The sequence below is a fragment of the Ranitomeya variabilis genome, chromosome 4 (assembly GCF_051348905.1).
Source record: "Ranitomeya variabilis isolate aRanVar5 chromosome 4, aRanVar5.hap1, whole genome shotgun sequence".
NCBI lineage: Eukaryota > Metazoa > Chordata > Amphibia > Anura > Dendrobatidae > Ranitomeya > Ranitomeya variabilis.
Genome location: NC_135235.1, coordinates 423,773,336 through 423,917,514, shown reverse-complemented (window position 1 = coordinate 423,917,514; position 144,179 = coordinate 423,773,336).

The window sequence follows — 144,179 nt, the reverse complement described above, 5'->3', positions numbered from 1 at the left end:
CCATGGGCAGAACCACTCCTTTATTGTGTGTGTCTTGATAATTGCCAATAATTTCCATCTGTTGTCTATTCCATTTGCACAACAGCATGTGAAATTGATTATCAAACAGTGTTGCTTCCTAAGTGGACAGTTTGATTTCACAGAACTTTGATTTACTTGGAGTTATATTCTGTTGTTTAAGTGTTCCCTTTATTTATTTCAGCAGAGTACATTCACGGCTCAAAAAAACGTAAGCATTTGAATATTGAAATACATTTCGCTTTTTTTCCTTCCTTAATTTTTGCTTTATTTTTAAATGTTTTTTGTTGAATATAGGGGAAAATCTAGGAAAGCAAAAATACATGTATTTTTTCATTTAATTTTTAATTTTGTTTTTAGGATCACAACAAACCATACTGATAGGGAATTTAGATTGTGAGCCCCAACAGGGACAGCGACGATAATGTGTGCAACCTGTAAAGCGCTGCGGAATATGTTAGAGCTATATAAAAATAAAGATTATTATTATTATTATAAACCTCTGACACCACTTTAATATTCTCACTCACATACAATTTTTTTTTGTATATTGACCTTTTTTTCAGTGGGGTGGGGCTAGAAACAGATTTTAAAATGCGCGCGTGTCCAGCCTCCCGTGACGTCACGGCTTGTGATTGGTCGCCTCGCCCATGTGACCGCGACGCAACCAATCACAACGCCGGAACGTAATTTTAAAATCCTGAAGGACCTGAAATTACGTCACGGCTTGCTGTGATTGGTTGCGTCCCGGCCACATGGGCGGCACGCGACCAATCACAAGCCGTGACGTCACGGAATGAAGAAAACGCGCGCATTTGAAGCAAAGAAGGCTCCCGGTTACGGCGGTAAAGTCCAGGGCGCGTCAGAGGGTGAGTATATCCCTATTTTTTTATTTTAATTCTTTATTTTACACATTTATATGGATCCCAGGGCCTGAAGGAGAGTTTCCTCTCCTTCAGACCCTGGGAACCATCAGGGATACCGTCCGATACATGAGTCCCATTGACTTGTATTGGTTTCGGGTATCGGTATCGGATTGGATCCGATATTTTGCCGGTATCGGCCGATACTTTCCGATACCGATACTTTCAAGTATCGGACGGTATCGCTCAACACTAGTGAGCAGTCATTCCCGCCCATATCTTATAACTGCTCATAAAACCCGGCCCTGGAATGACTTAAGAACTCAGTACCATATGTGCTGGAGCAGGCTTCCAAGCTCACATCACCACAATGACACTTCTCCCCTCATGGACCAGTCTGGTGTTCATCTTACATACCCCTCTGCTCAAAGCGGGGGGTGGCTTGGCACCTTCTTCCATTAAACAGTGGACTCTTGACAGAGTGTCAGCATTGCCATGCAGTTCCCTGGCCTATAATCCACATGGAAGTTAAAATCCTAAAGTGCTAGGAACCGCTTGGTCACTCAGGTATTGTTCCCCTTCTCCCTCATACATTTCAGTGGGACATGGTCTGACAGCAGTCTGAACTTCTTGCCTAAGAGGTACTACCTTAGAGTGTTTAATGCCTACTTGACTGCCAAACATTCATTCTCCACTATGGAGTCATTCGTCTCACAGGATGACAACTTCCAACTCAGATACATTATGGGATGCTTTTCCCCTTTCACCTCTTGAGGTAACACAGCACCCAGCCTGACATTTGATGCATCCGTCTGGACCACAAACTTCTTGGAGAAATGTGGTGCCACCATCATCGGCTGTTTACACAGAGCTAGCTTCTGTTCCAGGAAGGCAGCCTCACCTTCTGGAAACCACTTAGCCATAGCTGACTTTGTCCCTTTAAAGGAGGTCCATCAGATAAGCAGCTACCATGGTGAAATTCGGGATAAACTGGTGGTAATAGCGCACAATGCCAAGGAACAATCTGTCCTGCTTCTTTGAGAGGGGTTGTGGCCAACTCTGGATCACCTCAACTTTGTCTGGAGATTTTTTTCATGCCTGCCTACAGCATAGCCCAAGTATTTAGCTTCCTCCATTGCCAATGCACATTTCTTTGGGTTTATGGAAAACTTCGACTTCCGTAGAGCATCAAGTATTGCCTGGACCTTGCTCAGATGGCTTCCGCAATCCTGGCTGAAGATCACAATGGCTACTGCGTACCTCTTGTGGTGAGTTAGGATCCGGTACATGGCTCTCTGGAATGTGGCTGTAGCACCTTGTAACCCACTCAGCATCCTAATTTGCTGGAAGCATTCATCTGGCATTGAAAAGCTGTCTTCTCATTGGCGTCTTGGGACATGGGAATTATCTACCCTTGACCTCACAGCAGGGTATTGGCAATGTACCGAGCTGGCCCTAACCTCTAAATTAATTTGACACGAGGCATTTGGTATGTATAGACCTTAGAGACCTCATTAAGCTTCCTATAGTCATTACAAAACTGTAATTCTCCATCTGGTTTCGGTACTTTTGGACTGGACCAGCCACTCTTGGACTCTTCAATGACACCCAGGCTCAGCATCTGCTTTAACTTTTTTGAGATCACCTTTCAGTCGGTTTCAGGAATCCAATATGGCTTCAAGTTGTCACAGACATGAGACTCAGTCATGCTCTATGACCTTCATGCAACCTGGAAGTTCTGACAACAGGTCTCTGTTCCGCTGTAGCAACTCTCGGCACTGTTGCTCTTGGACACGTGACAGCGTCTCTGCCATCCTAACTTCTTCCATGTCAGCTTCAGGCTTGGCCAAACACGGTGCTTCCACAGGCTCCCTATCTTGCCTTGGCTTAATCAGGTTGATGTGGTATACCTGGTAGATCTTCCTTCTCCTTGGTTGGTGTACTTTATTGTTGACATTCTCAACTTTTGCAACCATTTCAAAGGTGACCTGCCACTTGGCCAAGAATTTGATCTCCACCCAAGGTACCAGCGCCAGTACTTGATCCCCAAGTTCGAAGTGTCTCACCCTCACCAACCAATTGTGCACCCTCAACTATGCCTCTTATGCTTTGAGGAGGTTTTCTCTCACGATGAGCATCACCTTGCCAATACCCTCTTGCATCTCCGCCACATGCTCAATTGCACTCTGGTAGGGGGGTAGACTCCACTTCACCTGTCTCTTGCTACATTGAGGAGCCCACGGGGTGACAGCCATGCAAAAATTCAAAAGGGGAAAACCCAAGAGAGGCATGTGGGACTTCTCTGATGGAAAGTAGAAGGTACAGTAGTAGACAGTCCGAGTCCCTGCCATCCTTTTCTGTGACTTTTAACATGGCCTTCATGGTTTTATTTAACCTGTCTACCAAGCCATCCATCTGTGGGTAGTAAACTGAGGTCCGAAGATGTGCGATTTGCAGGGTATTGCACAACTCCTTCATCAACTTTGACATAAACAGGGTCCCTTGGTCCTTCAGGATCTCTTTAGGCAACCCCATTCTGGAGAAGATATAGAGCAACTCTACACTTGGAAGAGGAGTTTCGTAGTGGAATGGCCTCCAGGTATTGTGTAGCATTGTCTGGTACCACCAAGATATACTAATGCCCTCTGGCAGACTTGACCAGGTGTCCCACTAGAACCATAGCTATGAGATCAAATGGTACCTTAATAATAGGCAATGGCATTAAGGTGCTACAAAAGTGGGCCACTGGGGAGGTCAGCTGGCAGGTGGGAAATGGCCTTCAATAGTTTAGGATTTCTCAGTGACAATGGGGCCAATAGAACCTCTGTAGGATCCATCCCTGGGTTTTTTCTACCCCCAGGTGACCACCTAACACATGTGTATGGGCCATGTCTAGCACTCTGTATTTGTATGGCTCTGGCACCAGTAACTGCTCAATTACTTTCCCTCTCAGCTGGGTGACCCAGTATAATAACTCCTCATTTACTGCAAAGTACACATAACAGGTGTCAGCCCCTAGTTCTTGAGCAACACGATTAAGTACTATCACGTTGTCAAATGCCCCTTTTAGTGTTAAACCCCTGAGTTGGGCTGTTTAAAGTTTTCCCCGGACACCTCCAGCTCAGGCATGTTGGCCTCTGGGGATGCATCTTCATCCTTATCGCCAACAAGTACAAAAAAGGAAATATATCAGCTGTGGCCTGCGACGAGGTTTCTTTGGGAGGGACCTGGCATACTCATTTTCGCCCACAAATCCGCAAATAATGTAAAGTCTCAGCCTATTATAATAAGGTACAATAGGTCCTTGACTACGTCCACCACATGGGATTCAGTACCATAGTTTGTGTCTATGACAACTCTGGCCACAGGGTAGTTCTTAGGGTCCCCATGGATACAGCGGACACCCACCATCTTCCTAGGAACCAGCCGATGAGGTATTGTGGCCCTCACTATGGTTACTAATATCCCAAATCCAGCAGGCCAGTCATTTGCACCATGTTCACTGATACAGGACCCGCCTGCAGCCTGCAGCCTGGTTGAGGGACAGAACTTCAGGCAGGATATGCAAAATATGAGCAGCGCAGTCCTACGCTGGAGGCCAATGTCTCAGTAGTAAAGGGCAATGGGTGGCTATGTGGCCTGGGGCATGACACCACAAATTACATGATTGGATGGGTCCTTTAGCAATAACTCAGATGCCTCCTTGCCTCTTGGATGCCCCCCAGATGTGGCTCTAGTTCCCCTCTTTTGGGTGTCCACCCCCCTTTGGAAATCCCAATACAGAGAGGCTGTCACCTTGCTTCCTCAAAGAGGTATCGACTGGTACCTTTCGATCAGACCCACCAGTTCATCGGCATTCTGGGGAGATCCCTGGATAACCTAGGATTGCCCCAGCTCGGAAGGGAATGAACCAGTCCATGATGACCCTCTTCACCATCTGCGCTGGGGATGAAGATTCAGGTTGTAATTATTTTTGGACCAGATGCAGGAGGTCAAACATTTGGGAGCATGGAGGTTTGTCACGGCAATAGGCCCAGTGATGCACCCGCTGCGCCTTGACAGTCAGAGATACTCGTAGGTGTGTCAAGATCTGAGTCTCCAACTTAGCATACATCTTTGTGTCCTGCAAGACCAGGTAATAAGCCTTCTGCGGCTCACCAGTTAAATATGGTGCCAGAACTTCCATCCGCTGATCCAGAGGCAATGTCTCCCTTTCCGCCACCCTCTCGAAAACCATCAGGAACACCACAACGTCATCCCCTGGGGTCATCTTTTGCAACACTCTTCTTACCGTCTTCCTGGCATATTAGTCATCATCTGCAGTTCTGTGGGAAACCGGCGGTCTCCCACGAACCGTATCTGTGAGGAGTTATATTTGTCACATTGGCGCCTGCTGTTGCTGTCACTGCTGCACAAACAGCATATTCCTTTCCTGTTGCACCATTTGCTGCTGTTGATTGGCCAGTTGTTGCTACTGTTGCATCTGGACCAAATACATCACAAGCTCCTGCCAAGGTGCTGGACATCTCATGCTGGATAGCAGAATTTACCCAGGACATGTGGCTTGTCCACAGCCGAAATGCGTTTTTCTAAATTGCTGCCCGCATTTTAAACACCAATTGTAGGGATCTGTCCTCAGCTGCAGTTGAGGTAGGCACAAAAAGCAGTAATGCTGAAATGTCCAGGCAAGTTTATTAAACTTCATAAACTACTCAGGATACCAAACAAAAGAACAGCCTTTATGCACAAGATGAAAACACAAAGGAAAAAGTCCATACAATACAGCGGGTCCGCCTTCTCAAGATAGCGTCCGATTCTTTAGGTTTTAGCACAACAGGATATCCATACATCACACAGGATATCCATACATCTCCAGGTCCAGACACTGAATGAGATACTCGGTCTCCATTTTATCTGCCAAACCATGCCCCTGGGGTAGGGATATGTGAGCAGTCATTCCCACCCATATCTTATGACTGCTTGTAAAACCCAGCCCTTTAAAGGCCTAAAAACTCTCTTAGCACCATAGAAGCTGGAGCATTCTTCTGAGCTCACATCACTTCAGCTAATAACTGTGATGACATATCATCAATGATCCATCTGGCAGCCATCTTAGACACTTTACAACAACAAATGTATATGAAATGCAAAAATTTAGAATAGTTCCTTGTGACAAGTAAACAATCCTTCTCAGACTTGCACTGATTTCAGATTTTTTTCTGTAAAAAGAGTTGAGTGGTGTCACTAACATAAGGTATTTGCATTTAGTGTTATACTTAACCACCCCCATCTTCACCTTCTATTGCATCCGCTCTTTTTGGTCTCCTACAGTTTATGACCAGCCCAGATGGCACCAGTTTGCTGGAGCCAGCCAGAGAGCACATATCAGTGCAAGAGCCTCATTCTGATTCATACACTTGCACTGAATGCTTGTGACTAGGGTTGAGCGACTTTCATTTTTTAAAGATCGAGTCGGGTTTTGTGAAACCCAACTTTGTCCAGAGTCGAGTCGAGTGCAGTCGGCCGATTATCGCTAAAAGTCGGGGATCGACCGAAACACGAAACCCAATGCAAGTCAATGGGGAAGCATAGTCGGCAGTGAGTGGAGGCCAGGAAAACACCTACAGTGCCCATTTTAATGCCAAAAACATCCATTCTTGTTTCTGAAGCTTGTCAATCTTAATTAACTTTATAATAATAGTTGTTCAATGGAACTTGGGGGTCATTTGGCAAAAGTTGTGGGGGGTAGGGCTGGTTCAAGGTTTTAGTGGGCCCAGGAATCGTGGACTACGTCACTGCGGTGGAGCAGGGAGAGGTAAGTATTTCAACGTTGCAAGTGCTGTGATCCTGAGCAAGCAGGGGGGCACACTTGTTCGCATTGGCACTGGCACAGGGCCCCTCAAAGTACAGCGGTGTGTTTGCACGGCGGGGTGCCTCCCACCAGCAGCAACACTTTTGCGTACTCTGAGGGGCCCTGTGCCAGTGACGTCGCCAACGAGTATGCTCCCCCCCCACCTGATGAAGGAACCTGCACTTTCATCTCATCTCATCTGCACCTTCCTCTTTGTCCCTGTGTAAGGTGGTATAACATGCGGGAAGGGGAACCTTACTTTCAGGGTCAGATTCTGGCTGTGTAGAGTGCAAGGGGAATGTAGTGGTCTAGGTCTAGGTCAATGTACCAGCAGACTCATCTAGCAGTGGCTGGGCAATGGGCAGGATGAGGAGGAAACAGATATAGGGCCAAAGAATAAAGTAGGCTAAATGCAGTTCAAAATTGGTAACAGGACTAAACAGGCGGCATTGCTTTGTTCAGTGGAGTAGCAAACCCAGGAGCAGCAGACACTGTTTTAAGGGCCCAAACACACTAATAGGCCAAATGCAGTTTAATATCTGATACTTTAGGCCGAAAGCCAGAAGGTGGAAGCTCAGCTTTATTCAGTTGAGGGCAAACACCAGGGAGGGGCAGACACCGTTAGTAGGCCCTAACCACCACCAATTTTTAAAAACACAGCACTTAATGAGAGCCAGAAGGTTGAAGCTCAGCTTTATTCAGTTGAGGACAAACACCAGGGAGGGGCAGACACCGTGAGTAGGCCGTAACCAAAGTTGAAGGCCAAATGCAGTTTAATATCTGATACTATAGGCCGAAAGCCAGAAGGTGGAAGCTCCGATTTAGACAGTGGATGACAATTTGAATTAGGGACTGCAGACAGACTTAGTAGGCTGTCCCCTGTGGACCATGCATCCACCACATTAACCCATTGCGCCTTAATGGACACGTAATCTTCCGTGGCCATGCCTACAGGTCCATGCGTCTGTTGTCAGGTGCACCTTTGTACTCACAGATTGCCAGAGTGCATGGACAATGCGGTCTTTTACATGCTGGTGGAGGGTTGGGATGGCTTTTCTCGCAAAAGAAGTGTCGACTGGTTAGCTTGTAGCATGGTACAGCGTAGTCCATCATGGCCTTATTAATAGTAAATAAAATATATAACTAGGCTCTATGAACTTTTAAATAGGTTCCAGGGGTACACGGGCAGCATTGGTGTGGTCAGTGGAGGAGTATTGCAAGTAGGGGCCGCAGACAGGTTAACAAAGGCCTAAAATAACAAACAATAGGCAGGCATGGCAGTTTTAAATCGGTTACATGGATACACAGGCAGGCAGCATTGTGGTCAGTGGAGGAGTATTGCAAGTAGGTGCCGCAGACAGGCTATCAAAGGCCTAAAATAACAAACAATAGGCAGGCATGGCAGTTTAAAATCGGTTACATGGATACACAGGCAGGCAGCATTGTGGTCAGTGGAGGAGTATTGCAAGTAGGGGCCGCAGGCAGGCTATCAAAGGCCTAAAATAACAAACAATAGGCAGGCATGGCAGTTTTAAATCGGTTACATGGATACACAGGCAGGCACTCCAGTCAGCATTGTGGTCAGTGGAGGAGTATTGCAAGTAGGGGCCGCAGACAGGCTATCAAAGGCCTAAAATAACAAACAATAGGCAGGCATGGCAGTTTAAAATCGGTTACATGGATACACAGGCAGGCAGCATTGTGGTCAGTGGAGGAGTATTGCAATTGGTGCCGCAGACAGGCTATCAAAGGCCTAAAATAACAAACAATAGGCAGGCATGGCAGTTTAAAATCGGTTACATGGATACACAGGCAGGCAGCATTGTGGTCAGTGGAGGAGTATTGCAAGTAGGGGCCGCAGACAGGCTATAAAAGGCCTAAAATAACAAACAATAGGCAGGCATGGCAGTTTAAAATCGGTTACATGGATACACAGGCAGGCAGCATTGTGGTCAGTGGAGGAGTATTGCAAGTAGGGGCCGCAGGCAGGCTATTAAAGGCCTAAAATAACAAACAATAGGCAGGCATGGCAGTTTTAAATCAGTTACATGGATACACAGGCAGGCACTCCAGGCAGCATTGTGGTCAGTGGAGGAGTATTGCAAGTAGGGGCCGCAGACAGGCTATCAAAGGCCTAAAATAACAAACAATAGGCAGGCATGGCAGTTTAAAATCGGTTACATGGATACACAGGCAGGCAGCATTGTGGTCAGTTGAGGAGTATTGCAAGTAGGGGCCGCAGGCAGGCTATCAAAGGCCTAAAATAACAAACAATAGGCAGGCATGGCAGTTTTAAATCGGTTACATGGATACACAGGCAGGCACTCCAGGCAGCATTGTGGTCAGTGGAGGAGTATTGCAAGTAGGGGCCGCAGACAGGCTATCAAAGGCCTAAAATAACAAACAATAGGCAGGCATGGCAGTTTAAAATTGGTTACATGGATACACAGGCAGGCACTCCAGGCAGCATTGTGGTCAGTGGAGGAGTATTGCAAGTAGGGGCCGCAGACAGGCTATCAAAGGCCTAAAATAACAAACAATAGGCAGGCATGGCAGTTTAAAATCGGTTACATGGATACACAGGCAGGCAGCATTGTGGTCAGTGGAGGAGTATTGCAAGTAGGGGCCGCAGGCAGGCTATCAAAGGCTTAAAATAAGAAACAATAGGCAGGCATGGCAGTTTAAAATCGGTTACATGGATACACAGGCAGGCACTCCAGGCAGCATTGTGGTCAGTGGAGGAGTATTGCAAGTAGGGGCCGCAGACAGGCTATCAAAGGCCTAAAATAACAAACAATAGGCAGGCAAGGCAGTTTTAAATTGGTTACATGGATACACAGGCAGGCAGCATTGTGGTCAGTGGAGGAGTATTGCAAGAAGTGTCTGACACAGTTAGTACTCCCAAAAAATAAATAGATGTTAATGTCTCGCAAAACAACTATAAATAAAAAAAAGGTGGCATGCTTAGGTACAGGGGTGGGCTCATCTGCAGAGTTTATGACAAAGTAATTTGGCAGTAAATTAGTATTTACTGGTGTCAATATAGGACACTGACCCAGACTACTGTAACTATCATCATCATAGATGTCAACAAATTGGTATTGATTGTCAGTGCCAGGCATTGAATGATGTCAGCGCATAGACTAAACATTGGTGGAGCTGTGCGAGGTAATTTGGCACGTGGTAGAGCACAGTTTGAGCTGGGGGGGGGAACTCTCTTGTGGCCGGCGGTACCGCCCCAGGGCCCCTCATGTTACAATGGTCCATGCATCTGTTGTCAGGTGCACCTTTGTAGTCACAGACTGCCTGAGTGCATGGACGATGCAGTCTTTAACATGCTGTTGGAGGGCTGGGATGGCTTTTCTAGAAAAGAAGTGCCGACTGGGTAGCTCGTAGCATGGTACAGCGTAGTCCATCAGCGCTTTGAAAGCTTCGCTTTCAACTAACCGGTAGGGCATCATCTCTAATGAGATTAGTATAGCAATGTGGGCGTTCAAACCCTGTGTACGCAGATGCGAGGATGAGTACTTCCTTTTCCTAACAAGAGTCTCATGTAGGGTGAGCTGGACTGGAGAGCTAGAGATCGTGGAACTAGCGGTGGTGCCGGTGGACATGGGTGACTGAGAGAGGGTTGGAGATGGTATTCTTGCCAGTGCCCTACATGCAGTGTTTCCTACTACTAACCTGGTGATTCCCTGACTGCTTTGGCCTGGTGACGAAAGCTGCACAGATACTGCAGGTGGTGTGGGAAATGGTCGGCTTACAGGGAGGGAAGGGATGTAGCATTGCTGACTAGCTTCATTGGCCAAGGGTGCTGCAACCTTTAGGGACGTTTGGTAGTTAGTCCAGGCTTGCAAATGCATGGTGGATAAATGTCTATGCATGCAACTTGTATTTAGACTTTTAAGATTCTGACCTCTGCTTAAGGTAGTTGAACATTTTTGACAGATGACTTTGCGCTGATCATTTGGATGTTGTTTATAAAAATGCCAGACTGCACTCTTTCTACTATCGGATACCTTTTCAGGCCTTGTGTAGCCAGACAACGAACCTGGCTCAACAACTCGAGACTTAGGTGCTGTACTGCTTTTACCACGACCACCTGATGCTCCACCACCACTACCATCATTACCAGCTGACAATAACCGCCCACGGCCACGACCATGACCTCTTCCACTAGACTTCCTCATTGTTTGCAAAACGTAACCAAAGTAACGCTATTTGTTACTGTAAAACAACTTATCAGGTGAACTCAAACTTCTGTAGGATTTATATATACCTTTATAGGTGCCTGACACTGAAAGGAAAATCAGGCCCAATGTTACACACTAGGTTTTCTGTGCCCCAATAATTTGAGACAGATGGCACACACAGGACCAGCACTCAAGCAGAAATGCTAATCTTAATCTCCCACTATTTTTTTTTTTTCTGGGAGAATTTACCCTAAAAAAAAAAAATGGCCAAGTATTACACAGTATTTTCGGTGCCACACAATGACAGACAGATGCCACACACAGCAATGGCACGGAGGCAGACTTGCCAATATTTATCTCCCACTAATTTTTTTTTTTGGAAAAGGGAGAATTTTGAAAAAAAAAAAAGGGCCAAGTATTACACAGTGTTTTCGGTGGCACACAATGAGAGACAGATACCACACACAGCAATGGCACGGAGGCAGACTTGCCAATATTTATCTCCCACTAATTTTTTTTTTGGAAAATAAAGAATGTACCCCCCCCAAAAAAAAGTGCCAAGTATTACACAGTGTTTTCGGTGGCACACAATGAGAGACAGATGCCACACACAGCAATGGCACGGAGGCAGACTTGCCAATATTTATCTCCCACTAATTTTTTTTGGGGAAAAGGGAGAATGTACCCCCCAAAAAAAAAAAAATGGCCAAGTATTACACAGTGTTTTCGGTGCCACACACAGCAATGGCACGGAGGCAGACTTGCCAATATTTATCTCCCACTAATTTTTTTGGGGGAAAAGGGAGAATTTAACAAAAAAAAAAAAAATGGCCAAGTATTACACAGTGTTTTCGGTGGCACACAATGAGAGACAGATACCACACACAGCAATGGCACGGAGGCAGACTTGCCAATATTTATCTCCCACTAATTTTTTTATTTGGAAAAGGGAGAATTTAGCAAAAAAAAAAAGGGCCAAGTATTACACAGTGTTTTCGGTGGCACACAATGAGAGACAGATACCACACACAGCAATGGCACGGAGGCAGACTTGCCAATATTTATCTCCCACTAATTTTTTTTTGGAAAAGGGAGAATGTACCCCCCCCCAAAAAAAGGCCAAGTATTACACAGTGTTTTCGGTGCCACACAATGAGAGACAGATGCCACACACAGCAATGGCACGGAGGCAGACTTGCCAATATTTATCTCCCACTAATTTTTTTTTTGGAAAAGGGAGAATTTAGCAAAAAAAAAAAAATGGCCAAGTATTACACAGTGTTTTCGGTGCCACACAATGAGAGACAGATGCCACACACAGCAATGGCACGGAGGCAGACTTGCCAATATTTATCTCCCACTTTTAATTTTTTTGGAAAAGGGAGAATTTAGCAAAAAAAAAAAAATGGCCATGTATTACACAGTGTTTTCGGTGGCACACAATGAGAGACAGATACCACACACAGCAATGGCACGGAGGCAGACTTGCCAATATTTATCTCCCACTATTTTTTTTTTTTGGAAAAGGGAGAATGTACCCCCCCCCCAAAAAAAAGGGCCAAGTATTACACAGTGTTTTCGGTGCCACACAATGAGAGACAGATGCCACACACAGCAATGGCACGGAGGCAGACTTGCCAATATTTATCTCCCACTAATTTTTTTTTGGGAAAAGGGAGAGTTTAGCAAAAAAAAAATGGGCCAAGTATTACACAGTGTTTTCGGTGGCACACAATGAGAGACAGATACCACACACAGCAATGGCACGGAGGCAGACTTGCCAATATTTATCTCCCACTAATTTTTTTTTTGGAAAAGGGAGAATGTACCCAAAAAAAAAAAAAAAATGGCCAAGTATTACACAGTGTTTTCGGTGGCACACAATGAGAGACAGATACCACACACAGCAATGGCACGGAGGCAGACTTGCCAACATTTATCTCCCACTAATTTTTTTTTGGGAAAAGGGAGAATTTAGCAAAAAAAAAAAAAAAAGGCCAAGTATTACACAGTGTTTTCGGTGCCACACAATGAGAGACAGATACCACACACAGCAATGGCACGGAGGCAGACTTGCCAATATTTATCTCCCTGCAGTTATCTCAGAAAAGTATGGCAGGCAGCTATAAAAAGGACTGCTGCACAGAAAAGTGTGGACAAACACACAAGATAGCTGTGCAGAAAGGAAGGAAAAACAGGATTTGTGCTTTGAAAAAAGCAGTTGGTTTGCACAGCGGCGTACACACAGGCACAGCAACGTAGCTATCAGGGTCAGGGAGCCTTCTAGTGCAGCCCAATGAGCTACAGCGCTGAGGAAAAAAAATGTAGCTTCCACTGTCCCTGCAATCAAAAGGTGGTGTTGGACAGTGGAAATCGCTACAGCACAAGCGGTTTGTAGCTTTATGTACCCTGCCTATCACTATCCCTGCTTCCGAAGAAGCTGCAGCAACCTCTCCCTACTCTCAGATCAGCAGCAGTAAGATGGAGGTCAGCGGGAACGCCCTTTTATAGCCCCTGTGATGCCGCAGAAAGCAAGCCAATCACTGCAATGCCCTTCTCTAAGATGGTGGGGACTGAGATCTATGTCATCACACTGCCCACACTCTGCGTCCACCTTCATTGGCTGAGAAATGGCGCTTTTAGCGTCATTGAAACGCGACTTTGGAGCGAAAGTCGCATACCGCATGGCAGACCCCACACAGGGATCGGCTCGGTTTCATGAGATGCCGACTTTGCCAAAAGTCGGCGACTTATGAAAATGAACGATCCGTTTCGCTCAACCCTTCTTGTGACCATTACTCCTGACTTCCAGTCCGTCTGAAGTTGGTCACAGAATGCCACTGTGGCACCTCAGTAGGGGCCATTAGAAGGTGAAGATGGCAGCAGGTAAGTATAAGACTACAATAATGGAACTTCAATTAGAAGCACCACTCCAGTGCTGGAAAAATAACTTCTGGACTGATGCTTTAAGAATGAAGAAAAAAATGCATAATTTAGCTGGACAAATGACATCTACACCATATCACTGATCAGTCACACCGAATTTGACACTAATAGCACCTTGCTTATCTTTTTCTCTTCCTAGCAATTGAATGTCTGCATTATTTGTATACTACACTCATCTTTTCAGTATGCAGGTGAACAAAATATTACTGCTTAGAATATTTGTGTTAAGACTTTAGGCTTTTCTCTATATATCTATATTGCTAAACTTTAAGCTCTAGTGTCTTTTCACTATTCTGAATAAATTTAAAATACCTGCTGTATTCCCTGCCTCAGCTTTTATCCAGGCTCTGATAGTCTCTCCTGATTGGCTGTTTTACACCATCTGCTATAATAGCTGCAAACATTATGGATGACCCCATATAGTCATGCCTAAGGTTATCTGAGTATTCTGTGGCTGAAGCAATCTTCTGCAATGTATAAAAAGAGGGTATAAAGAATGGTTTGATTAACTGCACATCCAAGCTCTCTTCACCTCCTGTCGCCTCCAGCTTAAAAATATTTCCAGAATCCATCCTATCCTCAACCCTCAATCTACTAAAATGCTTGGGCATGCCCTTATCATCTCCCGCCTCGACTACTGCAACATCCTTTTCTGTGGCCTCTCTGCTAACACTCTCATACCTCTCCAATTCATCCTTAACTCTGCTGCCAGGCTAATTTATCTCTCTCCTCTCTACTCTTCTACTTCTCCCCTCTGCATATCTCTTCACTGGTTCCCATTCCCTCAGCGTATTCAGTTCAAATTACTAATACTGAGCTACAAAGCATTCCATAACTTGTCTTCTCCATTTATCTCTGAACTAATGTCCCGATATCTTCCCTCACGTAATCTCCGGTCCTCCCAAGACCTCCTTCTCTCCTCCACACACCTTTGCTCATCACCTAATTGCCTCCAAGACTTCTCCCTTCTCCCAAATATCCCCAATCCTCTGGAATTCTGTGCCCCAACACGTCCGACTATCAACCACATTCGGATCCTTTAGACGGAACCTGAAAACCCACCTCTTCAAGAAAGCTTGCAGCCTGCAATGACCCTGTTGCCTCCTCACCACTACCGGAGCTACCGCCTCACCAACACCAGAGCTGCTGCAAACCCCCAACCTACTGCCTCTTTCCCCACATCCTGTAGAATGTAAGACCACAAGGGCAGAGTCCTCTCCCATCCATATCAGTCTATCATTGCCAGTTGGCTTACTGTAAGTGATATCTGTAATTTGTATGTAACCCTTTCTCATGTACAGCACCATGGAATCAGTGGTGCTATATAAATAAATAATAATAATTAAAAATTGTAAATGGAATAAAGAGCCCTGACCCTTTTTTGTTCCATGACGGAGCGCAGACATGCAGTCTGTACAACAGGCTGGGAGGCAGACTTTTTCCCCTGAGTACAGCTCTTGCTGTCTTCTAAAGCAACACAGGTCAATGATATCAGATATCTCTCTCACCAGATACTAGATATGAATATTGTTTTTTCCATGACAAGCGAAGGTTCTATAGTTATGGCAGACAATTTTAATGTCATGATAAACATAATGCATTTGCTTCCATCACTGTGCAGTGTGCGCATCAGCTCCAAATTAATATTAACCTGATCGACAGTTGGATATGTCATGTCTCCTATCTATAGAAAGCTAAAATCATGAAAGGAAATATGGCAATAACCCCTTATTGACCGCTGATATGCCTTTTAAATGGCCGCAGATAAGGGTATTTATTCCTCAGCACCACTTTTTAAACTCCATGAGAAATAAGGTTATAGCTAGTGATGAGCGAATTTGTTTGGAAAACGTTCGCCATACAAATTCGGCATGAATATGGCATGAATATGGCACATTCGGATTCGTGTGCAAAATTTTATAAAATAGGAAAAAATTGCTAACATTAGATAAAGTTTGGGAAAATATTTGTGTTGCCAAAAAAGTTTTTTCAGCACTTTAGCAACGATAAGGGTGGCGCACCATGAGCGTTTGGCACGTGTTTGATGAAGGGAGGGGGTTTGCAGAGATCAGAGGCGTTGCATTCTTGTAAACAGTCTTTTTTCCCTAACTTTATGTGTTGCACATTGCGGCTAGCCAATCAGGGTGCAGGAAACACCCACAATGTCCTGACACAATGGCTTGTGTCATTGGCTGCTGAAATCACATGTCCTTCCCCATATAAATAGTGGACATCTTGTTTTAGTGCCATTTTGACACTAACAGCACAGAGAAGCTGCTCCTGACGCTGGCACTGTTAACAGTAAGATTTTAGCTAGTTAGTTGGGAAATTGTATATCAGTCAGATAGTGTAGGTAGATAGTGCCCAGTTTGGCTGTTAAATTTAACTTCCAGCACTTTTTTGGGCCATTACTGAGGTCCACAGACAAAGCCAGCAGGGCGCATGTCCTACAAGTGTGTTGTGCACTGCTTCAATTGTGCTACAATTACAAGTATAGCAATCTAAATAGTATATTTTCAGTATCTAAATGTGAAACAGCCTGCAGTATCCCACTTTGTCATTTTGTGCTGTAGTAATATGAAGCTGTCTGCAGACCTAAGGCACATTAAAAAAAATTATAACTTTTTGGTTGCAAAAAGTTAGAAAACCCGCCGTATGGCACTGTCATTTTGTTGGGTTAAAATTAAGTTGTAGAGGCCTGATTCAGAGGCCACCAAAAATCCTTCTGTTCCTAGTGTCATACAGTAGGGGACCTTACTTTATAATTGTTTGTAGCATAACTTCTTTGTCATATAGGCCTCATCGACACTCAAACAATTATTTTTTCTGGGCCTAACACGATACAGCATGCAATATTTTGACTTGGAATTTACTGTCACTGAAATTCAGCTGTTTGCAGAGGTAGTGCAGAGTTTAAAATCTATTTTTTTGTTGCTAATACTAGGCTCCTACCACACTATCTGAGCAACATGACTCCGAAAAAGCGAGCCTGTGGTGGAAGGAGAATTAGGCTTTGTTTTCAAGGTGTGCGTGGGGCAGGTGGTAATGTTTGTGAAAGCACTATTAATCCAACATCACGTCGTATGCAAAGACAACTGACAACTTCTGTTATTGGACGGGCTACTCCAGTACCTTTCTTTAGCAGATGCATATCGGCAGTCCTTGTTGATGATGCCTAGAAAGAGCATGTGCTCGAGTGGATGGAAAGAGCAGCTTCAAGTGGCCTCTCTCTCTCTACTCTTCCTCCACCTCAACATCACACCCAATACAGTCCACAGAGGTGGCACCCAAATTCCCCTTGCTTTCCCCCACATCCCAACTTTCCAACTATGCAACTGACTGTACAGAACCACAGATGGGTGAGTCTGAAGCTGTTCATACATTCTAGGCCATGGTCATCAGAAGTATACTCAAAAGCTTCACAGAGTCAACAGGAGGAAATCTGCACCGATGCCCAAAATGTTTTTAGCTTGGATCTGGGGCAGGATGAATTAGGGTCCAAACAGCATCCTGACCCTCGTCATCAGACGTTAACCCCTGGGAGGAAGAGGTGATCCTGATGAGACTCAGATATCTGAGGCTCACACTGACTGTACTGTGCTGTCAGGGCAAGAAGAGGAGGAGGGTGAATCCAAGGGCGAGGAATGTGATACCACAGGATGAGGATGTGGTGTTAGATCCAAGTTGGCATTAACATAGAGGCACACAGCCGAATATGTCATCTGAGGAGGAAGATGAAAAGTTACATTGTGCCGTATATTGCAGACACGTAGCGATGCAGCCACAACAAGCAATGCATCCTCTGCCACAACTGTGTCTGTGACAAGCAGCGTCCACGGGTCTGCAGCTCGCAGGGGTGGCAAGGGTTGCCTAACGTGAGCCTTTTTTGACACTGCAAAGGATAGGCCAACTCACATAATCTGCCAACTTTGCAAAAAAAAACTGAGTTGAGGTACAAACTTCAATAATTTGACTACTACATGTATGAACCTTCACATGCGCAATCAACATGCTTTACTGTGGGAATCACACTGCGCAAAAATGCAGACCTTCTTTTACTGAAGTAAAAAAGTGATTGCTCTAAAAATTATAGTTACCAAAGCATTTAACAAGTAAGTTGATGTTTCTGTTTGGAAGAAGAAGTTTTAAATTTTTTATTTGCATTATTTTTGCCCCTTTTAAATTTTATTTTCATTTGTCTTACATTTCTCCTTTGTTCAGGACAGTTTTTGATGTTTCCAAAGTGTAACTAGGACCTTTCTCTGAGATTTAAGCTGAAATAAAATAAACATGTTTGTTCTTTTTAAACAAAAGAACATAACTGAAAATATTTCTTTAGGATCCCTATTATTTCCACATATACCAGCCCAGGAGGCTTCTATTCCAAACTGACTGTTCTTTCAACTATGTTTGACATTCCAAAAACAATAAACAAGAACTGTTCTAAACTATACCTTAACCCCTTAGTCACAGAGCCAATTTGCAGCTTAATGACTGGGCCAATTTTTACAATTCTGACCAGTGTTAATTTATGTGGTTATAACTCTGGAATGCTTTAATGGATCCTGCTGATTCTGAGAATGTTTTTTTATGACATATTGTGCTTCATTATAGTGGTAAAATTTATTTCATTTGACTTGCGTTTATTTATGAAAAAAATGAAAATATTGCAAAAATTTGCAGTTTTCAAACTTAATTTTTATGCCCTTAAATCAGAGAGACATGTCACACAAAATACTAAACAAATAACATTTCCCACATGTCTACTTTAAATAAGAAGAATTTTGGAAATAATTTTTTTTATTAGGAAGTTATAAGGGTTAAAAGTTGACTTCAATTTCTAGTTTTTACTACAAAATTTACAAAACCATTTTATTAGGGACCATCTCACATTTAAAGTCACTTTGAGGGTTGTACATGACAGAAAATACCCCAAAGCGACATCATTCTAAAAACTGCACCCCACAAGGTGCTCAAAACCACATTCAAGAAATTTATTAACCCTTTATGTGCTTCACAGGAACTAAAGCAATGTGGAAGGAAAAATGAACATTTTACTTTTTTCACAAACAATTTACTTCAGAACTATTTTTTTTTTATTTTCGCAAGTGTAAAAAGAGAAAATGAACCACAAAATTTGTTGTGCAATTTCTCCTGAATAGGCTGATTCCACATATGTTGGGGTATACCACTGTTTGGGTATATGGCAGAGCTTGGAAGGGAAGGAGTGCCGTTTGACTTTTTCAATGCAGAATTGTCTGGAATTGATATCGGATGCCATGTCGCATTTGGAGATCTTCTGATGTGCCTAAAGAGTGGAAACCCCCAACAACTGACCCCATTTTAGAAACTAGACCCCTTAAGGAATTTATATAGATGTGTAGTGAGAACTTTGAACCCCCAAGTGCTTCACAGAAGATTATAACGCAGAGCCGTTAAAATAAAAAATCCTATTTTTTCCACCAAAATTATCATTCCGCACCCAAATTGTTATTTTCACATGGGTAACAGGAGAAATTAGACCCCCAAAATTGTTGTACAATTTGTCCTAAGTACACCGATACCCCATATGTGGGGGTAAACCACTGTTTTTTCGCACAGCAGAGCTTGGAAGGCAAGGACCGCCAATTAACTTTTTCAATGCAGAATTGGCTGGAATTGAGATCGGACACCATGTAGCATTTAGAGAGCCCGTGATGTGCCTAAAGAGTGGAAACTCCCCACAAGTAATACCATTTTTGAAACTAGAGCCCCTAAGGAACTTATCTAGATGTGTGCTGAGCACTATGAACCCCCAAGTGCTTCACAGAAGATTATAATGCAGAGCCGTTAAAATAACAAATATTTTTTGTCCCTCAAAAATGATTTTTTAGCCCGCAATTTTTTATTTTCACAAGGGTAACAGAAGAATTTGGACCCCAAAAGTTGTTGTCCAATTTTTCCTAAGTATGATGATACAATGATATGTGGGAGAAAACTACTGTTTGGGCACACATTGGGGCTCGGAAGGGAAGTAGTGACATTTTGGAATGCAGACTTTGATGAAATGGTCTGCGGGCATCATGTTGTGTTTGCAGAGCCCTTGATGTGCCTAAACAGTAGAAACCCCCACAAGTGACCCCATTTTGGAAACTAGACACCCAAAGGAGCTTGTCTAGATGTATGTTGAGCACTTGTAATGCCCAAGTGCTTCCAAGAAGTTTATAACGCAGACCTGTGAAAATAAAAAAAATCTTTTTTTTTCCACAAAAATGATTTTTTAAGCCTGCAATTTTTTATTTTCACAAGGGTAACAGGAGAAATTGGACCCCAAATGATGTTGCCCAATTTGTCCTCAGTATGTTGATGCCCCATTTGTGGTGGTAAACTACTCTTGGGGCGCACGGCAGAGCTCATAAAGGAGGGAGCGCAATTTGACTTTTTGAACGCAAAATTGGCTGGAATCAATGGTGGCGCCATGTCGCGTTTGGAGAACCCCTGATGTACCTAAACAGTGGAACCCCCCCAATTCTAACTCCAATCTTAACCTCAACACACCCCTAACCCTAATGATAACCCTAACCATAGCCCTAATTACAACCCTAACCCCAACACACCCCTATCGCCAGGGCCAGTTCCAGGTTTTTGTGGGCCCCGGGCGAAAGAGTCTCAGTGGGCCCCTTTAACACATACCACAATTCATAATGCACAGTTACAGCAGAGAAATATAGGTATAGTACATTGCCAAAGATTTCATGTCTTACATTACATGAGTGACATCTATTGTAAATTCTTCAATAGGTCAGAAACCGGAAAGTATAGTCCTCCATACATTATTATGGGCATCACATAATGCTCCATGCAGAATAATGTGCCCCATATGTTGCTCCTTACAGTATTATGGGCACCACATAGTGCTCCATACAGAATAAAGTGCCCCATATATTGCTCCATACAGTATTATGGGCACCACATAATGCTCCATACATAATAGTGAGCCCCACATATTGCTCCATACAGAATAATGAGCAACATATATTGCTCCATACAGAATAATGGACCCCATGCAATGCTCCATACAATATAATGAGCCACATATGATGCTCCATACAGTACAATGAGCCACATATATTGCTCCGTACAGTATTATGGGCACCATATACTGCTCCATTCAGAATAATAGGCCCCATATAATGCTCCATACAGAATAATGAGCCCCACATATTTATCCATACAGACTAATAGACCTTATACCATATAGTGTGTTATGACCCCAATGGCGAGGGTCTCAGAGGAACGTGGAAGTCTGCAGAATACAAAAATCCAGCTCATAGGGCAGTGGTAACTGGGTTGACCATATATCTACTCCTAACGCCAACACTAGAAGTAGACGGGGATCATTCCTACGTTGATTCTAGATGACACGCGCCAGCCGGAGAATCTAGCTACCCCTAGTAGAGGAAAACAAAGACCTTTCTTGCCTCCAGAGAAGGGGACCCCAAAGCTGGATAGAAGCCCCCCACAAATAATGACGGTGAGGTAAGAGGAAATGACAAACACAGAAATGAACCAGGTTTAGCACAGAGAGGCCCGCTTACTGATAGGAGAATAAAGAAAGGTAACTTATATGGTCAACAAAAACCCTATAAAAATCCACACTGGAAATTCAAGAACCCCCGAACCGTCTAACGGTCCGGGGGGAGAACACCAGCCCCCTAGAGCTTCCAGCAAAGGTCAGGATATAGATTTGCAACAAGCTGGACAAAAATACAAAACCAAAACAAATAGCAAAAAGCAAAAGGCAGACTTAGCTGATATAACTGGAACCAGGATCAGTAGACAAGAGCACAGCAGACTAGCTCTGATAACTACGTTGCCAGGCATTGAACTGAAGGTCCAGGGAGCTTATAAAGCAACACCCCTAACTAACGACCCAGGTGCGGATAAAAGGAATGACAGAAAAACCCGAGTCAAAAAACTAGTAACCACTAGAGGGAGCAAAAAGCAAATTCACAACAATAGTGCTCCATACAGTATATGATTGGCCCCATATAATGCTCCATATATAATAGCTTCCATATAATGTGTCATATATAATGGGCCCCATGTATAATGCCCCAGTGTATGATGTGCTCATACCATGCTCCATATATAATTGGCCCCATATATGATGCTCCAGAGTATGATGCGCCCATATATGATGCTCCAGTGTATAATGTGCTCCATATATGATGCTCCAAACATAAAAAAAATAAATACTCTCCTCTCATCGCTGGCTGCTGCTCTGCTCCGAACTCCTCAGCGTCGTCGTCTTCCAGCTCTCTGAACTGTGACTGCTCAGGCAGAGCACTCAGACGTGACGCCATCGCGCCCTCTGACCTGAACGTCACAGTCATCAGATACCGCAGCGGTGGAGCTGGGAGAGGTAAGTATCACAAGTGCCGGGGCCCTGATCAAGCGGAGGGGCCAACTAGCACAGACACCGGGCCCCCATAGTGCACAGGTGTCCCCGACAGCAAGTGGGCCCCCTGCCTGCTTAGGACCCTGGCACTTGTACGCCGGGTGCTGATGCCGGCCCTGCCTAACCCTAATCCCCACCCTAACCATAACACTAATCACCACCCTAACCCCAACACACCCCTAATCCAACCCTAATCATAAGCCTAACCACAACCCTAACCACAAACCTAACCCCAACACACCCCTAACCCTAATCCCAACCCTAAACCTAATTCCAACCTTATCCCTAATCCTAATCCCAACCCTAACCCTAATCCCAACCCTAACTTAAGCCCAACTCACTTTAGCCCAACTGTAACCCTAATGGGATAATGGGAATAAATACAGTACAGACCAAAAGTTTGGACACACCTTCTCATTTAAAGATTTTTCTGTATTTTCATGACTATAAAAATTATACATTCACACTGAAGGCATCAAAAATATGAATTAATACATGTGGAATTATATACTTAACAAAAAAGTGTGAAACAACTGAAAGTATATTCTAGGTTCTTCAAAGTAGCCACCTTTTGCTTTGATGACTGCTTTGCACACTCTTGGCATTCTCTTGATGAGCTTCAAGAGGTAGTCACCGGGAATGGTTTTCAAAACACAGGTGTGCCCTGTCAGGTTTAATAAATGGGATTTCTTGCCTTATAAATGGGGTTGGGACTATCAATTGTGTTGTGCAGAAGTCTGGTGGATACATAGCTGATAGTCCTACTGAATAGACTGTTAGAATTTGTATTATGGCAAGAAAAAAAGCAGCTAAGTGTTAGGGGTTGAGTTCCCGCCTCTGCACAGGGGGAATCTCAAACCATTTCCACTGCGGTCTCCCATTCTTCTTCAGCCACAGTGGAGCCTGCTCAGCAGAGACGTCAGTCCCAGCGTCTGGCTCAGCCTGATACGGTGCGGATGGTTACTGCTGCCTTTCCAGGCTCAGCCATTGTAACCAGTATTGGTCAGCGGTGAGCAGATGTCTCTGGGACTAAGTCCTGCTTTTCCCCTTCTGAGCATGCCCAGGGTAAGTCCTCTCATTGGTGGTCGGGGGTCACATGCTCAGGTACTACAGCAGCTCCCATTGGTCCTCTAGGAAGGTCCTGAAGTGGCTCAGGTACTGTAGCAGCTCCCATTGGTCCTCTAGGAAGGTCGTGTAGTTGCTGCAGCTATAAAAGGTTGATGAGGTCCTGTTAGGGATACCTTGGCTATGGTACCACTCTCCTCATATTGAGTGGTCCACAGGCAGAATTTTGGGATAGGGTGAATATTGTGGGGGTTGATGTCAGAGAGAATGCGTTCAGGTTGCTACTACCGAGGTACCCGCAGATCTATCCTCTCTCCCCAAGCAGTATTGGCCCTATGCTGACGTGTTCTCCAAAAGGGCTGCAGAGACTCTTCTGCCTCACCGCCCCTATGACTGTCCTATAGACCTCTTGCCTGGTGCTGAGCCTCACGGGTTCGATTCTATCCGTTATCTCTCCCGGAGACGGAGGCAATGTCACAGTACATCCAGGAAAATTTGGCAAGGGGATTCATTAGGAAGTCAGTGTCACCTGCAGGGGCTGGGTTCTTCTTCGTGCAGAGGAAGAACAGGGAACTACCTCCATGTATAGACTACAGGGGTCTTAACGCCATCACTGTTAGGAATAAATATCACCTGCCCTTGATATCCCTGGTCTGTACAGTACATTTTTTTATTTTATTATTTTTTCCTAACTAAGGGGGTGATAAAAGGGGGGTTTATTTATTATTTTTTTTTATTTTGATCACTGTGATAGGGTCTATCACAGTGACCAAAATGAATCAATAGGAAAAATCTCCCTATTGTTGCCAGGTGCTAGCCGGCAGATGTCAGCAGGCACACTGTGCATGCGCCCACCATTTTCTTCCTGAAAGAAGATGTGGGGGGACGCAGGAGAATGATGGCGGGCCCAAGCATACCGGGCGGACACCAGGAGGTACAGGGGGGGATCGGGGACCCTATTTCTCTCTCTCCTCTGATGTGCAATCACATCAGAGGAGAGAGAAATTAAATGGCAAATTGCGCTTTTTTTTGCGGGCCGTTATGTGGTTAATAACGGCTATCGCAACCCCGGGGTCGGTAAAAACTGACCCGAGTCATGTTATCTGGGGGCAATTTTTAAAATTTAAATTTTTGTGCTCTTAAATTAGAGAGCCATATCGCAAAAATAGTTAATAAATAACATTTCCCACATGTCTACTTTACATCAGCACAAATTTTGAAACAATTTTTGTTAGGAAGTTGTGACGGTTAAAAGTTGACCAGCGATTTCTCATTGTTACAACCAAATTTTTCAAAACCATTTTTTAGGGACTACCTCCTATTTGAAGTAACTTTGAGGGATCTATATGACAGAAAATAACCAAAAGTGACACCATCCAAAATCTGCACCCCTCAAGGTACTCAAAACCACATTCGAGACGTTTGTTAACCCTTCAGGTGCGTCACAGGAATTTTTGTAATGTGGAAGCAAAAAACAAACATTTACTTTCCTTTCACAAAAATTTTTAGATTTTTTTTTTTACTTTTGCAAGGTTAATGGGAGAAAATAGATCATAAAATTTGCTGGGCAATTTCTCCTGAGCATGCCGATACTCCATATATGAGATAAATCTACTGTCTGGGCACACGGCAGAGCTTGGAAGGGAAGGAATGTCATTTGGCTTTTTGAATGTCAAATTTTCTGGAATAATTAGTGGACGACATGTCATGTTTGGAGAGCCCCTGATGTACCTAAACAGAGGAAACCCTCAACAAATTATACCATTTTGGAAACTAGACCACTTAGGGAACTTATCTAGAGGCGTATTTAGCATCTTGAACCCACAGGTGCTTCACAGAATAGTATAACATTAAGCTGTGAAAAAAAAAAAAAAAAACACCATTTTTTCCCGCAAAAATATTTAACTCCAAATTTTGTAATTTCACAAGGGTATCAGGAGAAAATTGGACCCCAAAATGTGTTGTGCATCTTATTCTGAGTTTACCAATACCCCATGCATCATCAAAACTACTTTTGAGACACAGTGCAAAGCTCAGAAGGAAAAACCCCATGTTAGGTTGGAGTCACAAACAATGTACAAAAAATGGTCAGTTTTTCACAGATGGGAATCGCACAAATGTTTCATGAACAGTGATCCATATGTGAAATGCGAGGAAGCGATCTCCTTACATCAAAGTATCCGTGTGACATTCGTATGTCATCCGTATGGCGAGATTTTCTCACCGGCTTGCAAAATGGACATATAATGGATCCATTGCCTCTAATATTTGTGAAAACATATATACAGTCTAATATATATATATATATATATATATATATATATATATATATATATATACATATATATATGTGGGTTAGTGAGACACATATATATATATATACACTCACCGGCCACTTTATTAGGTACACCATGCTAGTAACGGGTTGGACCCCCTTTTGCCTTCAGAACTGCCTCAATTCTTCGTGGCATAGATTCAACAAGGTGCTGGAAGCATTCCTCAGAGATTTTGGTCCATATTGACATGATGGCATCACACAGTTGCCGCAGATTTGTCGGCTGCACATCCCAAAGATGCTCCATACAAGGCAGGATGGATCCATGCTTTCATGTTGTTTACGCCAAATTCTGACCCTACCATCCGAATGTCGCAGCAGAAATCGAGACTCATCAGACCACGCAACGTTTTTCCAATCTTCTACTGTCCAATTTCGATGAGCTTGTACAAATTGTAGCCTCAGTTTCCTGTTCTTAGCTGAAAGGAGTGGTACCCGGTGTGGTCTTCTGCTGCTGTAGCCCATCTGCCTCAAAGTTCGACGCACTGTGCGTTCAGAGATGCTCTTAGGCCTACCTTGGTTGTAACGGGTGGCGATTTGAGTCACTGTTGCCTTTCTATCAGCTCGAACCAGTCTGCCCATTCTCCTCTGACCTCTGGCATCAACAAGGCATTTCCGCCCACAGAACTGCCGCTCACTGGATTTTTTTTCTTTTTCGGACCATTCTCTGTAAACCCTAGAGATGGTTGTGCGTGAAAATCCCAGTAGATCAGCAGTTTCTGAAATACTCAGACCAGCCCTTCTGGCACCAACAACCATGCCACGTTCAAAGGCACTCAAATCACCTTTCTTCCCCATACTGATGCTCGGTTTGAACTGCAGGAGATTGTCTTGACCATGTCTACTTGCCTAAATGCACTGAGTTGCCGCCATGTGATTGGCTGATTAGAAATTAAGTGTTAACAAGAAGTTGGACAGGTGTACCTAATAAAGTGGCCGGTGAGTGTATATATATATCTGTAAAATTATTTCCGAACCCAACAGGATATGAGACATGGTTTACAAACAGAAAACCATTGCATATCCGTTAGATTTTTATATGTCCCTCACTAATAATGTGTAAGTAATGTGTGTGTAAAACTTTGGAGCTGTAGGTGTTAAATTAAAGGATTAGGTCAAGGAAAAAACTGGCGTGGGCTCCGCCAGAGAGGGAAAGCCAGTGACTGAGGGCAGATATTAATAGCCTAGAGAAGGACCATGGTTATTGGCCTCTCCGGATAAAAAAAATTGCCCCCAGCCACCCCAGAAAAGGCGCATCTGTAAGATACACCTATTCCAGCACTTAGCGGCTCTCTTCCCATTGCCCTGTAGCGGTGTCATATGGAGTAATAAGGGGTTAATGTCACCTTGCTATTGTAAGGTGACATTAAGCCTGGTTAATAATGGAGAGGTGTCAATAAGATATCTATCCATTATTAATCCAATAGTATGAATGGGTTAAAAAATACACACACATTAAGAATAAAGTCTTTTAATGAAATAATTGAACACACTAGTTTACTATCTTTATTACACTCTCAATCCAAGCGAAGCCCTCGTTCTTCTGTAAAAAATTCCAAAATAAAAAAGCAACAATATCCCATACCCCAAGATCAGACAACAGAGCAGGTGGAGGTGTTGGTCTGCTCCTTTCACCCAAATGTACCTTCCAAGTTATCCCCCTAGTACCCTCACTTGTATTCCCTTCCTTTGAGGTCCATGCTGTCAGACTCTACGTCCCCTTCTCCATGTGAGTGGCGGTGGTGTATCGTCCTCCCGGCCCCTCTCATCAGTTCCTGGATCATTTTGCCACCTGGCTTCCACACTTTCCTTCCTGTGACACCCCCATCCTTATCATGGGTGATTTCAACATCCCCATTGCTTCTCCCCTCTCCCCATCTGCTTCTCACCTTTTATCTCTAACCTCCTCTTTCAGCCTCTCGCAGCATACTAACTCTTCAACGCATGAAGATGGAAACTCCCTTGACTTGGTCTTCTCCCGGCTTTGCTCACTGGATGATTTCACAAACTCCCCTCTCCCGCTCTCTGACCACAACTGTCATGGTTCCCAATGGCAAGGGAACGTAAGAAACATATAAGTAACGAACGAGCTCTCGGGTGATGGAAACTCGAATTGACCGTGAGCTAAATCTACCACACAACTAACAGTAGCCAGGGAGCATACCTACGGCTTCCTATATGCCACGCGCCAGCCGGAGGACTAACTACGCCTGGTAGAGGAAGAAACAGACCTGGCTTACCTCTAGGGAAATACCCCAAAAGATGATAGCAGCCCCCCACATGTAATAACGGTGAATTAAGAGGAAAAGACATACACAGTATGAAAGTAGATTTAGCAAAGAGAGGTCCACTTACTAGATAGCAGAAGGATACAAAAGAGGACTTCACGGTCAACTGAAAACCCTTTCAAAAACCATCCTGAAATTACTTTAAGACTCCTGTGTCAACTCATGACACAGGAGTGGCAATTTCAGCCCGCAAGAGCTTCCAGCTACAGAGAATTACAAAAACTGCAAACTGGACAAAAGGTACAAAACAAAAGGACAAAGTCCACTTAGCTGATCAGCAGACTAGTAGCAGGAACATGCAACCGAAGGCTCTGGTTACAATGATGACCGGCAAGGAAATGACTGGAGAGCAAGGCTAAATAGGAAACTCCCAAACACTGATGGAAGCAGGTGAACAGAAGAAGCAAAGTGCAAACAAGTCACCAGTACCACCAGCAACCACCAGGGGAGCCCAAAAAGCGGATACACAACAGTACCCTCCCCTTAAGGAGGGGGCACCGAACCCTCACAAGAACCGCCAGGGCGATCTGGATGAGCCCTATGAAAGGCACGAACCAAATCCGAGGCATGAACATCAGAGGCAGTTACCCAATAATTATCTTCCTGACCATAGCCTTTCCATTTAACCAGATATTGAAGTCTCCGTCTGGAAATACGGGAGTCCAAGATCTTCTCTACGACGTACTCCAATTCACCCTCCACCAGCACAGGAGCAGGAGGTTCAGTAGAAGGAACCACCGGTACCTCATATCTCCGCAACAACGACCGATGGAACACATTATGGATAGCGAAAGATGCCGGGAGGACCAAACGAAAGGAAACCGGGTTAAGAATCTCCAAAATCCTATAAGGACCGATGAACCGAGGCTTAAATTTGGGAGAAGAAACCCTCATAGGGACAAAACGGGAAGACAACCACACCAAGTCCCCAATGCGAAGGTGGGGACCAACACGACGACGACGGTTAGCAAACTGCTGAGTCCTCTCCTGGGACAATTCCAAATTATCCACCACTTGTCCCCAAATCCGATGCAACCGATCCACCACCGCATCCACTCCAGGACAATCCGAAGATTCAACCTGACCAGATGAAAAACGCGGATGAAACCCTGAATTGCAAAAGAAAGGAGAAACCAAAGTGGCAGAACTAGCCCGATTATTAAGAGCAAACTCCGCCAACGGCAGAAAGGCAACCCAATCATCCTTATCCGCAGACACAAAACACCTCAAATAAGTCTCCAAAGTTTGATTAGTTCGCTCCGTCTGGCCATTGGTCTGCGGATGGAATGCAGACGAAAAGGACAAATCAATGCCCAACCTGGCACAGACTGCCCGCCAAAATCTAGACACGAACTGGGTACCCCTGTCAGAAACGATGTTTTCCGGAATACCATGTGTCATGGTTCTCAATGGCAAGAGAACGTAGTAAAGCATACAAAAGGACTAGCTCTTGGAAGATGGGAACTCGAGCTGACTGTGAGCTAAACCTACCGCACAACTAACAGTGGCCGGGTAGCGTGCCTACGTTTTATCCCTAGACGCCCAGCGCCAGCCGGAGGACTGACTGACCCTAGCAGAGGAAAATAGGTTTAGCAAATAGAGGTCCGCTTACTAGATAGTAGGAAGACAGAAAAGGGAACTACACAGTCAGCTGAAAACCCTTTTCAAAACACCATCCTGAAATTACTTTAAGACTCTAATATCAACTCATGACACCAGAGTGGCAATTTCAGCTCACAAGAGCTTCCAGCCTCAGAAATATTCAATCACAGAGAACTGGAACAAAAATGCAAAACAAACTTGAGACTAAAAGTCCAACTTAGCTGATAGTAGTCTAGGAGCAGGAACATGCAACAGAAAGGCTTCTGGTAACATTGTTGGCCGGCATAGAAATGACTGAGGAGCAAGGTTAAATAGAAAACTCCCACATCCTGATGGAAACAGGTGAACAGAGGAGATGAAGCACACAAGTTCAGTACCACCAGTGACCACCGGGGGAGCCCAGAAACCAAATTCACAACAGTACCCCCCCCTCAAGGAGGGGGCACCGAACCCTCACCAGAACCACCAGGGCGATCAGGATGAGCCCTATGAAAGGCACGGACCAAATCGGAGGCATGAACATCAGAGGCTGTCACCCAAGAATTATCTTCCTGACCGTAGCCCTTCCACTTGACCAGATACTGAAGTCTCCGTCTGGAAACACGGGAGTCCAAGATCTTCTCGACAACGTACTCCAACTCACCCTCAACCAACACCGGAGCAGGAGGCTCAACGGAAGGCACAACCGGTACCTCATACCTGCGCAACAACGACCGATGGAAGACATTATGAATAGAAAAAGATGCAGGGAGGTCCAAACGAAAGGACACAGGGTTAAGAATCTCCAATATCTTGTACGGGCCGATGAACAGAGGCTTAAACTTAGGAGAAGAAACCTTCATAGGGACAAAACGAGAAGACAACCACACCAAGTCCCCAACACAAAGACGAGGACCAACACGACGACGGCGGTTGGCAAACTGCTGAGTCTTCTCCTGGGACAACTTCAAATTGTCCACCACATGCCCCCAAATCTGATGCAACCTCTCCACCACAGCATCCACTCCAGGACAATCCGAAGACTCCACCTGACCGGAAGAGAAACGAGGATGAAACCCCGAATTACAGAAGAAAGGAGACACCAAGGTGGCAGAACTAGCCCGATTATTGAGGGCAAACTCCGCCAAGGGCAAAAAGGCAACCCAATCATCCTGACCCGCAGACACAAAACACCTCAAATAAGTCTCCAAGGTCTGATTAGTTTGCTCGGTCTGGCCATTAGTCTGAGGATGGAAAGCAGACGAAAAAGACAAATCAATGCCCATCCTAGCACAGAATGCTCGCCAAAATCTAGACACGAATTGAGTTCCCCTGTCAGAAACGATATTCTCCGGAATACCATGCAAGCGAACCACATTTTGAAAAAACAGAGGAACCAGCTCGGATGAGGAAGGCAATTTAGGCAAGGGGACCAAATGGACCATCTTAGAGAAACGGTCACACACCACCCAGATGACAGACATCTTCTGAGAAACAGGGAGATCAGAAATAAAATCCATGGAGATGTGAGTCCAAGGCCTCTTCGGAATAGGCAAAGATAACAACAATCCACTAGCCCGAGAACAACAAGGCTTGGCCCGAGCACAAACATCACAAGACTGCACAAAACCTCGCACATCTCGCGACAGGGAAGGCCACCAGAAGGACCTAGCCACCAAATCCCTGGTACCAAAGATTCCAGGATGACCAGCTAACGCAGAAGAATGGACCTCCGAGATGACTCTACTGGTCCAATCATCCGGAACAAACAGTCTACCAGGCGGGCAACGATCAGGTCTATCCGCCTGAAACTCCTGCAAGACCCGTCGCAAGTCTGGGGAAACAGCAGATAATATCACTCCATCCTTAAGGATACCTGTAGGTTCAGAATTACCAGGGGAATCAGGCTCAAAACTCCTAGAAAGGGCATCCGCCTTCACATTTTTAGAACCCGGTAGGTAAGAAACCACAAAATTAAACCGAGAGAAAAATAACGACCAGCGCGCCTGTCTAGGATTCAGGCGCCTGGCAGACTCAAGATAAATCAAATTCTTGTGGTCGGTCAATACTACCACCTGATGTCTAGCCCCCTCAAGCCAATGACGCCACTCCTCAAAAGCCCACTTCATAGCCAAGAGCTCCCGATTACCAATATCATAATTTCGCTCAGCGGGCGAAAATTTACGAGAAAAGAACGCGCAAGGTCTCATCACGGAGCAGTCGGAACTTTTCTGCGACAAAACCGCCCCAGCTCCGATTTCTGAAGCGTCGACCTCAACCTGAAAAGGAAGAGTAACATCAGGCTGACGCAATACAGGGGCGGAAGAAAAGCGGCGCTTAAGCTCCTGAAAGGCCTCCACAGCAGCAGGGGACCAATCAGCAACATCAGCACCCTTCTTAGTCAAATCAGTCAACGGCTTAGCAACATCAGAAAAACCAGTTATAAATCGACGATAAAAATTAGCAAAGCCCAAAAACTTCTGAAGGCTCTTAAGAGAAGAGGGTTGCGTCCAATCACAAATAGCCTGAACCTTGACAGGGTCCATCTCAATGGAAGAGGGGGAAAAAATGTACCCCAAAAACGAAATCTTTTGAACCCCAAAAACACACTTAGAACCCTTTACACACAAGGAATTAGAGCGCAAAACCTGAAAAACCCTCCTGACCTGTTGGACATGAGAGTCCCAGTCATCCGAAAAAATCAAAATATCATCCAGATACACAATCATAAATTTATCCAAATATTCACGGAAAATGTCATGCATAAAAGACTGAAAGACTGAAGGGGCATTTGAAAGACCAAAAGGCATTACTAAATACTCAAAATGGCCCTCAGGCGTATTAAATGCGGTTTTCCACTCATCCCCATGCTTAATTCGCACTAAATTATACGCCCCACGAAGATCAATCTTAGAGAACCACTTGGCCCCCTTTATTCGAGCAAACAAATCAGTAAGCAGTGGCAAAGGATACTGATATTTAACCGTGATTTTATTCAAAAGCCGATAATCAATACACGGCCTCAAAGAGCCATCTTTTTTAGATACAAAGAAAAAACCGGCTCCTAAGGGAGATGACGAAGGACGAATATGTCCCTTTTCCAAGGACTCCTTAATATATTCCCGCATAGCAGCATGTTCAGGCACAGATAGATTAAATAAACGACCCTTTGGAAACTTACTGCCCGGAATCAGATCTATAGTACAATCGCAATCTCTGTGCGGAGGTAGTGAACCAAGTTTAGGCTCCTCAAAAACGTCACGATAATCAGATAAAAATTCCGGAATCTCAGAGGGAATAGATGACGAAATGGAAACCAAAGGTACGTCCCCATGAGTCCCCTGATATCCCCAGCTTAACACAGACATTGCTTTCCAGTCGAGGACTGGGTTATGAGATTGCAGCCATGGCAATCCAAGCACCAAGACATCATGTAGATTGTACAACACAAGGAAGCGAATAATCTCCTGGTGATCCGGATTAATACGCATAGTTACTTGTGTCCAGTATTGTGGTTTATTACTAGCCAAAGGCGTGGAGTCAATACCCTTCAGAGGTATAGGAACTTCCAGAGGCTCTAAATTAAACCCACAGCGTTTGGCAAAGGACCAATCCATAAGACTCAAAGCGGCGCCAGAGTCGACATAGGCGTCCGCGGTAATAGACGATAAAGAGAAAATCAGGGTCACAGATAGAATAAACTTAGACTGTAAAGTGCCAATTGAAACAGACTTATCAACCTTCTTAGTACGTTTAGAGCATGCTGATATAACATGAGTTGAATCACCACAATAGAAGCATAACCCATTTTTTCGCCTAAAATTCTGTCGTTCGCTTCTGGACAGAATTCTATCACATTGCATAATCTCTGGCGCCTTCTCAGTAGACACCACCAAATGGTGCACAGGTTTGCGCTCCCGCAAACGCCGATCAATCTGAATGGCCATTGTTATGGACTCATTCAGACCTGTAGGCACAGGGAACCCCACCATAACATCTTTAATGGCATCAGAGAGACCCTCTCTGAAATTCGCCGCCAGGGCGCACTCATTCCACTGAGTAAGCACAGACCACTTACGAAATTTTTGGCAGTATATTTCAGCCTCATCTTGCCCCTGAGACAGGGCCATCAAGGCTTTTTCAGCCTGAATCTCTAAATGAGGTTCCTCATAAAGCAACCCCAATGCCAGGAAAAACGCATCCACACTGAGCAACGCAGGATCCCCTGGTGCCAAAGCAAATGCCCAATCCTGAGGGTCGCCCCGGAGCAAGGAAATTACAATCCTGACCTGCTGTGCAGGATCTCCAGCGGAGCGAGATCTCAGAGACAAAAACAATTTACAATTATGTTTGAAATTCTGGAAGCGAGATCTATCCCCGGATAAAAATTCAGGTAAAGGAATTCTAGGTTCAGATATAGGAGCATGAATTACAAAATCCTGTAAACTTTGAACCTTCATAGCGAGATTATTCAAACCTGTAGCTAAACTCTGCTGATCCATTTTTATCAGGTGCAATCAGAACCATTCAAGGATTAGAAGGAGAGAGAGACGAAGGCTGCAGTAAGCAGAGATGCAAGTGAATAACTAATGAACAAACTCAGAAAAAAAAAAAAAAATTCTCTGCAGACTTCTTTTCTCTCCTTTCTTCTGCCAATTATTTTAACCCTTGGCCGGCCAAACTGTCATGGTTCTCAATGGCAAGAAAACGTAGTAAAGCATACAAAAGGACTAGCTCTTGGAAGATGGGAACTCGAGCTGACTGTGAGCTAAACCTACCGCACAACTAACAGTGGCCGGGTAGCGTGCCTACGTTTTATCCCTAGACGCCCAGCGCCAGCCGGAGGACTGACTGACCCTAGCAGAGGAAAATAGGTTTAGCAAATAGAGGTCCGCTTACTAGATAGTAGGAAGACAGAAAAGGGAACTACACAGTCAGCTGAAAACCCTTTTCAAAACACCATCCTGAAATTACTTTAAGACTCTAATATCAACTCATGACACCAGAGTGGCAATTTCAGCTCACAAGAGCTTCCAGCCTCAGAAATATTCAATCACAGAGAACTGGAACAAAAATGCAAAACAAACTTGGGACTAAAAGTCCAACTTAGCTGATAGTAGTCTAGGAGCAGGAACATGCAACAGAAAGGCTTCTGGTAACATTGTTGGCCGGCATAGAAATGACTGAGGAGCAAGGTTAAATAGAAAACTCCCACATCCTGATGGAAACAGGTGAACAGAGGAGATGAAGCACACAAGTTCAGTACCACCAGTGACCACCGGGGGAGCCCAGAAACCAAATTCACAACAACCATGCAAGCGAACCACATTTTGAAAAAACAGAGGGACCAACTCAGATGAGGAAGGCAACTTAGGCAATGGCACCAAATGAACCATTTTAGAAAAACGGTCACACACCACCCAGATGACAGACATCTTCTGAGAAACAGGGAGATCCGAGATAAAGTCCATAGTGATGTGCGTCCAAGGCCTCTTCGGAATAGGCAAGGGCAACAACAACCCACTAGCCCTAGAACAACAAGGCTTGGCCCGAGCACACACATCGCAAGACTGCACAAAAACACGCACATCTCAAGACAGCGAAGGCCACCAGAAGGATCTAGCCACCAAATCTCTGGTGCCAAAAATTCCCGGATGACCTGCCAGAGTAGAAGAATGAACTTCCGAGATGACTCTAGTGGTCCACTCGTCAGGAACAAACAGTCTACCAGACGGACAACGATCAGGTCTATCCGCCTGAAATTCTTGCAAAGCACGTCGCAAATCTGGAGAGACAGCAGACAAAACCACTCCATCCTTAAGGACACCAGCAGGTTCAGAATTCCCAGGAGAGTCAGGCTCAAAACTCCTAGAAAGAGCATCTGCTTTCACATTCCTAGAACCCGGTAAGTACGAGACCACAAAATTAAACCGGGAAAAGAACAACGACCAACGTGCCTGTCTAGGATTCAGGCGCCTGGCAGACTCCAAATAAATTAAATTCTTGTGATCAGTCAAAACTACCACCTGATGTCTGGCACCCTCAAGCCAATGATGCCACTCCTCAAATGCCCACTTCATGGCCAAAAGCTCCCGATTACCAACATCATAGTTTCGCTCGGCGGCCGAAAATTTTCACGAAAAGAACGCACAAGGTCTCATCACTGAGCAGTCGGAACTTTTCTGCGACAAAACCGCCCCCGCTCCGATCTCAGAAGCATCGACCTCAACCTGAAAGGGAAGAGAAACATCAGGCTGGCGCAACACAGGGGCAGACAAAAAGCGGCGCTTAAGCTCCCGAAAGGCCTCCACGGCAGCAGGGGACCAATTGGCAACATCAGCACACATTTTAGAAAAAAATCCGTCAGAGGTTTAGCAACGCCAGAAAAACCAGCTATAAATCGACGATAAAAATTAGCAAAGCCCAAGAATTTCTGGAGACTCTTCAGAGAAGTAGGCTGCGTCCAGTCGTAAATAGCCCGAACCTTGACAGGGTCCATCTCAATAGAAGAAGGGGAAAAAATATACCCCAAAAATGAAATTTTTTGAACCCCAAAAACACACTTTGAACCCTTTACACACAAAGAATTCTCCCGCAAAACCTGAAAAACCCTCCTGACCTGCTGAACATGAGACTCCCAGTCATCAGAAAAAATCAAAATATCATCCAAGTACACAATCATAAATTTATCCAAATATTCACGGAAAATATCATGCATTAAGGACTAAAAGACAGAAGGTGCATTAGAAAGGCCGAAAGGCATTACCAAATACTCAAAATGGCCCTCAGGCGTATTAAATGCGGTCTTCCACTCATCCCCCTGCTTAATTCGCACCAAATTATACGCCCCACGAAGATCAATCTTAGAGAACCACTTAGCCCCCCTTATGCGAGCAAACAAATCAGTCAGCAAAGGCAACGGATACTGATATTTGACTGTAATTTTATTCAGGAGACGATAATCAATACAAGGCCTCAGAGAGCCATCCTTTTTAGAGACAAAGAAAAAACCGGCTCCTAAAGGTGATGAAGAAGGACGAATATGTCCCTTTTCCAAGGACTCCTTAATATACTCGCGCATAGCAGCATGTTCAGGTACAGATAGGTTAAACAAACGACCCTTTGGAAATTTACTGCCAGGAATCAGATCTATGGCGCAATCACAATCCCTGTGAGGAGGGAGTGAACCAATCTTAGGCTCTTCAAAAATATCACGATAATCAGGCAAAAATGCCGGAATCTCAGATGGAATAGATGATGAAATGGACACCATAGGAGTGTCCCCATGAGCCCCCCGACATCCCCAGCTTAACACAGACATAGCCTTCCAGTCAAGGACTGGGTTATGAGACTGTAACCATGGTAATCCAAGCACCAAAACATCATGTAAATTGTACAACACAAGGAAGCGAATCACCTCCTGATGGTCTGGAGTCATACGCATAGTCACTTGCATCCAGAACTGTGGTTTATTACAAGCCAAAGGTGTAGAATCAATACCCTTCAGAGGTATAGGGACTTCCAGAGGCTCTAAATCAAACCCACAGCGCCTGGCAAAGGACCAGTCCATAAGACTCAGAGCGGCGCCAGAGTCCACATAGGCATCCACGGTAATAACTGATAATGAACAAATCAAGGTTACAGACAAAATAAATTTGGACTGTAAAGTGCCAATTGAAATGGACTTGTCAACCTTCCTAGTACGCTTAGAGCATGCTGATATAACATGAGCAGAATCACCACAATAGAAGCATAACCCATTTTTACGCCTATAATTCTGCCGCTCGCTTCTGGACATAACTCTGTCACATTGCATTTTCTCTGGCGTCTCTTCAGAAGATACCGCCAAATGGTGCACGGGTTTGCGCTCCCGCAAACGCCGATCAATCTGAATTGCCATTGTCATGGACTCATTCAGACCTGTAGGCGCAGGGAACCTGACCATAACATCTTTAACGGCATCAGAAAGGCCCTCTCTGAAATTTGCCGCTAAGGCGCACTCATTCCACTGAGTAAGCACAGACCACCTACGAAATTTTTGGCAGTATATCTCCGCTTCATCTTGCCCTTGAGATAGGGCTATCAAAGCTTTTTCAGCTTGAATCTCCAAATTAGGTTCCTCATAAAGCAACCCTAAAGCCAGGAAAAACGCATCCACATTGAGCAACGCAGGATCCCCTGGTGCCAATGAAAATGCCCAATTTTGAGGGTCACCTCGCAGCAAAGAGATTACAATCTTAACCTGCTGGACAGGATCTCCTGAGGAGTGAGGTCTGAGAGAAAGGAATAATTTACAATTATATTTGAAATTCAAAAACCGAGATCTATCTCCGGAAAACACCTCTGGTGTAGGGATTTTAGGTTCAGAAATAGGAGCATGTATAACAAAATCTTGTAAATTTTGAACCTTCGTAGCAAGATGATTTAAACCTGCAGCCAAACTCTGAGGATCCATCTTTAAACAGGTGAGCTCAGAGCCATTCAAGGATTATAAGGAGAGAAAGGCAAAGGCTGTAATTAAAGCTGAAATACAACAGATCCAACTATGGAACAAGCATAGAGGAAAAAGGGAAAAAAAAAAAAAATTTACAGACTTCTTTTTTCTCTCCTTTCTTCTGCCAATAAGTTTAACACTGGCCGGTCATACTGTCATGGTTCCCAATGGCAAGGGAACGTAAGAAACATATAAGTAACGAATGAGCTCTCGGGTGATGGAAACTCGAATTGACCGTGAGCTAAATCTACCACACAACTAACAGTAGCCAGGGAGCATACCTACGGCTTCCTATATGCCACGCGCCAGCCGGAGGACTAACTACGCCTGGTAGAGGAAGAAACAGACCTGGCTTACCTCTAGGGAAATACCCCAAAAGATGATAGCAGCCCCCCACATGTAATAACGGTGAATTAAGAGGAAAAGACATACACAGTATGAAAGTAGATTTAGCAAAGAGAGGTCCACTTACTAGATAGCAGAAGGATACAAAAGAGGACTTCACGGTCAACTGAAAACCCTTTCAAAAACCATCCTGAAATTACTTTAAGACTCCTGTGTCAACTCATGACACAGGAGTGGCAATTTCAGCCCGCAAGAGCTTCCAGCTACAGAGAATTACAAAAACTGCAAACTGGACAAAAGGTACAAAACAAAAGGACAAAGTCCACTTAGCTGATCAGCAGACTAGTAGCAGGAACATGCAACCGAAGGCTCTGGTTACAATGATGACCGGCAAGGAAATGACTGGAGAGCAAGGCTAAATAGGAAACTCCCAAACACTGATGGAAGCAGGTGAACAGAAGAAGCAAAGTGCAAACAAGTCACCAGTACCACCAGCAACCACCAGGGGAGCCCAAAAAGCGGATACACAACACACAACCTTCTTTCATTTTCTATCAAGAACTGCCATCCCGCTCAGGTCAACCCCACTTTCCACACTTATAGAAACATGCAGGCCATTAACACCCAGAAACTTATGAAGAACTTGCAGTCCTCATTGGCCCCAATCTTCTCCATCTCATGTCCTGATCCTGCTCTGAAGCATTACAATGAAACCCTGCAAAGTGCCCTGGATGAAGCTGCACCTCCTATACATAGAACAACTCGACACAGATGGCGACAACCATGGCACACGCTGCAAACACGTTCCCTGCAGCGGTGCTCCAGGTGCGCCGAACGTCTGTGGAGAAAATCTAATCTACCCGAAGATTTCATCCATTATAAGTTCATGCTAAAAACATACAACTCTGCCCTTCACCTCTCCAAACAAACCTATTTCAACACCCTCATCACCTCGCTGTCCAATAACCCTAAACGTCTCTTCGACACTTTCCAGTCCCTACTCAACCCAAGAGAGCAGGTCCCAACCACAGATCTCCGCGCTGACGATCTGGCCAATTACTTAAAAAAAAAAAGTGACCACATTCGACAGGAAATCATCTCCCAATCTCTTCATACCATGCACTGTCCTCCTTCCCCCACTGCATCTAGTTCACTCTCTGACTTTGAACCAGTTACAGAAGAAGAAATAAGCAGGCTCCTTGCATCTTCTCGCCCGACCACTTGCACCAGTGACCCCATTCCGTCACATCTCCTCCAGTCCCTTTCCCCGGCTGTCACCTCTCACCTAACAAAAATATTCAACCTTTCCCTCACTTCCAGTTTTTTTCCCCCCTCATTTAAGCATGCCATCATACATCCATTACTTAAAAAACCCTCCCTCGACCAAAATTGTGCCGCTAATTATAGACCTGTCTCTAATCTTCCCTTCATCTCTAAACTCCTCGAACGCCTGGTCCACTCCCGTCTTACCCGCTATCTCTCAGATAACTCTCTTCTCGACCCTCTTCAATCTGGCTTCCGCTCTTTACACTCTACTGAAACTGCCCTCACTAAAGTCTCTAATGACCTACTAACAGCTAAATCTAATGGTCTCTACTCCATGCTAATTCTCTTGGATCTCTCCGCAGCATTCAACACTGTGGATCATCAGCTCCTCCTCACTATGCTCCGCTCCATCGGCCTCAAGGACACCGTTCTCTCTTGGTTCTCCTCCTATCTCTCTGACCGCTCCTTCACTGTATGTTTTGCTTGTTCCTCCTCTCACCTTCCCCTTACTGTTGGGGTTCCTCAAAGATCAGTCCTAGGCCCCCTCTTCTTCTCTTTGTATACTGCCCCTATTGGACAAACAATCAGTAGATTTGGTTTCCAGTACCATCTCTATGCTGACGACACCCAATTATACACCTCTTCTCCTGCTTTCACGCCGACCTTCTTAGAAAACACCAGTGATTGTCTTACCACTGTCTCTAACATCATGTCCTCCCTCTATCTGAAATTGAACCTGTCAAAAACTGAACTCCTCGTGTTCTCTCCCTCTACTAACCTACCTTTGCCTGACATTGCCATCTTCGTGTGCGGTTCCATCATTACTCCAAAGCAACATGCCCGCTGCCTTGGGGTCATCCTTGATTCCGAGCTTTCATTCACCCCCCACATCCGATCATTGGCTCGCTCTTCTTATCTGCATCTCAAAAACATTTCTAGAATTCGCCCTTTTCTTACTTTCGACTCTGCAAAAACTCTTACTGTCTCACTTATTCATTCTCATCTGGACTATTGTAACTCTCTACTAATCGGCCTCCCTCTTACCAAACTCTCCCCACTCCAATCTGTCCTGAATGCTGCTGCCAGGATCATATTCCTCACCAACCGTTACACCGATACCTCTACCTTGTGCCAGTCATTACACTGGCTACCCATCCACTCCAAGAATCCAGTACAAAACTACTACCCTCGTCCACAAAGCACTCCATGGCTCAGCACCACCCTACATCTCCTCTCTGGTCTCAGTCTACCACCCTACCCATGCCCTCCGCTCCGCTAATGACCTCAGGTTAGCATCCTCAATAATCAGAACCTCCCATTCCCGTCTCCAAGACTTTACACGTGCTGCGCCGATTCTTTGGAATGCACTACCCAGGTTAATACGATTAATCCCCAATCCCCACAGTTTTAAGCGTGCCCTAAAAATGCATTTGTTCAGACTGGCCTACCGCCTCAACGCATTAACCTAACTATCCCTGTGTGGCCAATTTAAAAAAATAAAAATAAATAACATAATCAGGTTCCTCGCATCATGTTCTCATACACTTTATGCAGTTAATAGCACTCTGTGTCTGTACTGCTACATACTTAGGCTGTTAACTGGTTCATGCAGCTCTACATGAACACCCGAGCCTTACACTATGGCTGGTCCAAATAACTAAAGCAATTGTTACCATCCACCTCTCGTGTCTCCCCTTTTCCTCATAGGTTGTAAGCTTGCGAGCAGGGCCCTCATTCCTCCTGGTATCTGTTTTGAACTGTGATTTCTGTTATGCTGTAATGTCTATTGTCTGTAAAAGCCCCCTCTATAAGTTGTAAAGCGCTGCGGAATATGTTGACGCTATATAAATAAAAATTATTTTTATATTATTATTATACCTGTCCGCTGTACAGTCAAGTCCCACACTGCAATCCATCTCAATGGGTTAAATAGTTTACAATCGGGAGCAGTGCTAATGCTACCTCCCCGAATTGTAAACCACACCGGAATGAATGAAAAGCTGCCTGCACAGCCTACCTACCTGACCGGATATGAACTCATTAGCGTGAGAAAGAGTGTTTTAAAAATAATTTATTGTTTTTCATACTTGCAAATAGTCTAATATTACACATGTAAATGCCACATAAACAGTGACCTTCTGTAGGTGCTTGCTTTTGAGATGTTAACCTAAGGTACATAGGTCACACCCTTTTTGGTTAAAATGCAGTAGGTGTTATTTTTTAATTTAAATCTTTAACTCAAACATTCAAACCACAATAATACCACTTGTAACTAGTGTTGAGCGATACCATCCGATACTTGAAAGTATCGGTATCGGAAAGTATCGGCCGATACCGGCAAAGTATCGGATCCAATCCGATACCGATACCCGATACCAATACAAGTCAATGGGACTCAAGTATCGGACGGTATCCCTGATGGTTCCCAGGGTCTGAAGGAGAGGAAACTCTCCTTCAGGCCCTGGGATCCATATTAATGTGTAAAAGAAAGAATTAAAATAAAAAAATATTGCTATACTCACCTCTCCGACGCATCCTGGACCTCACCGAGGGAACCGGCAGCGTTGTTTGCTTAAAATTTGCGCGTTTACTTCCTTACGTGAAGTCCCGGCTTGTGATTGGTCGCGTGCCGCCCATGTGGCCGCGACGCGACCAATCACAGCAAGCCGTGACGTAATTTCAGGTCCTTCAGGATTTTAAAATTACGTTCTGGCTTGTGATGGGTCGCGTCGCGGTCACATGGGCGACGCGACCAATCACAAGCCGGGACGTCACGGGAGGCAGGACACGCGCAAATTTTAAGCAAACAACGCTGCCGGTTCCCTCGCTGAGGTCCAGGCTGCATCGGAGAGGTGAGTATAGCAATATTTTTTATTTTAATTCTCTCTTTTACACATTATTACATTAATGTTGTTTCGATACCGATACCCGATACCACAAAAGTATCGGATCTCGGTATCGGAATTCCGATACCCGCAAGTATCGGCCGATACCCGATACTTGCGGTATCGGAATGCTCAACACTACTTGTAACATAATTTCTGTTAAGGGGGGTAGAAATTTTGCAAAAATACATTCCACAATTACACCGTGGACCAATGACTTATTTGGAAATCATGTACCTACTGGCATTTGTTTTGAAATATCTTGATTAGGGAGAATTAGAATAGTGAAAAATCTGAAAATAAATTAGATAAAGTTAGACATTTAACGGTGCATATCTGTTTTGGCACACCTGTTTAAAAGTTATCACATTGGATGCACATTCATTTCACACCAAAATTAGTCGCAGTCTGCTGTTATATTACCCTTTTCAGCCATCACATGAACCCTGCTTATTATTTCAAGTTCATTCCATATTTTGAAAAGGTTTGCTATGTGAGCTTTTTATGCTTCAAAATGCAGCGCCTTAGAGTTCTAGCAAAGTGGATGGGATTTATAGAAATTTCATGTCCACTGTGCTATCTTTTTAAACACTGTAGTCTGGCCTGAGGTGCATTTTCCAAATCTGCAGCATTGCCAGTATGTTAAGTTTTTTTGGCCAATTTTTCTCCATCAACTTGAATTCAATGCAGAAAATACACAGCAAAAAACGCTTATGCATTTAGTGTGTTTCCAAGTATATCACTACAGTTCTGGCAAAGTAAAAACAAAAACAGAAAGTATAAAAAAGCAGCATTTTTAAAGCCTGACACAGCAAACAGACAAATTAGACAGAGCCAGAAATGCATGTTAAAAATGCACACAAAAACGCAATACAAAAGTGCAAGTAATCCAATTTGAATAATAGGTGCTGAAATGGGTCAGAAATTCTGCAATATCAAAAACGCTTCAAAAACTCATTGTGGGAATGTAGCCTTACACTCATGTTCAAAATGTATGGTAAACGAAAATTGGAAAGGACATGGGAGAGAGAGGAGATACACACCATACCATGCAACATAAAATGCATGTGGTTAGTACTGCAGCCTTGCAGCACTGGAGCTCTGGTTTAAAACCTCATAACATCTGAAAGGAGTTTGTATGTTCTCCCCGTGTTTGCGTGGGTTTCCTCTGGTCCTCCGGATTTCTCCCACATTCAAATTATATAATGATAGGAAATCTAGATTGTGAGCCCTAATGTGGACAGTGACAAAAATGTTTGAAGCACTGTGTAATTAATGACACTATATAAGTGAGTAAAATAACAAAAAATTTAAATAAACAATTTGTGAGTTGTTTCACACATTTTCGAGACCAGTCCATGCACCAGCAGAGCAGAGTACAAGTCTGGCATGTAATTGACTGAATAGGATGGTGCAGGTGTATCTCAAGCTCAATATCAATGCCATCAAGGGGAGGTTTGGACGCTTTTGCATGTTGGTCTTCAAAAATAGAATACCTCAACTTGCCTGTCACGCCTTGGAGGTTTGTCATGCCTAGCAGATAACATTCTCTCAGAACATGTCTTCAGAGCTGCTGGTGGTGTCCTGCTGGATAAATGCATCTGCCTGTCCTCTGAAAGCAGCAGCGGGCGTGTCTTGCACATGGCGCATGGGTAACTGTGAGCAGCCTTTAAGATGTTAGTGGACGTGGTCTTTGTGCTACCCGCCGGGAGCAGCCCCACCTTGAGAAAACCTGATTAGTTATTTTACACCATAAGAACTCTATGATGCCTAACCGTAGACACGCCCCCAGGAGGAAGCATTCACGAAACGCGCATCGGGGTAGCAGAGGTACAGCGTGCCACGCGGCAGGACATTGGGGAACACTACTCTATCCAGGTAATATGTACCTAATATTAGGTTTATGAAATCACCTGTCATACCAAATATGTAGTACTCATGAGGTGGATGAGTGTGCAACATTTTGCGGTCCCATATTTTGCAATTTGGCGGTGGGAATCTGCGTTGTGTTCTGGAGAGCTTATTTATAATTAATATGCATTTGCACTTTCTTGCAATATGGTCTACTAATGATTAATCTGCACTGTCACTTTGAAATTTTGAGATGTTTGCCGCAAGGGATTTTTCTGTGATTAAAGGGTTCTCATGAATGTTCATGGGCACCTTTGTATGACAGGGAATAGAGTTGATTGACCTTTCCTGGATATTTGTGTGGTCCTTCGCTTACCCTGTTGATGATTTGCTCTGGTTTTGAGGCACTAATTTTAATTGTATGTATTGTTTATGTGTTAATAAAGTTGTATCTTTTATAAAAAAAATAACACTTCTTGACTAAGTGCAGCTTAATAACTAGCTTTGTAGTCAGTATGTTTATATCTAGTTTGGAGTGTTGCCCATCCTCAGGTTAAGGAAATGCGCTGGTGCGTTATGTTTATGTCCTCTGAAAGTGTAGAATTGTTCAAGATGATCAAATTATGGATCTCCAATGACTTTTGCACCCCAATTGCAGCATGGCTAGACTAGGTGATGGTGCCATTTTTAGTGTGCTGGATTGATCTCACGTTATTGCAATCTGACACCTTTATCATGGTTTCTGTTGCTACTGCACAAAAAACTAGTAGCACAAAATATTTATATACTTAAATGTTGCTTTGTTTCAGCAACATGCTATTAGCACAATTTGTATTGCCAAATGTGGACTCATACATGGCCAAAAATGTTACCAGCACAAAATATTTTTCTGCAGAAATGCGGCATACCTTCTGGAGCACGTTATTAGAGCAAATAATTTCGATTTTCAAATCTAAACTCCTGAACGGAGCAAAAATATCACAAAATAATTAAACATTGAAATATAGTCTGCTTTGTTGAACATTGAATTACAACAAACTAGATTCTCATGTGAAATACTGGCTCAAGCACAATATTCGCAACATAGGAGTTATATGCTGAAATGTGCCCTTGTGTCATACACAATGAGAAAAAAACGATTGATCTGCTGGAAGGTCAGTTTCACAGCCACACAGGATACTATGTATCTGAACTAGCTGACTGACAATCAACCACATAGATGACTTTGACTATCCTTTTTCAGCAGCAGGAGCATCAAAATGACACAAACATGTCCGCTCTATATAGGGAGAGGGACATGTAACTTTAGCAGCCAGTGACACAAACCCTTGTGTCTGGATGGTTTATGCCAGAATCAACACAAAGTTAAGGAAAAACAAAAAAAAGCATGTCCCCCCATGTCCCCCGCTCTTCATACAACACCACTATTCTAGCCAAAGTAATAACAAAACCATTAGTGGAAACGCGATAAATAACCGAACTGTGACCTAATTTTGAATTTGAGTAAAAATGTTTGGGTTGGCTACTGACTGTGAGTGGCGCATTGCATCAATTTATTGGGTATATATAAGACCCGGTGATGCAGTGCTTGCCACTCTGTACCCTGGAAGCAGAGAAATTTCTGGAGAAGGAAAGTGCGTTACAGACCTCTAGGTAGGGTTTATATTTATATCAACTGTCCCTATTTGCCTTGGAGGTGCTGGCATGCCCTGTCGCTAGTGTTTGTCAGAGCAGATTTTACTGCCGCTGGGGACATTTTAACTGATAGTCACATCAAACCATCAAATGAAAATGCTAACAGACTGTTCTAGACAGCTCAACCTCATCGCATGGATGACAGCAACAGAACGCAAATCCAGGGTATATGATTCAGGGTTTATTCTTTTTCATTTCCTCCTTCTCCACTATATCAACAAGATGATTAGGAGACAGCTGCTCTTCATTTTTACAGGGTGTGTATAATGCCTTCTTTATCGTTTTTAGAGGCCTACCTCTAAAAATCTTATACATATGTATGCAGGGGTCACTGGAAGGCTGCTTTTGGTCTGGGCTTACTAAGGGCAAGCAGGCTTTATCCTAGCACTTTACATCATGGTGGAATATAGGTATAACTTATAACCATCTACAGCATCTGCCAGCCGTATTTTTGTGCAAATGTGATTATTATATTATGATTATTTCTTTCTGCTTGCCCAAGTCCTATTCTGACTGGCTCTCCCTTGCATACCTTCATGTCTTCTCATTTTCCCTTATATGTATGTGTATTATGCTAAGTCTGATATTTTGTGATTATTCAATAAAAGTTATTTATTTTATTATTTGGTGGATTTCTTACTACTCTTTTTCTTTTGTTTTGGATACTTATGTATATGTATATCCCCCAAGGGTAAATGTTTTTCAGCCCCTGCACTTTGTGCATAGGCTTTAGGAGTCCCACTTTCTAAATATTTTAACAGAATATGTTTGAGGCCCTGATTTAGGTCTAATACAGGATGTATAGAGTCCCTCTTACTAATAATTTTTGGCAGTTGTTAATAAGGAAAATAAAATATGTAACCCCAAAAAAGACTTGTTTTTAGGTTGCAGCCGAAGTACTTCGTGTATAGACTTTACCAGTCTAGGAGTCCCACTACTTAAAAATACAAAAAACTTCCTAAACCTTATGCATAATTTATTTTCTTTCCCGACTAAAAAAAAAATTTATACATTTTTTTAAATAAGTAGCATGTCAACTTTTTCAGTGTTTTTTACCATTGATGCAATGAGAAAGTGCAAAAATGCAGCAAAGGCGAACATAGACTATGGGATGGAGAAGGCATTTTTTTTTCTCTTTTTAATTTTGTATTATATACAAGTAATTATAAATGAAAGAAGGTGTTAGGGCTAGCGGAACGCACCGAGTAAATGGACAAAGTTATTGGTGCGTTCGCAGCCTGGGGTCCACCATGCAGGAGGAACCTGCTGCTGGCAAATGGCACTATATGGCGGTATAAGCAAACTCTGTTACTTCACAGAGTCGCCGACAAAAGAAAGCACTGTGCCTTGTTAGACTCACAGGAGTACACAGCTAACTGCTGAGCTGATAGCAGTCAGTGGTCTTGCACACACACAAAACTCCTCACCGGAGGTGCCGGTATTCTAGGGGCTTATTTCAGCCAGGGCCCTAAATACATACACACAAGACCACACTGGCACAAAGCACATAACATAGATTGATACTAGCGCATGGCCGGGCGGTCATGCAAACCTTTTATAGCTGCAGCAACTTCAGGACCTTCCCAGAAGGACCAATGGGAGGCTGCCACAGAACTTGAGCAACTTCAGGACCTGCCTAGAGGACCAATGGGAGTTGCTGCAGTACCTGAGCATGTGACCCTTGATCTCCAATGAGAGGTCTTACCCTGGGCATGCTCAGAAGGGGAAAAGTAGGACTTAGTCCCAAAGACGTCTGCTCATGGCTGACCAGTACTGGCTACAATGGCAGAAGCTGGAAAGGCAGCAATAACCCTTTGCACAGTATCAGACTGAGTGAGATGCTGGGACCGACACTTCTGCTGAGCAGGCTCCACTGCGGCAGGAGAAGAATAGGAGACCACAGCGGAGATGGCTCAAGATTCTGTGCAGAGGCAGGAACACAACCCCTAACAGAAGGTTTCCTAAAACATTTTTCCCTGTAAAGGCTATTATGTCTTCGGTTTTGTATGTTTTTTTGTCAGTTCATAAAAGTTTCATAATACTCCGACATTATTCCCAGCAGTTAACAGAGAGTCAGATGCATCCAGGAGTCTTCCCCATGCTGTTTCCATTTCATTTCAGTGCTGTTTCCATCCATTTCAGAGATTTTCCTGCCCTCCCTCTGCTCTCCTGTTAGAGTCTGCCAGAAAAATCCACAAATTTCTCGTTGATTTCCATTATACTCCTTAATCGAATCAACCATGTCTGGCAGTTTGACCTGCTCAATTCGAGTACCAGGCACTCAAGCTCAAGCACTCCAAAATGTCCAACTTCAAAATGGCCGCCATGGTCACCACCCATCTTGAAAAGTTTTCCCTCTCCCATATAATAATGTGCCACAAACAGGAAGTCTGATGAAGCCACCGTGGGTGGTGACATGCATCGGGTCTCTGTGGCTCAACCTGACTCTATGTGTGCTAAGCTTACTGGTGCTTTGGTGGTTCCATGATATTTTCTATGGACATCTCATAGGTGAATATCCCTTATGCGTACTTTCCTCTCAACTGCCTGGCTTCAATCACTCATTTTTTACCTTTCAATACTTTTTCATTCAAATGTATTACTTTTTCTATTAGTTCTCAAAACACATCTAGATAAGTTCCTTGGGGGTGTAGTTTCCAATATGGGGTCACTTGTGGGGGGTTTCTACTGTTTAGGTACATCAGGGGCTCTGCAAATGCAAAGTGACGCCTGCAGACCAATCCATCTAAGTCTGCATTCCAAACGGCGCTCCTTCCCTTCTGAGCTCTGCCATGCGCCCAAACGGTGGTTCCCCCCAAATATGGGGTATCAGCGTACTCAGGACAAATTGGACATCAACGTTTGGGGTCCAATTTCTCCTGCAACACTTGGGAAAATACAAAACTGGGGGCTAAAAAGTAATTTTTGTGGAAAAAAAATAATTTTTATTTTCACGACTCTGCGTTATAAACTTGTGTGAAGCACTTAGTGGGTCAAAGTGCTTACCACACATCTGGATAAGTTCCTTGGGGGGTCTACTTTACAAAATGGTGTCACTTGTGGGGGGGTTTCAATGTTTAGGCACATCAGGGGCTCCCCAAACGCGACATGGCATCCTATCTCAATTCCAATCAATTTTGCATTGAAAAGTCAAATGGCGCTCCTTCCCTTCCAAGCTCTGCCGTGCGCCCAAACAGTGGTTTACCCATATATGGGGTATTAGCATACTCAAGACAAACTGCACAACTTTTGGGGTCCAATTTCTTCTGTTACCCTTGGGAAAATAAAAAATTAGGGGCGAAAATATCATTTTTGTGAAATAATATGATTTTTTATTTTTATGGCTTTGCATTATAAACTTCGGTGAAGCACTTGGGGGGTCAAAGTGCTCACCACAGATCTAGATAAGTTCCTTAGGGGGTCTACTTTCCAAAATGGTGTCAATTGTGGGGGGTTTCAATGTTTAGGCACAGCAGGGGCTCTCCAAATGCGACATGGCGTCCTATCTCAATTCCAGCCAATTTTGCTTTGAAAAGTCAAATGGTGCTCCTTCCCTTCCGAGCTCTGCTGTGCGCCCAAACAGTGGTTTACCCCCACATATGGGGTATCAGCGTTTTCATGACAAATTGAACAACAACAATTGGGGTCCAATTTCTTCTGTTACCCTTGGGAAAATAAAAAATTGGGAACGAAATATTCATTTTTGTGAAAAAAATTTGATTTTTTATTTTTACGGCTCTGCATTATAAACTTCTGTGAAGCACTTGGTGGGTCAAAGGGCTCCCCACATATCTAGATAAGTTCCTTAGGGGGTCTACTTTCCAAAATGGTGTCACTTGTGGGGGGTTTCAATGTTTAGGCACATCAGGGGCTCTCCAAACGCAACATGGCGCCCTATCTCAATTCCAGTTAATTTTGCATTCAAAAGTCAAATGGCGCTCCTTCCCTTCCGAGCTCTGCTGTGTGCCCATATAGTGGTTTACCCCAATATATGGGGTATCAGCGTACACAGGACAAATTGCACAACAACTTTTGGTAAAGTGACATTATGCCCGGTTAATAATGGATAGGCATCACTAAGACGCCTATCCATTACTAATCCTATAGTAGTGAAAGAGTTTTTAAAAAAAGACACAGCCAGAAAAAATTATTTTAATATTCTTAGTTTCACCAGACTTAGAAACTCACCTAATTCCTGTGATGCCCTTGATCGCCTGCAAAAAATTAAAAATAATAAACCAACCGTATACTCCTTTCCCGCCATAGTCCAATTAATAGCGAATGTCCCAAGATGATTTCCCCTATAGAGCAGTGACATCGGGTGAAGTCACTGCTCTATAGGGCCTCCCAGTAATGAACTGTCCGGAGAAATGGCTCTTGCAGTGCATCGCTGAAGAGGTTACCTTAGTTCAGGCTCTCACTTAATGGCAAAGCTGCGTGGGAATTTTCCCACACAGCAGTGCCGCAAGTGAGAGTATGAACTATACTGTCAGTGGCGGAGGGATACAGTGCGGAAGGATACCTTCCGTCATTGTATCGCCAAAGCCCCAGGAGAGCGGTCACATCAGCTGATGTGGCAGCTCTCCACGGGAGATCGTCGTGGGACACTCGTATTAATTGGATTTCTGCGGATCTGGGAGTATATTGTTGGTTTGTTATTTTAATATTTTTACAGGTGATCAATGGCTTCGGGATCAAGGTGATTGGTGAGTATGTACTCTATGTTGTATGTACTGTATGTACTGTCTGTACTGTATGTTGTATGTACTGTATGTTACATGTTGTAAGTTGTGTATATGTACTGTATGTACTGTCTGTACTGTAAGTTGTATGTACTGTATGTACTGTATGTTGCATGCTGTATGTACTGTTTGTTGTATGTATTGTATGAACTGTATGTACTGTATGTTGTATGTACTGTATGTTGTATTACTGTATGTTATATGTACTGTATGTACTGTATGTTGTATTTTGTATGTACTGTATGTTGTATGTACTGTATGTACTATATATTGTATGCACTGTATGTCGTATGTAATGTATGTACTGTATGTATGTTGTATGTACTGTATGTTGTATGTACTGTATGTACTGTATGTTGTATGTACTGTATATTGTATGTACTGTATGTTGTATGTACTGTATGTACGGTATGCTGTATGTACTGTATGTTGTATGTACTGTATGTCTATATGTATGCACTGTATATGTGTATGTCTTTTTTACATTCAACACATTTGCCGGATGATGGGACTAATACTGTCCCATCATTGGCTAATGTGTCAATCACTGTCACTGTAGCAGGCATAGCTAGATGGGACTTGTAGTCCCATCATACGATGTCTGAACACACACACACACATGCACACCAATGGGATTTGAATCCCCTAACAAACCTCAGCCGGGTGGCTCAGCCAATGACCGGAGCCGCGCGGCTTTGGTGGGGGATTTGAATCCTGCGTCACTCATTGGCTGAGGCCAGGGGCACTCAGCCAGTGAGCTGTGCCTTGCAGCTTTGGCCAGGGATTTGAATCCCGTGCCATTCATTGGCTCAGCTGGTGGCAGCTCAGCCAATGAGCGACACGGGATTCAAATCCCCCGCCCCACTGGCTGAGCCAATGATTGGTGTCACATAGGATTTGAATCCCCTGCCAAGCCTCAGCCAATGAGTGGAGCTGCCCAGCTTTGGCGGAAGATTTGAATACCGCGCCGCTCATTGGCTGAGGCCAGGGGCTGGGGATTTGAATACCGGCTGCCATATCAGAATACCAATAACTTGGGTGTTCCAATATGGCGGTCGGCTTAGTTCCAATGCGAGCAGCCAGGGGCATGGAGAAGTGTGAATATTAATTTCTCTTTAGCAGCGGGGACAGGCGTGGCTTCCTGTCACCTGCTGCTGCTCTACTGGCACAGGGTTGGCCCCCTTGACTCAGGGGCCCCATAGCTACTGGCAGTGAGGGCCTTAGGCAGCTGCTAGGCCAGTATGCCAGCAGGTGTCAGTGCCTGGGTGCACCGGAGAATACTCTAGTTCTCCGGTGGGCCAGTATGACCCTGGTAGTCAGCGTAGAGTACCGGATTGCTGTGATCTAAAACATTATGTAAAATGTTCCCAATAAAAGCTTCAACTCAATAAAAAAAGCAAATCTACATTCAGAACTGTCTTCTGTTAACGGAAATATTGGGGGCTTCCACAGTACTGGTAGTACAAATGCTCTGGAAAAGAGAAATGGCTCCTTAACCACCAAAAGAAATTCAGCAAATTCTCCGCTCTCAAATTCAAATACCTCCCTCCTTTATGAGCCCCACAGAGGGCCTAAATCACATTGCATCTATGTTTGGCGATGAAAGCCCACCTAACTTACGGTGCATGACTTCAGAAGCACAGGCTGGGCATAACATACTGGTGACTACAATGTACTGCTCACTACAACAGCAGTTTGCAATTTTCACTTGGCAACATACATTGCTGCTTGTTTCTGCAAAATACCCATGGAGTCAAAATCGTCACCGCACCTGTAGATAAATTCCCCAAGCGGTATAGTTTCCAAAATGGGTCACTTGAGGGGGGATTCTGCTCTTCTGAGAAAATGTAAAATCTGGGACTAAAACAAAATTTTGGTGGTAAATGTAGTTCTTTTTTCTTCACTGCGGAATGGTATAAAGTTCTGTGATACACCCGTCCTGTCAATATTATCACTGCACCCTTAGATGAAATCATTGAGAGGTTTACTTTGTAAAATGCGGTCACTTATGAGGAGTTCTGCTGTTCTGGCACCTCATGGGCTCTCCCAGTGGGTTATGGCACCTGCAAATCATAACCATAAAATATGGTGCTCCTTGACTTCTGAGCTTTGCATTGTGCCTGAAAAATATTTCTCTATTATTTGGTGAATATATTATTTTATTTTTTTTCTGTATTATTTTCAATAAACACTATTTTTAATATTGTCAATTTTCTGCACTCTTTATTTGGGAGGATTGATTTTTTATTGGTGCATGACACATTATTATACATACAGTACAATTGGTTACTTTTCTGATTTATTATTTGTAGGGTATAGGAACACTCAGGAAATAATGGACCTCAGGTTTTTTTTAACTTCCTATTAGCCCTTAGAAAAATTAAAAAGTTGGGTATAAAACATTTTAGTTTAGTAAAGTATTCTTTCACTGCACAGTGGCATACAATTCTGTGAGGCACATGTGGTGTCAATATGATCACTGCACCACTAGATGAATTCATTGGGGAGTGTAGTTTGTAAAATGAGTTCACATATAGGGGGGTTTCTGTTATGGCACCTTAGGGGCTGTGTCAATGTGACATGGCACCCTCTAACCATTCCAGCAAAATTTCAATTCCAATATGGCGCCTCTTCCCTTATGATCCTTGCACTGTGCCTCAAAAGTAGTATTACCCCACATATGGGGTATCGGCGTACTCAGGAGAAATTGCACAACAAATTGTATGGTGTAATTTTGCCTGTTACCATTATGAAAATGATAAATTTGGGGCTAAAACAACATTTGTGAGGAAAATGTGATTTTCATGGCTCAACGTTATAAACTTCTATGATGCCCCTAGTGGTTCACGGTGCTTACCCGTGATCTAAATACATTCCTTGAGGTGTCTAGTTTCCAAAATTGGGTCACCTGTGGGGGGTTTCCACTGTTTAGGCACATCAAGGGCTCTCCAAATAGGACATGACGTCTGCTAATGATTCCAGGAAAATTTACATTCAAAAAGTCAAATGATACTCCTTTGCTACCGAGCCCTACCGTACACCCTAGCAGTAGTTTTCTCTCATATTAGGCATCAATGTACTCAGGAGAAATTGCACAACAAATTGAATGGTGCAATTTCTTCTGTCACCCTTATGAAAATGCAATATTTTGTGCTAAAAATATATTGGTGGTGAAAATTTGATTTTTATTTTTATCTAGATCACTTTCCTGAAGGGCATAGTTTCCAAAATAGTGTCACTTGTGTGGAAGTTTCACTGTTTAGGCACATCAAAGGCTCTACAAAAGCGACATGGCGTCCGCCAATTGTTCCAGCACATTTTGCATTCAAAAAACTTAAATGGCGCTTTTTCCCTTCCAAACTGTGCCGTGAGCTCTAACATAGATTTTTTTCCCTCATATGGGGTATCGGCATGCTTACGATAAATTACACATATTTTGGGGTCGATTTTTACCTGTTACTGTTGTAATAATAATAAAAAAAAAATTGGATCTGAATTAAAATTGTGAAAAAAGTTATATGTTTTCTTTCCACATTCCAAAAATTCCTGTGAAGCACCTGAAGGGTTTTTTGAATGTTGTTTTGAGTACCTTGAGCGATGCAGTTTTCAGAACGGTGTCACTTTTGAATTTCTATTATATAGACTCCTCAAAGGGACTTGAAATGTGATGTGGTCCCTAAAAAAATGGATTTGTTAATTTTGTTGTAATTATGAGAATTTGCTGGTCAACTTTTAACCCTTATAAGTCCAAACAAAATAAAAAATTGGGGTTCCAAAATTGTGCTTACAGTATATAAAGTTGAGATGTGTGAAATGTTACTTAAGTATTTTGTGTGACATATCTTTGATTTAAGGGCATGAAAATTCAAAGTTGGAAAATTGCAACACAAAACATTTTTGCCAAATTTTCCTTTTTCACAAATAGATGCAAATTATGTCACCATGCAGGAGGAACCTGCTGCTGGCAAATGGCACTATATGGCGGTATAAGCAAACTCTGTTACTTCACAGAGTCGCCGACAAAAGAAAGCACTGTGCCTTGTTAGACTCACAGGAGTACACAGCTAACTGCTGAGCTGATAGCAGTCAGTGGTCTTGCACACACACAAAACTCCTCACCGGAGGTGCCGGTATTCTAGGGGCTTATTTCAGCCAGGGCCCTAAATACATACACACAAGACCACACTGGCACAAAGCACATAACATAGATTGATACTAGCGCATGGCCGGGCGGTCATGCAAACCTTTTATAGCTGCAGCAACTTCAGGACCTTCCCAGAAGGACCAATGGGAGGCTGCCACAGAACTTGAGCAACTTCAGGACCTGCCTAGAGGACCAATGGGAGTTGCTGCAGTACCTGAGCATGTGACCCTTGATCTCCAATGAGAGGTCTTACCCTGGGCATGCTCAGAAGGGGAAAAGTAGGACTTAGTCCCAAAGACGTCTGCTCATGGCTGACCAGTACTGGCTACAATGGCAGAAGCTGGAAAGGCAGCAATAACCCTTTGCACAGTATCAGACTGAGTGAGATGCTGGGACCGACACTTCTGCTGAGCAGGCTCCACTGCGGCAGGAGAAGAATAGGAGACCACAGCGGAGATGGCTCAAGATTCTGTGCAGAGGCAGGAACACAACCCCTAACAGAAGGTTTCCTAAAACATTTTTCCCTGTAAAGGCTATTATGTCTTCGGTTTTGTATGTTTTTTTGTCAGTTCATAAAAGTTTCATAATACTCCGACATTATTCCCAGCAGTTAACAGAGAGTCAGATGCATCCAGGAGTCTTCCCCATGCTGTTCCCATTTCATTTCAGTGCTGTTTCCATCCATTTCAGAGATTTTCCTGCCCTCCCTCTGCTCTCCTGTTAGAGTCTGCCAGAAAAATCCACAAATTTCTCGTTGATTTCCATTATACTCCTTAATCGAATCAACCATGTCTGGCAGTTTGACCTGCTCAATTCGAGTACCAGGCACTCAAGCTCAAGCACTCCAAAATGTCCAACTTCAAAATGGCCGCCATGGTCACCACCCATCTTGAAAAGTTTTCCCTCTCCCATATAATAATGTGCCACAAACAGGAAGTCTGATGAAGCCACCGTGGGTGGTGACATGCATCGGGTCTCTGTGGCTCAACCTGACTCTATGTGTGCTAAGCTTACTGGTGCTTTGGTGGTTCCATGATATTTTCTATGGACATCTCATAGGTGAATATCCCTTATGCGTACTTTCCTCTCAACTGCCTGGCTTCAATCACTCATTTTTTACCTTTCAATACTTTTTCATTCAAATGTATTACTTTTTCTATTAGTTCTCAAAACACATCTAGATAAGTTCCTTGGGGGTGTAGTTTCCAATATGGGGTCACTTGTGGGGGGTTTCTACTGTTTAGGTACATCAGGGGCTCTGCAAATGCAAAGTGACGCCTGCAGACCAATCCATCTAAGTCTGCATTCCAAACGGCGCTCCTTCCCTTCTGAGCTCTGCCATGCGCCCAAACGGTGGTTCCCCCCAAATATGGGGTATCAGCGTACTCAGGACAAATTGGACATCAACGTTTGGGGTCCAATTTCTCCTGCAACACTTGGGAAAATACAAAACTGGGGGCTAAAAAGTAATTTTTGTGGAAAAAAAATAATTTTTATTTTCACGACTCTGCGTTATAAACTTGTGTGAAGCACTTAGTGGGTCAAAGTGCTTACCACACATCTGGATAAGTTCCTTGGGGGGTCTACTTTACAAAATGGTGTCACTTGTGGGGGGGTTTCAATGTTTAGGCACATCAGGGGCTCCCCAAACGCGACATGGCATCCTATCTCAATTCCAATCAATTTTGCATTGAAAAGTCAAATGGCGCTCCTTCCCTTCCAAGCTCTGCCGTGCGCCCAAACAGTGGTTTACCCATATATGGGGTATTAGCATACTCAAGACAAACTGCACAACTTTTGGGGTCCAATTTCTTCTGTTACCCTTGGGTAAATAAAAAATTAGGGGCAAAAATATCATTTTTGTGAAATAATATGATTTTTTATTTTTATGGCTTTGCATTATAAACTTCGGTGAAGCACTTGGGGGGTCAAAGTGCTCACCACAGATCTAGATAAGTTCCTTAGGGGGTCTACTTTCCAAAATGGTGTCAATTGTGGGGGGTTTCAATGTTTAGGCACAGCAGGGGCTCTCCAAATGCGACATGGCGTCCTATCTCAATCCCAGCCAATTTTGCTTTGAAAAGTCAAATGGTGCTCCTTCCCTTCCGAGCTCTGCTGTGCGCCCAAACAGTGGTTTACCCCCACATATGGGGTATCAGCGTTTTCATGACAAATTGAACAACAACAATTGGGGTCCAATTTCTTCTGTTACCCTTGGGAAAATAAAAAATTGGGAACGAAATATTCATTTTTGTGAAAAAAAATTGATTTTTTATTTTTACGGCTCTGCATTATAAACTTCTGTGAAGCACTTGGTGGGTCAAAGGGCTCCCCACATATCTAGATAAGTTTCTTAGGGGGTCTACTTTCCAAAATGGTGTCACTTGTGGGGGGTTTCAATGTTTAGGCACATCAGGGGCTCTCCAAACGCAACATGGCGCCCTATCTCAATTCCAGTTAATTTTGCATTCAAAAGTCAAATGGCGCTCCTTCCCTTCCGAGCTCTGCTGTGTGCCCATATAGTGGTTTACCCCAATATATGGGGTATCAGCGTACACAGGACAAATTGCACAACAACTTTTGGTAAAGTGACATTATGCCCGGTTAATAATGGATAGGCATCAATAAGACGCCTATCCATTACTAATCCTACAGTAGTGAAAGAGTTTTTAAAAAAAGACACAGACAGAAAAAATTATTTTAATATTCTTAGTTTCACCAGACTTAGAAACTCACCTAATTCCTGTGATGCCCTTGATCGCCTGCAAAAAATTAAAAATAATAAACCAACCGTATACTCCTTTCCCGCCATAGTCCAATTAATAGCGAATGTCCCAAGATGATTTCCCCTATAGAGCAGTGACATCGGGTGAAGTCACTGCTCTATAGGGCCTCCCAGTAATGAACTGTCCGGAGAAATGGCTCTTGCAGTGCATCGCTGAAGAGGTTACCTTAGTTCAGGCTCTCACTTAATGGCAAAGCTGCGTGGGAATTTTCCCACACAGCAGTGCCGCAAGTGAGAGTATGAACTATACTGTCAGTGGCGGAGGGATACAGTGCGGAAGGATACCTTCCGTCATTGTATCGCCAAAGCCCCAGGAGAGCGGTCACATCAGCTGATGTGGCAGCTCTCCACGGGAGATCGTCGTGGGACACTCGTATTAATTGGATTTCTGCGGATCTGGGAGTATATTGTTGGTTTGTTATTTTAATATTTTTACAGGTGATCAATGGCTTCGGGATCAAGGTGATTGGTGAGTATGTACTCTATGTTGTATGTACTGTATGTACTGTCTGTACTGTATGTTGTATGTACTGTATGTTACATGTTGTAAGTTGTGTATATGTACTGTATGTACTGTCTGTACTGTAAGTTGTATGTACTGTATGTACTGTATGTTGCATGCTGTATGTACTGTTTGTTGTATGTATTGTATGAACTGTATGTACTGTATGTTGTATGTACTGTATGTTGTATGTACTGTATGTTGTATTACTGTATGTTATATGTACTGTATGTACTGTATGTTGTATTTTGTATGTACTGTGTCATGATTCTCAATGGCGAGAGAACATAGCCCAGCATATATAAGAACTAGCTCTTGGAAGATGGAATCTAAACTGACCATGAACTAAACCTGCCGCACAATTAACAGTGGCCGGGTAGCGTGCCTACGTTTTATCCCTAGACGCCCAGCGCCAGCCGGAGGACTAACTAATCCTAGCAGAGGAAAATACAGTCCTGGCTCACCTCTAGAGAAATTTCCCCAAAAGGCAGACAGAGGCCCCCACATATATTGGCGGTGATTTTAGATGAAATGACAAACGTAGTATGAAAATAGGTTTAGCAAAATCGAGGTCCGCTTACTAGATAGCAGGAAGACAGAAAGGGCACTTTCATGGTCAGCTGAAAACCCTATCAAAACACCATCCAGAAATTACTTTAAGACTCTAGTATTAACTCATACACCAGAGTGGCAATTTCAGATCACAAGAGCTTTCCAGACACAGTAACGAAACAGCAGCTGTGAACTGGAACAAAATGCAAAAACAAACAAGGACAAAAGTCCAACTTAGCTGGGAGTTGTCTAGTAGCAGGAACATGCAAAGAAAGGCTTCTGATTACATTGTTGACCGGCATGAAACTGACAGAGGAGCAAGGTTATATAGAGACTCCCACATCCTGATGGGAACAGGTGAACAGAGAGGATGATGCACACAAGTTCAATTCCACCAGTGGCCACCGGGGGAGCCCAGAATCCAATTTCACAACAGTACCCCCCCCTCAAGGAGGGGGCACCGAACCCTCACCAGAACCACCAGGGCGATCATGATGAGCCCTATGAAAGGCACGGACAAGATCGGAGGCATGAACATCAGAGGCAGTCACCCAAGAATTATCCTCCTGACCGTATCCCTTCCATTTGACCAGATACTGGAGTTTCCGTCTGGAAACATGGGAGTCTAAGATCTTTTCCACAACGTACTCCAACTCACCCTCAACCAACACCGGAGCAGGAGGCTCAACGGAAGGCACAACCGGTACCTCATACCTGCGCAATAATGACCGATGAAAAACATTATGAATAGAGAAAGATGCAGGGAGGTCCAAACGGAAGGACACAGGGTTAAGAATCTCCAATATCTTGTACGGGCCGATGAACCGAGGCTTAAACTTAGGAGAAGAAACCCTCATAGGGACAAAACGAGAAGACAACCACACCAAGTCCCCAACACAAAGCCGAGGACCAACACGACGACGGCGGTTGGCAAAAAGCTGAGTCTTCTCCTGGGACAACTTCAAATTGTCCACTACCTGCCCCCAAATCTGATGCAACCTCTCCACCACAGCATCCACTCCAGGACAATCCGAAGATTCCACCTGACCGGAGGAAAATCGAGGATGAAACCCCGAATTACAGAAAAACGGGGACACCAAGGTGGCAGAGCTGGCCCGATTATTGAGGGCGAACTCCGCCAATGGCAAAAAAGCAACCCAATCATCCTGATCCGCAGACACAAAACACCTCAAATATGTCTCCAAGGTCTGATTAGTCCGCTCGGTCTGGCCATTAGTCTGAGGATGGAAAGCAGACGAAAAAGACAAATCTATGCCCATCCTAGCACAGAATGCCCGCCAAAATCTAGACACGAATTGGGTCCCTCTGTCAGAAACGATATTCTCCGGAATACCATGCAAACGAACAACATTTTGAAAAAACAGAGGAACCAACTCGGAAGAAGAAGGCAACTTAGGCAAGGGAACCAAATGGACCATCTTAGAGAAACGGTCACACACCACCCAGATGACAGACATCTTCTGAGAAACAGGCAGATCCGAAATAAAATCCATCGAGATGTGCGTCCAAGGCCTCTTCGGAATAGGCAAGGGCAACAACAATCCACTAGCCCGAGAACAACAAGGCTTGGCCCGAGCACAAACGTCACAAGACTGCACAAAGCCTCGCACATCTCGTGACAGGGAAGGCCACCAGAAGGACCTTGCCACCAAATCCCTGGTACCAAAGATTCCAGGATGACCTGCCAACGCAGAAGAATGAACCTCAGAGATGACTCTACTGGTCCAATCATCAGGAACAAACAGTCTACCAGGTAGGCAACGATCCGGTCTATCCGCCTGAAACTCCTGCAAGGCCTGCCGCAGGTCTGGAGAAACGGCAGACAATATCACTCCATCCTTAAGGATACCTGTGGGCTCAGAATTACCAGGGGAGTCAGGCTCAAAACTCCTAGAAAGGGCATCCACCTTAACATTCTTAGAACCCGGTAGGTATGACACCACAAAATTAAACCGAGAGAAAAACAACGACCAGCGCGCCTGTCTAGGATTCAGGCGCCTGGCAGACTCAAGGTAAATTAAATTTTTGTGGTCAGTCAATACCACCACCTGATGTCTGGCCCCCTCAAGCCAGTGACGCCACTCCTCAAAAGCCCACTTCATGGCCAAAAGCTCCCGATTCCCAATATCATAATTCCGCTCGGCGGGCGAAAATTTACGGGAAAAAAAAGCACAAGGTCTCATCACGGGGCAGTCGGAACTTCTCTGCGACAACACCGCCCCAGCTCCGATTTCAGAAGCGTCGACCTCAACCTGAAAAGGAAGAGCAACATCAGGCTGACGCAACACAGGGGCGGAAGAAAAGCGGCACTTAAGCTCCCGAAAGGCCTCCACAGCATCAGGGGACCAATCAGCAACATCAGCACCCTTCTTAGTCAAATCACTCAATGGTTTAACAACATCAGAAAAACCAGCAATAAATCGACGATAAAAGTTAGCAAAGCCCAAAAATTTCTGAAGACTCTTAAGAGAAGAGGGTTGCGTCCAATCACAAATAGCCTGAACCTTGACAGGATCCATCTCGATGGAAGAGGGGGAAAAAATGTATCCCAAGAAGGAAATCTTTTGAACCCCAAAAACACACTTAGAACCCTTCACACACAAGGAATTAGACCGCAAAACCTGAAAAACCCTCCTGACCTGCTGGACATGAGAGTCCCAGTCATCCGAAAAAATCAGAATATCATCCAGATACACAATCATAAATTTATCCAAATAATCGCGGAAAATGTCATGCATAAAGGACTGGAAGACTGAAGGGGCATTTGAAAGACCAAAAGGCATCACCAAATACTCAAAGTGGCCCTCGGGCGTATTAAATGCGGTTTTCCACTCATCCCCCTGCTTGATTCGCACCAAATTATACGCCCCACGGAGATCAATCTTAGAGAACCACTTGGCCCCCTTTATAAGAGCAAACAAATCAGTCAGCAGTGGTAACGGATATTGATATTTAACCGTGATTTTATTCAAAAGCCGATAATCAATACACGGCCTCAAAGAGCCATCTTTCTTAGACACAAAGAAAAAACCGGCTCCTAAGGGAGATGACGAAGGACGAATATGTCCCTTTTCCAAGGACTCCTTTATATATTCTCGCATAGCAGCGTGTTCAGGCACAGACAGATTAAATAAACGACCCTTAGGGTATTTACTACCCGGGATCAAATCTATGGCACAATCGCACTCCCGGTGCGGAGGTAGTGAACCAAGCTTGGGTTCTTCAAAAACATCACGATAGTCAGACAAGAATTCAGGAATCTCAGAGGGAATAGATGATGAAATGGAAACCAAAGGTACGTCCCCATGAGTCCCTTTACATCCCCAGCTTAACACAGACATAGCTTTCCAGTCAAGGACTGGGTTATGAGATTGCAGCCATGGCAATCCTAGCACCAAAACATCATGTAGATTATACAGCACCAGAAAGCGAATAATCTCCTGGTGATCCGGATTAATACGCATAGTTACTTGTGTCCAGTATTGTGGTTTATTACTAGCCAATGGGGTGGAGTCAATCCCCTTCAGAGGTATAGGAGCTTCCAAAGGCTCCAAATCATACCCACAGCGTTTGGCAAAGGACCAATCCATAAGACTCAAAGCGGCGCCAGAGTCGACATAGGCGTCCGCGGTAATAGATGATAAAGAACAAATCAGGGTCACAGATAGAATAAACTTAGACTGTAAAGTGCTAATTGAAACAGACTTGTCAAGCTTCTTAGTACGCTTAGAGCATGCTGATATAACATGAGTTGAATCACCACAATAGAAGCACAACCCATTTTTTCGTCTAAAATTCTGCTGCTCGCTTCTGGACAGAATTCTATCACATTGCATATTTTCTGGCGTCTTCTCAGTAGACACCGCCAAATGGTGCACAGGTTTGCGCTCCCGCAGACGCCTATCGATCTGAATAGCCATTGTCATGGACTCATTCAGACCCGCAGGCACAGGGAACCCCACCATAACATCCTTAATGGCATCAGAGAGACCTTCTCTGAAAATCGCCGCCAGGGCGCACTCATTCCACTGAGTAAGCACAGACCATTTACGGAATTTTTGGCAGTATATTTCAGCTTCATCTTGCCCCTGAAATAGGGACATCAAAGCTTTTTCTGCCTGAAGCTCTAAATGAGGTTCCTCATAAAGCAACCCCAAGGCCAGAAAAAACGCATCCACATTGAGCAACGCAGGATCCCCTGGTGTCAATGCAAAAGCCCAATCTTGAGGGTCGCCCCGGAGCAAGGAAATTACAATCCTGACCTGCTGTGCAGGATCTCCGGCAGAGCGAGACTTCAGGGACAAAAACAATTTGCAATTATTTTTAAAATTTTGAAAGCAAGATCTATTCCCTGAAAAAAAATTCAGGCAAAGGAATTCTAGGTTCAGACATAGGTGCATGAACAACAAAATCTTGCAAATTTTGTACCTTCGTGGCGAGATTATTCAAACCTGTAGCTACACTCTGAAGATCCATTTCAAACAGGTGAACACAGAGCCATTCAAGGATTAGAAGGAGAGAAAGAGAGGAAGGCTGCAGTATAGGCAGACTAGCAAGTGATTCAATTATGAGCACACTCAGAACTAGAGAAAACAAAAAAAAACAAAAAAAAAATTTTCAGCAGACTTCTTTTTTCTCTCCTTTCTCAGCCAATAATTTAACCCTTTTGGGCCGGTCAAACTGTCATGATTCTCAATGGCGAGAGAACATAGCCCAGCATATATAAGAACTAGCTCTTGGAAGATGGAATCTAAACTGACCATGAACTAAACCTGCCGCACAATTAACAGTGGCCGGGTAGCGTGCCTACGTTTTATCCCTAGACGCCCAGCGCCAGCCGGAGGACTAACTAATCCTAGCAGAGGAAAATACAGTCCTGGCTCACCTCTAGAGAAATTTCCCCAAAAGGCAGACAGAGGCCCCCACATATATTGGCGGTGATTTTAGATGAAATGACAAACGTAGTATGAAAATAGGTTTAGCAAAATCGAGGTCCGCTTACTAGATAGCAGGAAGACAGAAAGGGCACTTTCATGGTCAGCTGAAAACCCTATCAAAACACCATCCAGAAATTACTTTAAGACTCTAGTATTAACTCATACACCAGAGTGGCAATTTCAGATCACAAGAGCTTTCCAGACACAGTAACGAAACAGCAGCTGTGAACTGGAACAAAATGCAAAAACAAACAAGGACGAAAGTCCAACTTAGCTGGGAGTTGTCTAGTAGCAGGAACATGCAAAGAAAGGCTTCTGATTACATTGTTGACCGGCATGAAACTGACAGAGGAGCAAGGTTATATAGAGACTCCCACATCCTGATGGGAACAGGTGAACAGAGAGGATGATGCACACAAGTTCAATTCCACCAGTGGCCACCGGGGGAGCCCAGAATCCAATTTCACAACAGTACTGTATGTTGTATGTACTGTATGTACTATATATTGTATGCACTGTATGTCGTATGTAATGTATGTACTGTATGTATGTTGTATGTACTGTATGTTGTATGTACTGTATGTACTGTATGTTGTATGTACTGTATATTGTATGTACTGTATGTTGTATGTACTGTATGTACGGTATGCTGTATGTACTGTATGTTGTATGTACTGTATGTCTATATGTATGCACTGTATATGTGTATGTCTTTTTTACATTCAACACATTTGCCGGATGATGGGACTAATACTGTCCCATCATTGGCTAATGTGTCAATCACTGTCACTGTAGCAGGCATAGCTAGATGGGACTTGTAGTCCCATCATACGATGTCTGAACACACACACACACATGCACACCAATGGGATTTGAATCCCCTAACAAACCTCAGCCGGGTGGCTCAGCCAATGACCGGAGCCGCGCGGCTTTGGTGGGGGATTTGAATCCTGCGTCGCTCATTGGCTGAGGCCAGGGGCACTCAGCCAGTGAGCTGTGCCTTGCAGCTTTGGCCAGGGATTTGAATCCCGTGCCATTCATTGGCTCAGCTGGTGGCAGCTCAGCCAATGAGCGACACGGGATTCAAATCCCCCGCCCCACTGGCTGAGCCAATGATTGGTGTCACATAGGATTTGAATCCCCTGCCAAGCCTCAGCCAATGAGTGGAGCTGCCCAGCTTTGGCGGAAGATTTGAATACCGCGCCGCTCATTGGCTGAGGCCAGGGGCTGGGGATTTGAATACCGGCTGCCATATCAGAATACCAATAACTTGGGTGTTCCAATATGGCGGTCGGCTTAGTTCCAATGCGAGCAGCCAGGGGCATGGAGAAGTGTGAATATTAATTTCTCTTTAGCAGCGGGGACAGGCGTGGCTTCCTGTCACCTGCTGCTGCTCTACTGGCACAGGGTTGGCCCCCTTGACTCAGGGGCCCCATAGCTACTGGCAGTGAGGGCCTTAGGCAGCTGCTAGGCCAGTATGCCAGCAGGTGTCAGTGCCTGGGTGCACCGGAGAATACTCTAGTTCTCCGGTGGGCCAGTATGACCCTGGTAGTCAGCGTAGAGTACCGGATTGCTGTGATCTAAAACATTATGTAAAATGTTCCCAATAAAAGCTTCAACTCAATAAAAAAAGCAAATCTACATTCAGAACTGTCTTCTGTTAACGGAAATATTGGGGGCTTCCACAGTACTGGTAGTACAAATGCTCTGGAAAAGAGAAATGGCTCCTTAACCACCAAAAGAAATTCAGCAAATTCTCCGCTCTCAAATTCAAATACCTCCCTCCTTTATGAGCCCCACAGAGGGCCTAAATCACATTGCATCTATGTTTGGCGATGAAAGCCCACCTAACTTACGGTGCATGACTTCAGAAGCACAGGCTGGGCATAACATACTGGTGACTACAATGTACTGCTCACTACAACAGCAGTTTGCAATTTTCACTTGGCAACATACATTGCTGCTTGTTTCTGCAAAATACCCATGGAGTCAAAATCGTCACCGCACCTGTAGATAAATTCCCCAAGCGGTATAGTTTCCAAAATGGGTCACTTGAGGGGGGATTCTGCTCTTCTGAAAAAATGTAAAATCTGGGACTAAAACAAAATTTTGGTGGTAAATGTAGTTCTTTTTTCTTCACTGCGGAATGGTATAAAGTTCTGTGATACACCCGTCCTGTCAATATTATCACTGCACCCTTAGATGAAATCATTGAGAGGTTTACTTTGTAAAATGCGGTCACTTATGAGGAGTTCTGCTGTTCTGGCACCTCATGGGCTCTCCCAGTGGGTTATGGCACCTGCAAATCATAACCATAAAATATGGTGCTCCTTGACTTCTGAGCTTTGCATTGTGCCTGAAAAATATTTCTCTATTATTTGGTGAATATATTATTTTATTTTTTTTCTGTATTATTTTCAATAAACACTATTTTTAATATTGTCAATTTTCTGCACTCTTTATTTGGGAGGATTGATTTTTTTATTGGTGCATGACACATTATTTATACATACAGTACAATTGGTTACTTTTCTGATTTATTATTTGTAGGGTATAGGAACACTCAGGAAATAATGGACCTCAGGTTTTTTTTAACTTCCTATTAGCCCTTAGAAAAATTAAAAAGTTGGGTATAAAACATTTTAGTTTAGTAAAGTATTCTTTCACTGCACAGTGGCATACAATTCTGTGAGGCACATGTGGTGTCAATATGATCACTGCACCACTAGATGAATTCATTGGGGAGTGTAGTTTGTAAAATGAGTTCACATATAGGGGGGTTTCTGTTATGGCACCTTAGGGGCTGTGTCAATGTGACATGGCACCCTCTAACCATTCCAGCAAAATTTCAATTCCAATATGGCGCCTCTTCCCTTATGATCCTTGCACTGTGCCTCAAAAGTAGTATTACCCCACATATGGGGTATCGGCGTACTCAGGAGAAATTGCACAACAAATTGTATGGTGTAATTTTGCCTGTTACCATTATGAAAATGATAAATTTGGGGCTAAAACAACATTTGTGAGGAAAATGTGATTTTCATGGCTCAACGTTATAAACTTCTATGATGCCCCTAGTGGTTCACGGTGCTTACCCGTGATCTAAATACATTCCTTGAGGTGTCTAGTTTCCAAAATTGGGTCACCTGTGGGGGGTTTCCACTGTTTAGGCACATCAAGGGCTCTCCAAATAGGACATGACGTCTGCTAATGATTCCAGGAAAATTTACATTCAAAAAGTCAAATGATACTCCTTTGCTACCGAGCCCTACCGTACACCCTAGCAGTAGTTTTCTCTCATATTAGGCATCAATGTACTCAGGAGAAATTGCACAACAAATTGAATGGTGCAATTTCTTCTGTCACCCTTATGAAAATGCAATATTTTGTGCTAAAAATATATTGGTGGTGAAAATTTGATTTTTATTTTTATCTAGATCACTTTCCTGAAGGGCATAGTTTCCAAAATAGTGTCACTTGTGTGGAAGTTTCACTGTTTAGGCACATCAAAGGCTCTACAAAAGCGACATGGCGTCCGCCAATTGTTCCAGCACATTTTGCATTCAAAAAACTTAAATGGCGCTTTTTCCCTTCCAAACTGTGCCGTGAGCTCTAACATAGATTTTTTTCCCTCATATGGGGTATCGGCATGCTTACGATAAATTACACATATTTTGGGGTCGATTTTTACCTGTTACTGTTGTAATAATAATAAAAAAAAAATTGGATCTGAATTAAAATTGTGAAAAAAGTTATATGTTTTCTTTCCACATTCCAAAAATTCCTGTGAAGCACCTGAAGGGTTTTTTGAATGTGGTTTTGAGTACCTTGAGCGATGCAGTTTTCAGAACGGTGTCACTTTTGAATTTCTATTATATAGACTCCTCAAAGGGACTTAAAATGTGATGTGGTCCTAAAAAAATGGATTTGTTAATTTTGTTGTAATTATGAGTATTTGCTGGTCAACTTTTAACCCTTATAACGTCCAAACAAAATAAAAAATTGGGGTTCCAAAATTGTGCTTACAGTATATAAATTTGAGATGTGTGAAATGTTACTTAAGTATTTTGTGTGACATATCTTTGATTTAAGGGCATGAAAATTCAAAGTTGGAAAATTGCAACACAAAACATTTTCGCCAAATTTTCCTTTTTCACAAATAGATGCAAGTTATATCAAAGAAATTTTACCACTATCATGAAGTACAATTTGTCACAAAAAAACAGTCTCAGAATCACTGGGATCAGTTCAATCTTTCTAGAGTTATAACCACATAAAATGACAGTGGTCAGAATTGTGAAAATTGGCCATGTCATTAATGTGCAAACCACCTTTCGATGGTAAAGGGGTTAGTATTTGAATAAGGCCCATCAGCTGTTGCCTTCATGGGTATATGTATGACTATTACCCTCCTTATAATTTTTTTCTTACTGTGTAGAGCTTTTGTGAGTGTACTACAACTACACCTTCTTAATATTTAAATGAAGCACTACATTTGGTGCCTTCACGGGTGTATGGATGACCCAGCTTATAATTTTTGGAAGGTTTTGCAATTACAAAATTTGCAAAATACATGACAATTTGAACAGAATGTATAGGAGGTCCTCCTTTACGTCTAATATAGTGTGTATCTGAGTCCTATCAAATTTTTGGCAGTTCTTGCTTACTTCATAAATTACACTGAAAGATTTCAATTTTAGTTTACTTAAAATTATGTTTAAATACTTTATAATTTTTGCCTTTTACAAGTCATTATACAGGAAAGAATGTTTTTTAAAATTATTTCCAGTAAATTCCAGTTGCTCGTCAATGTTTTATTGTCAGTCCTTAAAGTGGAGTAAGGTCATACTCACTTGCGCGAAACTCGGATGAGTCTCGCACAGCAATACCAGGAGCTGCTGCCGGCACTCTAATCGGAGCGTTCAGCTGCATAGGAATACATGCAGCCGCACGCTCCGCTCCTCTATGCCAGGTGCAGTGCCAGGTATTGTCGTGCGAGACTCATCCGAGTTTCACGCAAGTGAGTATGAGCCCTAAAAATGTGACTCCATTGTTCTCAGCAGTGATCTGAGAGTCAGGGATTGTTCCAGGTGTCTACCCCATGCTGTTCTCCTTCCATTCAGCACTTTTTAAAATTAATTTTAATGTTTTTATTGCCCCCTCCCCCAGTCCTTTTCGTAGGGTCTGCCAGAAAAATGCTCACATTTCCTATTTACTCCCATTACTTGAAGCGAGCAAGTGAGCATTAGGATTTGCTCAGCTCGAATAACGAACTTACGAGCAATTTAGTGCTCGCTCATCCCTATTAGTTAACTGTTTGCGTATATATCACATCACAGCAAAGGTACTAGCTGTGTTTAGACATCCATGCACTTTCTAACTTTTTTGTTTCTACTCAATGCTTTGTGACATGACCACGAAGGAAATTGCACAAAAATACAACTGAACTACAGTGACATTTGGAGTGAAAATAACAACACTTTCTAAAGCAGAATGATAGACTTAAGATGAGATGCCTGACTGCTAAGAAATTTATTACAGGAAAAATGTCATAGGGCAGGCTCAAACCAAAATGACGAAAAGCTAAAAAGAATTACTTTTGTGTGCACTATTATACCCACAACTTTTTAAAAAGGTAAAAACAGTATGTGCATACTATAAAATAAAATTGATCCTCGTTTGCTGAGATCAGTGTCCTATTATTCTAATGCTAATTAATGATCTATAGTAATCCAGTTTGTTATCAAATAAGCATTAACTTAGTGCGACTTGCACAGCATGCTCCGCTGTAATAAATTTAGCAAATCTTGTGAATGCCTTATCCAAGTTTATGCTTTTTAACTAACAGACTGCTTTAGTAATATATTGGACTAATGGAGTAGATTTACTAATCCTAGTACTTATTCATCAGAACTTTAGACCAGAGTCTGAAAGTGTGTGAAATGTATTATGCTGTATGTGTTCTGTTGCTTCATTGAACACTTTTTTGTTAAGCTTTATACAACCTATTGGTTAGCCTACTTTATTACAATTTTTTTGTATTAACATTTAGTAAACATTGTGACTTTTAAACAACACCCTTATTGCTTACTCTCTACCAGCAGCTGTGACCTGTGGTAAAAGTTTAACTGCCAGTCAACGGCGTAGGCTGATAAGATGGCACCAGTCTCATCAGCCTACTCCTGCTGTTACAAATAACAGTGAGAGCAGGTACTGCTGATGAGAGTATTCAGCCATCACCTGTGCTGTAAATAAAAAAATGATGTGTGGTCTGTTTTGTTTGCTTACCAGCGCAGGCAAAACTGACAGATGCAGGCTGCAACCAATGGCTGTTGCTTCATTGGACACTTTTTTGTTAAGCTTTATACAACCTATTGGTTAGCCTACTTTATTACAATTTTTTTGAATTAACATTTAGTAAAAATTTTGACATTTAAACAACACCCTTATTGCTTACTCTCTACCAGCAGCTGTGACCTGTGGTAAAAGTTTAACTGCCAGTCACAGGCGTAGGCTGATAAGATGGCACCAGTATCATCAGCCTACTCCTGCTGTTACAAATAACAGCGAGACCAGGTACTGCTGATGAGAGTATTCAGCCATCACTTGTGCTGTAAATAAAAAAATGATGTGTGGTCTGTTTTGTTTGCTTACCAGCGCATGCAAAATTGACAGATGCAGGCTGCAACCATGGTTGGTTATCAAGAAAAGTGAAGTCCCATAAGCAATATTAAAAAACAGCACAGGGTCCCTTCCCCATTTTTTACACCCAAACAAGCTAAAGCAAACAGCTGGGGACTGGTATTCTCAGACTGGTAAGAGGCCATGGATATTCCTGCCTGCCCAGCCTAAAAAGCACAGCCTCCTCAGGAAAGGCGCATTATATGTGCCAATTCTGGTGCATGGCCCTGCTCTTCCCACTTGTTCTGGTGAGGTGGCAAGTGGAGTAATGATTGTGAGGTTGATGTATGCTGTTTTATGGCTGCTGACATTAAGCACACAGGTTAGTAATGGAGAGGTGTCTACAAGACACCCCAATTACTAAATTAAATAAATAAATAAAATGTTTGATATGTGATGAGCAGACACTGGAATTCCGCTCTGCACATGTTGCAGCGACTGTGGCTACAGCGATGAGCCCTGGTGAAGTATATCCTTTTGCATTGCCTGGGCCAATTCAGTACGGACTTGGTACAAATCATGCTTGTGGAATGAGCACAGATAAAGGACCTCTGAACCCTTCTGCACTGTTTTAAGATGGCTACTAAGATGCCATCAGCATCACTATTCAAGTTATCTACATGGTGGAGCACTATGTGAGTAGTCAGCATGAGCCTGTGGTGGTCCCAGAAGATAAGGTGGAAGCACAGGAAGATGCAATAGCGATAATATCTCAAAGTTCTGTACTGTTGTCGCACAATTAGGTGCCATGGGAAGGTGGATTACAGCAATCCAGGGGGGCGCATGGTACCAGAAAAACTGTTACTGAAGGTGCTTCATTTATCTTGTGATATTGCAGTTTGACACCTTTGTTCTGTTGCTACTGCTGCTGATACAAACATTTTCTTGAAATGCAAAGACTCCAACTTGGGTCTCCAGCTGGTTGGTTGCCTGTAGTAGAAGGGGTGTCAGAGGCCTATTATGCTATTTCTACTCTGGGGAAATTGATGCCACTTTAGTAGTGTGTGCAGGTTGCCATCAGGGAATTACTGCCCTTACTGGTGCATGGGACCCGGCGAGCAGAAGAAGCACGGAGCGGGCCTGTTTCCTCTTCTCACTGGCCCCCAGTGGCAGGATTCTGCTGGCTCAGTAACTGAAAGTGCATCTTCAGACGCACATTCAGTTAAAATCTATTGCGGCAACAGCCTCCCGCACGGCAACAGTAAACAGCTGCCAGTCAATCACAGGCCGGCAGCTGGTGTCAATGCGCACATCGATGGCATATGATGTCTCTGTCATATGCTGGAACGATGGTACACGCCTCAGATTAATCTAGCAGAGTACATGACTGGACCTCGGTGTGTTAAGGAAAATATTTTTTTTTCTTTGTAAAGCCACACTATGGGGGTGCATAATAGAACTATGGGGTTGTATTGTATGACTAAAAGCTGCATTATACTACTATGGGTTGGATTATATTAGTATATTCAACTATGGGGGTGCATTATGCTGTTATTGATGACTATGGGATGGAGAGACATGAGGCAGTATGGGAGGACACATGGGGTCAGGATGTGGGATAATTATTACTGTGGGGGATATTTAAAGAACATTTTTGGAAATACTGTTTTCAGTGTGGGTTATGGCACCATTGCTGTTTACAGGTAAACCATATTTCTTGCAGCACTACATGCTAATCTAGCTAAGATCTTGTCCTTTTTGTCGACTATGGTAGCCTTAGGCACTATGCAATTTTGTTTAAACAGGCCCACTGTTGGTCATTACATTTTGATGTATTTATGTAATCATATTTATGTACAACTTTATCTGCTGCTATAGTACTATTGGTTCCAGTCTAGCTGTGGTGCCTCAAATTTTGGCTCACTTGTGTTAAATAATGTGTTTTTATCATTGTTGTCTATTGATTCAATAAAAATATTTTTTGTTACTTCATAGTTCTGTGTTTGTGCCCTCCCTGGTTATACAGCTCTGGCAAAAATTAAGAGACCACCACATCAAAATCCTGTCATGGTCAGCCCAATCTCCAGACCTCAACCCCATTGAAAACCTCTGGAATGTAATCAAGAGGATGATGGACAGTCACAAGCCATCAAACAAAGAAGAACTGTTTAAATTTTTGCGCCAGAAGCAGTGTGAAAGACTAGTGGAAAGCATGCCAAGACGCATGAAAGCTGTGATTAAAAATCATGGTTTTTCCACCAAATATTGATTTCTGAACTCTTTCTGAGTTAAGACATTAGTATTATTGTTTCTAAAAGATTATGAACTTGTTTTCTTTGCATTATTTGAGGTCTGAAAGCACTGTGTTTTATATTTTGACCATTTTCTTTGTCAGAAAAAAAACAAATTGTATTGCTTGGAAATTCAGAGACAAGTTGTCAGAAGCTTGTAGAATAAAATAACAATTTACATTTTACTCAAAATATATCTATAAATAGAAAAATCAGACAAACTGAACTTTTTGCAGTGTTCTCTTAATTTTTGGCAGAACTGTATGTTCTGATACAAAGCTCCTGGGTATAATGGCAGTTTTGGTAAAATTAGTATTGAGTATTTATATTAATGATCAATATTGTAGAATTCGGTCAATATGTGGTTGTAATATGTGGTCTGGTCATGGTGTGGCAGTATTTGACCCTTGTATGTGCTATTAGTGATGATCGAATAGTGAAATAATTGGATTCTGGAAATTTGGTCCAAATAATTTTTAATATTCGGGTATTTATACCGAATAACGAATAAAATCCAGTCAATGGAAAGCCTAACATTTTTCTGCTGGACCCAATAAACAGGTTTGGGCAATGAGAAAAAAAAGCTGAAATGGATGGAAAAGAGCTAAAACTAAAATGGGTAGAGCATGGAGAAGATGCCTGCATGCCTTTCTGACTCACATATAGTATTTGGGAATAATGTTGTCAGACTATTACGCCGGTTTTACAGATTTATAGGAAGATCTCCCAACCCTAAATTGTTTTTACTACAGAGAAAAATACAGAAAAATACTAAGACACAATTTTTCCTTTATACTTGTATATAATGCAAAATAAAAAAAATAAATTATGCCTCCCCTTTAGCATATGTTTACATGTAGCATTTAGGCTTTAGTTTTTTCTCTTACATTAGTGAGGGCTCTCAAGCCTACATTTGGGAGGTCCCTCCCTCATTCAAAATTGTTCGCTAGAAAGTGGAATACATATTCCCAGATCTTTAAAATGCCAGCTAAAACATGCTGTAATGCAATTGAGGAGCAGTTGTGCTCAGCCACTACCAGGGGGCTCTGTTACGGGAAAAAGGGTCGCACTTACTGTGTAGCACTTCAGTGCAGAAGTGCAGGCCGTCACCAGAAGGTAGCAGAGTAGTCAGACAAGCCGAAGTTAGCAACAAACAGGGAGATGAAGTACCAGGGGTCTCAGCAAAGCACAAGGTCAGAGATGAGCCAAAAGACAGAGCCAGATGAGAGCACGGTATCCAAAACGTGAGATGGAAAGAAGATTCAAGGTATGAGCCAGAGGGTCAAAAGCCAGTCAGGAAACACAGTACCAGAGACAGAAAAACCGAAGGTGGCGTTCAAGCCAAGTCATACACTGTAGGGAAATATTCAAATGTACACGGAGTCAGGGATAGGGAACAGGTCAAACACACAAATGGGAAGTCAGAGGCAGAAGGATAACTAAAGTATACAGATCAGCTGCTCTAGCCAAGGACCAGAACGATCACTGACAAAGGCTACCAGAAATAGCACCAATAAATAGTCACCCAAGAACCAAAGAGAGGCAGGAAAGGTTAACCTTTCCGTGACCAGGCTGGGGAAAGTAAAGCAAGAAGTAAACCCTGACCTGGATCTTGACAGTACCCTCCTCTCAAGGGGGAATCACCGGATCCCCAGACTTCCCAGGATGCCGAGCATGAAAGGCCTGGACCAATCGATTAGCATGGACCGATTGCGCCGGAACCCAGGAACGGTCCTCCGGACCGTAGCCCCTCCAATGGACCAGATACTGGAGTGAGCAACAGACCACATGAGATTCCACAGTCCGTTCTACCTCATACTCATTGGGTGGTGAAGGAGATGGAGATTCCCTAGAGGAAGACCCCAAACGTTTCAAAATAGCCTTATGGAACACATTGGGAATCAGTAAAGACAGGGGAAGGTGCAAACGGAAGGCCACAGGACTGACTACTTCCACAATCTCATAAGGGCCAATGAACTTGGGCCCCAATTTAGCAGAAGGAACTTTAAGCTTAATATTCCTGGTGGACAACCAAACTTTATCCCCAACCCACAATACTGACCTCACAGATCGCCTTTTGTCAGCAAAAAATGTATACCTCCCCTGAGCCTCCCCAATATTCCTCTGAACCTCCTGCCACACCTCCCCCAAAGGTTGCACTGCTAGATCAGCCCCAGGGCACCCTGAATCCAGTCAGGAAAACTCCCCAAAATGAGGGTGAACCCCATAATTTTAGAAGAAACTTAATGTGATTGTTAAATACAAATTTAGCCACAGGCAAAGAGGAACACCAATCGTCTTGCCAAGTAGTGGTCAAACAACCCAAGATTTGTACCTAGGATTGATTGGTTCTCTCTGTCTGACTATTAGGGTATGTGCACACGTTCAGGTTTTTTCACGTTTTTTTCTGCATTTTTTCACGATAATAACGCTATAAAAACTCATAAAAAATGCATACATTATGCATCCTATCATCTAGAATGCATTCTGCATGTTTTGTGCACATGGTGCATTTTTTTCTGCGAAAAAACGCATCGCGGTAAAAAAAGCAGCTTGTTCATTAATTTTGCTGGTTTTTTTCGCGTTTTTCCCGCTATTCTATGCATTGGGAAAAATGCACAAAAGACGCATCAAAAGCGGGTCAAAACGCGGTAAAAACGCGTCCGGTTTTTGTCAGGAAAATTTCTGCCAGAAATCCTGACGTGTGCACATAGCCTTAGACTCAGGATAATATGCTGAAGAAAAGGTTAAACAGATACCCAACCTTTTACAAAAGGCCCTCCAGAACTTGATCACAAACTGCACTCCCCTGTCAGAAACCACACTCACAGGCACACCATGCAACCGTAACACATGTTCCAAAAACAATTTAGCTAATGTCTCTGCATTAGGAAGACATGTCAAAGGTACAAAATGTGCCTGATTACTAAATCTGTCCACCACCACCCAAATGACCGTTTTACCACTAGAAGAAGGAAGATTGGTGATAAAATCCATGGACTGGTGAGTCCATGGTCTATCAGGAATTGGCAAAGGCACCAATTTCCCTGCGGGCCGGTATGGGAACTTTGAGCAGGAGCACATACATCATAGGACGACACAAACTTAACCACATCCAAAGCCAATGAGGACCACCAAAACAACCTAGAAACAGCCTTACAGGTAGCCAAGATTCCAGGATGTCCACTCAGGGCAGAATCATGAAACTCCCGAAGTAAGACAAAATTAAATTTGCACAAAGAGCTTATTAACCGGTAATGAAAGAGGAGCAAGAATCTCTCGCTCCAACACCAAGGACACCCCAGCCACATCCACACCATGCTGAAGAATGGAGGAAGGAGGTTCAGGAGGTGATATTGGGCCCAGACATTGGGATAAGGCATCAGCCTTGATGTTTTTAGAACCTGGTTAAAGGGCAATAGAGAATTGAAACTGTGAGAAAAAAGTGACCATCTCGCCTGATCCCTAATCGCCGTGGCATCGCATGGAACCTTCCCAAATGCGATGCCACAGCGATTAGGGATCAGCTGTCACTGCACAGTCTGAAGAAGGCAGAGGGAGATGAGTGAGAGGCAAAGATATACACTGTGCATGCCCAGGAATCCCAGCCCCGCAGTGTGAATAAATCAGAAGACACTGCGGGGTGGGATCTCGGGTCAGCTAGACATCAAATTATGTCAGAAGATGGGCAGCGCTAACTGCGCATGCCCAAGGCATAACATAACAGTGCAGGTGCCAGGACAGTTCAAAACAACGCTGAGGAGGCGGCGCCCGGCGCCAAGAGGGTATGAGTGACGGCGGTGCTGCATCTGCATTAGGGGGGGAAAGACCTGTCCCAGGACTGTTTCAAGGTATTTTGGACAAATTGCAAAATCTATTATTTCTGCAGTTACAGCACCAAGAACTAAAAGAGACACCTTGTCAGAATGCAGCATTAGTGCTGCACAAGGTGGCTCTTTTAGTTGCAAACTCCTGGGGGGGTGAGAAATTCCCTTTAAGCGGTGAAAAAAATTGGAAAAAATTCACACATGTTTAGTACCTACAAACTCATGACGAAACAACTGTGGAATCACTCGTTTTTGCAGTTTCAAGCACTAGGATTTTTTTCCCCATTTTTCATTACAATATATACTAAATCAAAGGTGCCTTTCAAAAGTACAACTCGTCCCGCAAAAAATCAAGCTCTCCCATAGCTATTTTGACCAAAAAATAAAGTTGTGGCTCTGAGAAGTAGGGGAGCAAAGAACAAACTCAAAAAAGGAAAATTGCCCAGGGGTGAAATGTCAACAATAGTTCATGGTGACACTGATTTACCCTGAGCCTGTAGGACAGCTTTAATTTCTTTAGAACTGGAATGGAGCTTTTTATCCACCAGACAATCCTGCGTTCCAACTTTTAATCAATTTTTCTCTGCCGACCATGTCCAGGGAGATTAGCTAAAAAGCCGTGAGCTGTAAACTTCTTGATTATCCTGTTCACCATTGGCAGAGGAACATCAAGATATCTGAAGAAGGACTTGTAATCTTGAAATTATTAATATTGTTTAACAGTTTTGGTTCTTAAGTCCTCAAACAGTTCTTTGTTCTCCATGCTTAGTGTGACAAACAAGAACAATGCAAAGGTTGAGTCAGCAACTCCACTGGAGCAATTTTCATATTGCCCACACCTGTTACTTGCCACAAATGAGTTTGAATGACCATCACATGCTTGAAACAAAGTTTATCCATGATTTTGGAAAGGTGCTAACAATTTTGTCAGGCCCATTTCACGATGTTGAATTTGCACTTTTATCTATGTTTTTTGGGTTCTAACAAAAGAAATACACGTGTATAACTAAATGTGTAATTGCAGTAATTTTCTTGGATAAATACTTCATTTTCTGTTACAATTTCAAGGATGTCATCACTTTCGGCCATGAATAGATATATATTAGACTGTGACCCTCAAACCATTGCAGTGGTCTAATAAAGTTAATAATTTCGTGGAGATGCAGTTCAAGAATCAGCACCATCTCCAGAGAGAGTAATCTTTGGTGGTACCAACAACTCATGGCCAGACATGTCTCTCCCTAGAGTTACAGTTGATAACATTGGGATAGAGAAGCTAGACTTATGATTAGTGTTGAGCATTCCGATACCGCAAGTATCGGGTATCGGCCGATACTTGCGGTATCGGAATTCCGATACCGGGATTCCGATACTTGGCGCGTATCGGATACCGGAATCGGAAGTTCCATGATTCAAAATTCAGAAATTCAGCCAATGAGAAAGATTCCAAGTGTGGGCACATCCTGTTTAGCATGGAGGGCATGAAACTACTGGCAAGGCTGTGATTGGCTGCTTAAATGATGTCATGATGCAGTTTAAAAGTCGCTGGCGCCATTTTGCGATCACTCTGCTGTGAATTCAGTTAGTGACAGGACGCTGTTTGCTGACTGAGGGACAGTTTAGAGATAGCGATTTGCTTCTTTGTGCTTTCCAAAGGCTAATTTAGCAACCGCTGTGTTCACCTACTAATCACCTTCCTTTTGCCTTGTAGCGCTGTTTTCACAGCGATCTGCAAGGTCTCTCTGTGTGTGTGTGTGAGTGCAGCCCACTCTCTAGTCTGAGTGCAGCCACATAGGCCATCCATAGCTGGTTGTATTCAGTTCAGGGAGGGTGGTTCATTGCCTCATACTGTCCTTTTTTTTTTTTTTTTTGAAGTAGTGCAGGCTGCTGCACATTTTTTCCAAAAATTCCTATTAGTGTCTTTCCACCCGTCTCCAGCTAATTTGTGGAAAAACACTACATAGGATAAAGTAGAGGAGGGTTTTTGGGCCTTGCAGCGCCGTTTACGGCTGTCTGCACGGTCTCCGTGTGACTGCAGCTCGCCCTGTAGTCTGTGAGCAGCCGTAGCTTGGTTGTCTCCAGCTCAGGGTTGTTCACTGCGTCATACCGCCAAATCAATTTTCATTTTGTTTTCAAGTAGTGTAGTCTGCTGCTAATTAATTTAAAAAAATCCTATTAGTGTCTTTCCACCCGTCTCCAGCTAATTTGTGGAAAAACACTACATAGGATAAAGTAGAGGAGGGTTTTTGGGCCTTGCAGCGCCGTTTACGGCTGTCTGCACGGTCTCCGTGTGACTGCAGCTCGCCCTGTAGTCTGTGAGCAGCCGTAGCTTGGTTGTCTCCAGCTCAGGGTTGTTCACTGCGTCATACCGCCAAATCAATTTTCATTTTGTTTTCAAGTAGTGTAGTCTGCTGCTAATTAATTTAAAAAAATCCTATTAGTGTCTTTCCACCCGTCTCCAGCTAATTTGTGGAAAAACACTACATAGGATAAAGTAGAGGAGGGTTTTTGGGCCTTGCAGCGCCGTTTACGGCTGTCTGCACGGTCTCCGTGTGACTGCAGCTCGCCCTGTAGTCTGTGAGCAGCCGTAGCTTGGTTGTCTCCAGCTCAGGGTTGTTCACTGCGTCATACCGCCAAATCAATTTTCATTTTGTTTTCAAGTAGTGTAGTCTGCTGCTAATTAATTTAAAAAAATCCTATTAGTGTCTTTCCACCCGTCTCCAGCTAATTTGTGGAAAAACACTACATAGGATAAAGTAGAGGAGGGTTTTTGGGCCTTGCAGCGCCGTTTACGTCTGTCTGCACGGTCTCCGTGTGACTGCAGCTCTATCCGTTGTCAGTTCAGCCCCAAAAAAATAAATAAATAATAAAGTTCACCAAACACACCAGTTACACCACTTTACATTTGTGTAGGCCACATTAGCTCATATTCAAGTCTAGTCCACACTTTAGAAAATTAGTGTGTCTTATACCTGTTAGGAGGAGTTGCTCAGGAATAAGCACACAAAGCCGTTAGTACTTTTCTGCTTATCTTTATCAGTCAACCAAGATGAAGAAGGCAGTGAGTAAGGCACGTGGGCGTGGGCGTGGGCGCGGAGCAGGGAGGGGACGTGGGGATTCTGTGCCTGCTGCGGGCACCGGTGAGTCATCAGCACCCACTTTCACAAGGGAACAGTCGTTCATGCGCAGCTTTGTCGCCGAGCGCCGTACACCGCTGCTGCGTCAAGACCAAATTGAAGCCGTTGTGGGATGGATGGCAGCTAATGCATCAACTTCCATTAGTGCCACATCCTCTCAGACACAGAGCACTGGAGAGCAGCCATCTGTCTCTTCACCACCTGCAAAATTGCCCAGGCAGACAGAGATCCCAGGACAGGAGCAGTCTCTACTTCTGTTCTCTGAATCATCTCTTGGCTTGGAAACAGGGGGCCAGCCAAGCAGCATTGGAGAAATGGAAGAAGAGGCAGGGTGCAGTGATGCCCAACCGCTTTTTCTGTCTTCCTCTGAAGAGGCGGGTGGGCCAGTGGCTCCGGTCACCACCTCGCAGGCCGCATCAGCTGATGATGACACTCAGGTGCCACTTACTGGTGCGTGCTCTGCTGCTGAGACTACCCAGGAGGAGCAGTTGGGGGCAGAGGGTAGTGTAGATGATGAGGTCCTTGACCCATCTTGGCGTCAGGGACAGGAAGGTGGTGGGAGCAGCTCTGAGGAAGAGATTCCCCGTACGGCCCAAAGAGGGAGAGGGAGGGGGAAGACTGCGGATCCTGCAGCCTCCGCTTTGGCACCCGTAAGGAGCATGTCTCTTCCAAAAGTCAAAAGGGGGGCTCCCAAGACTTGCAGTGCCTGGTCCTTTTTTGACACAGTTGCAGATGACATTTGCTATGTCAGATGCAAGGTGTGTCATCAAAAAATCAAAAGAGGTCAAAAAGTCGCCAACCTCAATACCTCCAACATGTGGAAACATGTGCGCAACAGGCACCCGGCGGAGTTAGACAAACACACTGAAGAGCTAGGCCAACCAACAGCGGCAGCTACCACCTCTTCAGCTCGTGTTGCCTCTTCCTCTAGCTCACACGCAGCTGGTTCGGCTTCCTCCCAGGATCGCCGTGGAAGAACCTCTGGCCCTGTTGTCCAGAGACCCGCTGTCATTCCACCCGCAGCACCACTTTCCCAGTCAACCACACACTCCCAGCCCAGTCTACAGCCATCGGTAGTACAGGCATGGGAGAAAAGGCGGCCTTTCTCATCAAACCACCCACGAGCACAGGCTCTGACTGCAGGCATTGCCAAACTTCTGTCACTGGAAATGCTGTCATTCAGGCTGGTGGAGACTGACAGCTTCCGTGACTTGATGTCATTGGCAGTCCCACAGTACAGTGTGCCCAGCCGCTTTTACTTCAGCAGGCAAGCCGTCCCTGCCCTGCACAAGCATGTTGAGGGACACATAAAACACGCGCTACTGAACGCCGTCAGTAGCAAGGTCCACCTCACCACCGATGCGTGGACCAGTCAACATGGACAGGGGCGATACCTTTCCCTCACTGCCCATTGGGTTAATGTAGTTGAGCCGGGTACAGACCGTGCGAGTGGCGCAGGACGTGTCCTGCCCACTCCAAGGATTGCAGGAATCCATTCTGTACGCATTGACTCCTCCTCTTACACCAGTTCCTCAGAATCATCGCTGCAGGAGCCATCACAGTCCACCTCCACATGGACCCGTGATGAACGTGTACCTGTTACGACCGACATGAGCACAGCCGTGGCCAAACGTCAACAGGCCGTCTTGAAATTAATTTTTTTGGGGAATCGTAGCCACACAGCGCAGGAGCTCTGGAATGCCATCAAGCAGGAGAGCGATGTGTGGTTTGAGCCAGCGAATCTCCAGCCAGGCATGGTAGTGTGTGATAATGGCCGAAATCTGGTGGCAGCCCTGGGCCTCGGCAACCTCACTCACATCCCATGTCTGGCACATGTGCTCAATTTGGTCGTGCAGAGTTTTTTGAGGGACTATCCGGATCTTGATGCACTGCTGCACAAGGTCCGCCTAGAGTGTGCTCACTTGCGGCGTTCCAGCACGGCAAAAGCGCGCATTGCGGCTCTGCAGCGCCGACACCGCCTGCCGGAACATCGCATCATATGTGACCTACCTACCAGGTGGAATTCCACGTTACATATGTTGGAGCGGTTGTGTGAGCAGCAGCAAGCTGTAATGGAGTACCAGCTGTATCAGGCGCAAAAAAGTCGCAGTCAGCGCCGTACAGACTTCACAACCACAGAGTGGGCCACTATGAAGGATGTCTGCCAGGTTTTGCGTCCCTTTGATTATTCCACGCGGATGGCGAGTGCAGATGATGCACTAGTCAGCATGACTGTCCCCCTTATCTGCCTGCTTGAAAAATCACTGCAAGCGCTAAGGGATGATGTTGTGGAAGAGGTGGAGGATGAGGATTCACCACTTCCATCATCTTCTGGACAGTCAGCGCCACGTGGTTCCTCACAAACGCGTAGGCAGGGGACAGTTTGTGAGGAGGATGAGGAGGAGTCAATGGAGGAGGAAGACATCCGTCCAGAGGAGGGAGTTCCCGAATTGTCCAGTACTCAGTGTGTACAGCGAGGGTGGGGTGATGACGAGCGGGCAGAGATCACGCCTCCAGCTGGGGACAGCGTTTCTTGGGCAGTTGGCAGTCTGCAGCACATGGTGGATTACATGCTGCAGTGCCTGAGAAACGACCGCCGCATCGACCACATTCTCAACATGTCTGATTATTGGGTGTTCACCCTCCTCGATCCTCGCTACCGGGACAACGTAGAAAGCCTCATCACACCGTTGAACCGGGAGCGAAAAATGCGGGAGTACCAAGACACACTGGTCAGTTCCATCATCTTCTCCATTCCAACTGAGAGAAGTGCTGCTACTGCATTCCAAAGCAGCTCAGTGCGTCCAGGCAGTGGTGGAGGCTCTGCACAAAGAGGGAGCAGAAGCAGTGCCTCTGCCCAAGGCAAGACCAGTATGGCCCAACTGTGGCACAGTTTTGTGTGCCCCCCACAAAAGTCTACACCATCACAGACGGCTCCAGTCAGCAGGAGGCAACGGTTCCGTCAGATGGTGACAGACTACATGTCTTGCCCTCTTGCTGTACTCCCAGACGGCTCTTCCCCTTTCAAGTTTTGGGTCTCAAAGCTGGATACATGGCCAGAGCTAAGCCAGTATGCATTGGAGGTGCTGTCTTGCCCTGCGGCCAGTGTATTATCGGAACGTGTCTTTAGTGCTGCAGGTGGTGTACTAACTGACCGTCGCATGCGACTATCCTCCGATAACGTTGACCGGCTTACTTTCCTGAAAATGAACAAGGCCTGGATCTCGCAGGAATTTGCCACTCCTCCTCCTGATTAAATAATTAGGTCACTGTATACGTTATCCAGGTCTCCTGTTGTGTTCATCTTTCTACCACCTGAACTTAAATTCCTGGGCTCCAACACCGCCAGTTGAGGCTCAGACGTGCCGTCTGCACAGTCAAAACATACGACCCAGTGTTATTGGGTTTCAGTAACGTCAGCTGATCCCCAGCTGTGTAGCCGGCAATGTGTCATGCGACCGCCACGCTGACACAACAACTGAAATGTAAGGGAATCTGTCCCCCCCCCCCCAAGGCGTTTGTTACTGAAAGAGCCACCTTGTGCAGCAGTAATGCTGCACAAGGAAAAAGGTAGCTATTTTGGTTTTGCTCCTTGCACACGCAAAACTTAACACTTATAAAATGTGTCCACTGATACCGTAAAACCGTCCCGGAGGTGGGACTTTCCTTCGTAATATGACGCAGCACAGCCGTCATTCCTACCCCCCCGGCGCCGCGCCCCGGCTCCTCAGCGTTGTTTGATTCCGTCCCGGAGCCTGCGCTGTTATGTTATCCCGTGGCCAGGCACACTTAGCGCTGCCCGTCTTCTGGCATCATTTGGTGTCAGGCTGGCTGTGCCTGTGCGGCCACGCTGGCCGAGAGCCCGCCTCGCAGTGTCTTCTGATTTAATCCCACTGGGGGCCTGGGATCTATGGACATGCGCAGTGCATATCTGAACCTCCACCTCTCACTCATCTCCCTATGGCTTCTTCAGACTGTTCGGTGTCAGCTGGTCCCTAATAGCATGCCACGGCCGTGACACCGCACAGTCTGGAAAAGAAGCCGTAGGGAGGGGAGTGAGAGGTGAGGATATGCACTGCGCATGGCCATGGATCCCAGGCCCCCAGTGGGATTACATCAGAAGACACTGCGAGGCGGGCTCTCGGCCAGCGCGGCCGCACAGGCGCAGCCAGCCTGACACCAAATGATGTCAGAAGATGGGCAGCGCTAAGTGTGCCTGGCCACGGGATAACATAACAGCGCAGGCTCCGGGACGGAATCAAACAACGCTGAGGAGCCGGGGCACGGCGGCGGGGGGGTAGTAATGATGGCTGTGCTGCGTCATATTACGAAGGAAAGTCCCACCTCCGGGACGGTTTCACGGCTTCAGGGGACACATTTTATAAGTGTTTAGTTCTGTGTTTGCAAGGAGCATGATGAAAAGAGCCACCTTTTCCTTTTGCATCTTTTGTGCTGCACAAGCTGGCTCTTTCAGCTACAAACGCCTTGGGGGGGGGGGTTAAAGGTTCCCTTTCGACTTTCTCAGGCTTCGGCCTACATTGTGTTCCTCTGCTTTTCCACCTGCCCCTGGGCTCCAACACCGCTAGTTGCCGTCCAGAAGTGCTGTACGCACAGTCAACAGTCGCTCCTCTGTTATTGGGGTTCAGTAACGTCAGCTGTTCCCCTGCTGTGTGTGTGGCAATCCCTCCTACCTCCTCCAACCTCCTCCAACCTCCTCCTCCTCCACCTGTCCCTGGGCTCCAACACCGCCAGTTGCCGTCCAGAAGTGCTGTACGCACAGTCAACAGTCCCTCCTCTGTTATTGGGGTTCAGTAACGTCAGCTGTTCCCCTGCTGTGTGTGTGGCAATCCCTCCTACCTCCTCCAACCTCCTCCTCCTCCACCTGTCCCTGGGCTCCAACACCGCCAGTTGCCGTCCAGAAGTGCTGTACGCACAGTCAACAGTCCCTCCTCTGTTATTGGGGTTCAGTAACGTCAGCTGTTCCCCTGCTGTGTGTGTGGCAATCCCTCCTACCTCCTCCAACCTCCTCCAACCTCCTCCTCCTCCACCTGTCCCTGGGCTCCAACACCGCCAGTTGCCGTCCAGAAGTGCTGTACGCACAGTCAACAGTCCCTCCTCTGTTATTGGGGTTCAGTAACGTCAGCTGTTCCCCTGCTGTGTGTGTGGCAATCCCTCCTACCTCCTCCAACCTCCTCCTCCTCCACCTGTCCCTGGGCTCCAACACCGCCAGTTGCCGTCCAGAAGTGCTGTACGCACAGTCAACAGTCCCTCCTCTGTTATTGGGGTTCAGTAACGTCAGCTGTTCCCCTGCTGTGTGTGTGGCAATCCCTCCAACCTCCTCCAACCTCCTCCTCCTCCACCTGTCCCTGGGCTCCAACACCGCCAGTTGCCGTCCAGAAGTGCTGTACGCACAGTCAACAGTCCCTCCTCTGTTATTGGGGTTCAGTAACGTCAGCTGTTCCCCTGCTGTGTGTGTGGCAATCCCTCCTACCTCCTCCAACCTCCTCCTCCTCCACCTGTCCCTGGGCTCCAACACCGCCAGTTGCCGTCCAGAAGTGCTGTACGCACAGTCAACAGTCCCTCCTCTGTTATTGGGGTTCAGTAACGTCAGCTGTTCCCCTGCTGTGTGTGTGGCAATCCCTCCAACCTCCTCCAACCTCCTCCTCCTCCACCTGTCCCTGGGCTCCAACACCGCCAGTTGCCGTCCAGAAGTGCTGTACGCACAGTCAACAGTCCCTCCTCTGTTATTGGGGTTCAGTAACGTCAGCTGTTCCCCTGCTGTGTGTGTGGCAATCCCTCCTACCTCCTCCAACCTCCTCCTCCTCCACCTGTCCCTGGGCTCCAACACCGCCAGTTGCCGTCCAGAAGTGCTGTACGCACAGTCAACAGTCCCTCCTCTGTTATTGGGGTTCAGTAACGTCAGCTGTTCCCCTGCTGTGTGTGTGGCAATCCCTCCTACCTCCTCCAACCTCCTCCTCCTCCACCTGTCCCTGGGCTCCAACACCGCCAGTTGCCGTCCAGAAGTGCTGTACGCACAGTCAACAGTCCCTCCTCTGTTATTGGGGTTCAGTAACGTCAGCTGTTCCCCTGCTGTGTGTGTGGCAATCCCTCCTACCTCCTCCAACCTCCTCCAACCTCCTCCTCCTCCACCTGTCCCTGGGCTCCAACACCGCCAGTTGCCGTCCAGAAGTGCTGTACGCACAGTCAACAGTCCCTCCTCTGTTATTGGGGTTCAGTAACGTCAGCTGTTCCCCTGCTGTGTGTGTGGCAATCCCTCCTACCTCCTCCAACCTCCTCCTCCTCCACCTGTCCCTGGGCTCCAACACCGCCAGTTGCCGTCCAGAAGTGCTGTACGCACAGTCAACAGTCCCTCCTCTGTTATTGGGGTTCAGTAACGTCAGCTGTTCCCCTGCTGTGTGTGTGGCAATCCCTCCTACCTCCTCCAACCTCCTCCTCCTCCACCTGTCCCTGGGCTCCAACACCGCCAGTTGCCGTCCAGAAGTGCTGTACGCACAGTCAACAGTCCCTCCTCTGTTATTGGGGTTCAGTAACGTCAGCTGTTCCCCTGCTGTGTGTGTGGCAATCCCTCCTATCTCCTCCACCTCCTCCTCCACCTGTCCCTGGGCTCCAACACCGCTAGTTGCCGTCCAGAAGTGCTGTACGCACAGAGCCAAACACCTCGCCAATGTGTTAGTGGGGTTCAGCACCGCCAGCTGTTCCCCTGCTGTGTATACGGCAACGTGTACTGCGACCGCCACGCAGACACAACAAGTTAAATGTAAGGGAACCTGACCCCCCCCCCCCCCCAGGCGTTTGTTACTGAAGGAGCCACCTTGTGCAGCAGTAATGATGCAAAGGGAAAAAGTGCCTCTTTTCGTGATGCTCCTTGCACATGCTGAACCTAACACTTATGAAATGTGTCCCCACACAGCGTTAAACCGTCCGGTAGGTGGAACTTTCCTTTGTCGTGTGACGCAGCACAGCCATCATTTTTACCCCCTTGGCGCCGTGCGCCCCCTCCTCAGCGTTGTTTGAATCTGTCCCGGAGCCTGCGCTGTTAGGTTAGCCCTTGGCCATGCACACATGTTGCGCTGCCCGTCTTCTGACCTCATTTGGTGTCAGGCTGGCTGCGCCTGTGCGGGTGCGCTGGCCGAGATCCCGCCTCGCAGTGTCGTCTAATGTAATCCCACCGCGGGCCTGTGATCCGTGCCCGTGCGCAGTGCATATCCTCTCCTTTCACTCCCCTCCCTACGGCTTCTTCAGACTGTGCGATGTCAGCTGGTCCCTAATAGCATGCCACGGCCGTGACACCGCACAGTCTGAAAAAGCCGTAGGGAGGGGAGTGAGAGGAGAGGATATGCACTGCGCACGGGCACGGATCACAGGCCCGCGGTGGGATTACATTAGACGACACTGCGAGGCGGGATCTCGGCCAGCGCACCCGCACAGGCGCAGCCAGCCTGACACCAAATGAGGTCAGAAGACGGGCAGCGCAACATGTGTGCATGGCCAAGGGCTAACCTAACAGCGCAGGCTCCGGGACAGATTCAAACAACGCTGAGGAGGCGGCGCACGGCGCCAAGGGGGTAAAAATGATGGCTGTGCTGCGTCACACGACAAAGGAAAGTTCCACCTACCGGACGGTTTAACGCTGTGAGGAGACACATTTCATAAATGTTAGGTTCCGCATGTACAAGGACCATAATTAAAAGAGCTAAGTTTACCTTTTCCAGCATTAGTGCTGTACACAATGGCTCTTTCAGCTACAAACGCCTGGGGGGGGGGGGGGTTAACCCCTTCACCCCCAAGGGTGGTTTCCACGTTAATGACCGGGCCAATTTTTACAATTCTGACCACTGTCCCTTTATGAGGTTATAACTCTGGAACGCTTCAACGGATCTTGGCGATTCTGACATTGTTTTCTCGTGACATATTGTACTTCATGTTAGTCGTAAAATTTCTTCGATATAACTTGCGTTTATTTGTGAAAAAAACGAATATTTGGCGAAAATTTTGAAAATTTCGCAATTTTCCAACTTTGAATTTTTATGCCCTTAAATCACAGACATATGTCACACAAAATACTTAATAAATAACATTTCCCACATGTCTACTTTACATCAGCACAATTTTGGAACCAAAATTTTTTTTTGTGACGGAGTTATAAGGGTTAAAAGTTGACCAGCAATTTCTCATTTTTACAACACCATTTTTTTTTAGGGACCACATCTCATTTGAAGTCATTTTGACGGGTCTATATGATAGAAAATACCCAAGTGTGACACCATTCTAAAAACTGCACCCCTCAAGGTACTCAAAACCACTTTCAAGAAGTTTATTAACCCTTCAGGTGTTTCACAGGAATTTTTGGAATGTTTAAATAAAAATGAACATTTAACTTTTTTTCACACAAAATTTATTTCAGCTCCAATTTGTTTTATTTTACCAAGGGTAACAGGAGAAAATAGACCCCAAAAGTTGTTGTACAATTTGTCCTGAGTACGCTGATACCCCATATGTGGGGGTAAACCACAGTTTGGGCGCATGGCAGAGCTTGGAAGCAAAGGAGCGCCATTTGACTTTTCAATGCAAAATTGACTGGAATTGAGATGGGACGCCATGTTGCATTTGGAGAGCCCCTGATGTGCCTAAACATTGAAACCCCTAACAAGTGACACCATTTTGGAAAGTAGACCCCCTAAGGAACTTATCTAGATGTGTGGTGAGCACTTTGACCCAACAAGTGCTTTACAGAAGTTTATAATGCAGAGCCGTAAAAATAAAAAATCATATTTTTTCACAAAAATGATCTTTTCACCCCCAATTTTTTATTTTCCCAAGGGTGAGAGAAGAATTTGGACCCCAAAAATTGTTGTGCAATTTGTCCTGAGTACGCTGATACCCCATATGTGGGTGTAAACCATTGTTTGGGCGCAGGGCAGAGCTCGGAAGGGAAGGAGCGCCATTTGACTTTTCAATGCAAAATTGACTGGAATTGAGATGGGACGCCATGTTGCATTTCGAGAGCCCTTGATGTGCCTAAACATTGAAACCCCTAACAAGTGACACCATTTTGGAAAGTAGACCCCCTAAGGAACTTATCTAGATGTGTGGTGAGCACTTTGACCCAACAAGTGCTTTACAGAAGTTTATAATGCAGAGCCGTAAAAATAAAAAATCATATTTTTTCACAAAAAATGATCTTTTCACCCCCAATTTTTTATTTTCCCAAGGGTAAGAGAAGAAATTGGACCCCAAAAATTGTTGTGCAATTTGTCCTGAGTACACTGATACCCCATATGTGGGTGTAAACCATTGTTTGGGCGCAGGGCAGAGCTCAGAAGGGAAGGAGCGCCATTTGACTTTTCAATGCAAAATTGACTGGAATTGAGATGGGACGCCATGCTGCGTTTGGAGAGCCCCTAATGTGCCTAAACATTGAAACCCCCCACGAATGACACCATTTTGGAAAGTAGACCCCCTAAGGAACTTATCTAGATGTGTGGTGAGCACTTTGACCCAACAAGTGCTTCACAGAAGTTTATAATGCAGAGCCGTAAAAATAAAAAATCATATTTTTTCACAAAAATGATCTTTTCACCCCCATTTTTTTATTTCCCCAAGGGTAAGAGAAGAAATTAGACCACAAAAGTTGTTGTGCAATTTGTCCTGAGTACGACGATACCCCATATGTGGGTGTAAACCATTGTTTGGGCGCATAGCAGAGCTCAGAAGGGAAGAAGCGCTATTTTACTTTTCAATGCAAAATTGACTGGAATTAAGATGGGATGCCATGTTGCGTTTGGAGAGCCCCTGATGTGCCTAAACATTAAACCCCCCCACAAGTGACACCATTTTGGAAAGTAGACCCCCTAAGGAACTTATCTAGATGTGTTTTGAGAGCTTTGAACCCCCAAGTGTTTCACTACAGTTTATAACGCAGAGCCGTGAAAATAAATTTTTTTTTTTTTTTCACAAAAATGATTTTTTAGCCCCCAGTTTTGTATTTTCACAAGGGTATCAGGATAAATTGGACCCCAAAAGTTGTTGTCCAATTTGTCTGGAGTACGCTGATACCCCATTTGTGGGGGGGGACCACTGTTTGGGCGCATGACAGAGCTCGGAAGGGAAGGAGCGCCATTTGGAATGCAGACTTAAATGGATTGGTCTGCAGGCGTCACGTTGCATTTGCAGAGCCCCTGATGTACCCAAACAGTACAAACCCCCCACAAGTGACCCCATATTGGAAACTAGACCCCCCAAGGAACTTATCTAGATGTGTTGTGAGAACTTTGAACCCCCAAGTGTTTCACTACAGTTTATAACGCAGAGCCGTGAAAATAATTTTTTTTTTTTTTTTTCACAAAAATGAAATTTAGCCCCTAGTTTTGTATTTTCACAAGGGTATCAGGATAAATTGGACCCTAAAAGTTGTTGTCCAATTTGTCCTGAGTACGCTGATACCCCCTATGTGGGGGGGAACCACTGTTTGGGCGCATGACAGAGCTCGGAAGGGAAGGAGCGCCATTTGGAATGCAGACTTAAATGGATTGGTCTGCAGGCATCACGTTGCATTTGCAGAGCCCCTGATGTACCCAAACAGTACAAACCCCCCACAAGTGACCCCATATTGGAAACTAGACCCCCCAAGGAACTTATCTAGATGTGTTGTGAGAACTTTGAACCCCCAAGTGTTTTACTACAGTTTATAACGCAGAGCCGTGAAAATAAAAATTATGTTTTTTTCACAAAAATGATTTTTTAGCCCCCAGTTTTGTATTTTCACAAGGGTATCAGGATAAATTGGACCCTAAAAGTTGTTGTCCAATTTGTCCTGAGTACGCTGATACCCCCTATGTGGGGGGGAACCACTGTTTGGGCGCATGACAGAGCTCGGAAGGGAAGGAGCGCCATTTGGAATGCAGACTTAAATGGACTGGTCTGCAGGCGTCACGTTGCATTTGCAGAGCCCCTGATGTACCCAAATAGTACAAACCCCCCACAAGTGACCCCATATTGGAAACTAGACCTCCCAAGGAACTTATCTAGATGTGTTGTGAGAACTTTGAACCCCCAAGTGTTTCACTACAGTTTACAACGCAGAGCCGTGAAAATAAAACATATTTTTTTTCCCACAAAAATGATTTTTAGCCCCCCAAATTTTTATTTTCCCAAGGATAACAAGAGAACTTGGACCCCAGAAGTTGTTGTTCAATTTGTCCCTAGTACGCTGATACCCCATATGTTGGGGTAAACCCCTTTTTGGACGCACGGGAGAGCTCGGAAGGGAAGGAGCACCGTTTTACTTTTTCAACGCAGAATTGGCTGGAATTGAGATTGGACGCCATGTCGCGTTTGGAGAGCCCCTGATGTGCCTGAACAGTGGAAACTCCCCAATTCTACCTGAAACCCTACCCCTAACCTCACCCCTAACCGTTTACTGAACATTTTCTGACAGTCATAAGTGCCACGTATATAAGTGCCACGTATTTAAGTGCCACGTATTTCAGTGCCACGTATTTCAGTGCCACGTATTTCAGTGCCACGTATTTAAGTGCCACGTATTTAAGTGCCACGTATTTAAGTGCCACGTATTTAAGTGCCACGTATTTAAGTGCCACGTATTTAAGTGCCACGTATTTAAGTGCCATGTATTTAAGTGCCACGTATTTAAGTGCCACGTATTTCAGTGCCACGTATTTCAGTGCCACGTATTTAAGTGCCACGTATTTCAGTGCCACGATATTTCAGTGCCACGTATTTAAGTGCCACGTATTTAAGTGCCACGATATTTCAGTGCCACGTATTTCAGTGCCACGTATTTCAGGCACTGAAAAATACGTGGCACGTAAATACGTGGCACGTAAATACGTGGCACGTAAATACGTGGCACGTAAATACGTGGCACTGAAATACGTGGCACTGAAATACGTGGCACTGAAATACGTGGCACTTAAATACGTGGCACTTAAATACGTGGCCTCTGAAATATCGTGGCACTTATATACGTATATAAACGTATATTTCAGTGCCACGTATTTCAGTGCCACGTATTTCAGGTTAGGGGTAGGGTTAGGGGTAGGGTTAGGGTTTTTTGTTTTTTTCTTGTTTTCTTGTGTTTTTCTATAAAAACGCATGCGTTTTACCGCGTTTACATGCATTTTTTCACACGTGGTTTTTTAAAAAAACGCATGCAGATAAAAACGCAAGTGTGAAACCAGACTAAAAGACGCTTTTTATAGCAAAAAAGTTTTTGCGTCTCCACATTTTGAGACCTAGAATTTTTCCACATTTTGGTCCACAGAGTCATGTGAGGTCTTGTTTTTTGCGGGACGAGTTGACGTTTTTATTGGTAACATTTTCGGACACGTGACCATTTTTTATCACTTTTTATTCCGATTTTTGTGAGGCAGAATAACCAAAAACCAGCTATTCATGAATTTCTTTTGGGAGAGGCGTTTATACCGTTCTGCGCTTGGTAAAATTGATAAAGCAGTTTTATTCGTCGGGTCAGTACGATTACAGCGATACCTCATTTATATCATTTTTTTATGTTTTGACGCTTTTATACGATAAAAACTATTTTATAGAAAAAATAATTATTTTGGCATCGCTTTATTCTGAGGACTATAACTTTTTTATTTTTTTGCTGATGATGCTGTATGGCGGCTCGTTTTTTGCGGGACAAGATGACGTTTTCAGCGGTACCATGGATATTTATATCCGTCTTTTTGATCGCGTGTTATTCCACTTTTTGTTCGGCGGTATGGTAATGAAGCGTTGTTTTTTGCCTCGTTTTTTTTTTTTTTTTCTTACGGCGTTTACTGAAGGGGTTAACTAGTGGGGCAGTTTTATAGGTTGGGTCGGTACGGACGCGGCGATACTAAATATGTGTACTTTTATTGTTTTTGTTTGTTTTTTTTAGATAAAGAAATGTATTTATGGGAATAATATTTTTTTTTTTATTATTATTTATTTAGGAATTTTTTTTTATTTTTTTTACACATGTGGGAATTTTTTTTTTTACTTTTTTACTTTGTCCCAGGGGGGGACATTACAGATCGCTGATCTCACAGTGTGCACAGCACTCTGTGAGATCTCCGATCTCACTTACAGCCGTGCAGGCTGCAGCTTTCATCTGCAGCCTGCTCCGACCCGGAAGTGCTCCCTGCAGGACCCGGATACAGCCCCTCGGCCATTTTGGATCCGGGGCCTGCAGGGAGAAGACGTTCGGTACGAGGTGAGTACATCACCTTGTACCGATCGTCTCAGGGAAGCCCGCAGGGAGCCCCCTCCCTGCGCGATGCTTCCCTGCACCGCCGGCACATCGCGATCATGTTTGATCGCGGTGTGCCGGGGGTTAATGTGCCGGGGGCGGTCCGTGACCGCTCCTGGCACATAGTGCCGGATGTCAGCTGCGATATGCAGCCGACACCCGGCCGCGATCGGCCGCGCTCCCCCCGTGAGCGCGGCCGATCGCGTATGACGTACTATCCCGTCGGCGGTCATGGGGGCCCACCCCACCTCGACGGGATAGTACGTCAGATGTCGGGAAGGGGTTAAAGGTTTCCTTTCAACTTGCTCGAGTGCAGGCTTCGGCCTACACTCCGCTCCCCCTGCTCCTCCTGCTGACCCTGGGCTCTAACACCGCCAGTTTTTGCCCAGATGTGCTAGCTGCACAGAGAAAAACACCAGCCAATGTGTCAGTGGGGTTCAGCACCGCCAGCTGTTCCCCTGCTGTGTAGCCGGCAACGTGTCCTGCGACCGCCACGCAGACACAAGAACTGAAATTGAAGGGAACCTGTCCCCCCTCCCCCAGGTGTTTCTATGTTTTACAGCTACCTTGAACAGCAGTAATGCTGCATGTGTTCAAGGTGGCTCAGAAACTTATTCTCCTTGCCCATGTTGAAGTGAACACGTCTAAAATGTGTCCTCTGTGACCATTAAAACGTCCCTCAGGTGTGATTTGACTTTGTATTGACACACGCAACAAGCTCCTTGGTAACGCTGCCCGTCTTCTGGCATCATTGTTTGGCTGGCTGCGCCTCTGCGGCCGCCCTGACCCACACAACGCCCCTCGTTGTCTTATTTAATGGGACTGCGAGGGTGTGATTGATGGGCAGGATCAGTGCATCAGTTCGCCTGTCCCTCCTCTCCTTCCGCCTTCTTCGGACTGTGCGGCTTCATGGCCGTGGCATGCGATAAGGGATCAGATGACGCCGCACAGTCTGAAGCGGGTGTAAGGACCCGAGTGTGAGAGGCCAACATATGTGCTGCGCCAGGCCCTGAATCCCAGCCCCGCAGTGTTTTAACAATGTTAAGACACTGCGGGGCTGGGATTCATGGGCATCGCGAACCGCACCGGCCGACATTACATGATGCCAGAAGATGGGCAGCGCTAACGGCGCTAGGCCAGGGGATAACACGACAGCGCAGACTCCTGTACAGCAAATAACAACGCTCGGGAGGCTGCACCCAGCACCAAGGTGGGATTCTTGACACCTGTGCTGCGTCTCATTACAAAGGGAACTCTCGCCTCCATTACACAGTTTGACTGTATAAAGGGCTGAATGTTATACGTGTTCCATTCAGCGTGTGCAAGGAGAAAAATTACAAGAGCAACCTTTGACTTGCGCAGCACTGCTGCTGCATAAGCTGTGGCTCTTCTACTTTGTAACCCCTGAGGGGGGGTTAAAGGTGACTTTTGAAATCGGTTCAATTAGGCTTCGGCCTACACTCTGCTCCACCTGCAGAGCCCGGGCTCCAACAACGCTAGTTGCTGTCCGGAAGTGCTGGCTGCACAGAGCCAAACACCTCGCCAATGTGTCAGTGGGGTCCAGCACCGCCAGCTGTTCCCCTGCTGTGTAGCCGGCAACGTGTCCTGCAAAAGCCACGCAGACACAACAGACCCAAAGCTGCCGCCAGTGCAGGCTTCGGCCTACACTCCCCTCCCCCTGCTCCTCCTCCTCCTGCTCCTCCTCCTGCTGTCCCTGGGCTCTAACACACCGCCAGTTGGGGCCCAGATGTGCTAGCTGCACAGAGAAAAACACCAGCCAATGTGTCAGTGGGGTCCAGCACCGCCAGCTGTTCCCCTGCTGTGCAGCCGGCAACGTGTCCTGCAAAAGCCACGCAGACACAAGAACTGAAATTGAAGGGAACCTGTCCCCCCTCCCCCAGGCGTTTTTACGTTATCCAGCCACCTTGTACAGCGGTAATGCTGCATGTGTGCAAGGTGGCTCAGAAACGTATTCTCCTCGCACATGTGGAACTGAAAACACGTCTGAAATGTGTCCTCTGTGTGACCATTTAACCGTCCCGGTGGTGTGACTTTCCTTTGTAATGACACGCTGCAACCCCCTTGGTAGCGCTGCCCGTCTTCTGGCATCATTGTTTGGCTGCCTGCGCCTCTGCGGCCGCCCTGACCCACACAACGCCCCTCGGTGTCTTATTTATTGGGACTGCGAGGGTGTGATTGATGGGCAGGATCAGTGCATCAGTTCGCCTGTCCCTCCTCTCCTTCCGCCTTCTTCGGACTGTGCGGCTTCATGGCCGTGGCATGCGATAAGGGATCAGATGACGCCGCACAGTCTGAAGCGGGTGTAAGGACCCGAGTGTGAGAGGCCAACATATGTGCTGCGCCAGGCCCTGAATCCCAGCCCCGCAGTGTTTTAACAATGTTAAGACACTGCGGGGCTGGGATTCATGGGCATCGCGAACCGCACCGGCCGACATTACATGATGCCAGAAGATGGGCAGCGCTAACGGCGCTAGGCCAGGGGATAACACGACAGCGCAGACTCCTGTACAGCAAATAACAACGCTCGGGAGGCTGCACCCAGCACCAAGGTGGGATTCTTGACACCTGTGCTGCGTCTCATTACAAAGGGAACTCTCGCCTCCATTACACAGTTTGACTGTATAAAGGGCTGAATGTTATACGTGTTCCATTCAGCGTGTGCAAGGAGAAAAATTACAAGAGCAACCTTTGACTTGCGCAGCACTGCTGCTGCATAAGCTGTGGCTCTTCTACTTTGTAACCCCTGAGGGGGGGTTAAAGGTGACTTTTGAAATCGGTTCAATTAGGCTTCGGCCTACACTCTGCTCCACCTGCAGAGCCCGTGCTCCAACAATGCTAGTTGCTGTCCGGAAGTGCTGGCTGCACAGAGCCAAACACCTCGCCAATGTGTCAGTGGGGTCCAGCACCGCCAGCTGTTCCCCTGCTGTGTAGCCGGCAACGTGTCCTGCAAAAGCCACGCAGACACAACAGACCCAAAGCTGCCGCCAGTGCAGGCTTCGGCCTACACTCCCCTCCCCCTGCTCCTCCTCCTCCTGCTCCTCCTCCTGCTGTCCCTGGGCTCTAACACACCGCCAGTTGGGGCCCAGATGTGCTAGCTGCACAGAGAAAAACACCAGCCAATGTGTCAGTGGGGTCCAGCACCGCCAGCTGTTCCCCTGCTGTGCAGCCGGCAACGTGTCCTGCAAAAGCCACGCAGACACAAGAACTGAAATTGAAGGGAACCTGTCCCCCCTCCCCCAGGCGTTTTTACGTTATCCAGCCACCTTGTACAGCGGTAATGCTGCATGTGTGCAAGGTGGCTCAGAAACGTATTCTCCTCGCACATGTGGAACTGAAAACACGTCTGAAATGTGTCCTCTGTGTGACCATTTAACCGTCCCGGTGGTGTGACTTTCCTTTGTAATGACACGCTGCAACCCCCTTGGTAGCGCTGCCCGTCTTCTGGCATCATTGTTTGGCTGCCTGCGCCTCTGCGGCCGCCCTGACCCACACAACGCCCCTCGGTGTCTTATTTATTGGGACTGCGAGGGTGTGATTGATGGGCAGGATCAGTGCATCAGTTCGCCTGTCCCTCCTCTCCTTCCGCCTTCTTCGGACTGTGCGGCTTCATGGCCATGGCATGCGATAAGGGATCAGATGACGCCGCACAGTCTGAAGCGGGTGTAAGGACCCGAGTGTGAGAGGCCAACATATGTGCTGCGCCAGGCCCTGAATCCCAGCCCCGCAGTGTTTTAACAATGTTAAGACACTGCGGGGCTGGGATTCATGGGCATCGCGAACCGCACCGGCTGACATTACATGATGCCAGAAGATGGGCAGCGCTAACGGCGCTAGGCCAGGGGATAACACGACAGCGCAGACTCCTGTACAGCAAATAACAACGCTCGGGAGGCTGCACCCAGCACCAAGGTGGGATTCTTGACACCTGTGCTGCGTCTCATTACAAAGGGAACTCTCGCCTCCATTACACAGTTTGACTGTATAAAGGGCTGAATGTTATACGTGTTCCATTCAGCGTGTGCAAGGAGAAAAATTACAAGAGCAACCTTTGACTTGCGCAGCACTGCTGCTGCATAAGCTGTGGCTCTTCTACTTTGTAACCCCTGAGGGGGGGTTAAAGGTGACTTTTGAAATCGGTTCAATTAGGCTTCGGCCTACACTCTGCTCCACCTGCAGAGCCCGGGCTCCAACAACGCTAGTTGCTGTCCGGAAGTGCTGGCTGCACAGAGCCAAACACCTCGCCAATGTGTCAGTGGGGTCCAGCACCGCCAGCTGTTCCCCTGCTGTGTAGCCGGCAACGTGTCCTGCAAAAGCCACGCAGACACAACAGACCCAAAGCTGCCGCCAGTGCAGGCTTCGGCCTACACTCCCCTCCCCCTGCTCCTCCTCCTCCTGCTCCTCCTCCTGCTGTCCCTGGGCTCTAACACACCGCCAGTTGGGGCCCAGATGTGCTAGCTGCACAGAGAAAAACACCAGCCAATGTGTCAGTGGGGTCCAGCACCGCCAGCTGTTCCCCTGCTGTGCAGCCGGCAACGTGTCCTGCAAAAGCCACGCAGACACAAGAACTGAAATTGAAGGGAACCTGTCCCCCCTCCCCCAGGCGTTTTTACGTTATCCAGCCACCTTGTACAGCGGTAATGCTGCATGTGTGCAAGGTGGCTCAGAAACGTATTCTCCTCGCACATGTGGAACTGAAAACACGTCTGAAATGTGTCCTCTGTGTGACCATTTAACCGTCCCGGTGGTGTGACTTTCCTTTGTAATGACACGCTGCAACCCCCTTGGTAGCGCTGCCCGTCTTCTGGCATCATTGTTTGGCTGCCTGCGCCTCTGCGGCCGCCCTGACCCACACAACGCCCCTCGGTGTCTTATTTATTGGGACTGCGAGGGTGTGATTGATGGGCAGGATCAGTGCATCAGTTCGCCTGTCCCTCCTCTCCTTCCGCCTTCTTCGGACTGTGCGGCTTCATGGCCGTGGCATGCGATAAGGGATCAGATGACGCCGCACAGTCTGAAGCGGGTGTAAGGACCCGAGTGTGAGAGGCCAACATATGTGCTGCGCCAGGCCCTGAATCCCAGCCCCGCAGTGTTTTAACAATGTTAAGACACTGCGGGGCTGGGATTCATGGGCATCGCGAACCGCACCGGCCGACATTACATGATGCCAGAAGATGGGCAGCGCTAACGGCGCTAGGCCAGGGGATAACACGACAGCGCAGACTCCTGTACAGCAAATAACAACGCTCGGGAGGCTGCACCCAGCACCAAGGTGGGATTCTTGACATCTGTGCTGCGTCTCATTACAAAGGGAACTCGCGCCTCCAACACAGTTTGACTGTATAAAGGGCTAAATGTTATACGTGTTTCATTCAGCGTGTGCAAGGAGAAAAATTAAAAGAGCAACCTTTGACTTGTGCAGCACTACTGCTGCATAAGCTGTGGCTCTTCTACTTTCTAACCCCTGAGGGGGGGTTAAAGGTGACCTTTGAAATCGGTTCAAGTAGGCTTCGGCCTACACTCTGCTCCCCCTGCAGAGCCCGGGCTCCAACACCGATCGTTGCTGTCCGGAAGTGCTGGCTGCACAGAGCCAAACACCTCGCCAATGTGTCAGTGGGGTCCAGCACCGCCAGCTGTTCCCCTGCTGTGTAGCCGGCAACGTGTCCTGCAAAAGCCACGCAGACACAACAGACCCAAAGCTGCCGCCAGTGCAGGCTTCGGCCTACACTCCCCTCCCCCTGCTCCTCCTCCTCCTGCTCCTCCTCCTGCTGACCCTGGGTTCTAACAAACCGCCAGTTGGGGCCCAGATGTGCTAGCTGCACAGAGAAAAACACCTCGCCAATGTGTCAGTGGGGTCCAGCACCGCCAGCTGTTCCCCTGCTGTGCAGCCGGCATCGTGTCCTGCAAAAGCCACGCAGACACTTGCTCTTGTACCTTCTGCTCCCCATCCTGGTTCCAGTACCGTCAGCTGGTTCCGGGCAGAGCCTTTGGCTTAGGTGCCTCCCTTTGGTATCCGAGTTCCACCAACGTCAGGTGGTCCTTGGTAGTGCTTTCAGGCACGGGTACCTCCTGCTTAGTAACCGGGTTCCAGTAACGTCAGCTGGTCCTCGGTAGTTCCATTGGCTCTTGGACCTTCGGCTACCCATCCGGGTTCCAGCACCGTCAGCTGGTTCTCGGCAGTGTCTTTTGCTCTTGTACCTTCTGCTCCCCATCCTGGTTCCAGTACCGTCAGCTGGTTCCGGGCAGAGCCTTTGGCTTAGGTGCCTCCCTCTGGGTATCCGAGTTCCACCAACGTCAGGTGGTCCTTGGTAGTGCTTTCAGCACAGGTACCTCCTGCTTAGTAACCGGGTTCCAGTAACGTCAGCTGGTCCTCGGTAGTTCCATTGGCTCTTGGACCTTCGGGTAGCCATCCGAGTTCCAGTTCCATCAGCTGGTTCTCGGCATTTTCTCAGCCTTCTTGTACCTTCTGCTACATTTCCAAGTTCAAGAGACTAAACACAATGACCCAGAAGACCACCCCTAAGATGACGACGACACCAGAGACGACAACCACCGTGATGACGACGACCCTGGAGACGATGACCCCGAAGACCACCCCGATGACGACGACCCCGGAGACGACGACCCTGAAGACCACCCCGATGACGACGACCCCGGAGACGACGACCCTGGAGACGACGACGACCTGGAAGACCGAGAAGCAGAAGAACAAGAGGCTGCAGAACAAAGAGCAGAAGGACATTAAGCATAACACAAAATATCAGAGCAAAAAATATTATGTAAATTATAAGCAGAAGAAGACTAAGCAGTGTATGGGGGTGAGTCCGTTCCTCCTCGTGGTGCCCCTGGATAAAGCCTGATGCTGCAGGCCAAACTGAACGCGGACAAATGTAACTGTTTTGTGACAGGCAGAACGGAAGGTGTAATCTTCAAACTTTTATAGATAACAACTACGGGAATGCCTGTCACAAATAAGAATATGATGAAGAAGTTGAATATGATGAAGATAATAGTAAAATAAAAAGAATATGAACAATGTAACCCAAAAAATAATAGGTAGAAGATGAAGAAGAAGATGAATAAGGTGAAGAAGTTGATGTCAAAGAAGCTGATGATGAGGATAATTAAGAAGAAAGCGTGGGAGAAGTAAAAAAGAAGGTGAAGGGCGTGGAAGTAGTGAAACATCAATATCTGACATAAAAAAAAAAAAAAAACATAGTCAAATTCTTTCTAACGCCGAACTTCATAAAAAAAAATAAAAAATCCTGCTATTCTATTACATTGGGCTAAACCTCTGTCCCTTTAATATCTCCGCCACGTCCCCCAATACATCCTACAATATTCTTAGTTGTTTTCCTTCATGTAGAATGAACCTACAAGTGTATAAAGGGTTTATTTTAATTCCGATATTTTCGTCCCATTGACTTGCATTGGGATCGGGTATCGGTATCGGATTGGATTCCGATACTGTGACGGTATCGGCCGATACTTTCCGATACCGATACTTTCCGATATCGGAAAGTATCGCTCAACACTACTTATGATGATTTTTAGGTTTTGTATGAAAGGTATTAAAAGGCTTTAACCAAAACCAGCTCCATTGTTATGCAGGGTTTATGCAGCAAGGTTTAAAATTTCTTTACATTGTATGAATAATAAAAATACTTATTAAAGTGATTCTGTCAGCATGTTTTTGTCATGTAATCTGAGAGCAGCATGATGTAGGGGCATTGTTCTCTATTCAATTGATCTGTCACTTGCAAGGCTGCTTGTTGTAGTTACAATAACATCAGTGTTTAACCCCTTAGTGACTAAGCCAATTTTGACCTTAATGACCAAGCAAATTTTTACAATTCTGACCACTGTCACTTTATGAGGGCATAGCTCTGAAATGCTTTAATGGATTCCACCAAATCTGAGACAGTTTTTTTGTGACATATTGTACTTCATGTTAGCAGTCAAATTTCTTCGATATGAATTTTGCAATTTTCAAACTTAATTTGTGTGCCCTTAAATTAGAGAGTTGCGTCACATAAATTAGTTAATAAGTAACATTTCTCACATGTCAACTTTACATCAGCACAATTTTGGAAACAACTTTTTTTGTTAGTATGTTAAGTGTTAAAAGTTGACCAGCGATTTCTCATTTTTCCAATAAAATTTACAAAACCATTTTTTTTAGGGACCACCTCACATTTGAAGTGAATTTGGGGGGCCAGTATGACAGAAAATGCCCTTAAGTGACACCTTTCTAAAAACTGCACCCTCAAGGTGCTCAAAATACATTCAAGAAGTTTATTAACCCTTCAGGTGCTTCACGAGAACTAAAGCAATGTGGAAGGAAAAAATTAACATTTTACTTTTTTCACAAATTATTTACTTTAAACCCAAATTTTATTTTAAGGAGAGTATCAGGAGAGAAAATGGACCACAAAATTTGTTGAGCAATTTCTCCAGAGTACGCCAATACTCTGTATGCGGGGAAACCCACTGTTTGGGCTCCGTTTGACCGCAAAATTTTATGGAATCAATGGCGGGTGCCACGTCGAGTTTGGAGACCTCCTTATGTACAAAAACAGTGGAAACCCCAATTCTAACTCCAACCCTAACATAGCTCTATCCACAACCCTAACTGCAAAGAATGGAAAAAACATTTTTCTATTTTAATATTTTTATCTAACTAAGGGGGTCACAAAGGGCGTTTGATTTACTATTTTTTATTTTGATTATGAAAATTAACCAATAGGAAAATATATGATTTCCAGGTAAGGGAAGATAATGCGGAGGGCCGGGGGATGGAGCCGGAGGGTCCGGGGATGGCAGAGGTACCAGGGAGACTCAGAGGAACCCCATTTCTCTCTCCTCTGGTATTCTAGATCATATCAGAGGAGAGAGAAATTAATAGAAAAGCAGACTTTTTGTGATCGCTGTTATTCTGTGAATAATGGGGATCATGAGACTGGGAACAGCAAAAACTGACCCGAATCATGTTCTCTGAGGTCTTGACTACCCCCGGTAGCCGAGACCTCAGAGATTTTCAGGTGCTGGGTGGCACTATACACTTAAGCCTCAGCGCCGTTAAGGAATAAGTAGCCTTAACTACCACCATTAAAAGATTAAGGTGAGTTGAAAGAGAAGCACTGTTTCAGTTTATTCACTTGTAAATAATCTTTCATTTTTTTAATGGGATATTCTTTATTGTAATTATTAATCTATAATGTTAGAATTAGTTACTTTATCTACTTAATACTTTTTTAGTCACGAGTACCAGGTCATATTTTTGTCAGATTTAGATGTTGGAAAAGAGAACAGACAGCACCTCCAATAATCATACATTAATCTAAAGCTGATAGTAAAAAAAATATATATAACTGAACATGAGGTTCTTAGTTTAACATTCTGATCAGACTGTATGATATCCAGTGCTACATCACGACAAACCTCTTAGTGGGTCCCTATCGCCCTAATGGAGTGAAGTAGTGTGCTGACCACCACCGACCAGGAAGGGCTTACAACAGAGACTAGTATGTAAGCCTTTGTATTTTCAACGAATCTGTGCTTCTGCAGTAATCAATAGCCAATGGAATAGAGATCACAGCTCTGACAGTAACGAACAGATATAATCTCTTAATGGTGTCTAGCAAGCTAAACTCAGCAGCCAGCACTCTTAGAACATTTGTGTCAAATTCACTAAGCCATAAGCTTGACCCACCTGAACTATACCAAGCACCTTAAAAACCTCTCCTATCATCAGCGACCTTTTTCTGCTCTATCCATGGTCATTTTATGTGCATTGAATGATCATTCCTTTTAACTCTATTTCTCTTTTCCAGATTTTTGCTCAATGTATTGTCTCATTGTATACCCAGTGCAAATAGATATAAAAAAGATAACTGATATTCCACTGTTGCTACATCTGTCATCATTATTTTTATGACTTCTAATGATATTCAAATGGGCAGAAATAGTATACTGTGAGTAAAGTTTTTCTGCAAAATTGCTTTAAGACACATATAAGAAAAGGTTCAAAATATAAGGCAAAACACTAACACTGAAAACCTCTGCAGAAGATTAACATCTTACCTCTGAAGCTTGTTTTAACTTTCCTGACAGATCCCCATTTTTCAAATCTGACATGTCCCTTTGTGATGTAAGTATTCACTCACTTTTAGGCACTTAGCAGTTTCACTTAGTTCTTACTTTGGAGCGTAGTTTCTTGGATAAACAGGAAGCCTTATTGAAGTGCATAAACTACATCAGAATGGAAAACAAACAGCTTTTCACTGGCTTAAAGGGATAAAATAAACAAAACATATCTGACAGGTATCACAGACCTAGTCAGCCTCTCCCAGAGTAGATTAGTGTACCAAATATGGTTCCATCTCTACTCTCAGACAACTTTGAGGCAGCTCGGCTGCCTTTTATAGCAATTTCAAAATCCTGTATGTGGAAATACGGGAACTAGCAGTACCGCCCAGCTCTTTCAGTCATTCCTAAATACTCAAAATCATACTCAAAATACGGGCCCATTTAAAAATACTCTGGTCTTCCAGGCTTCACATTACCATGATTAGGCACCTAATCTTAATAAAGATCCCCAATTCACATCAGGACTACAAGATCCCAGGTAATTTCAGCTGCATCACATCTAATGTGGTGTACCTAATTAATTATATTGAATGTCCAAATGGTCTGTATGTAGGGGAGACAGGGCAAAAACTGAGAACAAGGATGAACTCTCATTGCCACACAATAAAAGAAAAAATAATAGATTTACCTGTGGCAATACATTTATATCTCCCTGATCACAGCATTATGGACATGAGATTACTTGTATTAAAGGGTAATTTCAAATCTCAGCGAGACAGAAGAGTTTGGAAATATAAGCTGATGTCGACCTTTGACACACTCAGTGCATGTATAAATGTGTCATATGCATTTATTTATTTTTACATCAATTAAGGAATTTGCTCCTCAGACCATGTGGGGGCATCATAACACAGATCCAGACCCCAATCAGAGGACAATTAAACATTCACACTCCTTATTTATGAACTGTTCCATTATTTATGGACACAACTGTTTATCACTCTCACATAATAGTAGTTCTGCTTCACGTCACTTGTCCCCTTTTGGCAATCTTTGACTTTGTGATCGGGCTTCCTTTGATTTCTTGTGTTCTATTGTATATAATGTATATAGTGTCTTATACTTTGTTTTCTTATCTCTATAGTAACCCCATGGCTAAGACCCAGGAGGGTCGAAACGTTGGGTTTTGAATTAAGACTATACTTCTTCACTGCTTATGGCTTGTATATTTTTTAAAATTAACTTTGGAATAAATTTTGTAAACACACTTGCAAACTATGCAAGAGAGTGTGCGGTGAATCTTTACTACTAGGTCTTCCGCCTCAACACTGACATTCTCCAATGCAGGTTCTTCAGGCTCAACACTGCAATGTTCCACTGCCAGGTGTTCAGCCTCAACACTGACATTCTCCACTGCTGGGTCTTTAGCCTCAGCACTGACATTCTTCAATGCAAGTTCTTCAGGCTCAATACTGCAATACTCCACTGCTAAGTGTTCAGCCTCAACACTGCAATGCTCCAATGCTGGGTCTTCAGCCTCAACAGTGACATTCTCCACTGCAAGTTCTTCAGGCTCAACACTGCAAAGCTCCACTGCTGGGTGTTCAGCCTCAAAACTGACATTCTCCACTGCCGGATGTTCATCATCAACACTGCAATGCTCCAATGCCGGGTCTTCAGCCTCAAAACTGACATACTCCAGTGCAGGTTCTTCAGGCTCAACAATGCAATGCTCCATTGCTGGGTGTTCAGCCTCATCAATGGGTTTACTAGAGACCGTTCCTTTCAGACTAGTCTGATCAGTCTCTTTGAAGAAGTAAGTTCCGGACTCGACCAAGGGAACGCAGTGGACATAGTGTATATGGACTTTTCAAAAGCTTTTGATACAGTGCCACACAAAAGGTTGATACATAAAATGAGAACAATGGGGATAGGGGAAAATATGTGTTAGTTGGTTAAGAACTGGCACAGGGATAGGAAACAAAGGGTAGTAATTAATGAAGCACACTCAGACTGGGTCACAGTTAGCAGTGGGGTACCACAGGAGTCAGTATTGGGCCCTTTTTTAACATTTTTATTAATGGCCTTGTAGAAGTCAAAGAGTAGAATACAGAGTAGAATTTCAATATTTGCAGATGACACTAAACTCTGCAGGGTAATTAATACAGAGAAGGACAATTTTATAGAACAGGAAGATTTATGTAAACTTGAAGCTTGGGCTAATAAATGGCAAATGAGCTTTAATGGGGATAAACGTAAGGTCATGCACTTGGGAAGAGCAAATAAGATGTATAGTTATGTGCTTAATTGTAAAACACTGGGCAAAACCGTCAATGAAAAAGACCTGGGTGTATGGGTGGATGACAAACACATTTAGTGGCCAGTGTCAGGCAGCCGCTACAAAGGCAAATAAAATAATGGGATCCATTAAAAGAGGCATAGATGCTCATGAGGAGAACATAATTTTACCTGTATACAAGTCACTTGTGCGACCACACTTAGAATACTGTGTACAGTTCTGGTCTCTGGTGTACAAGAAAGACATAGCTGAACTAGAGCGGTTGCAGAGAAGAGCGACCAAGGTTATTAGAGGACTGTGGGGTCTACAATACCAAGAAAGGTTATTACACTTGGGGTTATTTAGTTTGGAAAAATAAAGGTTTAGAGGTGATCTTATTTTAATGTATAAACATATAATGGGACAGTACAGAGACCTTTCTAATGAGCTTTTTACTTGTAGACATGAGACAAGAACAAGGGGGCATCTTCTACGTCGGGAGGAAAGAAGGTCTAAGCATAATCACAGACACGGATTATTTACTGTAAGATCAGCGAGCCTATGGAACTCTCTGCCGTATGATGTTGTAATGAGTGATTCAGTACTAAAATTTAAGAGGGGACTGGATGCCTTTCTTGAAAAGCATAATGTTACAGGTTATATACACTAGTTCCTTGATAGGGCGTTGATCCAGGGAACTAGTTTGATTGCCATATGTGAATTCGGGAAGGAATTTTTTTCCCCAATGTGGAGCTTACTGTTTGCCACATGGCTTTTTTTTGCCTTCCTCTGGATCAACATGTTAGGGCATGTTAGGTTAGGCTATGTGTTGAACAAAATGGACTTAAAGTCTTCCTTCAACCTTAATAACTATGTTACTATGTTACTATGTTCCTGTTACTGACATTCTCCCCAGCCGGGTGTTTTTCCTCAACACTGCAATGCTGCAATTCCAGGTCTTCAGCCTCAACACTGCAATTATCCAATGCAGGTTCATCAGGCTCAACACTGCAATTCTCCACTGTCGGGTGTTTAGCCTCAACACTAACATTCTCTAATGCAGGTTCTTCAGGCTCAACACTGCAGTGCTCCACTGCCGGGTGTTCAGCCTCAACACTGACATTCTCCACTGCTCGTTCTTCATCCTCAACACTGCAATTCTCCAATGCAGGTTCTTCAGGCTCAACACTGCAATTCACTACATAGGCAAATAGTATGGGAGTACCAACTTCCTAATAATGGGAACTTATTTACTTATAAGCATCATAATCACCCTCGCAAAAAATAGAGTGGCTGTAGCATCACGGAACATGTTCACCCTGGTGTTCTAGTGATGGTGGATGAAGAGGATTAGGAGAAGGAGGAGGATAACACCAAATAGCCATAATCAGGAAGCGAATACCCATGTGTGGGTGTGAGAGAGATGCATGGGAATACATCTCCCAAAAAAAGACACTGTACTGGAGGTTATGTTTCGCTGTTATAATTCGGTGGTGTACAGAAGTCTGGCCCAATCCAGCCCTTGTACATTTTTATAAGAGTCAGCCTGACAGCATTTTCAGTTGACAGGCAGATACACTTAGCAGTTATAATTCCACCAGAGGCACTAAAAACTCGCTCTGACAAAACACTAGCGACAGGGCAGGCCAGGACCTCCAAGGCATAGAGAGCCAGTTCATGCCACGTGTCCAGCTTGGATACCCAATAATTAAAAGGCACAGATGAATCATGGCGGACATTGGTATGGTAAGCAAGGTACTCCCCTAGCATCTTCCCAAACATTGCACTCCTTGTGACAGTACCCCTTGCCTCAGGGCCAGGGTGATTGGAGGGTCTGAGAAAACTCTCCGAGAACTTTGCCAGTATTCCCCTGCCTCTGCTGGATTGGAGTTGTCTCTCTTTCCTGTACTCCTTGGTTGTCCAACGAACTATGATGTCTGCTGCCAGCATTCTCAGATGGGAATTTTTTTTAAATTATGCAACAAGAGGCCCTCTTTTAGTACACCTGTCTGCCTCTGGAAGAAGAGATTGAAAGTTCACCTTGTAGCGTGGGTTTAGAAGTGCCACCAACCATTAATGAGTGTCACCCTTGCCAGGTGGAATTTAAGTCTGACAGAGAAGAGGGGGACAACATTATTAAGTCTTTGAATCTCATTTCTAGAGCCAAATTGGATTACACCCCTTTGATGCTCTTATCCACAGATGCCAAAAAGGCATTCGATCACGTCAACTAGGTGTTCATGGAAGGGGTGTTGAAATCTATTGGGTTTCAGAGCTCATGCTAAAGTGAATTAGCTCTCTATAGAACAATAGTATAGTGAAACAGGCTGCCACGAGAGGTGGCAAGTTCTCCTTCAATGGAAGTTTTCAAACAGAGGCTGGATAGAGATGGGCAAATCCAAAGTTCGGCATCCGTACCGAACATCTACTGTTTGGGCACAGACAATGACCACAGACTTCACAAGGAAGTCCTGTTTGTCACGCTGTTATGAGCATGGGGGGACCAAACAGTTTTTTTTGCTTATTTAAATAATTTAAAAAATTTGGAATGGGGACCTCTCTATTCTTGATGCTTGATAACCAGGCTTGCTGAAGATGACAGCTGAGGGTTATAGCCCCCAGCTGTGAGTTTTGACTGGCTGGTGATCAAAAATACAGGGGGACCCACACTGGGTTTTTCATTATTATTTATTTTGAATGCAGGCACCGGCTGATGAATACCCCCATAAGTCACTGCCTGCTCTACTCTTATTAGTGGCAGCAGTACTGGTCTGATGAGAGCAGTAGTCCCATCAGCTGACGTCAGTGATCGGATGTAAACTTTATAACTCTGATCGCAGCTGCAGGCTCACACTGTAATTTGTCAGCATGAGATCCGTGGCTGTCTGACTTATGATTTTACCACACTTGACAGTGTGGCAAACACTGGATGTTCGTTCATCCCATTCAAGTGAATGGGGTCCAGGTTTGGGTCCAGGTAATGTTCTGGTACCCAAACCTGTCTTTACCAGTTGAATAGACTATTTGTAGAATTAAATGACTAATTTACTTTTTTTATATAATTTTTAATTAAAGTCCATGAATATTGAACTTCACTTTCTCAAATTATCATTTCTGTAAAGATCAGTGGGATGTCAACAATCATTTTATTGCACTTGCTTCTGATATTTTTATATGTTATAATGTGCTTTTTTCCCCTCAAGTTTAGCATTTTCCATCAGGAATCCTCTCTCATCAACATATATTTTTTTCATTTATACCTTTTATCTGTTATAGACTAGTGACATTACTTGAAAAATCTGTCTTTCTGTCATCACCTGCTCATCTGTTGGAGGAGTAAACATTTATCATTGTCATATGGGGATTGAGGGAGGTATTCCAATTTCTGCTGTTAGGAAAGCAGAAGAAGTGACAAGAATTGTGTTTAAATTCTTGCTTATGTTATAGTAGTCTGTCCAAAACATATGAAATGCTAGTATACATGAATTTTAATTTTCCCTATTTAAACAGAACTGGTACCATTATTGTTTTCCAAACTACATGCTGTCAAGGCAGGTTATAGGTTTGTAAGTTGTTTATTTTTAATAGCTTTAGTAATAGAAGTATAGTATTTACTTCTCTATTTTAATGGATGTTCTTATTAGAACTGAAAAATCTGTTGAGAAGGGTTACAAAGTGACTGATGGGCTTTCCTTTGAGTATAAATAGATATTATTGTCAGTCAAAAATAAAACTACCCATTGGACTCTAAAGACTAAAGTGGGCAGGTTACTTTATCAGTAAATACACAGGTATACAGGGGCTTGTCACAATTACATATGAAATTCTTATGCTGACAGAGAACTATTCATTCACATTCATATGTTTAAAGACTCATCATAACATCATCATAACAGCTCATCTTTTCTTTTTAATGTTCTTTTTATAAAATTTAAGCAAATTTAAACATACAGTAGCATACTATAACAAGTCGTAGCAAAAAAAAAGATTAAGTCATAACATTCAGACAAGTATTCATGCATAAAACAGGAACAGAGGATTATTAGCTTGTATTTAGGTTAATAAGATGGATCTCTGCATTCCATCAGATAGCACTATGGTGCCAAGCGTAGAAGTTAAGCAAAAGTCTTAATAGTAGACGGTTGAACTGTGTAATATGCATTGCTTACAACTTGTCCTTAGTTGTTAACAGATAGAAAATCAAAAAGAAGATATAATTAACAATGTATAAGTATAGAGAGAAGAGTAGAGAGGGGGCTAGTGGGTGAAAAGAAGGGGGGGTGGTAAAGGTTGGGGAAGATAGGGAGAAGGAAGCACCACATAACCACCTCAGATGACGTTCAAGTTAAGTTTTCGGTTTCCACGTGGCAGCGAGCTCTATATTGAACCCACGGATGCCATGTCCCCTTAAGTGTTGGCTGCGAGTGGTTTACTGCGGCATCTAGTTGTTAGGAGTTGAGTTCCCACTGCTGCACAGGGGGAATCTTGAGACGTGTCTGCTGCGGTCTCCCATTCTGCATCTGCCGCAGTGGAGCCTGCTCAGCGGAGACGTCAGTCCCAGCGTCTCACTGAGTCTGATATTGTGCAAAGGGTTACTGCTGCCTCTCCAGGTTCTGCTATTGTACCCTGCACTGATCTGCGGCGAGCAGGCTTTTCTGGGACTAAGTCCTGCTTTTCACACACTGAGCGTGCCCAGGGTAATATCTCTCAGTGGAGATCAAGGGTCACATGCTCAGGTACTGCAGCAACTTCCATTGGTCCTCCACGAAGGTCCTGTACCTGATCAAGTTCTGTGGCAGCCTTCCATTGGTCCTTCTTGGAAGGTCCTGTAGGTGCTGCAGCTATATAAGGTTCTCATGACCGCACGGCCATGCGCTAGTGTCAAATATGTACGAGCTCAGCGCCAGTGTGGTTATGTGTGTGGTCAGGGACCCGGCTGAAATAAGCCCCTAGAATGCTGGCACCTCCGGCGAGGAGTTTATGTGTGAATTCAGGGCTGGCTAATAGCCGATAGAATTCCGGCTCCATCGTAGAGATGCTGCGTGTTGGTTGGACTGCATGACCACTGTCGGCTCTACACAGTAGCTGTGTCCCCTGTGAGCTAAACAGGGCACAGCGTTCTCTTTACTACGGGCTCTGTGAAGTAACAGAGTTTGTTTATTCTATTTTGCTTCACCGCCTTACTTACCAGCAGGTTCTTTCCTGCACGGTGGATCCCGGGTTGCGAACGCACCTATCTCATCTAATAAATATATTCTGTGCATTCCGCCAACCCTAACACTAGTTCAGCCATTCGATATAATTGGTCTATTTTCATTAATAACTGGGAATATGAGGGCACATTTGTTGATTTCCAATATGTTGGAATCAGTAGTTTAGCAGCTGCTATGATATTGCCTATAAGAGTAGCTGAACGAATGTATTCGGGTCCTGTAGGAGAGTTCAAGAGTGCGATTTCTGGTGTCAGTTTCAGTGTTTTCTTAGTGATTTCTTGGATGACCGTCTCTACTGACAACCAAAAATTTTTTATAGATGGACACGACCACCATAAGTGTATGAAATCTCCAATCCCTTTCTCACATCTCCAGCACGTGATTGGGGAATCTGTTTTCCAGGCCCGAATTTGCGTCTGTGAAGTGTACCACCTTGATATTATTTTGTAGGAATTTTCCTGAGTTTTCACACATCTTGTAGGACCATGAGAATGTTTATATATATGTAGCACTTGTGCCTTGGAAAATAAGTAGCCCAGATCCTTCTCCCATTTAGTTATGTAAGCTCTTTTTAAACAGAGATTTTCGGTTAAGAGTGATTGATATATTGTAGAGAGTATTTTTAAGGGTCTAGACGTTTTAGCACACACAATTTCAAAGGGTGTAAGACTCTGTGCGGGGTCTGGGTTATATTGTAGATGTTTCAGTGAATTTTTGAGAGTGGAGTATTGTATAAAATTAAGGCTTGCAAGGCCTGGAAGTTTACTAATTTCTGATAGTGGGAGGAGTGCTCCATCTGACATCAATTGGTCTATAGGTATACCAAACCCTTGCTGTCTGTAAACATCTATTTTTGTTGTTGTGAATGTGTGAGTCAGAATATCCGAAAGTGTAAGTAATGGAGACGATGGAGGGAGAAGAATATTGTAAGTTTTTGCTCAGATTCTAAAAAGCGATCGGGTAAGTGGATTGAGGTACTTAGGGGGTGGTTGCGCCTTAGCATAAGTCAACAAAAGTGGTCTGATGGGTACAGGCGGAAGTTCACCCTCCACCGCCAACCACTGTTTGCTCTGAGTGCCTCGAATCAGGTCAACTGCTCACGACAATACTGCGGCATAATAATATTTCCTTATGTCAGGAGCACCCATACCACCGTTTGGTTTAGATAGTGTCAGCGTGCAATAACTAATTCTCGGTTTAATATTTTTCCACATGTATTGGAGAAATAAAGAGTTTATTTTAGCAAAATAGGAGTCTGGAATGTGTATGGGAAGCATTTGCAGCAAATAAATAAATTTGTGGAGTATTAAACTTTTAAGAAGGTTTTTCCTTCCTGTCCATGATAGGTATTGGTCTCTCCAAGATTTTATGGTAGATTTAACCTTATCGAATAGAGGAATGTAGTTAAGAGTGAATAATTTTTTATGGTTTCTACATATTTTAATTCCAAGAATCATAACAGCTCATCATCATCCAGATCGAATCTCTGAGGAATGACTAACTGACTCAAATTTCCTGTAAAGTTGCCAGTTTCCATTAATTTTAAATGCTTAAATTTGATAAAAAGATAGCAAAAACAGGAAAAAAATGCAAGTACCTTTTTACACACTGTTGAAGACCCAGTGAGCAGGGTAAGGTCATTAGATGTAGCCATGAGGCTTCCTCGTAATGCCCTATAGCCATCATTTCAAATGGTCTAGCACAGTCAAGGTGGACTATTAGACAGTATAAAAGATTCCTTATAGGGATGGGAAGAGTCTTAATCTGATTGTAGTGTACTACTTCAATGCTGTGTAAGTGTGTTGGGGTCAACTCATACCATGCATCCCTCCCTAGTAAAATGGGTATGTTTTAAGTGTAACATCATTTATTATGTGTTGACATACTGTATGTGTACAGTTCTTTCAGTTTTATTAGACTAGGAAAAGAGTTAGTAAACTAAAACACATGTGTAGGATTTAGTTAGTATTAAGAACGGTTAAAATTAGATTTAGAAAGTGGAGGGAACTGTAGTTTAGGAAGTTAGGCAAGTTCAGTACAGAAATAGTTAGGACTATAGGGAATTTCTTAGTTGGAAGGGGTTTCAGTAGGTATAGTTGGGACACTTCCAGGTTTAGTGCAGTTAGTGAGTTTGATGGAGATAAGTGAGGTTGATCCAAAAACGAGTTTAAAGAGGGAGCAAAAGTTCAGGACCATAGGGTTAAAGTCACAAGGATATGAGGAAACAGGGGCAGCATGAGCCCAGCAGTGACTAGGTTCACTGGGATATCCCGGATCGTCCGAGTCCTATGGTCTGGAAAAGGTATCGAAGAGCCATCCTTGATTTTGCCCTCAGAGGTGAAAATGGGAGGGATCCCCAAGCAAGATCTAGCTCATAAAGTCTAGAATCTGTGATACCAAATGGTACATTTCAGGGAGAAGGATTGCCAGGAGAGCAAGGGACAGCACAGTTGGAAGGAACTGTGACTAATGAGAATAACTGTGCAGTATCTGTGACTGAACTGTACTTGTTGAGTAAAGTTAGTATGTTGTACATGTGTGGCGGCATCTGGAATCGGGACCGTGGCGATCTCCAATCCAAAAGGGAGTGTTGTACATTATTATTATTAGTATTATTATTATTATAAATTTTTATAGCGCCATTTATTCCATGGCACTTTACATGTGAATACGGGGCAAATATAGACAAATACATTAAACATGAGCAAAAAACAAGGCACACAGGTACATAAGGAGGGAGGACCCTGCCCGCGAGGGCTCACAGTCTGCAGGGGATGGGTGAGGATACACTAGGAGAGGGTTGAACTGGTTGTGCGGCGGTTCAGTAGGTTGAGGATCACTGCAGGCTGTAGGCTTGTCAGAAGAAGTGAGTCTTCAGGTTCTTTTTGAAGGATTCTATGGTAGGCGAGAGTCTGATATGTTGTGGTAGAGAGTTCCAGAGTATGACGGAAGCACGGGAGAAGTCTTGGATGCGGTTGTGTGAAATAGAGATGAGAGGGGAGTAGAGAAGCAGGTCTTGAGAGGATCGGAGGTTGCATGTACAGTACAGACCAAAAGTTTGGACACACCTTCTCATTTAAAGATTTTTCTGTATTTTCATGACTATGAAAATTGTACATTCACACTGAAGGCATCAAAACTATGAATTAACACATGTGGAATTATATACTTAACAAAAAAGTGTGAAACAACTGAAAATATGTCTTATATTCTAGGTTCTTCAAAGTAGCCACATTTTGCTTTAATGACTGCTTTGCACACTCTTGGCATTCTCTTGATGAGCTTCAAGAGGTAGTCACCGAGAATGGTTTTCACTTCACAGGTGTGCCCTGTCAGGTTTAATAAGTGGGATTTCTTGCCTTATAAATGAAATTGGGACCATCAGTTGTGTTGTGCAGTCTGGTGGATACACAGCTGATAGTCCTACTGAATAGACTGTTAGAATTTGTATTATGGCAAGAAAAAAGCAGATAAGTAAAGAAAAACGAGTGGCCATCAATACTTTAAGAAATGATGGTCAGTCAGTCCGAAAAATTGGGAAAACTTTGAAAGTGTCCCCAAGTGCAGAAACTGGCTCACATGAAGACCGCCCCAGGAATTAAGACCAAGAGTCACCTCTGCTTCTGAGGATAAGTTTATCCAAGTCACCAGCCTCAGAAATCGCAGGTTAACAGCAGCTCAGATTAGAGACCAGGTCAATGCCACACATAGTTCTAGCAGCAGACACATCTCTACAACAACTGTTAAGAGGAGACTTTGTGCAGCAGGCCTTCATGGTAAAATAGCTGCTAGGAAACCACTGCTAAGGACAGGCAACAAGCAGAAGAGACTTGTTTGGGCTAAAGAACGCAATGAATGGACATTAGACCAGTGAAAATCTGTGCTTTGGTCTGATGAGTCCAAATTTGAGATCTTTGGTTCCAACCACTTTGTCTTTGTGCGGCGCAGAAAAGGTGAACGGATGGACTCTACATGCCTGGTTCCCACCGTGTAGCATGGAGGAGGAGGTGTGATGGTGTGGGGTGCTTTGCTGGTGACACTGCTGGGGATTTATTCAAAATTGAAGGCATACTGAACCAGCATGGCTATCACAGCATCTTGCAGCGGCATGCTATTCCATCCGGGTTGCGTTTAGTTGGACCATCATTTATTTTTCAACAGGACAATGACCCCAAACACACCTCCAGGCTTTGTAAGGGCTATTTGACCAAGAAGGAGAGTCACCAGACGTGAACCCAATTGAGATGGTTTGGGGTGAGCTGGACCGCAGAGTGAAGGCAAAAAGGCCAACAAGTGCTAAGCATCTCTGGGAACTCCTTCAAGATTGTTGGATGACTATTCCCGGTGACTACCTCTTGAAGCTCATCAAGAAAATGCCAAGAGTGTGCATAGCAGTCATCAAAGTAAAAGGTGGTTACGTTGAAGAACCTAGAATATAAGACATAATTTCAGTTGTTTCACACTTTTTTGTTAAGTATATAATTCCACATTGTTAATTCATAGTTTTTATGCCTTCAGTGTGAATGTACAATTTTCATACTCATGAAAATACAGAAAAATCTTTAAATGAGAAGGTGTGTCCAAACTTTTGGTCTGTACTGTAGGTAGGTACCAGGAGACCATGTCACAGATGGAAGGAGGAGATAGCTTGTGGATGGCTTTGTATGTCATTGTGAGGGTTTTGAACTGGAGTCTCTGGGTGATAGAAAGCCAGTGAAGGGCTTGGCATAGGGGAGAGGCTGGGGAATAGCGGGGAGACAGGTAGATTAGTTGGGCAGCAGAGTATAGGATGGATTGGAGTGGTGCCAGAGTGCTAGAGGGGAGTCCAGAGAGTAGGAGGTTGCAGTAATCAAGGCAGGAGATGATAAGGGCATGCAGTAGTGTTTTTGTGGTGTCGCAGTCAAGGAATGCGCGGATCTGGGAAATATTTTTGAGTTTGAGAAAACAGGAGGAGGCAAGGGCTTGGATATGTAGCTTGAAGGAGAGGGCAGAGTTGAGGATCACCCCGAGGCACCGGGCATGTGGGACTGGGGAAAGTGAGCAGCCATTGACATTGATGGATAGGTCTGGTGGAGGGGTAGAGTGAGATGGGGAAAGATGATGAATTCTGTTTTGTCCATGTTCAGTTTTAGAAAACGAGCAGAAAAGAATGATGAAATAGCAGACAGACAGTGCGGGATTTTGGTAAGTAAGGAGGTGAGGTCAGGTCCAGATAGGTAGATCTGCGTGTCATTGGCATAGAGATGGTACTGCATACCGTGGGATTCTATGAGCTGTCCAAGGCCAAATGTATAGATGGAGAAGAGTAAAGGTCCTAGAACAGAGCCTTGAGGAACACCGACTGACAAGGGGCAAAGTGAGGAGGTGGTGTGGGGGAGAGAGACACTGAATGGTCGGTCTGTCAGATATGATGAGATTCAGGATAGGGCCAAGTCTGTGATTCCAAGAGATGAGAGGATCTGTAGCAGAAGGGAGTGGTCCACAGCGTCGAAGGCAGAAGACAGGTCCAGGAGAAGGAGGACAGAGTTGTGTCGCTTGCTCCTTGCAGTTAGTGGGTCATTGGTGACTTTAGTTAGGGCAGTTTCAGTTGAGTGATGGGGTTGGAAGCCAGATTGTAACTGATCAAAGAGGGAGAAGGAGGAGAGGGGGTAGGACAGTTCAAGATGGACGTGTTGCTCCAGTAATTTGGAGGCATAAGGGAGAAGAGATATCGGGCAATAGCTAGACACAGAGGATGGGTCCAGGGAGGGCTTTTTGAGGATGGGTGTGATCTTGGCATGCTTAAAGGATGAGGGGAAGATACCTGTTGTGAGTGAGAGGTTGAAGAGGTGCATTAGGGTTGGGATGAAGACCGTGGAAAGGTTAGGGATGAAGTGGGATGGGAGCGGGTCAAGCGTGCAGGTAGTGAAGTGTGATCTTGACAGGAGGGTGGAGAGATGATCTTCTGTCATGGTGGAGAAGTTGGTTTTGGAGAAGCAGGGTTGAGCAGCTAAGAGGGGCAGTGGGCGCTGTGGGCCAAAGCTTTCTCTGATCGTATCAATCTTCTGTTTAAAGAAAGAGCCAAAGTCTTCAGCAGAAAAGAGAGGGGAGGGAGGGGATGCAGGGGGATGGAGTATAGAATTGAAAGTGTTGAAAAGCTGTTTCGGGTTGTGAGACAGGGAGGATGAGAAGTAAGTTTGTTTTGCGGCAGTGAGCATGGACTTGAAGCTGGCGAGGGACTGCTTGTATGCAGTGAAGTGGTAGGCAGAGCGGGATCACTTCCATCTCCGCTCAGCGATCCTGGAAGCCTGTTTCAGTTCTTTGGTTATGCTGGTCAGCCAGTGCTGCCTGTTGAGTGTACAAGTTCTGCTATGCATGAGTGGGGTGGCTGAATCGAGTGTTACTGTGGTGTTATAAAAAGTGGCAGCAGCATCTGTGTCACGAAGGGAGGCTATGTCTGTAAGAGGGAGAAGGGACTCAGAGAGTGATTGTAAGTTGAGATGTTTGAGATTTCAGCGAGGGTGAGTGAGTTTTTAGACTGGGGGTTGCACACTAGGAGAGGAGAGGGAAGAAAATGTCAGTAGGTTGTGGTCAGACAGTGGGAGGGGTGTGTTAATGAGATTAACGCATTTCTGGAGACTAAGCTCCCTTAATCATGATTAAGGGAGCTTAGGGTACCTTCACACTGGTCGATTCTGCTACGATTACGACGCATTTGCGTCATATTCGACATCGCAGTACGAGCTCGTAGCCAGCGGTCACACTCTACGATGTTAACGCTTTTTCTGACGTAGTTGCGATGTGAACGTCACGCGTCGCAATCGTACGCTACCCTTCACACCGCCATAGTCCTACGACTCCGAGCGTGACGTATTACCAGCATGGGCGTGCTAAAACGTCACGCCCAATCAGGAGACAGGTATGCGGAAGCCCAACCCACGTAGTCGCATTACGAGCTCGTATGACCGCCGTCACATACTACGATTTCGACCACCACAGCGGGACATTTACGACGAAAGAAAGTTCTGCTCTTTCTTTCACATCGTACGATGCTGGGCTGCGTCGCAAATCGTAACGCCATGTCACACTTTGCAACCTCGGAACGAGGACGGATAAACGTCACAAATCGAACGCTCGTTCAGACTTTGATTGCACAGTGTGAAGGGGCCCTAAGTCTCAAGAAACGCACTGAGATTCATACCCATATGGTTTGTGCTGAAGTTTGTATCCTTCATGTTATATGTTTGTGAATAAAGAAAACTTTTTTTCACGGGTTCGGTGAAGCTGGACATTTTCTTCTCATATTGAAATCACCGATGATGATTGTGGGGATGTCAACAGAGAGGAAATGAAGTAGCCAGGTGGTGAAGTGGTCGAGAAAGGTGGAGATGGCTAGTTCTGAGGGGCAGTAGATGACAGCCAGCTGGAAGTTGGAGGGGGAATAGATGCGGATGGAATGCATCTCAAATGAGGGAAGAGTAGCGGAGGGTGGTAGCAGGATTACAGTGAAGGAGCAGGTGTCGGACAGGAGCAAGCCAACCCCTCCACCACATTTGTTGATGGAGCGAGGGGTGTGAGAGAGGTTGAATCCGCCATAGGAAAGCGCAGCTGGAGATGCCGAGTCAGGGGGGGGGGGGGGGTGTGCCAGGTTTCAGTGATGCCGTGGAAGGAGAGTTTGTTGGTGATTAAGAGGTCATGGATAAATTGCAGTTTGTTGCAGATGGAGCGTGCGTTCCATAGTGCTCCAGGTAAGGGGCCCGGGGGAGTGGTGGCTGGATGAATTAGTATGAGGTTGTCATGGTTGGGAAAACGTGCAGAGGATCGTGGCAGGGGGTTAGAAATGAGTGTGGGGATATGTTGAGGAGGGCCGGGATTTGGAGATACGTCACCAGAGATGAGGAGTAGCAGACAGAGCATTAGAAGGTGGGAGCAGGATAGGACATGATGCAGCCGTGAGTGTCTGGAGAGAAAGGATTGTATGTAGAGGAACAGTTCTGAGGAGAAGGTGAGATGGCTGGGGAGTATTGAGGGATAAATGACTAGTTCTTTACTAGGTTGAGGGATTGCAGGAGATTGTAAGAAGGAAAGTAGTATGTGAGTAAAAGAGAAAAGAAACCGAAACATTGTAGTGGTTTGGTATTCTGTTACCTTCCAGTCAATTCCAGTCCAATTTAGTCTAATTCAACATATTTAAAAAGATGTAATTTAAAAGATGGAAGTTAAAAGATGAATGCAGCAGACTGCGTCTGTGGCAGACGCCTGCATGTGAATATATCCCTAGTTAAGGGCAATCAGGTGTGAATGAGGAGGTGGCTGGGTATGGGAGACCAGATGTAGAGAGTTAAGCAGAGGTCAAAAAGAAAAGGAGGGGTTGGACTGACCACTCAAAGAGATGTCAGAATAACATAATGAGAGACATGAAACAGGTCATGGAAACAAGATGATAGGTAAGAAAGCATCCTAAAAAGGATTATATGTGCTTCACCAAGACACTCAGATGCCAGGGCAAGCATAGAACATCAATGCAATATACAGAGACATTCAGGAGCCAGGGAGAGCTGGGGAAAGTCAGTGCATACTATAGAAAATCAATGCAATATGCAGAGACATTCAGGAGCCAGGAAGAGCTGGGGAAAGTCAGTGCATGCCATAGAAAATCAATGCAATATACAGAGACATTCAGGAGTCAGTTAGAGCTGGGGGAAAGTCAATGCATACCATAGAAAATCAATGCAATATGCAGAGAGATTCAGGAGCCAGGGAGAGCTGGGGAAAGTCAGTGCATACCATAGAAAATCAATGCAATATACAAGGACATTCAAGAGCCAGGGAGAGCTGGGGAAAGTCAGTGCATGCCATAGAAAATCAATGCAATATACAGAGACATTCAGGAGCCAGGGAGAGCTGGGGAAAGTCAGTGCATACCTGTGGGAGGAGGAGAACAGCTCGATTAGATGGTACAGATGATGATAATATTGTAGCAGTGATGAGTAGCCAAATGCATTTTAGAATTCAGTCTAATTCAACGTAATTAAAAAGATGTAATTTAAAAGATGGAAGTAGTGTTGAGCATTCCGATACCGCAAGTATCGGGTATCGGCCGATATTTGCTGTATCGGAATTCCGATACCGAGATCCGATACTTTTGTGGTATCGGGTATCGGTATCGAAACAACATTAATGTGTAAAATACAACATTAATGTGTAAAATAAAGAATTAAAATAAAAAATATTGCTATACTCACCTCTCCGACGCAGCCTGGACCTCACCGAGGGAACCGGCAGCGTTCTTTGCTTAAAATGCGCGCTTTTCCTTCCTTCCGTGACGTCACGGCTTCTGATTGGTCGCGTGCCGCCCATGTGGCCGCGACGCGACCAATCACAGCAAGCCGTGACGTAATTTTCAGGTCCTTCTAGGCATTCAGTATTTTAAAATTACGTTCCGGCTTTGTGATTGGTCGCGTCGCGGTCACATGGGCGGCATGCAACCAATCACAAGCCGTGACGTAATTTTAAAAATGCGCGCGTCTCCTGCCTCCCGTGACGTCACGGCTTGTGATTGGTCGCGTCGCCCATGTGACCGCGACGCGACCAATCACAAAGCCGGAACGTAATTTTAAAATACTGAATGCCTAGAAGGACCTGAAAATTACGTCACGGCTTGCTGTGATTGGTCGCGTCGCGGCCACATGGGCGGCACGCGACCAATCAGAAGCCGTGACGTCACGGAAGGAAGGAAAAGCGCGCATTTTAAGCAAAGAACGCTGCCGGTTCCCTCGGTGAGGTCCAGGCTGCGTCGGAGAGGTGAGTATAGCAATATTTTTTATTTTAATTCTTTATTTTACACATTAATATGGTTCCCAGGGCCTGAAGGAGAGTTTCCTCTCCTTCAGACCCTGGGAACCATCAGGGATACCTTCCGATACTTGAGTCCCATTGACTTGTATTGGTATCGGGTATCGGTATCGGATTAGATCCGATACTTTGCCGGTATCGGCCGATACTTTCCGATACCGATACTTTCAAGTATCGGACGGTATCGCTCAACACTAGATGGAAGTTAAAAGATGAATGCAGCAGACTGCGTCTGGGGCAGATGCCTGCATGTGAATATATCCCCAGTTAAGGGCAATCAGGTGTGAATGATTATATACATTATATACAAACCACACAACAGACAGGACATTATATTTTCTTTGTGGGGTAGCAGGGTGTGCCAGAACAGCAGCCCTTCACCATGACTACCACTCTGACCACCTCACAGCTGAATCTCCCTGAAAATAGGAGTGGTAGTCTGAATCTGAATAATAATCCAAAGATTCAAGTGAAAAAGGCAAGTGCTATATCTATATAGTAATTGGGAGTGATTACTCTGATATACTGCAATAACAGCTCCTCAAAGGGAATTTGTCAACAGGTTTTTGATATGTAATCAGAGACATCAAAATGTAGGGATAGAGAACCTGATTCCAGTTGTGTGTCACTTACTCGTCTACACGTTAAGTTCTCTGCTGCAGATCAAGTAGTTCTCTAAATGCGAAACAGTGGTGTATAATGCCACATCCAACACTGTTTGGCAGAATTGTGTGGACTGTAAATTTGCAGAAAGTTGTTAGTGATGGAAGCAAGGTAAAAACAAAACTACATGTCATGAGACAAGTCCTCTTGTGTTAATCTCCTGAAGCTTAAGCACTGATGTTATTGTAGCTACAACAAGCAGCCTAGTAAGTGACAGATCACTTGAATCAAGTCCATGCCCTCATCATCTCTCGCCTTGACTATAAGCCATAAATCAGAGGGAAACCTGACCACACTGCACCTGATTGCCCCGAGGGCATAAATCTGCTGATTTATGGGTGTGCACAATTGATAGCGCAACTATGAGTTGTATGGTCATTTTTTAAATATTCTGATGTGTTATTGACGCTTTGTTAAGCTGTTTGCTATTCCCTTGACCTTTTGATATAGTTTTACACTGTGTGCACCTTCTAGGGATGATTTCCTGTTAAACCACATGTCACCTGATGCACCGTCATGTTCTCCCTACTTCATTTTCCTGTTTGGTATATATTGCATACAGCAGATATACATATGTGTTTGTGATGTAATTGCTATTGATTAATAAACTTTGTACTTGTTTTTTTTAAACTATGTTGCTTTGGACTGCTTTACTCCATTCTCTTTTGTTCTATCAATATTTTTTAAGCAGAGTGGAACCTTTAAAAGGGCACTGAAATATGTTCACAGACAATTGTCAATGCTAGAGTTGGGCAGAACTCATGAAAGTTTAACCTTCTACCAAAACTTGATTTGAGTTTATTTACTACTAGCTGAAGGGCCCGGCGTTGCCTGGGCATAGTAAATATCTGTGGTTAGTTATAGAACCTCACTTCTCTTATTTTCCCATCACACCTCTCATTTTCCCCCTCTCATCTCTCATTTTCTCCCTTACACCTCTCATTTTCCCTCTCACTCCTCTTATTTTCCCCCCCACTCCTCTCATTCCTCCCTAACACTTGTCATTTCGACCTCACATCTGTCATTTTCCCATCACTCCACTATTTTCCCTCACTCCTCTCATTTTGCACTCACACCCCTCATTTTCACCTCACACCTCTCATTTTCCCCTCGGTATATACATGTTTGTCATCTCCCTTATATATAGTATACAACTGTATGTCATCTGTATATAGTATATACCTGTATGTCATCTCCCCTGTATATAGTATATATCTGCTGTATGTCATCTCCTCCTCTATATACCTATGTGTCATCTGCTCTTTTATATAGTATATACCTGTATGTCATCTCCTCCTGTATATAGTATATACTTGTGTCATCTCCTCCTGTATATAGTATATGCCTGTAAGTCATCTCCTCCTGTATATAGCATATACCTGGGTGTCATCTGCTCCTGTATATAGTATATACCTGTGTGTCATCTCCTCCTGTATATAGTATATACCTGTGTGTCATATCCTCCTGTATATAGTATATATCTGTGTGTCATCTCCCCTGTATATAGTATGTACATGTATGTGATCTTCTCCTGTATATAGTATGTACCTGCATGTCATCTCCTCCTGTATATAGTATATACCTGTGTGTCATTTCCTCCTGTATATAGTATATACCTGTGTGTCATCTTCCCTGTATATAGTATATACCTGTGTGTCATCTCCCTTGTATATAGTATATACCTGTGTGTCATCTCCCCTGTATATAGCATGTACCTGTATGTCATCTCCCCTGTATATAGTATATACCTGTGTGTCATCTCCCCTGTGTATAGTATATATGTGTGTGTCATCTCCTCCTGTATATAGTATATACCTGTATGTCATCTCCTCCTGTATATAGTATATACCTGTGTGTCATCTCCTCCTGTATATAGTATATATCTGTGTGTCATCTCCCCTGTATATAGTATATACCTGTGTGTCATCTCCTCCTGTATATAGTATATACCTATGTGTCATCTCCTCCTGTATATAGTATATACCTGTGTGTCATCTCTCCTGTATATAGTATATACCTGTGTGTCATCTCCTCCTGTATATAGTATATACCTGTATGTCATCTCCCCTGTATATAGTATATACCTGTGTGTCATCTCCTCCTGTATATAGTATATATGTGTGTGTGTCATCTCCCCTGTATATAGTATATACCTGTGTGTCATCTCATCCTGTATATAGTATATACCTATGTGTCATCTCCTTCTATATATAGTATATACCTGTGTGTCATCTCCTCCTGTATATAGTATATACCTGTGTGTCATCTCCCCTGTATATAGTATGTACCTTTATGTCATCTCCCCTGTACATAGTATATACCAGTGTGTCATCTCCTCCTGTATATAGTATATACCTGTGTGTCATCTCCCCTGTATATAGTATATATGTGTGTGTCATCTCCTCCTGTATATAGTATATACCTGTGTGTCATCTCCTCCTGTATATAGTATATACCAGTGTGTCATCTCTCCTGTATATAGTATATATCTGTGTGTCATCTCCCCTGTAAATAGTATATACATGTGTGCCATCTCCCCTGTATATAGTATATACCTGTGTGTCATTTCCTCCTGTATATAGTATATATGTGTGTGTCATCTCCTCCTGTGTATAGTATATACCTGTGTGTCATCTCCTCCTGTATATAGTAAATACCTGTGTGTCATCTCCCCTGCATATAGTATATATGTGTGTGTCATCTCCTCCTGTATATAGTATATACCTGTATGTCATCTCCTCCTGTATATAGTATATACCTGTGTGTCATCTCCTCCTGTATATAGTATATATCTGTGTGTCATCTCCTCCTGTATATAGTATATACCTGTGTGTCATCTCTCCTGTATATAGTATATACCTGTGTGTCATCTCCTCCTGTATATAGTATATACCTGTGTGTCATCTCTCCTGTATATAGTATATACCTGTGTGTCATCTCCTCCTGTATATAGTATATACCTGTATGTCATCTCCCCTGTATATAGTATATACTTGTGTGTCATCTCCTCCTGTATATAGTATATATGTGTGTGTCATCTCCCCTGTATATAGTATATACCTGTGTGTCATCTCCTCCTGTATATAGTATATACCTATGTGTCATCTCCTCCTATATATAGTATATACCTGTGTGTCATCTCCTCCTGTATATAGTATATACCTGTGTGTCATCTCTCCTGTATATAGTATATACCTGTGTGTCATCTCCCCTGTATATAGTATGTACCTTTATGTCATCTCCCCTGTACATAGTTTATACCAGTGTGTCATCTCCTCCTGTATATAGTATATACCTGTGTGTCATCTCCCCTGTATATAGTATATATGTGTGTGTTATCTCCTCCTGTATATAGTATATACCTGTGTGTCATCTCCCCTGTATATAGTATATATGTGTGTGTCATCTCCTCCTGTATATAGTATATACCTGTGTGTCTTCTCCTCCTGTATATAGTATATACCAGTGTGTCATCTCTCCTGTATATAGTATATATCTGTGTGTCATCTGCCCTGTAAATAGTATATACATGTGTGTCATCTCCCCTGTATATAGTATATATCTGTGTGTCATTTCCTCCTGTATATAGTATATATGTGTGTGTCATCTCCTCCTGTGTATAGTATATACCTGTGTGTCATCTCCTCCTGTATATAGTATATATCTGTGTGTCATCTCCTCCTGTATATAGTATATATGCATGTGTCATCTCCTCCTGTGTTTAGTCTATACCTGTGTGTCATCTCCTCCTGTATATAGTATATATCTGTGTGTCTTCTCCTCCTGTATATAGTATATACCTGTGTGTCATTTCCCCTGTATATAGTATATATGTGTGTGTGTCATCTCCCCTGTATATAGTATAGACCTGTGTGTCATCTCCTCCTGTATATAGTATATATCTGTGTGTCATCTCCTACTGTATATAGTATATATGTGTGTGCCATCTCCTCCTGTGTATAGTATATACCTGTATGTCATCTCCCCTGTATATAGTATATACCTGTGTGTCATCTCCTCCTGTATATAGTATATATGTGTGTGTCATCTCCCCTGTATATAGTATATACCTGTGTGTCATCTCATCCTGTATATAGTATATACCTATGTGTCATCTCCTTCTATATATAGTATATACCTGTGTGTCATCTCCTCCTGTATATAGTATATACCAGTGTGTCATCTCTCCTGTATATAGTATATATCTGTGTGTCATCTCCCCTGTAAATAGTATATACATGTGTGCCATCTCCCCTGTATATAGTATATACCTGTGTGTCATTTCCTCCTGTATATAGTATATATGTGTGTGTCATCTCCTCCTGTGTATAGTATATACCTGTGTGTCATCTCCTCCTGTATATAGTATATACCTGTGTGTCATCTCCTCCTGTATATAGTATATATCTGTGTGTCATCTCCCCTGTATATAGTATATACCTGTGTGTCATCTCCTCCTGTATATAGTATATACCTATGTGTCATCTCCTCCTGTATATAGTATATACCTGTGTGTCATCTCTCCTGTATATAGTATATACCTGTGTGTCATCTCCTCCTGTATATAGTATATACCTGTATGTCATCTCCCCTGTATATAGTATATACCTGTGTGTCATCTCCTCCTGTATATAGTATATATGTGTGTGTCATCTCCCCTGTATATAGTATATACCTGTGTGTCATCTCCCCTGTATATAGTATATACCTATGTGTCATCTCCTCCTATATATAGTATATACCTGTTTGTCATCTCCTCCTGTATATAGTATATACCTGTGTGTCATCTCTCCTGTATATAGTATATACCTGTGTGTCATCTCCCCTGTATATAGTATGTACCTTTATGTCATCTCCCCTGTACATAGTTTATACCAGTGTGTCATCTCCTCCTGTATATAGTATATACCTGTGTGTCATCTCCCCTGTATATAGTATATATGTGTGTGTCATCTCCTCCTGTATATAGTATATACCTGTGTGTCATCTCCTCCTGTATATAGTATATACCAGTGTGTCATCTCTCCTGTATATAGTATATATCTGTGTGTCATCTGCCCTGTAAATAGTATATACATGTGTGTCATCTCCCCTGTATATAGTATATATCTGTGTGTCATTTCCTCCTGTATATAGTATATATGTGTGTGTCATCTCCTCCTGTGTATAGAATATACCTGTGTGTCATCTCCTCCTTTATATAGTATATATCTGTGTGTCATCTCCTCCTGTATATAGTATATATGCGTGTGTCATCTCCTCCTGTGTATAGTCTATATTTGTGTGTCATCTCCTCCTATATATAGTATATATCTGTGTGTCATCTCCTACTGTATATAGTATATATGTGTGTGTCATCTCCTCCTGTGTATAGTATATACCTGTGTGTCTTCTCCTCCTGTATATAGTATATACCTGCGTGTCATTTCCCCTGTATATAGTATATATGTGTGTGTGTCATCTCCCCTGTATATAGTATATACCTGTGTGTCATCTCCTCCTGTATATAGTATATATCTGTGTGTCATCTCCTCCTGTATTAGACCAGGTTCGCACGTTATTTGGTCAGTATTTTTACCTCAGTATTTGTAAGCTAAATTGGCAGCCTGATAAATCCCCAGCCAACAGGAAGACCTCCCCCTGGCAGTATATATTAGCTGACACATACACATAATAGACAGGTCATGTGACTGACAGCTGCCGGATTTCCTATATGATACATTTGTTGCTCTTGTAGTTTGTCTGCTTATTAATCAGATTTTTATTTTTAATGGATAATACCAGACTTGTGTGTGTTTTAGGGCGAGTTTCATGTGTCAAGTTGTGTGTGTTGAGTTTCGTGTGGCGACATGCATGTAGCGACTTTTGTGAGATGAGTTTTGTGTGGTGACGTGCGTGTAGAAACTTTTTGTGTGTCGAGTTGCATGTGACAGGTTAGTGTAGCAAGTTGTGTGTAGCAAGTTTTGCGCATGGCGAGTTTTGCGCGTGGCGAGTTTTATGTGTGGTGCGTTTTAAATATGTTCAAGTTCTGTGTGAGGCAACTTTTGCATGTGTTGCAACTTTTGTGCATGTGGCAATTTTTCCGCGTGTGCAATTTTGCATGTGGCGAGTTTTCCATGAGGTGAGTTTTGCACGTGTGGCGAGTTTTGCGTGAGCCTAGTTTTGCATGTGGTGAGTTTTGAGTGGCGACTTTTGTGTTTCGACTTTTATGTGGCGAGGTTGGTGTATGTGTGGTGAAATGTGTGCTGAGGGTGATATATGTGTTCAAGCACGTGGTAGTGTGTTGTGCATTTTGTGTGTGTGTTCATATCCCCGTATGTGTTGAGTATCCCATGTCGGGGCCCCACCTTAGCAACTGTACGGTATATACTCTTTGGCGTCATCGCTCTCATTCTTTAAGTCCCCCTTGTTCACATCTGGCAGCTGTAAATTTGCCTCCAACACTTTTCTTTCACTTTTTCTCCATTATGTAGATAGGGGCAAAATTGTTTGGTGAATTGGAATGCGCAGGGTTAAAATTTCACCTCACAACATAGCCTATGACGCTCTCGGGGTCCAGACGTGTGACTGTGCAAAATTTTGTGGCTGTAGCTGCGACAGTGCAGATGCCAATCCCGGACATACACACATACATACATACACACATTCAGCTTTATATATTAGATATACCTGTATGTAATCTCCTGTATATAGTATATACCTGTGTGTCATCTCACCTATATATAGTATATATCTGTGTGTCATCTCCTCCTGTATATAGTATATACCTGTATGTCATCTCCTCCTATGCATAGCATATACCTGTATGTCATCTCCTCCTGTATATACTATATACCTGTAGGTAATCTGCTCCTGTATATAGTATATACCTGTGTGTCATCTCCTCCTGTATATAGTATATACCTGTATGTCATCTCCTCCTGTATGTAGTATGTACCTGTATGTCATCTCCTCCTCTATATAGTATATACCTGTGTGTCATCTCTCCTGTATATAGTATATATCTGTGTGTCATCTCCTCCTGTATATAGTATATACCTGTGTGTCATCTCCCCTGTAAATAGTATATACCTGTGTGTCATCTCCTCCTGTATATAGTATATATCTGTATGTCATCTCCTCCTGTATTAGCCCTCGTTCACAGGTTATTTGGTCAGTATTTTTACCTCAGTATTTGTAAGCTAAAATGGCAGCCTGATAAATCCCCAGCCAACAGTAAGCCCACCCCCTGGCAGTATATATTAGCTCACACATACACATAATAGACTGGTCATGTGACTGACAGCTGCCGGATTCCTATATGGTACATTTGTTGCTCTTGTAGTTTGTCTTCTTATTAATCAGATTTTTATTTTTGAAGGATAATACCAGACTAGTGTGTGTTTTAGGGCGAGTTTCGTGTGTCAAGTTGTGTGTGTTGAGTTGCGTGTGGCGACATGCATGTAGGGACTTTTGTGAGATGAGTTTTGTGTGGCGACATGCGTGTAGCAACTTTTTGTGTGTCGAGTTGCATGTGACAGGTTAGTGTAGCAAGTTGTGTGCAGCAAGTTTTGCGCATGGTGAGTTTTGCGCGTGGCGATTTTTATGTGTGGTGCCTTTTGAGTATGTGCAAGTTTTGTGTGAGGCAACTTTTGCATGTGTTGCAACTTTTGTGCATGTGGCAATTTTTCTGCGTGTGGCAATTTTTCTGCGTAAGCAAGTTTTGCGTGTGGCGAGTTTTCCATGAGGTGAGTTTTGCATGTGTGGCGAGTTTTGCATGTGGAGAGTTTTGCGCGTGGCGAGTTTTGAACGGCGACTTTTGTGTTTCTACTTTTATGTGGCGAGGTTGGTGTATGTGTGGTGAAATGTGCGCTGAGGGTGGTATATGTGTTCGAGCACGTGGTAGTGTGTGGCGCATTTTGTGTGTGTGTTCATATCCCCGTGGTGGTGTGGTGAGTATCCCATGTCAGGGCCCCACCTTAGCAACTGTACAGTATATACTCTTTGGCGCCATCGCTGTCATTCTTTAAGTCCCCCTTGTTCACATCTGGCAGCTGTTAATTTGCCTCCAACACTTTTCCTTTCTTTTTTTCCCCATTATGTAGACAGGGGCAAAATTGTTTGGTGAATTGGAAAGCGTGGGGTTAAAATTTCACCTTACAACATAGCTTTGACGCTCTCGGGGTCCAGACGTGTGACTGTGCAAAATTTTGTGCCTGTAGCTGCGACGCCTCCAACACTTTTCCTTTCACTTTTTCCCCATTATGTAGATAGGGGCAAAATTGTTTGGTGAATTGGAAAGCGCGGGGTTAAAATTTCACCTCACAACATAGCCTACGACGCTCTCGGGGTCCAGACGTGTGATTGTGCAAAATTTTGTGCCTGTAGCTGCGACGCCTCCAACACTTTTCTTTCACTTTTTCTCCATTATGTAGATAGGGGCAAAATTGTTTGGTGAATTGGAATGCGCAGGGTTAAAATTTCACCTCACAACATAGCCTATGACGCTCTCGGGGTCCAGACGTGTGACTGTGCAAAATTTTGTGGCTGTAGCTGCGACAGTGCAGATGCCAATCCCGGACATACACACATACATACATACACACATTCAGCTTTATATATTAGATATACCTGTATGTAATCTCCTGTACATAGTATATACCTGTGTGTCATCTCACCTATATATAGTATATATCTGTGTGTCATCTCCTCCTGTATATAGTATATACCTGTATGTCATCTCCTCCTATGCATAGCATATACCTGTATGTCATCTCCTCCTGTATATACTATATACCTGTAGGTAATCTGCTCCTGTATATAGTATATACCTGTGTGTCATCTCCTCCTGTATATAGTATATACCTGTATGTCATCTCCTCCTGTATGTAGTATGTACCTGTATGTCATCTCCTCCTCTATATAGTATATACCTGTGTGTCATCTCTCCTGTATATAGTATATATCTGTGTGTCATCTCCTCCTGTATATAGTATATACCTGTGTGTCATCTCCCCTGTAAATAGTATATACCTGTGTGTCATCTCCTCCTGTATATAGTATATATCTGTATGTCATCTCCTCCTGTATTAGCCCTCGTTCACAGGTTATTTGGTCAGTATTTTTACCTCAGTATTTGTAAGCTAAAATGGCAGCCTGATAAATCCCCAGCCAACAGTAAGCCCACCCCCTGGCAGTATATATTAGCTCACACATACACATAATAGACTGGTCATGTGACTGACAGCTGCCGGATTCCTATATGGTACATTTGTTGCTCTTGTAGTTTGTCTTCTTATTAATCAGATTTTTATTTTTGAAGGATAATACCAGACTAGTGTGTGTTTTAGGGCGAGTTTCGTGTGTCAAGTTGTGTGTGTTGAGTTGCGTGTGGCGACATGCATGTAGGGACTTTTGTGAGATGAGTTTTGTGTGGCGACATGCGTGTAGCAACTTTTTGTGTGTCGAGTTGCATGTGACAGGTTAGTGTAGCAAGTTGTGTGCAGCAAGTTTTGCGCATGGTGAGTTTTGCGCGTGGCGATTTTTATGTGTGGTGCCTTTTGAGTATGTGCAAGTTTTGTGTGAGGCAACTTTTGCATGTGTTGCAACTTTTGTGCATGTGGCAATTTTTCTGCGTGTGGCAATTTTTCTGCGTAAGCAAGTTTTGCGTGTGGCGAGTTTTCCATGAGGTGAGTTTTGCATGTGTGGCGAGTTTTGCATGTGGAGAGTTTTGCGCGTGGCGAGTTTTGAACGGCGACTTTTGTGTTTCTACTTTTATGTGGCGAGGTTGGTGTATGTGTGGTGAAATGTGCGCTGAGGGTGGTATATGTGTTCGAGCACGTGGTAGTGTGTGGCGCATTTTGTGTGTGTGTTCATATCCCCGTGGTGGTGTGGTGAGTATCCCATGTCAGGGCCCCACCTTAGCAACTGTACAGTATATACTCTTTGGCGCCATCGCTGTCATTCTTTAAGTCCCCCTTGTTCACATCTGGCAGCTGTTAATTTGCCTCCAACACTTTTCCTTTCTTTTTTCCCCCATTATGTAGACAGGGGCAAAATTGTTTGGTGAATTGGAAAGCGTGGGGTTAAAATTTCACCTTACAACATAGCTTTGACGCTCTCGGGGTCCAGACGTGTGACTGTGCAAAATTTTGTGCCTGTAGCTGCGACGCCTCCAACACTTTTCCTTTCACTTTTTCCCCATTATGTAGATAGGGGCAAAATTGTTTGGTGAATTGGAAAGCGCGGGGTTAAAATTTCACCTCACAACATAGCCTACGACGCTCTCGGGGTCCAGACGTGTGATTGTGCAAAATTTTGTGCCTGTAGCTGCGACGCCTCCAACACTTTTCCTTTCACTTTTTCCCCATTATGTTGATAGGGGCAAAATTGTTTGGTGAATTGGAAAGCGCGGGGTTAAAATTTCACCTCACAACATAGCCTATGACGCTCTCGGGGTCCAGACGTGTGACTGTGCAAAATTTTGTAGCTGTAGCTGCGACGGTTCAGATGCCAATCCCGGACATACACACAAACATACATACATACATACACACATTCAGCTTTATATATTAGATAAGCTCAAAACTGCCTAAGCTATGAATACAGAAGTCACAGGGTCACCAATATGACATAAAGCAGTGTATACTACGTGATATATATACAGCAGTTTTAGTGTTATATATCTAACTAGATGGTGGCCCGATTCTAACGCATCGGGTATTTTAGAATATGTATGCGTAGTGTATAGCACAGTCCACGCAGTACATTGCGCAGCCCACACAGTACACGTTGTATATTGCGCAGCCCACGTAGTATGTTGCGCAGCTCACGTAGTATATTGCCCAGTCCACATAGTACAATGCACAGCGCACATTGTATATTGCGCAGCCCACGTAGTATATTGCGCAGCCCATGTAGTATATTGCCCAGCCCACGTTGTATATTGCACAGCCCACATTGTACATTGCGCAGCCCACATTGTATATTGCGCCGCCCATGTTGTATATTGCACAGCCCACGTAGTATATTGCGCAGCCCACGTAGTATATTGCGCAGCCCAAGTAGTATATTGCCCAGCCACGTACTATATTGCGCAGCCACGTACTATATTGCGCAGCCCACATAGTATATTGCCCAGCCACATAGTATATTGCCCAGCCACATAGTATATTGCCCAGTGACTTAGTATATTGCCCAGCCACATAGTATATTGCCCAGTGACGTACTATATTGCGCAGCCCACGTAGTATATTTTTCAGCCACGTAGTATAATGCCCAGCCACGTAATATATTGCCCAGTGACGTAATATATTGCCCAGCCACGTAGTATATTGCCCAGTGACATAGTATGTTGCCCAGCCACTTAGTATATTGCCCAGTCAAGTAGTATACAGCACAGAGCCTCATAGTATATTGCCCAGCTACGTAGTATATTACCCAGTCACGTAGTATACAGCCCAGAGCCACGTAGTATACTGCCCAGCCATGAAGTATACTGCCCAGTCACGTAGTATATTGGCCAGTCACGGAGTATGCACCATATCCCTGTTAAAAAAAAGAATTAAAATAAAAAAATAGTTACATACTCACCTTCTGGAGCCTCAGGATCGAAGCGTCCAGTTACTGATGCTCCTCGCACGCACCAGTCTAAAGATTGCATGGCGGTCTCACGAGATGATGACGTAGCGGTCTCGCGGAAACCGGCCGCGTCGATCCGGGGGGGCCACCGGAGGGTGAGTGTGTAACTATTTTTTATTTTTTTATTATTTTTAACACTACATATTTTTACTATTCATGCTGCATAGGCAGCATGAATAGTAAAAAGTTGGTCACACAGGGTTAATAGCAGCATTAACCGAGTGCGTTACACCACGGTCAATGCTGCCATTAACCCTGTGTGAGCACTGACCGGAGGGGAGTACGGTGCGGGTGCTGTGACCGGAGGGGAGTACCGAGCGGTCGCTGTGACTGGAGGGGAGTACGGAGCGGGCACTGACTGCAGGGAGGAAGGAGCGGCCATTTTCTTCCAGACTGTGCCCGTCGCTGATTGGTCGAGGCTATTTTGCCACGACAAATCAGCAACTTGGATTTCCATGACTGACAGAGGCCGCGACCAATGAATATCCGTGACAGACAGACAGGAGGACAGACAGACGGAAGTGACCCTTAGACAATTATATAGTAGATGTATACAGTAATCTCAAGGCATCCCATTTTATGCATACAACAGTCTGTTTAAGAAGATAGTATATACAATAGTCAGAGTATTTTATGTGATATTTATACAGCAGTTTCAGTGTATTCAGTGATTTATAACAATCTGTGTCTCTTGTGATGTATATACAGAAGAATCTTAGTTTATCCTCCAATATATACATGGCAGACTCTCAGTTGGTTCTATGTGATGATGAATATAACAAAGTGATGACTATACAGCAATTTTGGTGTCTCCCATGTTTGGGGTAGGGAATCCAATTGCTGGTGTCTAATTACTGGAACCCCCACTGATCCTTATAATCTGGGCTCTGAAGAGACCTTTGCTAAATTAATGGTAGTCAATCATGCCCATATCCACTGTATTCATATATGGCCCATCAAGCAACTACTTCTAAGTGGTGATGAGGAAGGCATGACGAGATGAAGCAAAATCTGCTGAACCCTGCATTGGGCCTTAATGGGGGAGTGATTCAATATGTGGACTGGTAGGTAAGGTGCGCCACAGCTGATTTTTTGCCTTAGACTGGCCCTGGAGAGCAGCTTACCTTCTACTACATATGAGAGCAGTCAACAGGCAATCAGTGAGGAGCATGGCTCGTGGGTGGTTAGGGGCAATTTTATTCTCTGTCTCCAGAGTTTGGTGGAAGGAAAGCTGAACAGTTCCATGAAATGATGTGGAAATGCTTCGTTACACTGGTGATGGTGGTAGTGTCATGTTCCCTCTTTGTAGAGAGTCATGTTGCCCTGTTGATCATAAGGGGGGTGCGGGAAGAGGTTGAGACTGCAGCAGAAAAGAGCAGGAGAAGGCTCTAATCCATCATGCTTCTTAACATGAGTACTTCACTGCAGTGCTTTCTTGAATTTCAGATGCCTGATCATGCAGGTAGTGCTCAGGTTCAGCAACTTTATGCCTCACTTCAGGCTCTGATAGCAAAGCATGCAAACCACCTGTGCCTTGTTGTCAAGATATCGTATAAAGAGAGCAAAAAATACATTATCCCTGACAACTGGAAGATACAGTAGAAGGATACAAAGTTAATTTAGCAATGTTTTTATTAATATCTCATTAAAACAACAGTAAGAAAACAGGGTGGGAATAAACTTCCAAAGGTGTGTGTGCCAAGAAATCAAGGATGGGTCGTTTGAAGGCCACAATGGATATTATATGAGATGCAGGTGGGACATGTACTGTAAGTAAAAATGATTATACAGTATGACTATAAATACTGTCTCAAGAAGGTATCTGACTACTAAGAGTCTTATTTGAGTAGAAAGCAAATTGAGCTGCTATGGAAGTACAGAAAGCAGCATAGATTTGTTTAAAGTGCCATCAACATGAGGATCAGACTTATATATAAACAGACACACTGCTACATTGAAAGAATGCCCTAAAGATAATAAAGTATTATAGAGTCACCCAAGACAAAAGAGATGTACATCACCTGAGGTAACTATTGATAACAGGACCTTCAGAGAGACCAAGACAGCCACACTTCCCAACCCCTATGGCATTTTGCATTAGCTTTTTCTGGGGGTGGGTCTTGATACAGGGGAGTGAGGAGTTTTATATTGTGAATATCCAATGAACAGGGCAGTAGGTAGAGGCTGAGGAGAGGGAGCAAAAGCAAAGTCATTATTGGTGTGTTCAATAGTCATAGCGTCACTGCTGATGGGAGAACAGGGGAATGGAGATGGCCAGTCATAGGCAATGTCAGCGCATAGTGCACATGTTGCATACCTCGCTGTAAATGAGGACTTCCGTTGTAGTGCACAGTGGCCCGTATGTGGAACGCACGCGAGTCAAGTTATGCGGCACCACTGAAAGTCCTGAGGTACGAAACGCGCTCATGGACAAAGCCATGACAGCCGTCAAGATTGTGCCGAATATTGGTAGAAACCAGTGCAAGGACGTGTATCCATAGATAATATAGGAAGATTTAAAGACAAACTGGAGGAGCTGGAAAGGAAAGGGGAACAGCTGGTTCTGTAGAGTAATCAGTGGTAAAATCAAGAAAAGTATGAGCAGACTAATGTACATGTGAAACATAACTAAATAAAACAAAAATTACACAGTGTCTACAAATTGACATTCTGGGTTGGCTTTTATCCTAAGTCATGTGACAAGGCTCGTTAAAGGGTCAAAATTGACTTTTAGGATTGCTACTTCCAATAGGTGGCACTAGAGTTCTAGTCCTCTTACTCTCCAAAGAGACAATTTGCATATTTCCCAGAGGAGCATTGCAGCTTTAAGTCTCCTCATCACGGCATGCTTAGCATGTCAATCTCCGCAAGGAGAAATGATACTTCTTGGATATAGACACACACACATCCATATGTGTAAGTGAAGTGTAGGAACAAAATATATGGTGATGATAACCAAATGGGGATATATTCATTGGTTCCATCGGGTGATGTACATCTCTTGCCTTGTGTGACTTTATAACTCTTTATAATGTTTAGGTCATTATAGCAATGTAGCAGTGTGTCTGTTTATATATGACTGTTCCTCATGTGGATAACACTTTAAATAAATATATGTTGTTTTCTGAACTTCCATAGCAGCTCCATTTGTTGTTTGCTCAACAGTGAATCTTCCATTATAACACTAAGCACTTTTCTGTGGAATCTTAGTAGCCAGATACCATCTTGAGACAGTATTTATAGTCATATACCATATTTTTAAGACTATAAGATGCACTTTTTTCCTCCCAAAATGTGGAGGAAAATGGGGGGTGCATCTTATAGTCCGGATGTATGAGGTCTGGCTGTGGTGGGAAGGTGAAGGCACCATTTCGGTGTAGCATCGGGTCACAGGAGGGTGGAGTCTGCAGCTCTGGCTAACTCCTGTGCCCGCTGCTAAAGAGAAATGAATGTGAACTGCATTCGATGCCCATGTATTGGCTGCACTGCAGCCTTTTACCAAGCTTTATTAGGCACAGCCAATGCACTTCTGGTTTGAAGTCCATGTTTGAGGTTTGGTGCCGCACACAGCACAGGGTGTTGGGAATGGACCCTGAACATAAGCATTTTGGTGTGCCAATCTCTATTGAGTAAATAAAAAATAAATGAAAAAAAAATGATGTGTGGTCCTCCATTATTTTCATAAACTGCAGAGGGAAAGAAGACATCTGGGGGTTTATGTTAATATTCTGGGAACAGGCCAATAGCAATTAGGGTTCCCAGGCTCTTAAGATCAGCTTATAACTTTTTTCTTAGCTTTTATTGATTGTTATATGGGAGACCTTTCCTCATAAAATGTCTCCCCTATGTGATGTGATGTCTCCCCTATATTCAATAACCAGCAAAGGCTAAACAGACAGCTGCAGGTTGACATTAATAGCCTGGGAAAGGGCCATGAATATTGGCACCCTACCAGACTAAAAACATCAGCTCTCAGCTGCTCAAGAAAATGACAAACCCATTAGATGCACCAAATCTGATGCTATGCCAATGAACAAGGGCAAGTGGGTTAATAGCCATGGGATTGATGTCAGCTTTGTAATGTCAACTGACATCAAGCACACATATTAGTAATGGAGTCTATAAGACACCTATCCATTACAAACTAGTGTTGAGCGATACTTGAAAGTATCGGTATCGGAAAGTATCGGCCGATACCGGCAAAGTATCGGATCTAATCCAATACCGATACCCAATACCAATACAAGTCAATGGGACTCAAGTATCGGACGGTATCCCTGATGGTTCCCAGGGTCTGAAGGAGAGGAAACTCTCCTTCAGGCCCTGGGATCCATATTAATGTATAAAATAAAGAATTAAAATAAAAAATATTGCTATACTCACCTCTCCGACGCAGCCTGCACCTTACCGAGGAAACCGGCAGCCTTGTTTGCTTAAAATGCGCGCGTTTACTGCCTTCCGTGACCTCACGGCTTCTGATTGGTTGCGTGCCGCCCATGTGACCGCGACGCGACCAATCACAACAAGCCGTGATGTAATTTTCAGGTCCTGAATGCCTAGAATTAGGCATTCAGGACCTGAAAATTACGTCACGGCTTGTGATTGGTCGCGTCGCGGTCACATGGGCGGCACGCGACCAATCAGAAGCCGTGACGTCACGGAAGGCAGTAAACGCGCGCATTTTAAGCAAACAAGGCTGCCGGTCTCCTCGGTAAGGTGTAGGCTGCATCGGAGAGGTGAGTATAGCAATATTTTTTATTTTAATTCTTTATTTTACACATTATATCGATCCCGATACCGATTCCCGATACAGCAAAAGTATCGGATCTCGGTATCGGAATTCCGATACCGCTAAGTATCGGCCGATACCCGATACTTGTGGTATCGGAATGCTCAACACTATTACTAACCCCACAGTCAGATTGTAATAAATACACAAATTTAGAATTGAGAGTCATCAGTGGTTGATACCTTTTAATGGCTAACTGAAAAGATGGTAACAAATTGCAAGCTTTCGAGACTACTCAGGCCTCTTCATCAGGCAAAGACTAAAATAAATTCTGAAGAATCACATATTTATGCACAACATAGCACAGAAAAAAAGTAGTCTTGAAAGCTTGCAATTTGTTACCATCTTTTCAGTTAGCCATTAAAATTTTTCTATCTACTGGCTCACACGGTACCAAGATATATATCTTTCCTGTATTAAATACACAGTCAGAATAAAGTCATTTATTTGAAATACAAACACTCCACCCTCTTTGACCCATTAATTACTGTAAAATAATTAAAAAAAACATATTCCTCATATTCCATTAATGGCTATGTAGCACAATGACAGGAATCGTTTGCAGAGCAGTCACAACACCTCAGCGATGAGACTGCTCTTCATGCCAGCTGGTTCACACTTAGCAGAGCGTGAGAAGCATTGCCTGCTTGCGAGCAGCGATGACGTCACTAAGGTTAGCACAAGACACAAGCAGAGCTTCTCAGATATTAGTACTGTCATCAGCCGACTCTTGTGAACTGCAGTAACTTCTTTACTGGCCTTCACAGCTGCTGGCTCACATGGTGCCATCTGCATTACAGCGTGGAAACCGTAGCGCTCTGACGGTAAACTTATTGATCAGAGCTTGTGTTTCTTGTGCTGTCACACAGATGACAGCATGGGAAACACCACTTGTTCGGGTCCCCCATTCATTAGATTGGAGTCCGGGTTCGAGTTCGGGTCCCCAAATCGAACTTTTTAAATTTATTCAGCCAGACCCAAACATCCACGAGTTCACCCATATCTACCCATAGCAAAAGAATAATACATTGGTTGGTTGGTACATGCATTTCCAGAAACTTGTGTCTAACAACAGCAATATTTTTGTGAGGCATACGCTTGATAAATTGTACTTGCAAAACAGTTGTGCAAACAATTATGATAAAAATTGAATTTTTTACATTTTCTTTTATAGATATATTTTGTTTTTAATTTTCTTCCTCTTAAATGTCACAGGGCTTTTACTACCTCATATGAGAGCAGCATAATGTAGGAAAAGAGAGCCCGATTCCAACAATGTATCACTTAGTTTACTGGGTACATCAGCTGTGACGCAGTTCTTAGATCTATTATGAAGCAGAGCTCCAAGCTAAGAACTCCCACACCAGACTCTTTATACATTGTCTATTAACAATGAGCTGCCTATCATAGGAGGGGGCATAGTCGGACCACTTAACAAGGGGCAGGTAGTCAGGGCAATGATAATGTCCTAAGGATAAAGCCGTCATTGCAAGTAAACAGCACACAACCTGATAAGTGACACATAGCTGAATTCAATGTTTTAACCCCTACCTCATGCTTTCCTCAGATTACATAGCAAACAAATTGCTTGCTACACAGATTCATGCGTGAAAACTAATTTACTGCACATCAACAGCTAGCAGCTGTTTACCATTATAAAATAAAAATTCTAAGGTTTTTCATTTTTCTTATTATCCCACCTAGAAAAAAATGCACAAGTTACAAAAAGCTAAATAGTAGTTACAAGCAGGTTCATGAACAGAATGAAAATGCCGCAACAGCATGCAGTAAGATCGTGAGTATACAGTTGCTAAATTGTGCAATGAAAACAGGTTTTCAAAAATTAAATGTGCCCTTTGAAAGATTTAAAAAAAAAAAAATTAACAGCCCAAAAAAAACAGGACTAGGAAAGTTAAATAGGTTCACTTCCCAAAAGCAACCAGCTGAAGAAGTCTACTGTATTCAGATTTTAAATTATTTTAACAACTTCAGATCCCTAAAAAAAGTATTTTTACTCTGTGATCTTTTTTATATTTTTTATGTTACATCCACAAACTTAAATACTTTTTATTTGGATGTTATAGGATTTACTGTACAAGCAAAAAGTAGTAAGTGTTTTTGAAGATTAAAGGAAATGACATATGATTTTTTAAATACTTTAAAAATATAAATTTGAAATTTGTGACCTGCATTTGTATTCTGCTCCCTGTAGTAAGAAACATAGGACCACCTTTCGCTGCAATTACTGCTGCAAGTTTAAGGTATGACTACCAGCTTTGCCTATCTAAAGGCTGACATTTCTACTCATTCTTTGCAAACCAGCTCTTCCTCAGTGACATTGGACAGAGGCATCTGAGAAAAGCAATTTTCAAGTCTTACCAGATTTTCAATGGGATTTAGGCCTGGATATTCAAACACAAATACGTTTTGATCTAAACCATTCCATTGTATCTCTGGCAGTGTGTTTAAGGTTATTGTCCTGTGGATGGTGAACTTACACCTCAGTCTCAAGTCTTTTGCAGCCTCTAACAGCTTTTCTACCAGGATTGTCCTGTATTTAGCTTCATTTATCTTCCCATCAATGCTGACCAGCTTCCCTGTCCCTGCTGAAAAAAAGCATCCCCACAGCATGATGCTGCACCACCATGTTTGACAACGGGAATAACGATTTTTAGAGTATTGTACAGTGTTAGTTTACAGCCAGTGTTTTTGCATTTGGCCCAAAAAGTTCTAGTTTGGTCTCATGTGAGCAAAGTATCATCACCACATGCCATATAGGGGACACAGCTAGCATGTGGAAGAAGGTGTTCTGGTGATGAGGCCAAGTAGAACTTTTGTGGCTAAATGCAAAATGCCATGAGCGTCACCCTTAAAACACTATCTCCACAGTCAGATATGGTGATGGCAGCATCGGCTTTTACATTTTTTTTTAAAATAAAACTGTTTATAAACACCTTAACTAAGTGATTCCTGCTCCCACTTTTGTAGTAAAAGTAAATTTACATATAGTTGTAGAGTAACATATTAGCTATTTTAACCCTTTCGAGCCACATCCTGTTTTTGCCTTCGTAATCGGTCCAATTTTTACAATTCTGACCACTGTCACTTCATGAGGTTATAACTCTGCAACGCTTCAATGTATCCCACTAATTGAGATTGTTTTTTCATTACATACTGTACTTCATGATCGTGGTAAAATTTGTTCAATATGACTTGCATTTATTTCTGAAAATATCGGAAATTTGGTGAAACTTTAGAAAATTTCACAATTTGTAAATTTCTAATCTTTATACCCTTAAACCAGAGAGTTATGTCACACAAAATGGTTAACTGACATTTCCCACAAGTCTAGTTTACATCAGCACAATTTTTGAAACAATGTTTTTCTTATGAAGTTATAAGGGTTAAAAACTTGATCAGCAATTTCTCTTTTTTTCATCCAATTTACAAAACCATTTTTTAGGGGCCAAATCACATTTGAAATTATTTTATGGGGCCCATATGACATAAAATATCCAAAAGTGACATTCTAAAAACTGCACTCCTCAAGGTGCTCAAAACCAGAATCAAGAAATTTATTAACCCTTCAGGTGCTTCACAAGAATTAATGGATTGTGTAAGGAAAAAATGAACATGTAACGTTTTCCCCACAAAAATACTTTAGCACCATATTTTCCATTTTAACAAGGGTAACAGAAGAAAATGTCCCATAAAATTTGTCGTGTGATTTTCTCTTGAGTACACAGATACCACATATGTGATTGTTTGAGCACTCGGCAGGGCTTGGAAGGGAAGGAGCTACATTTGATTTTTGTAATACAAAATTTGCTTGAATCAACAGCTGATGCCATGTCGTGTTTGGAGAGCCCCTGATGTGCTTAAACAGTAGAAACCCCTCACTAATGACCACATTTTGGAATTTAAACCCCACAAGGACTTTATCTAGATGTGTGGTGAGCATTTTGAACCCTCAGGGGTTCACAGAATTTTATAATGTCTAGACGTGAAAATTAAATAACAAATTTTCCCAACAAAAATGTTATTTCAGCCACATTATTTTACATTTTTACAATGGTATCAGGAGAAAACGGATGCCAAAATTTGTTGAGCAATTTTTTCAAAGTACGCAGGTACCAGATATTTCTTGAAAAATGACTGCTTGGGCGTATGGTAGGGCTGGAAAGAGAATGGGCACCATTTTCGCTGCAATAGGTTGTGGATGTCCCATTTGATGTGCCCCTGACACGCCAAAACAGCAGAAACCCCCACAGGCGATCCCATTTTGTAAACTACACCTCTCAAGGAATTCATCTAGGGTAGTATGTTTAACCCTCAGGTTATTCACAAACTTGCATAAAATTGGGCTGAGTTAACGAAATATTACTATTATTTTCCACTAAAATGTCGCATTGACATCAAGTTTGAAAACTTTAAAAAGGGCAATAGGAGAAAACGAACAATACAATTTGTTACGCAATTTCTACTGAGTACGTCATTACCCCATAAGTGGTCGAAAACTACTTTTGAGGCACAGTGAAAAGCTCAAGAAGGAAGGAGCACCATATTTCAGTGAAGATGTTGCTCCACTGGTTTGAGAGGGCCATGTCACATTGACAGAGCCCCTGAAGTGCCGGAACAGCAGAAACCCCTGCCATTTTACAAACTACACCTCTCAATGAGTTCATCTTGGGGTGCAGTGATCATACTGACACCACAAGTGGGTCATAGAATTTTATGCCTTTGGACAGTGAATAAGAAATAATTACATTTTTATCGCAAAAAAATTGTTTTAGCCCAAGATTTTACATTTTCACACAGGGAAATGGGTAAAAATGGTGCTGAAATGTGACAATTTCTGCTGATCTTGGCAATACCCCAAATGTGGCTGTACAGTACTGCTTAGCCACACAGCGAGACTGGGGAGGGACAGAGTGCTATTTGACTCTTGGAGAGCAAGTTATTATAGAATAGTTTCCGGACTCAATATAAAGAGCTCTTAAATGCCAGAAAGCAGAATCCCCACACCCAAGTGACCCCATTTTGGAAATTACACCCCTTTATGAATTTATCTAAAGGTGTAGTGATAATTTTCACTCCATAAATGTTTTCCAGAAAAAGCAGCAGTGGATGTTGCTGAGTACAAATTGCAAACTGCCAGTATCGTGACCAGTATGTTGCAGTCACCAGTACCTTTCGCCCAGTTAGTGCTTCTGGAGACATGCACCCGTAAATTAGGTGGGCTCATCACTACAGAAATGCCAAACATGTGGATGTTATGTGTGGGTTAGACACACTGGGGCTCAGAAAGGAAGGAGCATTTGAATTTGGGAGTGCAGAATTTCTTTTAGGGGGGTGGAAAAATATTTAGAATTGAGAGTCCTCAGTGGTTGATACCTTTTAATGGATATTTAAAAAGATGGTAACAAATTGCAAGCTTTCAAGACTACTCAGGTCTCTTCATCAGGCACAGACTAATAGAAATTCAGGAATCACATATTTATGCACAACATAGCACAGAAAAATGCCATAGATAAGACAGGTGACATGAAGCAGAATTACCATTATGTGAGTGATAAACAGTTATGTCCATAAATATTGAGACAGTTCATAGATAAGGAGTGCAAATATTTTATTGTCCTCTGATTGGGGTCTGGTTCTGTTATGATGAACCCATGATGGCAATCAGGAAAAGTGGGTTTTGTAAATGTTCGTACAGCCACTTAAAATAGAAAGTTCCTACTTGTATTAGATAAGGTCCACTCAAACAAAGTCTGAAATGATAATCATAACTTATGGTAGATGCCAAAAAGGCTTTTGACCACATGAAATGGATTTGGCTATGCAAAGCACTAGCAAAAATGGGTCTATACTCACACTCATGTTTTGTAGGCAGCACCCAAAACCCAGTCTGGTTTCTTTTCTAAATCTTTCTCATTGTAAAAGGGCTATGCCCTATCATTTAATCTTCAGCTAGTTGCGCCACAATGCACTAAATGTTTACACCTCACTGTGGCATGTGTACCCGACAGCACGTCTCACAATGCACTGAGGAGGGATGGTTGCCTGAGCTAGGAAATTACGGAATTGGATGGTTAACCATCTTCCATACTTGAGGAAATATGATAAAGACAAACTTACTTGAGGTCTAATGGCCACCTTGACTAAGTAAAGGTTAATATCACAATTGAGCCTTTTTTATTTTTCAGAACCCTGATTTATTTCAAGAAATTTCAAGAAATAAGAACATGTTTCACACCTTTCTAAGCTCATGACATTATTATTTTTTTCTAATTCTAAGGAATGTGTATCAAAATTGATGTCTCTTTATCACCTTTGGAGGAATAGTCAATATTGCTAAATATGAATTGTAACCTTTTACAGTCATTGAGGTAACTATTTCAGGACATAGCCTTGAAGGATATTACCATTTCAACATCATATGTTACATATTTAGATATTAAGATAAGGAGTTTCTCAGCTGCTTCATTTAATTGAACATAGATGACTGAAAAGAGACAAATAGTGTGAAAGTTGTAACCTACAAGCTTTTCATTTTCTCCAGCAAGAACAACGCAGACACTGTCTCATGAACGAGCTAAAAGATGTCTTCTGTGAAATTATTCAAAATAAATTTGATTCTGTAATTCTGCCACTATCATATATGCATTCTATTTCAACTCTATATTCTGCAATGAAAACCAATTTGGCTAGAATCCACCCTGATA